The 140,937-nt window shown below is 40.4% G+C and overlaps 1 protein-coding gene, 1 long non-coding RNA gene and 1 other non-coding gene across 6 annotated transcripts; all 3 read right to left on the bottom strand.

Moving 5' to 3' along the window:
- Positions 1–22,329: 22,329 nt before the first annotated feature.
- Positions 22,330–59,898, bottom strand: LOC111166992 (interferon-activable protein 203). 4 transcript variants are annotated; one of them, XR_016393547.1, is made up of 11 exons: positions 59,654–59,897; positions 48,424–48,708; positions 47,368–47,501; positions 46,607–46,768; positions 46,417–46,461; positions 44,957–45,115; positions 40,552–40,749; positions 37,637–38,056; positions 35,974–36,165; positions 23,802–24,109; positions 22,330–22,639 (listed from the first exon to the last, which is right to left on the bottom strand). XR_016393547.1 is itself a non-coding variant. In XM_022559332.3 (10 exons), the coding sequence occupies exons 2-10, from the start codon at positions 48,686–48,688 to the stop codon at positions 22,577–22,579; spliced, it is 1,638 nt and encodes a 545-aa protein (XP_022415040.1). In that variant the 5' UTR covers positions 48,689–48,708; positions 59,654–59,895; the 3' UTR covers positions 22,330–22,576. The 4 variants fall into 4 exon arrangements, 3 of the variants coding, with proteins under 3 accessions (XP_022415040.1, XP_022415042.1, XP_022415041.1); XM_022559332.3 differs by lacking the exon at positions 23,802–24,109 and having other exon boundaries at positions 59,654–59,895; XM_022559334.3 differs by lacking the exons at positions 23,802–24,109; positions 35,974–36,165 and having other exon boundaries at positions 59,654–59,898.
- Positions 59,899–80,246: 20,348 nt separating this feature from the next.
- LOC111167056 (uncharacterized) lies at positions 80,247–92,040 on the bottom strand. The gene is made up of 3 exons (XR_016393551.1): positions 91,023–92,040; positions 82,716–82,873; positions 80,247–82,442 (listed from the first exon to the last, which is right to left on the bottom strand). It is a non-coding gene; the product is annotated as an uncharacterized LOC111167056 (long non-coding RNA).
- Positions 92,041–122,982: 30,942 nt separating this feature from the next.
- Positions 122,983–123,056, bottom strand: TRNAR-UCU (transfer RNA arginine (anticodon UCU)). Its single transcript has one exon. It is a non-coding gene; the product is annotated as a tRNA-Arg (tRNA).
- Positions 123,057–140,937: the final 17,881 nt, after the last annotated feature.

Here is a 140,937-nt window from a genome sequence, read left to right as displayed (position 1 = left end):
TACCAATCCAGTTTAGTAAACCTGTTATTAATCCAAACATGTCACTTTCATTTTCTGGTCTCTGAATATTCCTGAAAGAAATCTTTCCCGCCTGAAATATCCTCTTGTTCTTTCCAAGCTCTGCCTCCTTTATATTTTTTTTTTTGAATTTTTGAATTTTATTTATTTTTTTATACAGCAGGTTCTTATTAGTTATCCATTTTATACATATTAGTGTATATATGTCAATCCCAGTCTCCCAATCTGCCTCCTTTTTAAACTAACCAAATTCTACATGTGTCTTTTCTAGTTTTAAAAAGCTAATCCCGGGCTTCCCTGGTGGTGCAGTGGTTGGGAGTCCGCCTGCCGATGCAGGGAACACGGGTTCGTGCCCCGGTCCGGGAAGATCCCACATGCCGCGGAGTGGCTGGGCCTGTGAGCCCTGGCCGCTGAGCCTGTGCGTCCGGAGCCTGTGCTCCGCAACGGGAGAGGTCACAACAGTGAGAGGCCCGCGTACCGCAAAAAAAAAAAAAAAAAAGCTAATCCCACGTCTCTAATCACTCTATTTCCTGTAATATTTATATATCTATATATCTTTTCCTCTTAAGATAATTTTCCCTTTTAAGTGTTCTTGAGTTTTCATATGCATATCTGATCTTTCCCATAAGTCTTGATGTCCTCAGTAATAGTCATCACATCTTGTGACTATGTTCCTATGAACTAAACTGGTCTACTAGTTCAATAAAGTGCCCCTGAGCAGACCCAGATCTAATTCCCTATTCTATTGAAGAGATGTGGCCTAGCCAAAGAAAAGGTAAGGAAAATCGAAACCAAAAAGAAAAACTATTAGACTTTCCCCAGTGAACACTCTATCTTTATCCAAAGCACAGTAAAGTCTAGTACAATTGTCAATGACGTTAATGCCTAACAGTGAACTGGAAATCTCACTTGATTCCTGAAACACTGATTCCTGAAACATTTCAGAAATCAATCACAATGCTCATTTGTTGTTTTAAAGCCATCCCATGAGTTGGACCCCTTTGTATCCCACCCATTTCTTGGGAAATTTAGTAACTGAAATCATTTTTCTTTGTACTAACTTGACTTATAACAATCTTTCCTGATTTCGCCTTGCCCAGACGTCCCAACAGTTACTCACAGTATCTATATTCATACTAGGGCTGTCTATTGTCATGTGTGAGTATTTTTCTTTCTCTGGATATCTACCATTCCCCAAAATTAGTTAATTTTCTGACCTTGTTGCTGTTGGGTTCCAAAGTTGGAAGAAATATGGGTGAAGACTCTATCTTTCTCTACCCTGATGTGGTCAACCAAGTAAAGCTACTGAGACAAGAGACAAGCATCTTTTTCTCTTCTGCTATGTTTCTACCCTGAGCTCTCCATCTAAAGAATATTTCCTTCATCAGTCAGTGATTAAAAAGATCTGACTTTCCCGTAGAGCTCTCTCCATCTCCCACACAACTTTGTGTGGACAAGTGTATATATATATATATATATATATATATATATATATATATATATATATGTATATATTACATCTTTATTGGAGTATAATTGCTTTACAATGGTGTGTTAGTTTCTGCTTTATAACAAAGTGAATCAGTTATACATATACATATGTTCCCATATCACTTCCCTCTTGCATCTCCCTCCCTCCCACCTTCCCTATCCCACCCCTCCAGGCAGTCACAAAGCACCAAGCTGATCTCCCTGTGCTATGCAGCTGCTTCCCACTAGCTATCTACCTTAGGTTTGGTAGTGTATATATGTCCATGCCTCTCTCTCGCTTTGTCACAGCTTACCCTACCCGCCTCCCCATATCCTCAAGTCCATTCTCTAGTAGGTCTGTGTCTTTATTCCTGTCTTACCCCTAGGTTCTTCATGACATTATTTTTTTCTTAAATTCCATATATATGTGTTAGAATACGGTATTTGTCTTTCTCTTTCTGACTTACTTAACTCTGTATGACAGACTCTAGGTCTATCCACCTCATTACAAAGAGCTCAATTTCGTTTCTTTTTATGGCTGAGTAATATTCCATTGTATATATGTGCCACATCGTCTTTATCCATTCATCCGATGATGGACACTTAGGTTGTTTCCATCTCCAGGCTATTGTAAATAGAGCTGCAATGAACATTTTGGTACATGACTATTTTTGAATTATGGTTTTCTCAGGGTATATGCCCAGTAGTGGGATTGCTGGGTCATACGGTAGTTCTATTTGTAGTTTTTTAAGGAGCCTCCATACTTTTCTCCACAGTGGCTGTATCAATTTACATTCCCAACAACAGTGCAAGAGGGTTCCCTTTTCTCCACACCCTCTCCAGCATTTATTGTTTCTAGATTTTTTGATGAATGGCTATTCTGACTGGTGTGAGATGATACCTCATTGTAGTTTTGATTTGCATTTCTCTAATGGTTAATGATGTTGAACATTCTTTCATGTGTTTGTTGGCAGTCTGTATATCTTCTTTGGAGAAATGTCTATTTAGGTCTTCTGCCCATTTTTGGATTGGATTGTTTGTTTTTTTGTTATTGAGCTGCATGAGCTACTTGTAAATTTTGGAGATTAACCCTTTGTCAGTTGCTTCATTTGCAAATATTTTCTCCCATTCTGAGGGTTGTCTTTTGGTCTTGTTTATGGTTTCCTTTGCTGTGCAAAAGCTTTGAAGTTTCATTAGGTCCCATTTGTTTATTTTTGTTTTTATTTTCATTTCTCTAGGAGGTGGCTCAAAAAGGATCTTGCTGTGCTTTATGTCATAGAGTGTTCTGCCTATGTTTTCCTCTAAAAGTTTGAAAGTTTCTGGCCTTACATTTAGGTCTTTAATCCATTTTGAGCTTATTTTTGTGTATGGTGTTAGGGAGTGGTCTAATCTCATACTTTTACATGTAGCTGTCCAGTTTTTCCAGCACCACTTATTGAAGAGGCTGTCTTTTCTCCACTGTACATTCCTGACTCCTTTATCAAAGATAAGGTGACCATATGTGTGTGGGTTTATCTCTGGGCTTTCTATCCTGTTCCATTGATGTATCTGTCTGTTTTTGTGCCAGTACCATACTGTCTTGATTAATGTAGCTTTGTAGTATAGTCTGAAGTTAGGGAGCCTGATTCCTCCAGCTTCATTTTTCGTTCTCAAGATTGCTTTGGCTATTTGGGGTCTTTTGTGTTTCCATACAAATTGTGAAATTTTTGTTCTAGTTCTGTGAAAAATGCCACTGGTAGTTTGATAGGGATTGCATTGAATCTGTAGATTGCTTTGGATAGTAGAGTCATTTTCACAATGTTGATTCTTCCAATCCAAGAACATGGTATATCTCTCCATCTATTTGTATCATCTTTAATTTCTTTCATCAGTGTCTTATAATTTTCTGCATACAGGTCTTTTGTCTCCTTAGGTAGGTTTATTCCTAGATATTTTATTCTTTTTGTTGCAATGGTAAATGAGAGTGTTTTCTTGATTTCATTTTCAGATTTTTCATCATTAGTGTATAGGAATGCCAGAGATTTCTGTGCATTAATTTTGTATGCTACTACTTTACTAAATTCATTGATTAGCTCTAGTAGTTTTCTGGTAGCATCTTTAGGATTCTCTATGTATAGTATCATGTCATCTGCAACAGTGAGAGCTTTACTTCTTTTCCGATTTGGATTCCTCTTATTTCCTTTTATTCTCTGATTGCTGTGGCTAAAACTTCCAAAACTATGTTGAATAAGAGTGGTGAGAGTGGGCAACCTTGTCTTGTTCCTGATCTTAGTGGAAATGCTTTCAGTTTATCACCATTGAGGACGATGTTGGCTGTGGGTTTGTCATATATGGCCTTTATTATGTTGAGGAAAGTTCCCTCTATGCCTACTTTCTGCAGGGTTTTTATCATAAATGCGTGTTGAATTTTGTCGAAAGCTTTCTCTGCATCTATTGAGATGATCATATGGTTTTTCTCCTTTAATTTGTTAATATGGTTTATCACATTGTTTTATTTGCATATATTGAAGAATCCTTGCATTTCTGGAATAAACTCCACTTGATCATGGTGCATGATCCTTTTAATGTGCTGTTGGATTCTGCTTGCTAGTATTTTGTTGAGGATTTTTGCATCTATGTTCATCAGTGATATTGGCCTGTAGTTTTCTTTCTTTGTGACATCCTTGTCTGGTTTTGGTATCAAGGTGATGGTGGCCTCATAGAATGAGTTTGGGAGTGTTCCTCCCTCTGCTATATTTTGGAAGAGTTTCAGAAGGATAGGTGTTAGCTCTTCTCTAAATGTTTGATAGAATTCGCCTGTGAAGCCCTCTGGTCCTGGGTTTTTGTTTGTGGAAGATTTTTAATCACAGTTTCAATTTCAGTGCTTGTGATTGATCTGTTCATATTTTCTATTTCTTCCTGAATCAGTCTTGGCAGGTTGTGCTTTTCTAAGAATTTGTCCATTTCTTCCCAGTTGTCCATATTATTGGCATAGAATTGTTTTTAGTAATCTCTAATGATCTTTTGTATTTCTGCATGTCAGTTGTTACTTCTCCTTTTTCATTTCTCATTCTATTGATTTGAGTATTCTCCCTTTAGTTCTTGATGACTCTGGCTAATGGTTTATCAATTTTGTTTATCTTCTCAAATAACAGGCTTTTAGTTTTATTGATCTTTGCTATCATTTCATTTCTTTTTCATTTATTTCTGATCTGATTTTTATGATTTCTTTCCTTCTGCTAACTTTGGGGTTTTTTGTTCTTCTTTCTCTAATTGCTGTAAGTTCAAGGTTAGGTTGTTTATTCGAGATGTTTCCTGTTTCTTAAGGTAGGATTGTATTGCTATAAACTTCCCTCTTAGAACTGCTTTTTCTGCATCCCATAGGATTTGTGTCATCATGTCTCCATTTTCAATTGTTTGTAGGTATTTTTTAATTTCCTCTTTGATTTTTCTTCAGTGATCACTTCGTTATTAAGTAGTGTATTGCTTAGCCTCCATGTGTTTGTATTTTTTATAGATCTTTTCCTGTAATTGATATCTAGTCTCATAGCATTGTTGTCGGAAAAGATACTTGATACAGTTTCAATTTTCTTAAATTTACCAAGGCTTGATTTGTGACCCAAGATATGATCTATCCTTGAGAATGTTCCATGAGCACTTGAGAAAAATGTGTATTCTGTTGTTTTTGGATGGAATGTCCTCTAAATATCAATTAAGTCCACCTTATTTAATGTATCATTTAAAGTGTGTGTTTCCTTATTTATTTTCATTTTGGATGATCTGTCCATGGGTGAAAGTGGGGTGTTAAAGTCCCTATTATGAATGTGTTACTGTTGATTTCCCCTTTTATGGCTGTTAGTATTGGCCTTATGTATTGAGGTGCTCCTATGTTGGGTGCATAAATATTTACAATTGTTATACCTTCTTCTTGGATTGATCCCTTGATCATTATGTAGTGTCCTTCTTTGTCTCTTCTAATAGTCTTTATTTTAAAGTCTATTTTGTCTGATATGAGAATTGCTACTCCAGCTTTCTTTTGGTTTCCATTTGCATGGAATATCTTTTTCCATCCCCTTACTTTCAGTCTGTATGTGTCTCTAGGTCTGAAGTGGGTCTCTTGTAGACAGCATATGTATGGGTCTTGTTTTTGTATCCATTCAGCCAATCTGTGCCTTTTGGTGGGAGCGTTTAGTCCATTTACATTGAAAGTAATTATCGATATGTATGTTTCTATTCCCATTTTCTTAATTGATTTGGGTTCGTTATTGTAGGTCTTTTCCTTCTCTTGTGTTTCTTGCCTAGAGAAGTTCCTTTAGCATTTGTTGTAAAGCTGGTTTGGTGGTGCTGAACTCTCAGCTTTTGCTTGTCTGTAAAGGTTTTAATTTCTCCATCAAATCTGAATGAGATCCTTGCTGGGTAGAGTAATCTTTGTTGTAGGTTTTTCTCCTTCATCACTGTAAATATGTCCTGCCAGTCCCTTCTGGCTTGCAGAGTTTCTGCTGAAAGATCAGCTGTTAACCTTATGGGGATTCTCTTGTGTGTTGTTTTTCTCTTGCTGCTTTTAATATGTTTTCTTTGTATTTAATTTTTGACAGTTTGATTAATATGTTTCTTGGAGTATTTCTCCTTGGATTTATCCTGTATGGGACTCTCTGTGCTTCCTGGACTTGATTAACTATTTCCTTTCCCATATTAGGGAAGTTTTCAACTATAATCTCTTCAAATATTTTTTCAGTCCCTTTCTTTTTCTCTTCTTCTTCTGGAACCCCTATAATTCGAATGTTGGTGCATTTAATGTTGTCCCAGAGGTCTCTGAGACTGTCTTCAATTCTTTTCATTCTTTTTTCTTTATTCTGCTCTGCAGTAGTTATTTCCACTATTTTATCTTCCAGGTCACTTATCCGTTCTTCTGCCTCAGTTATTCTGCTATTGATCCCATCTAGAGTACTTTTAATTTCATTTATTGTGTTGTTCATCGTTGTTTGTTTCATCTTTAGTTCCTTTAGGTCCTTGTTAAATATTTCTTGCATTTTGTCTATTCTATTTCCAAGATTTTGGATCATCTTTACTATCGTTATTCTGAATTGTTTTTCAGGGAGACTGCCTATTTCCTCTTCATTTGTTAGGTCTGGTGGGATTTTACCTTGCTCCTTCATCTGCTGTGTTTTTTGCTGTCTTCTCATTTTGCTTATCTTGCTGTGTTTGGGGTCTCCTTTTTGCAGGCTGCAGGTTCGTAGTTCCCGTTGCTTTTGGTGTCTGTCCCCAGTGGCTAAGGTTGGTTCAGTGGGTTGTGTAGGCTTCCTGGTGGAGGGGACTAGTGCCTGTGCTCTGGTGGATGAGGCTGGATCTTGTCTTTCTGGTGGGCAGGTCCACGTCTGGTGGTTTGTTTTGCGATGTCTGTGGACGTATTATGATTTTAGGCAGCCTCTCTGCTAATGAGTGGGTTTGCGTTCCTGTCTTGCTAGTTGTTTGTCATAGGGTGTCCAGCACTGTAACTTGCTGGTCGTTGAGTGAAGCTGGGTGCTGGTGTTGAGATGGAGATCTCTGGGAGATTTTCACCGTTTGATATTATGTGTAGCTGGGAGGTCTCTTGTGGACCAGTGTCCTGAAGTTGGCTCTCCCACCTCAGAGGCACAGCACTGACTCCTGTCTGCAGCACCAAGAGCCTTTCATCCACACGGCTCAGAATAAAAGGGAGAAAAAGTAGAAAGAAAGAGTTAGTAGAAGTAGAAAGAAGGAAAGAAAGAAAGAAAGAAAGAAAGAAAGAAAGATAGGAGGGAGGGAGGGAGGGAGGAAGGAAGGAAGGAGGGAAGGAAGGAAAAAAGAAAGAAAGAAAGAAGATAAAGTAAAATATAATAAAGTAAGATAAAATATAATAAGGTTATTAAAATAAAAAAATAATTATTAAGAAAAAAAATTTTTTTAAAAAAAGGACGGATAGAACCCTAGGACAAATGGTGAAAGCAAAGCTATACAGATAAAATCTCACACAGGAGCATACACATACACACTCACAAAAAGAGGAAAAGGGGAAAAAATCATAAATCTTGCTCTCAAATTCCACCTCTTCAATTTGGGATGACTCGTTGTCTATTCATGTATTCCACAGATGTAGGGCACATCAGGTTGATTGTGGATATTTAATCCGCTGCTTCTGAGGCTGCTGGGAGAGATTTTCCTTTCTCTTCTTTGTTCCCACAAGTCCCAGGGGCTCAGCTTTGGATTTGGCCCCGCCTCTGCGTGTAGGTCACCGGAGGGCGTCTGTTCTTCGCTCAGACAAGACGGGGTTAAAGGAGCAGCTGCTTTGGGGGCTCTGGCTCACTCAGGCCAGGGGGAGGGAGGGGCATGGAGTGCGGGGCAAGCCCGCGGCGGCAGAGGCCGGCGTGACATTGCAGCAGCCTGAGGTGCGCCGTGCGTTCTCCCGGGGAAGTTGTCCCTGGAATCCGGGACCCTGGCAGTGGCGGGCTGCACAGCCTCCCCAGAAAGGAGGTGTGGAGAGTGACCTGTGCTCGCACACAGGCTTCTTGTTGGCGGCAGCAGCAGCGTTAGCGTCTCATGCCCGTCTCTGGGTTCCGCGCTTTTAGCCAAGGCTCGGGCCAGTCTCTGGAGCTCCTTTAAGTGGCACTCTTAATCCCCTCTCCTCGCGCACTAGGAAACAAAAAGGGGAGAAAAAGTCTCTTGCCTCTTTGGCAGGTCCAGACTTTTCCCTGGACTCCCTCCTGGCTATCCGTGGTGCACTAACCTCCTGCAGGCTGTGTTCACGCCACCAACCCCAGTCCTCTCCCTGTGCTCTGATCGAAGCCCGAGCCTCAGCTCGCAGCCCCGCCCGCCCCGGCAGGTGAGCAGACAAGCCTCTCGGGCTGGTGAGTGCCAGTTGGCACCGATCCTCTGTGTGGGAATCTCTCCGCTTTTCCCTCCGCACCCTGTGGCTGCGCTCTCCTCTGCGGCTCCGAAACTCCCCTCCTCTGCCACCTGCAGTCTCCGCCTGCGAAGGGGCTTCTACTGTGTGGAAACCTTTCCTCCTTCACAGCTCCCTCCCACTGGCGCAGGTCCCGTCCCTATCCTTTTGTCTCTGTTTATTCTTTTTTCTTTTGCCCTACCCAGGTACGTGGGGAGTTTCTTGCCTTTTGGGAGGTCTAAGGTCTTCTGCCAGCGTTCAGTAGGTGTTCTGTAGTAGTTTTTCCACGTGTAGATGTATTTCTGGTGTATCTGTGGGGAGGAAGGTGATCTCCGCTTCTTATTCTTCTGCCATCTTCCCCTCCTGACACGTCTTCTTAGGAGGCTTCTGGTATCTGCTAGACATACGGCATTGACCTGGTGGGGACTCTACACTGAGGAATTTGAGTGATCTTCTGTAATAATACTTGAGACGATGGGAGGTCACACAGGTTTTTCCAGGCATTTTTTCCCATATTAAGAGTTCTCTCGCTTCCCACTTACCTCATTTCCCGTTTAGCTCATCTCATTATAACAATGAAGCATTGCACATTCTAGAAAAACACTGATCCTCTGGAAGTGTTGAGAGCCTGACAAATCACTTTGTATCTCTATGATGGCCCTAACCATCAAACACTTGGCCACTAAGAATCACAAAAAGGTCACAATTATTTTTTCCATTTCTTTCGTCCATCTTTTAAAATTTCAACTGCACAGTATGGATTTAAGAGCCTTGTTCTGACTTCCTCTTATTTGGGCCAATAATGTGTGTGCTTTCTGTTGCTGAAACTCAGCCCCTGTTCACTGGTGCCAAATAGAAACACAGAGACAGAGTTTCGGTTGAAGTAGAAAAGAGTAGCTTTTATTGCTTTGTCAGGCAAAGGGGACCACAGTGGGCTAATGCTCTCAAGACTGTGTGACCCACTAATTTATCTTCCTACTTAAACAAAAGAATTTTTGAGTAGTAAGGAGTTTTATAGTGTTTAAGGAGCAGGGTATGATCAGCTCTTGGAAAATTTTCAGACTGGTTGGCATCAAGGTGAAGTTCCAAGCATCATCAACCTTCTGGTTTCAACCTGTCTAGGGTCTATGTTCTTATGGTCAGCAGTTTTCATCTGGAGAGCGTCTGCTCCCTGTAAAAACAACTTAGGAATGTGTGTCAGGCCTTTATCTATATCTTTCAGGGAACTGGGAGTTTGGTGATTCTGCTGTGTGGTGGATTTATAGTCTAAGTAGCTACCAGTTGTTCAGCCCAATAGCTATTCTTTATTTCTACATCTTCACATTTCCTGATCATTAACTCTTTTTTTCTTTTATGGTAGAGAGATTTTTTATTTATTTTGTTTTTACATCTTTATTGGAGTATAATTGCTTTACAATGTTGTGTTAGTTTCTGTTGTTCAACAAAGTGAATCAGCTATATGTATACATATATCCCCATATCCTCTCTCTCTTGCACCTCCCTCCCACCCTCCCTATCCCACCCCCCTAGGTCGTCACAAGGCACCGAGCTGATCTCCCTGTGCTATGCAGCAGTTTCCCACTAGCCATCCACTTTACATTTGGTAGTATATATATATGCCAATGTTTCTCTCTCTGTTCGTCCCAGCCTCCCCTTCCCCACTGCGTCCTCAAGTCTGTTCTGTATGTCTGTGTCTTTATTCCTGCCCTGCCACTAGGTCCATCAGTACCATTTTTATAGATTCCATATATATGCATTAACATACAGTATTTGTTTTTCTCTTTCTTACTTCACTCTGTATGACAGACTCTAGGTCCATCCACCTCACTACAACCCAATTTTGTTCCTTTTTATGGCTGAGTAATATTCCATTGTATATATGTACCACATCTTCTTTATCCATTCCTCTGTTGATGAACATTTAGGTTGCTTCTATGTCCTGGTTATTGTAAATAGTGCTGCAATGAACATTGTGGTACATGACTCTTTTTGAATTATGGTTTTCTCAGGGTATATGCCCAGTAGTGGGATTGCTGGGCCATATAGTAGTTCTATTTTTCATATTTTAAGGAACCTCCATACTGTTCTCCATAGTGGCTGTATCAATTTACATTCCCACCAACAGTGTAGGAGGGTTACCTTTTCTCCAAACCCTCACCAGCATTTATGTTTCTAGTTTTTTCAATGATGGCCATTCTGACTGGTGTGAGGTGATACCTCATTGTGGTTTTGATTTGCATTTCTCTAATTATTAGAGATGTTGAGCATCTTTTCATGTGTTTGTTGACAATCTGTATGTCTTCTTTGGAGAAATGTCTATTTAGGTCTTCAGCCCATTTTTGGATTGGGTTGTTTGTTGTTTTGATATTGAGCTGCATGAGCTGCTTGTATATTTTGGAGATTGATCCTTTGTCAGTTGCTTTGTTTGCAAATATTTTCTCCCATTCTGAGTGTTGTTTTTCATCCTGTTTATGTTTCCTTTGTTGTGCAAAAGCTTTTAAGTTTTATTAGGTCCCATTTGTTTTTTTTATTTTTGTTTTTAGTTCCATTACTCTAGGAGGTGAATGATCATTAACTCTTGAGTCAGCCTTTTACTTCAAAAAGCGAGGACATTGGGGCTTGCATATGGTTTAATTTCTGCTGCAGAAACAACTGAAGAGTTTCTAGTAACAGGAGAAGAAAATGTCCTGATTCATGGTCGTTCCTGTCATGTGTCCTCTATCTCCTGGTCTGTGGATTGGGACCCTCTGAAGTGCCTAAAGTCCCTCTCTCCCCTTTACATTTAGATCATACAACATGTCCACATAAGCAGCACTAAAGTCTATAATGGAAATGCATGAAAACCTACTGGTTATTGCGGTGCTCTTTCCAAATCCTCCTTGATTTTCCCTGACTTACTCCTACATATTCAGATTTTTTTATTTTTATTTTTATTCTAATCTTCAACTCTCTACTCCCCAAACCTAGTTTGAATTAACTCAATCAGTTTTATTATCCCTTCAGGAGACCTCAAATCATCTACTAAATGTACCAGGTCTTTGGGATCATTTTTCATTTCATGGTCTCATCCTTCTTACAGATCAGATAGTGGGCTACCACAATATTATCTCCTGATTAACTCATTTATTTGACATCTCAGGATTATTTTTCAAATTATTTCCATTGTACTATATGGGAAAAAATGTAGAAAAAGTATTTGTTAAGTCCTCAACCCTTCTAGAAGCTCATTGCTCTTCCAGAATTTTTATTAGGGGCGCTAATAAAATTTACTGACCAAGATGGTATATCATCTTGCATTTACTTTTTGATAATTTATTGAGCTGTATTCTTAAGATCTGTGTATCTTCTATATTTGTGATATAATACAGTAAAAAGTAGTATATATATACACATATATACCGAAATGTATATATATATATAAATGTGTAAGGTGTATAGATATTTATATATAAATGTATATTTCACCTAATAACTTAAATTATTTGAATAAAACTAAAGTATCCTCCCTGACAATGCCTATTCACTAACCTTTCATTTCCAACCTATCACCAAATCTTAATACTTCTCAAATCTCTCTAAATTCAGTATATTTTCCTCCATTTCCATTTTATAAGCAAATCAAAGTTACTAATATCTCTTCCAGACCTATGGTAATAGTATTTCTCCCCAAAGTCAAACTGGCTACTCATTTTTTTCCAAATAGTATCCAGAAGTTTCACTATAAAATGAAATCTAGTAGCACTCTATGGCCCCAAACCTATTGATCAATCACATCTGATAAAAAAAAAAGAATTCTAATCACGTTCCACAGGACTTACACTGTCTTCTCTCAAAGGGCATCATACCACCCTTCAGAGATTCTCTGTACTTCAGCCACACCGGTTTTCTTCTAAGCCCTCAAGCAAGTCAAACTCCTGCCACAGGCCTTTTTCACACTGTGTTTCCTCTGACTGAAGATACTTTTCATTCCTGTTCATTTTCAGAGTTTAGCACAAAAGTCACTTCTCAAGAGAAGCCTCAGCTGACCAACTCCCACTCTAACTCCCGGCTGTTGTTAGGTTTCTTTGACACATGCTCTGCAACGACCAATGTCCTTTCAGTTGGAACTCTTACCTCAGCTTATTAATTCATTAATTTGTGCTCAAGAAAAAGATCTACCTCTCTCATTAGAATGTAAGCTCTGTAAAACTCGGATTTGTTTTTAACTCCCTGTTTTATCACCAGAACCTAAAAGACTTCCTGTCACCTATTAGATGACTCAAGGGATATTTACTGAATGGGTAAGTGGATAGATGGGTGGTTGACATGCTGGCCGCTCACCAGTGGCACCACAGTGCAGCTGTATCATCTGCCTTGGGTACCCTAGGTCTATGGCCTAGAAGTTGGCTTTTCTTTAATGAAAAGCCAACTTCTAGCCTGGATTTTTAAAATACCATGTCTCAAGATGTCCTTTTCCAATTATTTGGTGGGGGATGGTGGAGGGGTTGAGGTAGAGGGAACAGCATTCTCTGTTTTTTTTTTTTTTTATATTTAAGTATAATTTACAATGTTGTGTTAGTTTCAAGCATACAGCAAAGTGATTCAGTTTTATTTTTTTTCAGATTCTTTTTCCATTATAGGTTATTACAAGATATTGAGTATAGTTCCCTCTGCTCTGCTCTGCTCTATGGCACATGAGGAGAAGTTGTGAGAAGAACCTTATACAGCAGACTGTGTGCAGACATGCCTGGTTATGCAGAAAGAACCTTCAACAAAGGATGGAAGACGAACCCTACAGGAAACAAAACAAAAACTGGTTTCCTACCAGCATAGCTAGGGGTGGCATGGAGCACAAATAAATTTGCTACATACAAAGTAGACCTAAGAATACTCCAGGATGGAATTTTTAAACAAAATAGGAACCTAACTGACTTCTTATATGGAGTACTGAGCTACCAGTCATTCATAACTTTCCAACCAGATTCTCTTACTGAAATCTTGTCCCATACTGGATCATTTTTACCTAGTCCGGATAATAAAATTCTAGGATCATTACAACAGCAAAAGGAGGAAAGATTGCAGTAGGGGAAATTTGGTGCTATCCTGGACAGAGAGGAATGAATTCTTCAGTTTAGAGAAAAAACAAAAGACATTCCTAAATATCTTCAACCTATGTTCACCAACACTTGCTAGATTCCTGGTTCACCCTCAGAAAATCACAGAGCTTTGGGTTACTTGGGGCAATTACGTGTAGTTACTGCCACCTTGAGGTCATCTCGAAAACCTACTTCTTCTAACTTCGCTGAGCAGAGGAAAATACAATGCAAGACACAATCAGTCCCTTTTGTAAAGTGCCTTAGAAACTAGATAACAATTTATATCAGTGTAGCATCATGTGCTTATATCATCATTTACATTCATCATTTACATCATGTACATTTATCTCCTCAGTGTATATTCTCTACCTGGGCTTTCTAAGCCAATAGTGTAGATGAAAGCCAGAATAAATCACAGTTGTCAACTCACATGTCTCGTTGTAGAATGATTTCAAAAGGAAGAATGGTTGAGAAGGCTTGTTAAAATCTAAGTCTTACATCAAAATATATTCAAGGTAAGTGACTTGGAAACTTCTATCCCAAAGAAAATAATCCAACTTTCTATTGTACCATTATACCAGCTAACCTAGATTCTAAGAAAGAAGTAAACCATGGTATAGTACAGGGAAATTTAAAGTAATTCAGTTTGTGTAAACTTGTAAGCTGATACCAAATCAATCATGGAGTTTATCTGAATGCATTTCTGCTATTAGTTATTTTAAACCATATTTTCACTGGTGAATACAGTAATAATTGACACCACGGTCGTGTTTTTATTCTGGATATATCAATACATTTTGAAACTACAAAATTACACAAGCCCTAAATTACTGTCATAACACTAAGAAGCAATAACTTGCCATATTTCAAACCCCTGGAGGAGTTATATCCCTGTTCCCAAAGTCATCCTGTTCTTTACTTTGTTAATTGGTGATCCCAAGACTAGAGTCCCAGAGTGAAGTGCTTACATCAGTATTTGGCTTTATAAGCCTGAGAAGCGGTCTGTCATTTGTCATGGCCAGGGAACAAGACCAGCCAAGTCAGTAAGCATTTCCTCCAATAACTTTCTACCACTTGCATGTCAATAATTCCTTTTTATTTTTTTTCTTCTGACACTCATGAGGTGATGGCTTAACCAATTTAAGAATACAGGAACATTTATTTGGGTGCACAAGAGCTTCTTTCCTTGGGCCAAAATTCTTAAGCCCCAATATGAAACTAAAAGGAAAGAAAATTCTGAATCCAAACACCACTACTCCAGTACCTTTAAATTATTTCCCTCATCTCAGTAAGTCAATATATGTCAAGTAAAAAAAAATACTATGAGGGCTTCCTTGGTGGCGCAGTGGTTGAGAGTCCCCCTGCCGATGCAGGGGACACGGGTTCATGCTCCCATCCGGGAAGATCCCACATGCCGCGGAGCGGCTGGGTCCATGAGCCCTGGCCGCTGAGCCTGTGCGTCCGGAGCCTGTGCTCCGCAACGGGAGAGGCCACAACAGTGAGAGGCCCGCATACCGAAAAAAAAAAATACCATGAAATTTAAGTTCTAATTCATTTTGCCCCCTTTGCTGAGTAAATCTTAGTAAATCATGTATTTTAGTAATGGGACAGTCTCAAAATTAGACATTAAGGTGGAGAGCTCAGTGTTTTCAACAGTAAAGCATCTCATCACCAATTTTAGTGTAAAGTAATATCTGAGAAAACCTTGAGAGTAAAAAGAGGAAATCCTGAAATAAAGCAGAGTAAAGGAATTCTTGTTCTAGCAAGGATCATCAGAGAAGCCCTCCTGGAGGATGGTCTGTCTCAGACAAAATGATCAAATAGGGGATGAAAATAGCAGAAAAGGCAGAGAGGTGGGAAAGTATGCCTTGTCCACTGTTGTAAGGGTCAGAGAACAATAGCTATGATGAACCAGGAACTGCATCCATTCATATACTTTCCCTGTGCCATGCAATGCAGATGAGATTAATGATGCCAGTTCTAGGTGTGTACAGTAGGACAGAACTGAGCTATATAACCCCTGATGTTTTCATAGAGGTTCAGTCTCCTTTCCTGCTCCAGCACTGAGTCTCATCTTTATTCTACTTAAAATGGGGAGATCATCACAGAGCCACTGATGCCTTTTCTGCCACCAGAATTATCCAAGGTTTACGGTATTAGTTTGGGAAAAAGAAAAAATAAAAGAAAATAAATTTGAGATGCAGATTGCAGAATGGGAGAGAAGAAAGACTATATGGGAGAAGCATTCGAGTTGTAAAGAAAAGAATTCCACCTTATAATTTAACTAAATCCCCACTTGGTGCAAGTGTTCCAACTTCCCTCTCATGCCTAACCTTTCTAACCCTAAATTTTGCACATAACTGCTTGTCACTGAATTTTGGGTTTTGTTTTCTGAATTCTTTCTTATTTCCTAACCACCATAATGTTCTACTCCTGATTTTCAATTAAAATTTATTTTCCAGAAATATCCACTTACTCTCTCCTGGCAGTTCATTCACTTCACCATGTTCTGGACCCGGGCTAGACAGTTTCCACACTATCTCCTAACCAACCTATAAGCACAGGCGATACTAAGAAATATTTAACAAACTGCATGGTGCAAGGATTGACCAACTAGAACAAGTGTCCACTGTAAATGGCCAGTATAGTCATACAAGACAATTATCACTTCACTGACCTTATCTTCCACAATTTTCTCCCTCATTCCATTCCAGACACACTGGCCTCCTCAGAGTTCCTCAAGCTTCCAGGAACACTCATATTTCAAAGACATTTGTAACTGTTGGGTTTTTGTCTGCCTAAAAGATCTTTTTCTGAGTGTATTTGGTTTGTACTTATCACTTTCTATTCTATATGTTTTATTCATTTTACTCATTTTATTCATGTCTCTACCCATTAGAATGTACACTCCATAATGGTAAAGATCTTTTTCTATTTTGTTTCCTGTTTTACTTCCAGCATATGGAAGGGTGACTGGCACAGAGCCTGGGCTCAGTGATTATTTTTGTATAAATTAATTTACTAATTTAATCTACAGAACAGTGCCCTGATATAGATAATTTTATTATCTCCATCTTATAAAAAGGGAAATTGCAAATCAGAGAGACTGTATAATTTGTCCAAGAATACACAGACAGTCAGTGGCAGAGCCTGGATTAATCTCCATCTATTTGATTACAAAAGTCATGCTCTTTCTACCGTGCCATGCTGCCTTTAAGGAGAAAATGGTTCATGGTTGGTATCCGGTCCAACACAGATGTAGATGTGTGGATTTTGTGCCCTCTTAAATTCCCTTCTGGCCAAAGAATTGTATTCCCCATGATGGATCTAAATCGCTCTCAACATGGCTTATATGTTTATGTTTAGATCTTGAGTTTCCAGGATATATACTAGGGCCTTAAGGAAGTGCAAAACAGAAACAACAGTGTAGAAGAGGAGGGATTGGAGCTTAGGGAGGTTGATCCACAGGCACTCACCAACAATTAAAGGTAAAAGAGAGAGAGAAAAAGGCAATTATCTCAAGTTTCTAGTTTGGAAAATTGGGTGGTAAACAAAAATAAGAAAGGAGGAATTCATTTACCATAGACGGAAAGGTATGCATGGGAGAAGTTTTGATACGTCTTTAGGACTTTAGAATTTTAGGGCCGAGATATCTGAGTATCCAACTGGTTCACGGCCCAACTCATTATGTCCTTTCCCATGTAATGTGCTTCTCATTTTGATTACCTGTCCTATATCCCTAGTTATGAATTTTCCTGTTTCCTTCATCATGTCATTATTTCTGATTTAGCTTCATAACAATTTGGCTGAAATAAAGTGGCTTAAAATTTTGAGCAATGCAGACTGAAGTAGAGGGGAGAGCAAGGTGAGAAGAGTGGAGATGAAGCTGGGGTGCTGACTCAGTAGGAGGGCTTATTCTGCTGGAGGCATCAGCATTCCATGGAACTGCATCCAAAGAGACAAGGCAAAACAGAGATTGGCTCAGGATATATCAGTAACTGGAACAATCCAATGTGGCAGGAAGTGTCTGTAATTTAAACCAGCGGTTCCCAGCCTTTTCAGCACCAGGGACCGGTTTTATGGAAGACAATTTTTCTACGGGCGTGGGTGGGAGATAGTTTCAGGATGATTCAAGCACGTTACACTTATTCCGTGGCTGATCTGACAGGAGGCGGAACTCAGGCAGTAATGAGAGCGATGGGAAGCGGCTGTAAATACAGATGAAGCTTCACTTGTTCACCCGCCGCTCACTTCCTGTTGTGCAGCCAGGTTCCTAACAGGCCAGGGACCTAACAGGCCAGGGACCGCCACTGGTCCCTAGCCCAGGGCTTGGGGACCCCTGATTTAAACCTTATGGGAGCCCCATAAAAAAATATGAGACTCAAAGAAGGCCAGGCAACTGAGGCTTATATTACCATCCTGAGCTAATCAGAAGTGGGTAGAGGTCTGGGGCTTCAAAGGGGAGGAAGAAAATTCACAGGAAGATAAGAACAACAGATGTTTGGTAAATAGATGTTTGCCCTATCATGAAGATAAGTCTTTCTGATGTAAAAAGTTACCTTTGGTAATACCTCTCTTTCTGGTAGAGGCCCCCTATCTAAATTCTTTTAGGTAGGTTTAGGGAGATGTAAAAAGGTTTTCCTGAGCCTGCTGGTTCTTAATTGCCTTTAGCTCAAAATCCACATGTCAAAATGCGATATTTGGGGGTGACATTGTACTCCTCCTCATTCCTAACTCTTATTTAGACTCTTCAGTAGGTTTTGCATCATTTGCTCATGTGTCTCTTGGATTTGTCGCTTTAAGCAATTGTCCTCCAACTCTGGGATTTCTTTCCCCTGCCTATTCTGACTACTGGCCCTACCAATTATTGGCTCACATGGCCATCCTAGCCTCCTAAGGGAAGGGAGCTTGGAACTGGAAAGATGGATGTAAGGGGCAATAGGATCTAAGAAAAACATAACTATCTTCTCTACTTGAAGTTGCTAACGTCTACTAGCTGTATACGTGCCAGATTCAACCTGTAGTTTTTCCCTTATATCTCTTTCTGGAGGCTGTTGCTGGCACTTCTGATGTGTGATTGATGTGGCATTCCTTAATCAGATTACCAAAAGTTGGGTGTTGATTTTATTTTTGCAGAAAGCAGAACAAAGGAATCATATATATATATATATATATATATATGACCTAAATGACAACACAGGAAGGATGAAAGTATTTGGTGTTTGGAAAAGAGAACAAAATCCAGTGTAAAGAAGGGGATAAACTTTAACTTACATTCTTCAAGCTGTCAAAAGCTGGAGAAAAACTACAGCTGAAATCTGGAGTTCATAGTTTCATTAAGGTGAGAACTTCACGGAGGAAAGGCAACTCTCCAAAAGGATAACGTTTTGTGTTCGCTTTCAGCAAACTGGACAGGTGCTATTGAAGAGGATATGGTGTGGAAGACCCTGATATGTAGTACACTTACAGCTCACAGAACTTAGGAGCTTCCTTTTAGGAAATACACATCCTAGACACACAGTTAAGAGGACATGGACTTCATAAGGCAGAGACATATGCTGTGGCACCCACACAACCCTACAGACTGTTGAATACTTAGTGTTCAACACTAAGTCTAATGCAGGCGGTTTGCCCAAAGTTGGACAAATTATTCTGAAAGAGGTATATAAAAGTAGACACAGACCAGGTATACCTTGAGGACACATTTCTCAAAGTCAATTCCTTGCACCTACCATAGTCCAGGGAAATTGAGTCAGGATAAACCCGTACTGCTGACTTTTCATCTCTCCCTCATACCAGTACATCTTGCTGCCACTACTTGGTCCTCTTCCCCATTTCTTAGCTTTGTTTGCACTGGCTGCTGTCTCCCTTTTTAAGAGTGGGGTGGAGACTTGAGACACTGGCATATGTGACCTTGTTAAGTAGGAGTGTATATCTCGAGCCAGATTTAACTTCAGAAGAGTGATTCAAGAGTGAACAATGTACTAGGAGGAAGGAAAGAAGATGATTTTATGAGAAGAAAAGAAAGATGCACTTTAGGAGGACAGTGGAAGCATTGAAGGGGTAATGGATCAACTTCATCTCAGACTATGTATATGTTTTCTCCATCCAGGTTATTAAGGTGAAAAATTGAAATGAAATGGATCAATTCAGATCAACTGGTCTAAACAGCATTTAATTGAAGAATACCTAATACAGACAGCCTCTTCAATCAGACTGTGAGTTACTGGAGAGCAGCAGTACACAGGTTCCTTCCCAAACCCAGGCTAGTCAGAATGGGATAATTCCTGGATAAACAGTTCCATACAGATGAGTAAAAATAACCAAATTCACAGGAAATCACATATGAAAGATTTATAGCATGAAAAGATTGTCAGCCTCACAGATAATCTGAAAAATGAAGTTAATATAAAATTTACTTTTTTCTTATGTTTAAGTGCACTAGAAGACCACTAAGGTTCCAAAAGAGGGCTTGGCAAAATTTTTCTGTAAAGCACCAAATAGTATATATTTTAAGCTATGTGGGTCCTAGAGTCTCTGTTACGGATGCTTAACCTTGCACTGGCTACAGAAGGAGCCATAGACAATCCATAGATGAATGAGCATGTCTGTGTTCCAATAAAACTGTATGGTGGACATTGAAATTTGAATTTGATATAATTTTCATGTGCCACATTCTTCTTTTGATTTTTTCCCCAAGCATTAAAAAAATATACATAAGAAAATTTTTTGATAATTTAAACTTCACCGAAATGAACATGTCTTTTCAAAAGTTACCTTTAAATCATGAAAAGGCAAGCCAAAGATTGAGACATAGTATTTGCTAGTCACATAGCCACTAAAGACCCTGTACCCAGAATTTATAAAGGATTCTCAAAACTCAGTATTATGCAAACAAACAGCTGAATTTTTAAGATGGGCAAAAAAAAATACATAGGTGGCAAATAAGGACATAAAAAGATGCTCAACCTTATTTATCTTTAGGGAAATGCAAAATAAAACTACAGTGAGATACCACTATGCACCAATTAGAATGACTAAAATTTAAAAAGATTGACCATACCAGGGGCTGATGAAGATGAGGAGGAAGTAGAACTGTCATGCAATGGTGGCAAGAATGTTAAGTGGTACAGAACTTGGCAAAAAAGTTGGACAGTTTCTTTGTTTGTTTTTTAAAATTAACATGCACTTACAATGCTAAACTCTGAGGTGGATGCAGAGCAACTGATATTCTCACACATTGCTCAGGGGAATGAAAAATGCTACAGCCACCTTAGAAAACAGTTTGGCAATTTCTTTCTTTTTTTTTTTTTTTGCGGTACGCGGGCCTCTTACTGTTGTGGCCTCTCCCGTTGTGGAGCACAGGCTCCGGACGCACAGGCTCAGCGGCCGTGGCTAACGGGCCCAGCTGCTCCGCGGCATGTGGGATCTTCCCGGACCCGGGCACGAACCCGTGTCCCCTGCCTCGGCAGGTGGACTCTCAACCACTGCGCCACCAGGGAAGCCCGGCAATTTCTTATATATTTGAAATACATTTATCATATGAACCAACAGTCTCACCCCAAGATTTTTATTCATTGAAAATGATAACACAGGTTCACACAAAAATCTGCGTGGGAATATTTGCAGCAGTTTTATTTGTGAATATGTCAAAGTGTCAACAATCCAATTGCTCCTCACTTGGGGAATGGATAAAAAAACTTTGGTGGGTCCACACATTGAATTCTACGCAGCAATAAACAGGAATAAACTGATACACACAACTACATGGATGAATCTTAAATGTACTATACTAAGTGAAAGAAGTCAGACTCAAAATGCTATATACATTTTAACTTCTATTTTAGGAAACTCTGGAAAAGGGAAAAGTTTAAGTTAAGAAGCTATATCAGTGGTTACCAGGAGCTTGGATTGGAGGAAGCCTTGACAATAAAGTGTCATGAGGGAAATTCTTGTTATGATGGAACAGTTCTAATCATTAGGAACATGATCTTACCTTCTGTCCCTTATTTTTCTTACTAGGGGAGTGAAAAGAAGAACACTATCAACCCTCTAGAGCTAATATAAGATTAAGTGACACAAAATAATTGCAAAACACCAGGTACCAAGTATGGGATCAAGAAATACACTGTAAGGAAACTATATTCAAGATCCTGTAATAAACCATAATGGAAAAGATTACAAAAAAGAATACATTCATATGTATAGCTGAATCAGTTTGCTGTACAGCAGAAATTAACACACACTATAAATCAACTCTACTTCAATAAAATACATGTAAAAAACTACATTGTAAATTTCAGTGTTAGCTATCTACTTTCCGCCATTGTACTCTAAACTAAATTAATTATTCGTCAGTGTTTGCCTAATGCAAGTCTTTGCCTGGAGCAACTTCCTCATAGGATCCACACATGTGAGAACCAGGAAGTATAGCTGCAGAGCTACTTACCTGTTAGTACCTGAATAAGTAAGTGGAACCAGTTATTTCACATCAGACAGGGCTAGAATTACTTCCAACATATACTAGTGACTTCATGCAAATCATCAGAAGCTGCCTTATTTGGTACACAAATTACCCAATTATGGCCCCTCCAGGAGATGAATTCTGAAAAGATATCATTGTTTTGGACTAAAGCAACTCCACCCTAGGATAGGGGTTGGCAATTGAAGCATAGACTGGATTTCAGCTGGTCTGGCTTCCTCTTGGGTTTCTTTGAGCAGGGCACAGCTTGTTCAACCTGTTCATTCTTTACCAGAGTTATATTCTGTAAAGATCACAACCAAAGTATAAATCCAAATATTGCTTGGGTCTTAAGTATCCCTATCTGATTTGCAGCCCACAGACTATTTGCTTTTAAGCAATGAACTAGACTCCTAGGGAGGCATGTCTTTAGGAAAAATCATGTTTATTATTATTTCCAAATTATAAAAGTTATAGATGCAAAATTAGGAATTGAGATGGTACAGAAAAGTATAAAAAAATGCAAAGCACCCCATTCCTAAGAATTAATGGCTAGGATACATATTGTGGTATTTCAACCATATGTATACATATATACTTTTTTTCTGTACTTCGATCTTAGCTCCATAAACATCAATATTAATGACATCCAGGTTTTTAGAAGAACAGCTATAATCAGGCTTCCATATATGATTCAGGATTGAATGGTTGTTCCTTGCTTTTCCTGGGCTTGGTGACCTTGAAGAAGAAAGAGATAAGATAAACAATGAGATGACCCTGATTATACATTTCCCCCTTCACTCACACTGTGTCACCTTGCTATGGGCTGCCTCCCTTTTTCTCTTCCCGTCTGAGGGGCTCTTCTCCCACTCTCACCTATCTTCTTTAGTGAATTCCTGTCTTTTGAGTCACCACCCCCAATTCTTGGCTAGAACCCTGAAATGAGATATGCACTTGCACCCAGCGTGAGTGCATGTGGACAGGCAGGAGTTATTGGAGAACAAGAGAGAGGAAGGAGCAGGTGTACTCAATGCCAAGAGTTGAAGGGAAAGTTCTCACTGGAAAGAAAGGTGGAAGAAAGGGGCAAAAGTTATTCCTGGCACCATGCTGTGAAGGAAGGATTGGGATATATCATTGAGAGTCTGAGTAATGGCAAGATCAAAGAGCATGTGCATGTTGGTGGGAATGTAAATTGATGCACTATGGAGAACAGTATGGAGGTTCCTTAAAAAACTAAAACTAGAACTACCATATGACCCAGCAATCCCACTACTGGGCATATACCCTGAGAAAACCATAATTCAAAAAGAGTCATGTACCACAATGCTCATTGCAGCTCTGTTTACAATAAAATAGCCAGGACATGGAAGCAACCTAAGTGTCCATCGACAGATGAATGGATAAAGAAGATGTGACAGATATATACAATGGAATATTCCTCAGCCATAAAAAGAAATGAAACTGAGTCATTTGTAGTGAGGTGGATGGACCTAGAGACTGTCATACAGAGTGAAGTAAGTCAGAAAGAGAAAAACAAATACCGTATGCTAACACATATATATGGAATCTTAAAGAGAAAAAAAATGGTTCTGAAGAACCTAGGGACAGGACAGGAATAAAGACGCAGACATAGAGAATGGACTTGAGGACACGGGGAGGGGGAAGGGTAAACTGGGAAGAAGTGAGAGAATGGCATGGACTTATATATACTACCAAATGTAAAATAGGTAGCTAGTGGGAAGCAGCCGCATAGCACAGGGAGATCAACCCGCTGCTTTGTGACCACCTAGAGGGGTGGGATAGGGAGGGTGGGAGGGGGGAGACGCAAGAGGGAGGGAATATGGGGATATATACATATGTATAGCTGATTCACTTTGTTGTAAAGCAGAAACTAACACACCGTTGTAAAGCAATTATACTCCAATAAAGATGTTAAAAAAAAAAAAAAAAAAAAGGGGGGGTCTTCCCTGGTGGCGCAGTGGTTGAGAGTCCGCCTGCCGATGCAGGGGACGCGGGTTCGTGCCCCGGTCCAGGAGGATCCCACATGCCGCGGAGCGGTTGGGCCCGTGAGTCACGGCTGCTGGGCCTGCCCGTCCGCAGCCTGTGCTCGGCGGCGGGAGAGGCCACGGCAGTGAGAGGCCCGCGTACCGCAAAAAAAAAAAAAAAAAAAAAAAAGGATCATCAGAGTAGCTACTTCATAGGGTTATTCTGAAAATTAAATGAGAAGATCTACGTAAGATATTTAGCACATGTCCAAAATTATCAATATCATCCACTCAAGCAAGCTCTGTTCCACATTGACTCTCTTCAGTAATAAGCAAATTCGACATTAGCTGATTCCACATGTTTTGTGCAATGATTGGGTCCTATGGGATTAACTGCAATTAAGTACTCCAAGTTTGATGTCCTTTATTCCTACATAGGCATCTATACACAGACTAGAAATCCAGAGAGCACTAAAAGCACCATCATGATGAATGGCAGGGAGCAAAATTACAGTATAAGAGTTTTTACAACCTCAGTCACAAAAGAGATTTTGGGGAGAACACTTAATCGTAAAGACATTTTTTATATCTACTATTTCACTTAAATGTCAGATTAGAGAATAGGCTTTAATTAAAGTTTGTAATAAGTAAAAAAAAAAAAAAAAAAAAAAAAGAGCATGTGCATTTCTGAGTGCCTGATATGTCAGCCTTTGTATTTGATCTGTTTGCATTCCAGTGCAGGCATACCTTGAAGATATTATGGGCTCAGTTCCAGACCACTGTGATAAAGCAAATATTGCAATAGAATGACACACAATTTATTTGCTTTCTCAGCGCATAGAAAACTTATGTTTACACCATACTGTAGTCTATTAATGCAGTAGCATTAATTAATGTATTAATCAATGTATTCATGTACATACCTGAATCAAAAATACTTTATTGCTAAAAAGACATTAACCATCACCTGAATCTTCAGTGAGTCCTAATCTTTTTTTTATGGAGGAGGATCTTGCCTGGATGTGGATGGCTGCCGACTGATGAAGGTGATGGTTGCTGAAGGTTGGGGTGGTGGTGGCAATTTCTTAAATAAGACAATGATGAAGTCTGCTGGATTGATTGACTCTTCCTTTTCATGGAAAATCTCTCTATAGCATGCATTGCTGTTTGATAGTATAGGGGAACAAAGTTTGCCACGTTTACCACCCCAAAATATGTCTTTCTGGCATAAGGATTAATTTATGTTGATTATTTTTAAGAAAGAGAAGAGTCTGTAAGTCTTTCTTTTCACCTCCCCTTTAGCTGTGTAAAGAATTTAGATAAAGGGGCTGTTGCCAGAATAAAGGCCTCATCAGAGGTACCTGCAAAGAATATGGGCTAGGTGTAGTGGAGGAAAACTTGGCAGGGCCCAGAGATCAGAGTCCAGTCTGTGTCCCATCCTCTCTGCATGCCCAGAAACCATTTGTTTACCAAAACATTTGTTTTTCCATCTTCATGTGAATTGTCTTTCTCCCCAGTGGAAGTCCCAAACAACTACCCCCAACATACTCTTTTGTCATTAACTGAAGATGGTATTTAAGGTGAGGGTTTCAGTCATCTTGGTGAGTTACTCACTTTTTCTGGGTCTCTCCCATGTATACATGCTAGTAAACTTTTGTTTGCTTTACTTCTGTTTATCTGTCTCACGTCAATTTAATTCTTAGACCAGCCGAAGAATCCAGGAGGGTAGAAGAAATTTTTTTCCTCACCGAGAATAGCATTTTACACACAGTAGAACTTCTTTCAAAATTGGAACCAAACTTCTCAAACCCTGCCAAAGCTATATCAACTAAGTTTGTGTAATATTATAAATCCTTTGTTGTCATTTCAACAGTATTCACAGCAGTATCATCAGGAGTAGATTCCATCTTAAGAAGCCATTTTTTTAATTCACCCATAAGAAGCAACTCATTATACGCTGAAGTTTCATCATGAGATTGCAGCAATTCAGTAACATCTTCAGGCTCCACTTCTAATTCTAGTTCATTTGCTATATCTACCACATCTACAGTTACTTCCTCCACTGAAGTCATGAACCTTTCAAAATCATCCATGAGGGTTGGAATCAAACTTCCTTCAAATTTCCTTCAAACTCTCATTCATGTTGGTATGTTGACCTCTTCCCATGAAATAGGAATGTTCTAAATGACATCTAGAATGGTGAATCCTTTCCAGAAGATTTTTATTTGACTTTGCCCTGATCCATCAGAAGAATCATATCTACTGCAGCTATATAGCCTTGTGAAATGTATTGCTTAAATAATAATCCCTGGGCTGCAGAATGGATGTTGTGTTAGCATGATAACAACATTAATCTCGTTGTACATCTCCATCAGTGCTCTTAGGTGATCAGGTGCATTGTCAATGAGCAGTAATATTTTAAAAGGAACCTTTTTTTTCCTGAGCAGTAGGTCTCAACAGTGGGCTTAAAATATTCAGTAAACCATGTTGTAAACAGATGCACTGTCATCCAGGCTTTATTGTGCCATTTATAAGAGCAGAGGCAGAGTAGACTTAGCAATCTTAAGGGCCCTCAGAATTTCAGAGTGGTCAGTGTGCACTGATTTCAACTTAGTCACCAGCTGCGTTAGTCCATAACAGGAGAGTCAGTCCATCCTTCAAAGCTTTAAAACCATGCACTGACTTCTCCTCTCTAGCTATGGAAGTCCTAGATGGCATCTTCTTCCAATATCAGGCTGTTTCATCTTCATTGAAAATCTGTTGTTGAGTGTAGCAACCTTTATCAGTCATCTCTGCTAGATCTTCTGTATAACTTAGCTGCAGCTTCTACATCAGCAGCACTCGCTGCTTCACCTTGTACTTTTATGTTATAGAGACGGCTTCTTAAGCCCCAAGAACCAACTTCTGCTAACTTCAAACTTTTCTTCTGCAGATTTCTCACATCTCTCAGCCTTCACAGAATTGAAAAGTGTTAGGACCTTACTCTGGGACTATTGTAGCTGGTTTGACCTTCTATCCAGACCACTAAAACTTTTTCCATATAAAAAATAAGGCTGTTTTGCTTTGTTATTCATAGGTTCACTGGCATAACATTTTAAAATTCCTTTAAAATGTTTTTCTGTACATTCACAACTTGTCTATTTAATGCAAGATATCTAGCTTTTGACCTCTTTTTTGCCTTCCTCACTAAGCTTAAATGTCTAGTTTTTTATTTAACCTGAGAGATATGTGACTCTTCCTTTCACTTGAACACTTAGAGGCCTCTGTGGGGTTATTAATTAGCCTAATTTCAATATTGTTTTGTCTCAGGGAATAGGGAGGCCCAAGGAGAGGGAGAGAGATGGGGGAATGGCCCATCAGTGGAGCAGTGAGAACACACATAACATTTATGAAAGAAATTTGCCATTTTATATGGGTGTGCGGTTCATGGCACTCCAAATGATTTCAATAGCAACATCACTGATCACAGATCACCATGACAAATATAAGAATAATGAAAAAGGCTGAAATATTATGAGACTTGCCAAACATGACACAGAGACTCAAAGTGACAAATGTTTTGGAAAAATGGCACCAGGAGACTTGCTCTACACAGGATTGCTACAAACCCTCAATTTCTCAATTTGTCAAAAAAAAAAAAAGAAAAAAAAAAGCAATATCTGGAAAGCACAAGAAAATGAAGTGCAATAAAACAAGGTATGGCTGTGTTAACTTTTGTTAGTGTTCCAGGAATCCATCCCACATGAATGTGTATATGTGAGTTTGACAAAGACCATGGAATATTCCCTGTAGGACCAAACACCTCTGTTGTAGACCAGTATGTGTATCTCACTAAAGGCAGGTAACTTTGTGTTCTGAAATGCTCAGGGGCATCCTTGGTCATTTAGATTGAAATGAGCTGTTAACTATCCTCTGGGATAAAAGGTATTTCTTCTATTCTATACATGATGAATCAGAGGTTCCTAGTATTTAAGTTATTAGTCACCTAGCAAATGACAGAGCCAGTATTTGAAACAAATCTGCCTTAAGGAAGTCCAAATTTACTAAATAATCTACCTGGTCTGAAAATTCAAACAATTCTACAATATTTAGCTTAGATATCATATCCTTTGATAGCCTCTCTGAAGTTTCTCTCTTCAATATGATTAAAAGTACCCTTAAATGAAAACTATAAGATGCTGATGAAAGAAATTGAAGATGGCACAAACAGATGGAAAAGTATATCATGTTCTTGGATTGGAAGAATCAATATTGTTAAAATGACCATACTACCTAAGGCAATCAACAGATTCAATGCAATCCCTATCAAATTACCAATAGCATTTTTCAAAGGACTGGAAAAAATTTTTTTATTTTGTATAGAAACACAAAAGACTCCAAATAGCCAAAACAATCTTGAGAAAGAAGAATGGAGCTGGAGGAATCACGCTCCCTGACTTCAGACTACTACAAAACTACAGTAATCAAAACAGTATGGTACTGCCATAAAAACAAACATATAGATCAATGGAACAGGACAGAAAGCCCAGAAATAAACCCACACACTTATGGTCAATTAATCAATGACAAAGGAGGCAAGAATATACAATGGAGAAAAGACAGTCTGTTCAATAAGTGGTGCTGGGAAAACTGGACAGCTACATCTAAAAGAATCAAATTAGAACATTCCCTAACACCATATACAAAAATAAACTCAGAATGGATTAAGGACCTAAATGTAAGACCGGATACTATAAAACACCTATCACAAACATAGGCAGAACACTCTTTGAAATAAGTTGCAGCAATAGTTTTTTGGATCAGTCTCCTAGAGTAATGGAAATGAAAACAAAAATGACCAAATGGGACCTAATTAAACTTAAAGCTTTTGCATAGCAAAGGAAACCATAAACAAAACGAAAAGACAACCTATGGCCTGGGAGAAAATATTTGCAAATGATGCTACCAACAAGGGATTAACTTCCAAAATATACAAACAGCTCATACAGCTTAATATCAAAATAACAAACCCAATCAAAAAATGGGCAGAGGACCTAAATATACATTTCTCTAAAGAAGACATATAATGGCCAACAAACTCATAAAAAGATGCTCAATATTGCTAATTATTAGAGAAATGCAAATCAAAATTACAATGAAGTGTAACCTCACACCAGTCAGAATGGCAATCATTAAAAAGACTACAAGGGGGCAGAGTCAAGATGGCAGTATGGGCTTCCCTGGTGGTGCAGTGGTTGATAGTCCGCCTACTGATGCAGGGAACGCAGGTTCGTGCCCCGGTCCGGGAGGATCCCACATGCCATGGAGCGGCTGGGCCCGTGAGCCAAGGCCGCTGAGCCTGTGCGTCTGGAGCCTGTGCTCTGCAATGGGAGAGGCCACAACGGTGAGAGGCCCACGTACCGCCAAAAAAAAAAAAAAAAAAAGATAGTGGTATGGGAAGACACCGAGTTACCATCTGCCCACAACTAGGGAGCCTGCCTGCTGCCGGTGGAGGACCCTGATGCCCAAGGAGATGGAGGAACCCCGAAGTGAATGGGTAGGATGTGGGGGGACTGAAGGGGGAGGCCAGACAGGATTGGCACCCCTGAGGACAGGGAGATCAGGAGACGCAGGTAGGAGGGGCCCTCTGGGAGGAGGAGCTGGAGAGGAGTGGAGGGTGACTGCCCCACCCACTCGGGCCCAGGGAGCCTGCTGAGCTCCCAGGCCAACGCTCTGTCTTCCAAAGGCCCCTCCAGGCCAGGTGGGCCCTTGGGAGCATAGGAGGGATGTCGGGGAGATCAGGAGAGGCAGGCAGGAAGGGCCCTCTAGGAGGGAGGAGCAGGAGAGGAGAGGAGGGTGTTTGCCTCACCCACTCAAGCCCAGGAAGCCTGCTGGGCTCCCAGGTGAGGTCTCCTGCCCTCTGGGACCTCTGTTCTGTTGAGCCTAGGCCCCACGCCCCACTGCTCCCAGAGCCTTTTCCAGCACTGTGGGTCCTAAGCACAGGCCCTGCCCACTGCCCAAACCTGCCCTTGCTTAGGCCCTACCCTCCACAATCAAGGCCTTTTCCACCATTTTTTTTTTCTTTTCCCTCCTCCTCGTTTTTACTATTGTGGTACCTTCCAGTTGATAATTCATTTATATTTTTATTTTTATATTCTTTCTAACGTATCTGTTAGTTTCCTAGTCCAATTTTATTTTCTACATTGTTATTGTTCCCTCTCTCTCTCTTTTTTTTTTTGCCACCCCCACGGTTTGCAGGATCTTCATTTATGAGCCAGGGGTTGGGCAGAAGCTCCTGCAGTGGAACCTCCAAGTCCAAACCACTGGACTAACAGAGAATCTCAGACCCCAGGGAATATTCATCAAACTGAGGTCTCACAGAGGTCCTCATCTCAGCACCAAGACCCAGCTCTACCCAACAGCCTACAAACTCCAGTTTTGGAAGCCTCAGGCCAAACAGCAAGTAAGACAGGAACACCATCCCAGTAATTTAAAAAAAAAAAAAATGAGAGGGCAAAAATTATGTCACAGATGAAGAAGCAAGGTAAAAAACCTACAACACCAAATAAATGAAGAGGAAATACACAATTTACCTGAAAAATAATTCAGAGTAATGATGGCAAAGATGATCCAGAGTTGTGGAAATAGAATGGAGGCATGGATTGAGAAAATACAAGAAATGTTTAACAAAGATCTAGAAGAAATAAAGAACAAACAAAGAGATGAACAACACAATAACTGAAATGAAAAATACACTACAAGAAATCAATAACAGAATAACTGAGGCAGAAGAACAAATAAGTGAGCTGGAAGACAAAATGGTGGAAATAACTGCTGAGGAGCATAATAAAGAAAAAAAAAATGAAAAGAATTGAAGACTATCTCAGAGACCTCTGGGACAACACTAAATGGACCAACATTCACATTATAGGGGTCCCAGAAGAAGAAGAGGAAAAGAAAGGGTCTGAGAAAATATTTGAAGAGATTATAGTCAAAAACTTGCCTAACATGGGAAAGGAAATAGTCACCCAAGTCCAGGAAGCACAGAGAGCCCCATACAGGATAAACCCTAGGAAAAACACACCAAGACACATATTAATCAAACTAACAAAAATTCAATTCAAAGAAAATATATTAAAAGCAGCAAGGGAAAAGCAAAGATAATATACAAAGGAATCCCCATACACAGATTTTTCAGCAGAAACTCTGCTGGCCTGAAGGGAGTGGCAGGATATACTTAAAGTGATGAAAGAGAAAAACCTACAACCAATGTTACTCTCCCCAGCAAAGATCTCATTCAGATTTAACAAGAAATCAAAAGCTTTCCAGACAAGCAAAAGCTAAGAGAATTCAGCACCACCAAACCAGCTTTACAACAAATGCTAAAGAAACTTCTCTAGGTGGGAAAAACAAGAGAAGAAAAAGACCCACAAAAACAAAGCCAAAACAATTTAAAAAGTGGTAATAGGAGCATACATATCAATAATAACTTTCAATGTAAATGTATTAAATTCCCCAACCAAAAGGCACAGACTGGCTGAATGGATACAGAAATACGACGCATATATATGCTGTCTTCAAGAGACCCACTTAAGACTAGGGACACATACAGACTGAAAGTGAAGGGATGGAAAAAGATATTCCATGAAAATGGAAATCAAAAGAAAGCTAGAGTAGCAATACTCATATCAGATAAAATAGACTTTAAAATAAAGACTGTTACATGAGATAAGGAAGGACACTACATAATGATCAAAAGATCAATCCAAGAAGAAGATATAACAATTATAAATGTTTATGCACCCAACATAGGAGCACCTCAATATATAAGGCAAATGCTAACAACCATGAAAGAAGAAATCGACAGTAACACAATAATAGTAGGGGACTTTAACACCACACTTACACCAATGGACATATTATCCAAACAGAAAATATATAAGGAAACACAAGCTTTAAATGACACAATAGACCCGATAGATTTAATTGATATTTATAGACCATTCCACCCAAAAGTGGCAGAATACACTTTCTTCTCAAGTGCACACGAAACATTCTCCAGGATACATCACATCTTTGGACACAAATCAAGCCTCAGAAAATTTAAGAAAATTGAAATCATATCAAGCATCTTTTCTGACCACAACACTATGAGATTGGAAATCAATTACAGGAAAAAATACTGAAAAAACACAAATACATGGAGGCTAAACAGTGCACTACTAAATAACCAAGAGACCACTGAAGAAATCAAAGAAGCAATAAAAAAGTACATAGAAACAAATGACAATGAAAACACATCAACCCAAAACCTATAGGAATAAAAACCATATGAACATCTCAATAGATGCAGAAAAAGCTTTTGACAAAAGCTTTTGATGCAGCAAAAGCAGTTCTAAGAGGGAAGTTTATAGCAATTCAATATCACCTCAAGAAACAAGAAAAATCTCAAATACACAATCTAACTGTACACTTAAAACAACTAGAGAAAGAACAAAGAAAACCCAAAGTTGGTAGAAGGAAAGAAATCATAAAGATCAGAGCAGAAATAAATGAAATAGAAATGAAGAAAACAATAGCAAGGATCAATAAAACTAAAACTTGGTTCTTTGAGAAGATAGACAAAATTGATAAACCCTTAGCCAGACTCATCAAGAAAAAAAAGGGAGAGTATGCAAATCAATAAAATTAGAAATGAAAAAGGAGAAATCACAACTGACACTGCAGAAATACAAAGGAATATAAGAGACTACTACCAACACCTTTATGCCAATATAATGGACAGCCATGAAGAAATGGACAAATTCTTAGAAAGGTACAATTTTCCAAGACTGAACCAGGAAGAATTAGAAAACATAAACAGACCTATCACAAGTAATGAAATTGAAACCGTAATTAAAAATCTTCAAAAAAACAAAAGTCCAGGACCAGATGGTTTCACAGGCGAATTCTATCACACATTTAGAGAAGAGCTGACACTGACCCTTCTCAAACTCTTCTAAAAATTGCAGAGGGAGAAACACTCCCAAATTCATTTAGAAAGCCACCATCACCCTGATACCAAAACCAGAAAAAAAATCCCCAAAAAAGAAAATTATAGACCAATATCTCTGATGAACATAGATGCAAAAATCCTGAACAAAATACTAGAAAACAGAATACAACAACACATTAAACAGATCATACACCACAGTAAAGTGGGATTCATCCCAGCGATGTAAGGGTTCTTTAATATATGCAAATCAATCAATGTGATACACCACATTAACAAATTAAGGAATAAAATCCATATGAACATCTCAATAGATGCAGAAAAAGCTTTTGACAAAACTCAACACCTATTTATGATAAAAACCCTCCAGAAAATGGGTATAGATAGAACCTACCTCAACATAATAAAGGCCATATATGACAAACCCACAGCAAGCATCATATTCAATGGCGAAAAACTGAAAGCATTTCCACTAAGATCAGGAACTAGACAAGGATGTCCACTCTTGCCACTCTTATTCAACATATTTTTGGAAGTCCTAGCCATGGCAATCAGAGAAGAAAAAGAAAGAAAAAGAATACAAATTGGAAAAGAAGAAGTAAAACTGTCACTGTTTGCAGATGACATGATACTATACATAGAAAATCCTAAAGATGCCACCAGAAAACTAATAGAACTAATCAATGAATTTGGTAAGGTTGCAGGATACAAAATTAATGCACAGAAATCTCTGGCATTCCTATACACCAACAATGAAAAATCAGAAAGAGAAATTAAGGAAACACTCCCATTTACAATTGCAACAGAAAGAATAAAGTATCTAGGAATAAACCTGCCTAAAGAGGTGAAAGACTTGTACTCAGAAAACTATAAAACACTGATGAAAGAAATCAGAGATGACATAAACAGATGGAGAAATACACCATGTCCTTGGACTGGAAGAATCAAAAGCAATCTACAGATTCAATGCAATCCCTATCAAACTACCAATGGCATTCTTCACAGAATTAGAACAAAACGTTTTACAAGTTGTAAGGAACACAAAAGACCCTGAGTTGCCAAAGCAATCTTGAGAAAGAAAAATGGGGTTGGAGAAATCAGGCTCCCCAAATTCAAACTATATCACAAAGCTACAGTAATCAAGACAGTATGGTACTGGCACAAAAACAGAAATACAGATCAATGGTACAGGATAGAATGCCCAGAGATAAACTCACACACATACGGTCACCTAATTTACAACAAAGGAAACAAGAACATACAATGGAGAAAAGACAACCTCTTCAATAAGTGGTGCTGGGAAAACTGGACAACTACATGTAAAAGAATGAAATTAGAGCAACTACCTAACACCATACACAAAAATAAACTCCAAATGGATTAAAGACATAAATGTAAGACCAGACACTATAAAACTCTTAGAGGAAAATATAGGAAAAACACTCTTTGACATAAACCACAGCAAGATCTTTTTTGTCCCACCTCCTAGCGTAATAGAAAAAAAACAAAAATAAACAAATGGGACTTAATTAAACTTAAAAGCTTTTGCACAGCAAAGGAAACCATAAACAAGTCAAAAAGACAACCCTCAGAATGGGAGAAAATATTTGCAAGTGAAACAACAGACAAAGGATTAATCTCCAAAATATGCAAACAGTTCATGGAGCTCAATATCAAAAAAAACAACAACAATCTAATTAAAAATTGGGTGCAATACCTAAATTGACATTTCACCAAGTAAGACATACAGATGGTCAAGAGGCACATGAAAAGATGCTCAACATCACTAATTATTAGAGAAATGCAAATCAAAACTACAATGAGGTATCACCTCACGCCGGTCAGAATGGCCATTATCAAAAAATCTAGAAACAATAAATGCTGGAAAGGGTGTGGGGAAAAGGAAACCTGCTGCACTGTTGGTGAGAATGTAAATTGATACAACCACTATGGAAAAGAGGATGATGACCTAGAGGGGTGGGATAGGGTGGATGGGAGGGAGGCTCAAGAGGGAAGGACATATATGCATATGACTGATTCACTATGGTATACAATAGAAACTAACACAGTATTGTAAAGCAATTATACTCCAATAAAAATATATTAAGAAAAAGATACTATGTGGATTAAATGAGATAATGTAAAGAAAAAAATAGTTACAAGTAACAAATGCTGGAGAGGGTGTGGAGAAAAAGAAACCTTCCTTACACTGTTGTTGGGAATGTAAATTGGTGCAGCCACTATGGAGAACAGTATGGAGGTTCCTTAAAAAGCTAAAAATAGAGTTACCACATGACCCAGCAATCCCACTACTGGGCATATGCCCTGAGAAAATCATAATTCAAAAAGAGACATGTACCACAATGTTCATTGCAGCACTACTTACAATAACCAGTACACGGAACCAACCTAAATGTCCATCGACAAATGAATGGATAAAGAAGATGTGGTACATATATACAATGGAATACTACTCAGCCATAAAAAGAATGAAATAATGCCATTAGCAGCAACATGGATGGACCTAGAGATTATCATACTAAGTGAAGTAGTCAGAGAAAGACAACTATCATATGTTATTATTTATATGTGGAATCTAAAAAAATGATACAAATGAACTTATTTACAAAGCAGGAATAGATTGACAGACATAGAAAGCAAACTTATGGTTACCAAAGAGGATAGCAGTGGGAGAAGTGGAAGTAAATTAGGAGTTTGGGATTAACATATGCACATTATTATCTATAAAATAGGTAACTGAGGACCTACTGTATAGCACAGAGAACTATACTCAGTATCTTGTAATAACCTATAAGGGAAAAGAATCTGAAAATGAATATATATGTGTGTGTGTGTGTGTGTGTGTGTGTGTGTAACTGATCCCATTTGCTGTACACTTGAAACTAAGAAAACACTGTAAATTAACTATACTTCAATACAAAAAAATTAAATTTAAAAATATCATTAAAAAAAAGAATAATGAAAAGAAACTTTACACCCACTAAATGGCAAAAATTAGTTCTCGTTCCACCTGCTGAACTCTCCGTAGTAACAGCAGTCTAGTTTTCTTAAAGGCTTCTACTTTGGAACAATAATGACCCCCCAGAAAATCTCACCTTGATGAAACTGTGAATTATGGATCTCAGCTGCCTCTTATCCCCACTTAATGCCAATTCAAAGCAGATGAGTTTAAGTCTATCGCCTTTCTCACAGCTGATTCTGGTCAGTCGTTCTCCATAAACCAGGACTTCCATCACTCCTGTATTATCTAGTATTTCGTAATATATGCATTGATTACATACCAATTTCTGCAAAAGAAAATTAGCATCCATCTTCTGAGAGCTGGATAAGGAATTTCCACAACTTTGAAAAACATAGGGTGTTAGTGGAAACTGTTGTCTCAGACCAGTTAATATGAGCTGGAGGTCCAGAATTACAGGTACCAAATAGTGTAAGATGTCTTGTTCAGTTTATCCCCCCATTTAAATTCTCTTTCTGTCTTTCCTTCCTTTAAGTCTTTGTGTGCTGGGTTCTTCTAGAAAACTGGATTACTTTCCTAATTTTTCTTGCTCCCATCTCAGAATAGCTGAGATTTCTTAAGAAACTTGGATATAGTGTGGTCTGATAAACTTCACAGGTTTCTTTGGATCTCCCTGAGAACAAAGGCCATTCATGTCTTACTATGAGTCTCAAAAAGATGGTTGCAAGTCCTCCTTAAGCAGATTATTATTTCAATAAGTAATTCTTTCCTCTATCTTCTCTATTTATTCATTCTTCCTTAATCTGCCCAATCTTGAATCTAGATCATCTACTTCCATTGTTCTAATTTCTATATCACTTACTTATTAATTCTACAAATGCACATGTGTGCACAGTCACTTAAACAGAGTGTATGGAAAACAACAGGGGGATAGGTAAACAGCCACCCTAGAAGACATATATAATGGATTATGAAACAATACTTCATATAACGGTTAGGTCAGCTAACCTTAGTATTTCTATGATGTGTTGGGACTGAAATACCTACCCTAATTCTAAGAATTCAGCAAAATTCTGCATTTTATTGCCCATATTAATATATTGTGGAATGAAACAACTTGATTTTTCTAGCGTTTTCAACATCCATATTTCTCTTATTAGTTAATGCCAAGGTTTTTTGCTCAACAATTTTTTGATGAATGAATGCGAAGAACTGAGAGAACTTTAGAGGTCAGATGATCAGAATCTTAGCTAACTGTGGATAAGAGCTGATTCTAGGGCAAAGTAGTCTATTGATTTCTGACTCTGGTTGTCGTAGTTGAAATCCTAGCTTGGAAGGGCAATTCTTTATTCACAATTAAATTAAGCTGTCACTGAAACAGGAGGCAGAACTCAAAGAAACAAAACCAGAAGGAGAGCTCTCTCTCTTCACCCCCCACCTCTCTCTCTATATCTATATATATAAACATATATAGATGGATATAGATTTGTATGTATCTATATATATATATACAGATATAAACTCTGCCCTTTACTGGCTCAGGGTGGCTATGAATGGATTAGCACAGCTGTTAAAATCCCATGATTTCTGGAGGACTTGCATGCTGTTACCTTGGGAAGAAGAATGTTAAGAGATTGTCTATGTTATATTCTGAAGTGGGAAGACGGCACCCAGCTATCCCTGGTCAGGGGGGCTTTGAGTTCCTGTGTTTATGAAGTTAACCAAATTCATTTGGCAGCTAAGACTTTTACGTTCCGGGGTTGCAGAAGAAATATTGCAAAACAATGGTGTGGGCTTACCTTATGCACCAGAAACACCCCATTCACAAATGTTCCTAGAGCTTGTGAGTAAAGATGACTGATTTTAGGAGTTGCATTTGCCTTTTGAATCAGGCTTTTAGAGATCTCCATCTTTCGGTCAGGGTTAACATCAGACACAGATGAGGCATTGAACACCTCCAGGAACCCATTGCGGCCAAAATAATCTGATATGGCAATGATTTTCTTTGGGATGAACTTCTCCTTCAGGTCAACATGATAAACCTTCACTTGGAAGAACTGGCTCTCAGTAGCCACTGTGGCATGAAACATCTTCCTCTCGCCTTCTCTGACATCATATGTAAATGGTTCCGTTGCTTTCAGCACCATCACTTCTTTGGGCCCCCTCTGGAAGCCCTCCTCTCTGGAAGCTTCTTTAGGTGCAGCCTTCAATCTTGGTTTCTACATAGAAGTATACACCAAAAACAGGCACAATTAAGAACAGGATTCACTCTCTAATGAGAATCATCTACGGCTAAATGTTGACCTCAACAAAGAACATAATTAAGAACATAATTAACATATTAAGAACATAATTAGGTGGAGTTGGGAAAAAAAAAAAAAACCTAGACAAAGATCACTGACATGGTATATATAATCTAATGGAATGTATGGAGATGATTTAAACAGTGAATTTTCTTCTTTTTCATTGTTTTATGAGTGTGGTAGGAAGAATACTTTTCTTTAAAAGGTATTAACTCAAGGGAAGAACTATTTCTCCCAGAAAGAGCTATGTAGAGTACAGAGGCAGTGGGCAATAGCAATGCTGCTGTGTAGTGATTTCTAGTAGAGATGAGGATGAAGAAATCAACTTAAATTATCCCATCAACTCATTTCAGTGTGCAAGATAAGATACAAATTTGGATGAACATAAATTGCCCTTGACAGCACTGAGAGTAGGGAATGGCTCCAGTCAGAATCCATTGATCTCATCCCAGTAGATGTGGCAATTTAAAGACCCAAATTAGAAAGTCTCTTTTCAGGAAAGCAGTGTTATGTTGAAAAAGGGTTAGTAGACAGTCACTGGAAAAAAATCCCATGAACTTTCTGAATTTGGAAATGTCCTGGATAAAGGATGTTTTGAAGAGTCGGAGAATCAGCCACCCCAAAATATGTTTCTTAGGCACAGGATTATCTTAAGCTGATTATTTTGAGAAACAACATACATAGAGGAAGCTCTAAAACCAGAAAGAAAGTTGCCCTTTTGTAAGGGAAATGTGCATTTATAAATTAAATCTCCATTTCTAAGGGTGTCTCCCCCTGTGTACTAGGAAGAGAAGGAGGACTCTAAATCTCAAGAGAATACTATCACCAGAGGAGAAACTGACTTAAATTTGCATAACAAACATCACCCTCGTTTTTCCTGCTTTTCCTGGTAACCTCCACAAAACTGGCCTCCCCACACTTTTCTTTCTTCTGTCTTCACTAAAGATGGTAGTTAAGCTGGGGGCTTAGGCCACCTCAGGGAGTTACTCATTCTTCTTGGGTCTCTTCTATGTATAGATGAGGTATACCTGTTAATAAACTTCTGCTAGTTTTTTCTTGACAATCTTTGCTTTAATACAGGGGTCTCAGCCAAGAACTCAGAACGGTAGAGGGGAAATTGCTTTTCCTCCTCTACACACCCCTGTTAGAATAATGGCAGGACCCTTAGGAGAAGAATGCCAAAGGAGAAGTCAGGTGTCAGGGGACTTTTCTATGCCCCCCTGTCTACCCAGTGCCTGCACCATTTCTGAGTTTCAGGAGAGCAGTTTGAATTGGAGGGGAGGTTACTGATCTGTAAGAAGAAGTGTGAAGGCAAGGGGGGGCCATGGGAGTTCTAGGGACCAGTTCATGGAGACAGGCCAGCTGCCTCCACAGACCAGCAGTGCTCCACGTGGTCTGACTTGTACCGTTATACAGGCCACAGCCTGGGGGTCATGGGGCTTAACTCTGATTTCTCATCACTGTGGCCAATTCTCCCTACATCTGATGCTCATTCCCAGGCCAAGTTAATCAGTAACAACAAATCTCATACTAGTAACAACAGCAGCACCTTGACAAGAAGTGCACAGGACCTAAGGAAGAAATTATGTATCTATACTCAGGGTCATGAAAGAAGACCTGATGGACACATGTTCTTATTATGTTCATTGTGTGTATAGGGAATACTGAAAATAGCCTAAAGTCAAATAGTAAAGGATTATTTTTAAATTTATAAAAATTAAAAAATGCAGTTATTCTCTTACGTTAAAATAATAATTTAAATCTATACTTCTTGAATTAAGTAGCACTTCAAGATATAGCAGGTGAAAGTAAAAACCTGAATTATAGAAAAATATGTGTAATGTGATCAACCTGGGACAAATTGATATTCTTTGTATATACATAACAAAAGGTAAAATCAGAAAGACTGTTTACCAAAATATGGCATTTGATAGAAGGGAGATTTCAGATAGTTAAAATTAATTATTTTTGTCTATGTATCTGCATTTCCTAAATTTCTTAGATGATATTACTTCCATAATTTAAAAAAAGAGAAAGAATTGGTGATAGTGCTTTGTTTGTTTCTGTATTTCTCCAACTTATTGCGCCCTAAGCTCTCTCACTCATGATGTATTGAGAGAAACACAGAAATAAAATTAAACAAACAAATTACTAGTTATACCCATGACTGAAGAGGAATGATTTATGTGCACACTAGGTCATAGAATATCCTAATACAAAGGGCAGCATAATAAGAGTCCGAATTTGAATGTAGGTAGGATCTCAAAATACACACTCAATAACAATATGTGTGATCTAATTAATAAAGAATTGTATGTCGTAGGGGATTAGTGTGAAGTTCCTTTATGGTTCTAGAGAACGCTGTCATTATGTTGTCGGGAGGGAAAATACTGAAAACAGGAATCTGGTACCTTGGTTGAGGAACTGCTGGATGAGGTTGGTGGCAGCATCTGAGGAGTCTGAAGGCAGCCCTCATTTGGGAGTATGCTGCGGTTTGCACATTGTGGAAGCTGACTCTGCTCCAGGCATAGTTCCTTTTTCTTGGAGTCAAGCGTTTTATTGGTTGTGTCTTCTATTTTTTGAATCCAAAAATATGCATTTTCTTCTTCCTGGTTAATGGTTTTCAATATCAGATGAACCATAACATTTCTCTCTTGCCCTCTCTCTCTCTCTCTCTCTGTCTCTATCTCTCTCTGTCTCTCTCTCACACACACACACCACAGGATCTTCACTCTGCCAATTTGCTCTGGAATAATAGTACATCTTCAGATACCCTCAACACCTCCCCAGCTTGGAGTCCAACCAGGATTTCAAACTTCTCTCTGCAAATGTTAAAAACTCAGGTGATCAAAATTTCATCCGTCTGTTTTGGAATTCTGGCTCTACCTCTGAAGCAAACTGGCCTGTATCAACTTCACCAAGACAACACTTGGAGTAATTTATTAGTAGAAAACTCTACCAGGTTATAATGGAAGCACATCTCTGAACAATGTTGGCTGTACTTATGGACATTTTATTAACTAAGTCTTCATTACCTTATATATTTACCAAATAAGCAAATCGGTTCTATCATCTACTCTTCAAATCCAGGAAACCCAGGTCTGCATTCATTTGAATGCTTTGTTTATCAGCATACCAGAGACATTGTTTCAAATTCATAATTCCAGAGGCAGAATTCTGCTACCTACCTAGTCTCTATCAAGCAACCAAATCTTTCGTAGTTCTCAGCAATAAACAGACCCATTCACAATTTCACCCAGGGCATTCTCAGTACACGGATTTTTATAATTGTTTAAGCCAGGGCAGGAAGTGTCTGTAAAATCAATTATTTTGACTATCTTTGGTTTCACTGATGAAAGACCATTTCTAACGTTCTGCGGTATAGAATTGCCACAGTTCTTACCACTTCTAGCATTCATTTAACCAATCCATAAAGTATCGGTTGTTGATAAAATTGTAGATGAGGTAGCTGCTTAAAATGCCTGTCTCTGGCATGCAGCTACTTGATTAGAATACCCTCTGACCTTCCTTGTCACTTCATTCCTCATTAGAAGGCTTAAGAGTCTGGGCAATGGAAACAAATCTGAGATATAACACTATCCGACATAAATTTTTACAAATAAATTTCAGATATTGTAGCATCTATACTACAATATATGCAATTAAATGCTCAAGTCTTAGAATTCAGTTAGGCTACATTTGAATCCTGGCTCTAACATTCATTTTCTGCATGACCTTGGAGAAGATTTCTAACCTCTAAGAACTTCAGTTTTCTCATATGTAAAATGGGATTAACAATAGCCTCCTCGTGTGACGTTATAAAGAACAAATGAGATAGTGTACACAAAGAACACAGGTTTTAGAGTCTAGCATCATTAAATGCTCATTACCTAGAAATAGCACTACATTATTATTTTACAGTAGACACAGGGCTTTCTATTTTTGCTCTGATCCACAGATGTTTCATGCTTAATGTTGGCTTTCTTGATGGAAACCCAATATAGAGGTGGTATGGGAAGCACTTTATTAAAGAAGCTTCTCTATTCACTTCTGCTACATTTAGTAATTCAATCTCATTGACAAGAGCATCTTGATCATTTTTTACATTCAGTTAAACCAAAAACTCCCACCATAACTGTAGGATTTAGGTCCCTAAAACATACTATATGGCTGGATAATACTTAAAAATAGTAATTGAATCTTTTCCCTTGGCTTATTTCCTTCACCACTCTACCCTGTTCTTGAAGCATGTCAATGTGTGCTGTTTGCTACTGGGGAGACATAGCAGCAGGAATAAAAGAAAATATTGGTCTGCTTCTGTCTTTGAATCCCAAACAGAGCCTATATTACAAAGAAAATAGTTGGGAGACCCCATGATGAAGAAGAGCAAGGCTTTCCTGCTCTTTCCACTGATGAATCAAAGACAGAATGGGTCAGATCGTCTTTGTGCCAGGTCTCCTACAGAGGTGGCTGGACCCCAAAGAAGAAATGACTGAATGGTGTGTTTAGGTGTATGAGGCCAAAAGGACAGATGAGCCTCCCTGGGATTCCTGTGCTCCAAGGAGTTTTAGGGGCAGCAGAATGATTCTTATGAAAGTAGAAATGACTATGTCATAAATTTAGGCAGACAGGACCTTAGAAAGTGTCAATTCTAAGCCTGTATGCATAGAAAAATTGGGTTGTCTTGCAAGAGGGAGGGGATATGGGGATATATGTATACGTATAGCTGACTCACTTTGTTACACAGCAGAAACTAACACACATTGTAAAGCAATTATACTCCAATAAAGATGTTTAAAAAAATAAAGAAGAAAAATAGGGTTGTCTAGAGATGTCCACATAAGTCATTGTCGTAGCAGAGAGACAGTGAGCCTGGGGTTTCAATGACTAGACCAAGGCCAGCTGGACCTAGAGGCAAACAGGCACAGATTACTAGCTCCATCCCATAAATAAAACAAAGAGAGACTATGTGAGGAATTATTAATTATTGGAGGTAACAGTAATAAAAACAATAACAAAACTTGAAAAATCTTGTCAGAAGAAATCTGTCTTCAACTGGTATACATGGATTTGCATAGGGGGCTTCAGCCTCAGCAGCTTGGAACTTGGGTGACAAACTATTTTAGAGAATAGTGATTTAAATACTCCTTTTGCCTAGTCCTCAGTCACTTGCTTATTTACTGCAGAAACAGGCATTGTATCTCAGTGTGATGATAAGCACAGGGGTCAAATCAGGGCAGAACAAAGGCAGGCTAGGATAGGAGCTGATACACACGTGTGTGTACTCACTTTTCCATTCTCATCTGGTCTTTGCTGGGAAAGAGCACTGTGAATGAAAACTATGGCTGGATGCTGCAGCCATCAAGCCATCACATTACAGCTGCCCCGACGGTAAGCCCTGAGGGAACTCAAGATAGAAACAGGATGCCCGCCATCTAGCAGTCAACTGCTGCAGCCAACCCTGACGGTGCACCTTGAGGAAACTCAGCATGAGAAAGCACAGGAGACTGGCCCCAGATAGCTGAGGTTCATAGCAAAGGAATGATTTCAGTGAGTTCAGACTCTTGCATCTTCCTATACATAGAAAAGTGCCAAATTCCTTAACTTGAGATATTTGGCTGTCTTTATTAACAGTAATCTTTTGATGTTCCAACTACCTGGTCTTTGTTGCAAAACCTCCTATGCATCCTGGTTCCCCCCTTGCTTCTTCAGAGCAGTATCTCAGAGCTATCTGAGATTCTGTGTCCCCCACTTAAGTCCTCATATTGTCTGCTGAATAAAACATAACTCAACTTTTAGGTTGTACATTTTTCTTCAGTTGACAGGCACCTTATAACTGATGTTATAGTACAGTAACAAAGAAAAATGTACGTTTATTACAGTTGCGATAAGTGCTAAAAAGGAAAAGGAAACGGATCTTTGAAAGCAAACAAAAGGAATACCTAGGACTTCCCTGGTGGCACAGCCGTTAAGAATCTGCCTGCCAATGCAGGGGACACAGGTTCGAGCCCTGGTCCGGGAAGATCTCACATGCCACGGAGCAACTAAGTCCATGCACCACAACTACTGAGCCTGCGCTCTAGAGCCAGCGAACCACAACTACTGAGCCCGCGAGTCACAACTACTGAAGTCTGCATGCCTAGAGCCCATGCTCTGCAACAAGAGAAGCCACCACAATGAGAAGCCCACACACCACAATGAAGAGTAGCCCCCACTCACCACAACAAAGACCCAACGCAGCCAAAAATAAAATGTAGATAAATAAATAAATTTATTAAAAAAAAGAAAAAAAGAGGAATACCTAATGTATTCTGGGAGGGGGGTATCAGTGAGGACTTGTATGAGGAAGAAATTCAGGTTTGCACCTGAAAGGTGAAGACACCTGAACCAGTGGTGAATCAGGACAAGTGATTCCAAACAAAGAAAGCAGTCCATGTCAAAACATCTGACATGGGAAGGAGCACAGAACTTTGAAAATAAACCCTATCATGTGGTGGGTGAACAAAGGGGAGTAGGGCCAAGGAAAGTGGAATGTAAGGGTGAACAGACATTCATCTTGACTTGTCTGGTCACCTTCCCCTCCTCTTTCTATTCAACACAAGAGTGTAACCCTCTCAAAATTAGAGATTATTTCATAAATACATGCTTTGTAAATAGCCAAGGAGTTAGAATAGAGTGGGATCACAAAACATACATGGAAAAATGAATGAGTGATTATATTAAATAAATAAATGGTAAATTGTGGGAAATGAGATTACGATAATTCTTGTACTTATGTTGTAGGAGGTACAAGGAATGGGAACAGGGAGCAGGTACCTTGATTGAGAAACTGCTGGATGGTGTTGGTGGAGGTATAGATTTCACTGGACAACTGCTCCCAGTTGGGCATTTGCTGGTTGCTGAAGTTCCTGGAAGTTGACTCTGTTTCTGAGATACGGTCTTCCTTTTTAAGTCATTAATTTTGTCATTTTTTTTCTCGAGAAAAAAAGATTTTTTCCTTAGTTCTTGATAATGATATTCAAAATCACATAGAACACAACATCATTTCTTTTCTCTTTTTTCTTTTTTAATGTAGAGTCTTAAGTTTTCAATTTTTTTCTGAAATAATAGCACATATACAGATACCTGTATTACCTATCCTTCTCCTATCTCAACTAGGATTACAAATTTCACTCTCCAAATATTAAAAGCTCAGATGAAATTTCATTGGTTTGGGATGGAATCCAGGTCCTACATCTGATGCAAACTGGCCAAAGCAGGAAGGTAAACTTCCCTGGTTATAAGGGAAGCAAATCTCAGTCCAGAATTGGCTGCATTTAAGGATGTTTATTAACTATGACTTTCTGATCAAGAAAATACACAAGTGGGTTTCTGATATCTGCTCTTCAGGCTCCTAGAAACCTACTGATATTTTGGGAAAGATTACTGGACGAAATATGGACTCTTGGAACTAATAAAAATGACAACAAGGAAACTACACCCCAAATAGAGAGTCCCTTTATATGGGAGGTCTGTCTTCAAGGGGCATGTGTGTGTGTGGCAGGGGGTGGGTGGGTGGGTATGCAGCCTGAGTCAGAGGGCAGCTTGGGTCTTAGGTGAGAAACGATGTTAGAGAATAGTGGTTTAAATCCTGCTCTTGCCTACCCTTCATGTTGTCTTGGGGCCATCTTTTAGTGCCCATTCATCTCAAATACAGGCTCCATAGTCCCGGGTTGCATATCACCACAGGGCAAAACAAAAAGCAGGTTGGAATAGGAGTCAATATCTACAGGTGTGAAATCACTTTCCCACCCCTGTCTTGTCTTCCTCTGGGACAGGTTACCTATAATCTGAGCTCCTTGTCTAGAAGGAAAGAAAAATGTAGAGTTATCACAGTTGTGATAAGTACTATAAAGGAATAGTAAAGTGTCCAAATAATGAGAGTATCTGATCCTTTCTTGAAAGGGGTTGTTTCAGTGAGGACTTGCCTGGGGAAGGAATTCAGGTTGGTACCTGAAGGTTGAATGCATTTGAGCCAGAGAAGAGACAGGGATAATGAATTCCCAATCAAGGAAAGAGCCTATGTGCAAACACCTGACGCGGGAAAGAGCATATAATGCTGAGAACTAGTCTAGACCCGTGGTTAAGGGGAAAGGGGTGAAAGGAGACTGAAATGTAGGGGAGAAACGTACCCTTATAGTCATGTCTAACTGTCTGGCCACTACCATTCCTTATTTCAGGACCAAACATAAGACAGCCACATTCTTGAGGTCAGGAATTATTTCATAAATGCATACCTTGCCAAAAGCCACAGGACTTAGAGTACATTGAGGTCTCAGTATCTGCATTTGATAAATTAATGGGTGATTTTATTACATAAGGAAATTTTATATAGTAAAGGGATTACTGAGAAACTCTTTCAAGGTCATGAGGATCCTTATAATATGATGTGGGGTGGTGAACATATTAGGAACGGGAAAATGGTACCTTGGTTGAGGAACTGCTGGATGGGTTTGGTGGAAGCATCTGAGGAGTCTGGGGAAGGCTCTCAGTTGACTGTGTACTGGTTACTAACAATCCTGGAAGCTGACTCTTCTCCTTCTTTAGATTCATCCCCTTAGATTCATTAGTTTTTGTGGTTTTCTTTCCCTGAAAGTAGGGTTTTTTCCCCCTGGTTAATACTTTTCAATAATAAAAGAAACACATCTTTACTACTGAGAAAATCAAATTTTTATTATTAGATTCTAATTATACTAAAATTTATGTCCTTGGGAACTCCAGGCCAGAAGGTAAGCAGTGCACATGTATGTTGGCTTCATACAAATAGTAAGGAAAATTTTATACATGTCATTCCTGTACTCACTTCTGTGTTGATGAGAGGAGCAGTGGACTTGGATTTAGAAAATCTAAGTTTGAATTTAGTCTCTTTGAGTAGGCTTTGGCAAGCTGTTTTCCTAATCTGCTTGCTATTTTAATATACATCTAAAAGAGGGGTAATGATTTCATATTTCCACCATAGGGAATTATATTACACAATTTAAAGTGCACAGTAGTTCAGAAACATAATGGGTGATCAGTACCTATTAATTCACTGGCTCTAAAATTAATTTTCACTCTGGCCCTGGATCCCTTTTTCTCTGATTCGTTTATTTGCATGTTGAGAAATGAATACAGAACTAAGTGTTCATAAGAAGGTAACAAGTAGAAAAGCCACAGTAAAATCTTTTGTGGGACCTTAGCCAGCCTACCTTCACAGGTGTATCCTTGATTGATTCAGGTCCCAAAGCTTTATTAGTGGTGGATGTAGATTGGTCAGGACTGGGTTTATTCAGCTTGCTTTTTTTCACTGGAGTTGCTTCTTTTGCTTTGCTTCTCCTAATAACTGATGTGGTAAAAGAGAACATGATAAATCCAGAGGAGATGGTCTAAGATACCTGAAGCACCTTCAATACTATTTCCTGTCACTTCCTGCTTGTGGATCTGGGTAAGCTTGTATCTGCCTCTACTGCATTAGCCTAGCTTGGCCATAGGTGGCCAGCAGTAGCAGCATAGGTATAGGTACTGGCTCAGACTTCCTCAGTGGTTTCCTTTCCTGTCCCCTGTACCACAAGCATATTCTTCCTGTCCTCTGGACTCCTATCTAGCTCAGTCGAACCCTTTTACAATCCACTTATTCTATATTTTCCTTTCAAGAATCTAAAGTTTTCATGATGCTAGTGGTGGGTCAATTTCTACAGAAGATCTATTTGAATTACTGAAACCAGAGGAAATGAATATAGTCTAATTTGTGATGGGACAAAGTGGTGATACTAGACTTTGACTTTTTAAAATATGTTTTCCTAATCCAGTGGTTTTATAAGAGGCAAGTTCTTCACATCTCTCAGAGGTAGGTTTTTATTTAAGTACTGCCTCAGAGTTTTTCTAGAAAGTATAAAAATGATGGAGTAAATATGATAATAGAGCATGCATATTAACTGATTTAAATATTTCAAGAACCTACATATTCTAATTTTGTTTCATCATTGTCTAACCTTTCTAATGTATGGAAGCCTCAGCCTTTCTCATCAGCTCCTTCTAATATTTTCTTTGCCCACACCCCCAAAATACACCCTCTAAAACATATCAGATCTCTTTGTAGGAAAGGCATCCTCTAAGTTGTCAATTTGTTGGCATCTAAAGTACTACCATTGTCATGGCTACGAGTCCTAAGTTGGGAAAGAGAGGTCTAAACTTTGACCAAATCAGGGTTCTATTTAAGGTTGAGGTCAGTACAGAAAGAGTGTGAAAGAGGTTCTTCCAAGTACCTTTTAACTTCTCCTTTTGAAGAGTTTTAGCAAGGTCTTTAATTTCTTCTATATCTTTGATCAAGTCTATTAATCTGTCAACACAGTCAGACCCACGGAACTTTACTTCCATCAAGTCAGCAATCTTAATTCTGTCATATTCTTCTTGCATTTTCCTAGTCAGTCTTAAATCCTTGGCCAGTAAACACTTAATCATGCTAAACTGATAATCACTGATGTGCTGAAATCCTTTCAGCAGAACAATTCTTTTGAATTCACTCCCCATCTCTCAAGTTAGGGATGTGCCTGCAAGAGAAAAATAACATAAAGTGTTACAGCTTTATACAGGCAATTTAAAAGACTGGTTATGTCTATGTGAGTTAACGGCATATGTCAAAGTATTATCCATGGGTGTGTGTGACAAAAAGAGACTATTACCAGATGTGTTACTGCAGAAAATGGGTTGAAAACTGCTGTATGAGAAACTTCTAAGAAATTCTCCCATTTTAATGATGATCTTGAGTTGGTTTAAGGGTGGGTGTGGTGGAAGGAGGTCCAGAAATAAGCAATGGTTGCAGTGTGTCAAGTATGGACTATGCAGTGTCAAAGTCCCTGATTCCTCCTCCCATCCTTTACTGGAGCTGCAGCCTACTTCTTGAATGTCTGCCTTGTTGGTTCATGACTCTTTCCGCCATGTCTGAAGTGGCCTATGAACAAAATGGGCTGCAACCTCTCACCTTATACAAATATCCTTCTGCCATAGCACTACAGGTCCACGCTGGGTACCAACCCTAGTCCATCCACTTGGCACTTCCCTAGTCAGTTCTTATTAGCATCATCTCTCCCTGGGGCGTGGACCATGTTCTCTGTGTCCTATGTCCCCATATCAGTGTCCCTTTGTTGGACTTCTCCCTTCTCTCTTAGACAGGATCACAGCATTTATTGGCTGGAATTATTTCGATGGCTGCTTGATTTTTCTCCTTCCAGGCTTAATTTCTCTAATCAGTTCTTTTCATAGAGCCAGATATCTCTCTATAAAGCCACAGTTCTATCTCACTTGACATCCTTCAACAGTTTCCCATTTTCTCTTTGAAAAAGTTCTTGCTCCATAGCCTGGCTTAAAATGCCTTGAATAATCTGCCTTTCTTTACCTCTGTAATTTTTATGTCTCTTGCTCTAGAAATATACACCACACCTTACCTTTTCATATTTCATGACTTTGTTAATTCCCTTCCCAAGGCCTAGAAAGCCATTCCCCTCTCTCTTCCTCTGAATACCTCCTTAGAGCATTCAAGACTCAACTGAGGCTTTGTCTTCTGAAAGCTACCAGGGGCCCGATTTGGGAGTGAGTGTCACTCTTCTGGGCCTCTTTGGCACCCTGTGCACCTCCTTGATGGCACTCAATGTATGGTATGCATTCCAGTTTTCTGTTTCAAGTCATAAATTCTTTTAGTTAGGAAACATGTGTTTGTGTACCTTTTCTGTAATTGGAATGTTCAAATCCCCAGGGTTGTGAATTATTCCTTCTTGAGAGACCAGGAGCATCCTCAGTTAGATCAGGCCTATAGAGTGATGAGCTCACACCGGCCCAGGACCACCACAGTGATGCAGCCTGCCTTGTCAGAAACCAGCCAATCCACCAGCAGGCCTGAAACAGCCCAAGAATCTCCTGGGCCATTGACCTGCCTGCCAGTAGGTCAAAACCAATTCTGGGACAACTTGGACCCCTTAGCCAGTGGCCCTAGGCTTTGGCCCCAGTGAACAACAGGCTTATACCAGCTTCAGGACCTCCAGGGTCCTGTAGCCAGTGGCCGACTCACCAGTGAGCCAGCACTAGTCCCAGTAAGCCCTGATCCCTGGTCCTGTCCTTTAGCAGGCTGACTCCAGCCCTGGGGCCACTGGGCCCCAGACCCAACCACCAACAGGCCAACACCAGTTCCGAAACACACTGGACCCCTCAGCCAGCTGCCCCATAACCAAACCCCACTCACTAGTGGCCAGCACCAGTTTTGGGACACTCCAGAACCTGTAGCCTGCTGGCCTGCCCACCAATGGGCCAGCACTGTCCCTGGGACCCCCAAGGTTGCACAGCCGGTCACCTTGTGACCCAGACTCACCAACCATTTTCCTTAGCACAAGGCAGGGCCTGGCAACCAACTGGGGTCAGCCACACCTACCAGACTATACACGATAGTCAGCCGACCACAAAAGAAGACTTGCATAGCTCTCATAGGGTGAACCCCTAGAGCAGGGGCCCCCGAACCCTGGGCTACAGACCGGTACCAGTCCATGGCCTATTAGGAACAGGGCTTCACAGCAGGAGATGAGCAGCGGGCAAGCAAGCAAAGCTTCATCTGTATTTATAACTGCTCCCCATTGCTCGCATTACTGCCTGAGCTCCACCTCCTGTCAGATCAGCGACCGCATTAGAGTCTCATAGGAGCGCGAACCCTGCTGTGACTGCACATGTGAGGGATCTAGGTTGCACGCTCCTTATGAGAATCTAATGCCTGATGATCTGAGGTGGAGCTGAGGCAGTGTTGCTAGCACTGGGGAGTAGCTGCAAATATAGATTATCATTAGCAGAGAGGTTTGACTGCACAGAGACCATAATAAATCAATTGCTTGCAGACTCATCAAAACCCTATCAGTGAGTGGCAAGTGACAAGCTGCATCTGGTGGTAGGCTTTATAGTGGCAAGTGAGTTGATGTACTTCAATTGTACAGCTGCATCTGGTGGCAGAGCTTAAGCCAGAATCTGACACTTATTTTAGTCTGCACATGGCTGGCCCATTATTTTATTTACTACTTCTGTCCATGCCTCTTTCCCGCATTGCGCACTTGTCTCAGTCACAGTTTTGGCAAGCCCACAAGCTAACCCTAGCCAAAATGAGTAAAAAACAAAAGTCACTGGAGAGCTTCTTTGAAAATGGGGAAAGACCCAATGATGAGACAGCAGAAGACTCTTAAGACTGCCAACAAAATGAAAGCTGCATTTAAAAGAAAATACCAAGAGTCCTACTTAAATTACGGGTTCAGTGCAACAGGTGATTCACATTCTCCAAGCCCACTTTGCATAATATGCGGTGACCAGCTATCCAACGAAGCCATGAAACCTTCAAAACTGTTTCACCACATGGAGACAAAGCACCCTGCATGAAAAGACAAGCCTTTGGATGTTTTCAAAACAAAAAAACGTGAACACAAAGAACAGAAGCAATTATCGAAGGCCCACTACTTCATCACATGTGTCTGCACTGAGAGCATCATTCTTAATGGCTAATTGCATTGCTAAAGCTAAGAAGCCCTTTACTATTGGTGAACAGTTGATCCTGCCTGCTGCTAAGGACATTTGTTGTGAAATTTTAGGAGAGGCTGCAGTTCAAAGGTGGCATGTGTTCCTCTTTCGGCTAGCACCATAACTAGATGAATTGATGAAATAGCAGAGGATACTGAGGCACAATTGTTGGAGAGGATTAGTGAGTCACCGTGGTACACATTCCAGGTTGATGAGTCTACCGATGTTGACAACAAAGCAACAATACTTGTTTTTGTGTGATATATTTTTCAGGAGGATGTGCATGAGGATATGTTATGTGCACTTTTGTTGCCAACCAACACCACAGCTGCAGAACTATTCAAGTCTTTGAATGATTACATATCAGGAAAACTAACTGGTCATTTTGTGTCGGTATATGCACAGACAGAGTGGCTGCCATGACTGGACAGCTTTCTGGTTTCACTACTCAGGTCAACTGGGTCGCTTCTGAATGTGAGTCTACGCACTGTGTCATCCATAGAGAAATGCTGGTTAGCCGAAAAATGTCACCTGAACGTAAAAACGTTTTGCAGATGTGATTAAAATTATCAGCCACATTAAAGTACATGCCCTTAACTCACATTTGTTCATGTAGCTCTGTGAGGAGATGGACACAGAGTACACACATCTTCTCTTATACACAGAAGTGAGATGGCTTTCTAAAAGTAGATCACTGGCGAGAGTTTTTGAGTTATGAGAGCCGCTTCAGAGATTTCTTTTAGAAAAACAGTCACCATTGGCAGCACATTTCAGTGACACAAAATGGGTCTCAAACTTGCTTACTTGTGTGATGTATTCAACCTGCTCAACAAACTCGATCTGTCACTTCAGGGGAGAGCTACAACTGCGTTCAAGTCAGCAGATAAAGTGACTTCATTCAAAGCCAAACTGGAATTAGGGGGGTGACGAGTGAACACTGGTATATTTGATATGTTTCAAACATTAGCAGAGATTTTGAGAGACAGATCCAGGGCCTTCTTTCTCCCAGCTGGTGCATGATCACCTATCTCAGCTTTCTAGAGAGTTTGAGCATTACTCCCCAACCACAAAAGACCCCCAAACTCGGAAGGAATGGATCTACAACTCATTTGTGAGTAAGCCAGGTGAATCGATTTTGTTCATGCTAGAAGAGGATCAACTGCTTGAGACTGCAAATGACAGTGGCCTTAAAAGTATGTTTGAGACAACTTCAAATCTCCATGCAGTCTGGATTAAAGTCAAGGTGGAATATCCTTAAATTGCCACAAAAGCGCTGAAAAGCCTGCTTCCATTTCCAACATCCTATCTTTGTGAAGCAGGGTTTTCTGCAGTGTCAGCAACCAAAACAAGATTACAGAGTAGACTGGACATGAGCAACACACTTCAGCTGTCACTGTCTCCCATCATCCCCAGATGGGACCATCTAGTTGCAGGAAAACCGCTCAGGGCTCCCACTGATTCTGCATTACGGTGAGTTGTATAATTATTTCATTATATATCACATTGTAATAATAATAGAAATAAAGAGCATAATAAATGTAATGCACTTGAATCATCCCAAAACCATTCCCCCCACCTCAGTCTGTGGAATAATTGTCTTCCATGAAACTGGTCTCTGGTGCCACAAAGTTGGGGACTGCAGCCCTAGAGCATATAGCTCTGGTGACAAGAAGGGAGTGCACTGCTGGGACAAATAGGACATCTTCTACAAAAGACTACTTCTCCAAGGTCAGGAAACATAACCAACGTACCAAATACACAGAAATAAAAGAAGAAATTAGGTAAAATGAAGCTATAGAGGAATATATTCCAAATGAAGGAACAAGATAAAACCTCAGAAGAACAACTAAGTGAAGTGGACATAGGCAACCTACCCAATAAATAGTTCACAGAGGTGACCATAAAGATGCTCAAAGAACTCGGGAGAAGATTGGATGAACACAGTGGAAAGTTAGACGTTTTTAACAAAAAATTAGAAAATATAAAGAAGAATCAAACAGAGATGAAGAATAAAATAACTGAAATGAAAAATAAACCAGAAAGAATCAACAGTAGAGCTAATGATACAGTAGAAAAGATCAATGAGCCGGAAGACAGAATAATGGAAATCACTGAAGCTGAACAAAAATTAAAAAAAAGAAAGAAAGAAATGAGGACAGTTTAAGAGAACTCTGGGACAACATCAAACATGTTATCATTCATCACATCATAGGAGGGTCCCAGAAGGAGAAGAGAGAGAAAAAGGGGCAGAGAACATATTTGAAGACATTAATAGCTGAAAACTTCCTTAACCTGTGTAAGGAAACAGACAGGAAGCCTAGAGAGTCCCAAACAGGATCAACCCAAAGAGGACCACACCAAGACACACTGTAATTAAGATGGCAAAAATTAAAGATAAGGAGAAAATATTAAAATCAGCAAGGGAAAAGCAACAAGTTTCATACAAGGGAATTCCCATAAGGCTATCAGCTGACTTTTCGGCAGAAACTCTGCAGACCAGAAGGGAGTGGCATGATATGTTTAAAGTGATGAAAAAGAATAATCTACAACCAAGAATACTCTTGCCAGCAAGTCTTTCATTCAGATTTTATGGAGAGATTAAAAGTTTTACAGGCAAGCAAAAGCTAAAAGAGTTCAGCACCAGCAAACTGGCTTTAAAAGAAATGTTAAAGGGACTTTTCCAAGTAAAAAGAAAAGAAACATGAAACATAAAAGGAAAAAAATCTCATTCGTAAATGCAAATATACAGTAAAGGTAATATGTTAGCCATGTATAAAGCTAGTAGGAAGGTTAAAAGACAAAAGTTGTAAAATCATCTACATCTGCAATAAGTTGTTAAGGGAAACAAAAAGATGTGAATATGATGTCAAAATTATAAATGTGGAAAGGGGGGAGGAAATGCAGTGTTGTTAAAATGTGTTTAAACTTAAGAGGTCAGCAAGTTAAAATAATCATATATACATGAACAAGACAAGGATGCCCACTCTCACCACTTTTATTTAACATAGTATTAGAAGCCTAGTCACAGCAATCAAACTAGAAACAAAGAAAAATAAAAGGAATCCAAATTGTAAAGGAAAAATTAAAACTGTTACTGTTTGCAGATGAAATTATATTATACATAGGAAATCCTAAAGACACCACAAAAAACCTACTAAAACTCACCAATGAATTCACTTAAGTTGCAGGATATGAAGTTAATATATAGAAATCTGTTGCATTTCTATACACTAACAATGAACTATCAAAAACAGAAATTAAGAAAACAATCCCATTTATAATCACATCAAAAAGAACAAAATGCTTAAGAATAAATCTACTAAGGAGGTAGAAGAACTGTATTTGGAAAACTATAAGACACTGATGAAAGAAATTGAAGACAACACAAAAAAATGGAAAGATATAATGTTCATGGATTGAATGAATTAATATTATTAAAATGACTAAACTACCCAAAGCACTCTACAGATACAATGCAATCCCTATCAAACTACCAATGGCAGTTTTCACAGAACTAGAACAAAAAAATCTAAAATTTGTATGGAAACACAAAAGACTTCAAACAGCCAAAACAATTTTGAGAAAGAAGAACAAAGCTGGAGGTACCGTGATCCCTGATTTCAGACTATACTACAAAGCTACAGTAATCAAGACACTATGGGGCTTCCCTGGTGGTGCAGTGGTTGAGAGTCCGCCTGCCGATGCAGGGGACACGGGTTCGTGCCCCAGTACGGGAAGATCCCACATGTCGTGGAGCGGCTGGGCCCGTGAGCCATGGCCGCTGAGCCTGCGCGTCCAGAGCCTGTGCTCCACAACGGGAGAGGCCACAACAGTGAGAGGCCCGCGTACCGCAAAAAAAAAAAAAAAAAGACACTATGGTACTGGAATTAAAACAGAAATATAGGAAATGGAACTAGATAGAAAGCCCAGAGATAAACCCATAAACATATGGTCAACTTATTTTTGATAAAGGTGCAAGAATATACAATGGAGAAAAGAGAGTTTCCTCAATAAGTAGTGGTGGGAAAACTGGACAGCTACACGTAAAAGAATGAAATTAGAACACTACCTAACACCATACACAAAAATAAACTCAAAATGGATTAAAGACCTAAATGTAAGGCCAGACACTATAAAACTCTTAGAGGAAAACATAGGCAGAACACTCTATGACATAGATCACAGCAAGATCCTTTTGACCCACCTCCTAGAGAAATGGATATAAAAGCAAAAATAAACAAATGGGACCTAATGAAACTTAAAATTTTGCACAGCAAAGGAAACCATAAACAAGACGAAAAGACAACCCTCAGAATGGGAGAAGATATTTGCAAATGAAGCAACTGACAAAGGATTAATCTCCAAAAGTTACAAGCAGCTCATGCAGCTCAATATCAAAAAAACAAACAACCTAATCCAAAAATGGGCAGAAGACCTAAATAGACTTTTCTCCAAAGTAGATATACAGATTGCCAACAAACACATGAAAGAATGCTCAACATCACTAATCATTAGAGAAATGAATGGCCATCATCAAAAATCTACAAATAATAAAAAAAGAAAGGTCATGAAGAACCTAGGGGTAAGACAGGAATAAAGACACAGACCTACTAGAGAATGGACTTGAGGATATGGGGAGGGGGAAGGGTAAGCTGTGACAAAGTGAGAGAGTGGCATGGACATATATACACTTCCAAACGTAAAATAGATAGCTAGTGGGAAGCAGCCTCATAGCACAGGGAGATCAGCTCACTGGTTTGTGACCACATAGAGGGGTGGGATAGGGAGGGTGGGAGGGAGGGAGACACAAGAGGGAAGAGATATGGGAACATATGTATATGCATAACTGATTCACTTTGTTATAAAGCAGAGACGAACACACCATTGTAAAGCAATTATACTCCAATAAAGATGTTAAAAATATACAAATAATAAATGCTGGAGAGGGTGTGGAGAAAAGGGAACCCTCTTGCACTGTTGGTGGGAATGTAAGTTGATACAGCCACTATGGAGCCCAGTGTGGAGTTCCTTAAAAAACTAAAAATAGAACTACCATATGACCCAGCAATCCCACTACTGGGCATATACCCTGAAAAAAACATAATTCAAAAAGAGTCATGTACCACAATGTTCATTGCAGTTCTATTTACAATAGCCAGGACATGGAAGCAACCTAAATGTCCATCGAGAGTTGAATGGATAAAGAAGATGTGGCACATATATACAATGGAATATTACTCAGCCATAAAAAGAAAGGAAATTGAGTTATTTGTTGTGATGTGGATGGACCTAGAGACTGTCATACAGAGTGAAGTAAGTCAGAAAGAGGAACATAAATACTGTATGCTAACACATATATATGGAATCTAAAAAAAAAAAATGGTTCTGATGAACCTAGGGGCAGGACACGAATAAAGATGCAGACATAGAGAATGGACTTGAGGACACGGGGAGGGGGAAGGGTAAACTGGGACGAATTGAGAGAGTGGCAAGGACATATATACACTACCAAATGTAAAATAGATAGCTAGTGGGAAGCAGCCGCATAGCACAGGGAGATCAGCTCAGTGCTTTGTGACCACCTAGAGGGGTGGGATAGGGAGGGTGGGAGGGAGGGAGACGCAAGAGGGAGGAGATATGGGGATATATGTATATGTATAGCTGATTCAGTTTGTTATACAGCAGAAACTAACACACCATTGTAAAGGAATTATACTCCAATAAAGATGTAAAAAAAAAAAAAAGAAAGAAAGAAATAATCACTATATTGCATAACAGGAACTACCACAATGTTGTAGGTCAGTTATACTGCAAAAACAAACAAACAAACAAACAAACAAACTCATAGAAAAGAAATTAGATTTGTGGTAAACTGTGAGAAGAAAGGGAATTGGATGAAGTCAGGAAAAAGGTGAGAACTTTCTTTTATAACATAAATAGGTACTAGGGATATAATGTACAACATGATAAATATAATTACCACTGCTGTATGTTATATATGAAAGTTATTATGAGAGTATATCCTAAGAGTTCTCTTCATAAGGAAAAGAAAATTTTTTTGTACTTCTTTAATTTTGTATCTATATAAGATGATGTATGTTGCCTAAACTTATTATGCTTATCGTTTCATAATGGATATAAATCAAATCACTATGCTGCACACCTTAAATTCATACAGTGCCATATGTCAATTATGTCTCAATAAAACTGGAAGAAAAAAATATAAAATGCAGACCTTAGCTCCCTTTCCCCAGATAATAATTTAGATTCATTAAATAGCCTCTCTGAAGTTTCTAGATTGTGAATTTCACAACATATCTAGTCCCAGGGGTAAGAGAAGAGGTACTCCCCATCTATCTTGAGGGGAAAATAATTTTTAGAGTAGAATTTTTAATCTAGTCTAAATGATACTTAAATATGAGGGCCTCAAACACTATTGTATTCGAGGCATTGGTAGTTTTGGCAGACAAAGACCCACATGGAAACATCTATTGGAAATAATAGTCACTAAAAATTAATGTATAAAGTCAAGAAAAACTGTAAGCTGAAAGGTAAGTAAGGGTGAAAACTTAACTTGATTAGGTGTGTCTATGCCTTAAAAATAAATAAAGCCCTGACTGAAGAGAAGAGAAGCAGGAAGTATATCAACATGGTGGAGGGAGAGAGGGAGGACAAAGAATATGACAGTTCACTAATGTATTTGTCTTAAATGGTAAGTCAGATAGGGGTATAAGTAAAAAACAAATCAAAAAAGGAGAATATAGAAGTATCATAAATTGAAATGAAGAAAGCAGATACAAGACAATATATGTTAATTATCAGCATAAAGGTTCTAACCGGTTAAGCTTAAGTGACAAATTGGTCAACTTGGATTTAAGAAATCTGGCAATGTATTGTTAACAAAAGATCACTTAAAGGTGGAAAAGTAAAATATTTATCATGCAAAGAGTAAGTAAAAGAAAACCAGTTTATCTATATTACTGTGGTTTTAAATAGATCTGAAGATAAGAAGTATCATCAGAGCACAACACAATGATAAAACGTCCACCTCCTAGGGAAATACAACAGTTTTAATTGTGTATTTGCCTATTAAAAGTAAATATAATAAGTGTAATTAACAGCATTTATCTAACATACATAAGATTCTGAAATGAATATTAAAAATCTTATATTCTAGTCAAGCACATATAAAATATTACTGTATCAGGCCATACAGAAAGTCTTTAAACAATTCTAAAAGTAGACAATAGAAATCTATTTGTAATTGCCTCTCTCTGCCTCTCTCCTATGCCTTGCCACCAGAAAAAAAAAAGTATTAATTTTCAGGAAGGCAGAAAGGAATCCTAAAAGAAACTGAAATAACAACACTGAGCTGGTATAAAATGGAGTCTAAAAGAAAAAGTAAACTGTCTTAAGAGAGGTAAAGAAGCCATGTTTTGTATAACTGTACTTGTGGAATTGAAACTTGTCTGCTCTTCTCTGTGTGTGTGTGTTTTCTAAAATTATCACAATGCCATACAATACACTTTTATATCCAGATGTATTTTTTTACTCAATATTATTTTATGATACTTTTATCATGCCCCTATCTTGACTCTCACCGAGGCCCCCACCACAGCCACCAAGTTTCCTGTGCATCTTCCAGGGAAGGAAACCAAACCTTTGCTCTAAATATAGCTCATGCCGATAGTTGCCTGGGGAATACATTTTAATATCTTCTATAGTCAAAATGCATCTCCCTTTGTTCAGGCTTCAGTTGTAGTGGAATAAAATGTCTATTATTTGCCTAGGCAGTAAAGGATTAGAATCAAGCTACTGCTGTTTTCACTTTTCTGAGTATAGTTGATATAAAACATTTCTTCCCAAATTCTTCATGACTAAAGTTCCCCTTCTCACCTTGAGGCTACCAACCAGGTACCCACAGCTCTCTAAAGAAATCCTTACCAGTCTTACCTCAGTGAAAACGTCCTCCACAGTAGTCTAGATGTTGAGGTTTTCTTTAGATACGCAAGAATCACTGCTTATTTTGCTTAAGTAGGACGATAAATCAGTAAAGCTCTCAGAGACTGAACTTCAGAATTTTATAATCTCCTGAAGGGCAGAGGAAAAAGAAGTATTTTGAAAGACAACAAGGAAAAAGGCACTGGCTATACAAAAACTTGATTTAGTGTTGGCTTCCTCATACGGTGCTTTCCCGGGGAGAGAGAGAAGTTAGGAAACAGTATTGAGACTCCTCCCACCAATGTTCTTAGCTTTCAGTTTCATTAGTCAGAGAAAATAAACGGTTTATTTCCTGTAAATATCTTAATCAAAATGAAAAATTATGGCAAAGTTACACTTAAAATTTTTTTATTATAAATGTCAGTAGATGAAAAGAGTTCCAACATTAGAACTCTGTTATCCAGCAGACTTACATGAGGGTCATTAGAAAACTATATTCCCTTGAATGACTCTCAAATATACAAGAAGTAAGGTAAGCCATCTGGCCACTTATCCCTTACTTCCTGTTCTCAGAGTAGCAGTGGCAAGAGGAGATCTTGGAAGAACCCTCTATCTCTACTCTTTTTGACTGAAACTCCTGGAAGGGGGTGAGTTTTCTATAAAATAGCTGTTGGTTTAAATAGTACCTAAAACATTCACCCAGTTAATGACTGACACACCTGGAGCTTGACAGAAGTAGAAGGTCATTACAAATATGTGAATCCTTCCTCAGATTATGTAGAAAGAAATGTGATATTAGTGGCCCTCTTGACTATGACCAGCTACTTAACCTCACTGATTAACTTCATGCTTACTCATCATGCTTTCTGCATTAGTCAAAGGTAAACACAAGTGGCTAGTGGGCTTATATCATGACAGCTTCGAAACCTTGCAAATTCTGGAAGAACACTGAACCTCTGGAATCAGAGGGGCCTGATAAACCTTTCCGTCTACGGTGTTATTTCTGTGAAGGACAGTGGATGCCTTCCGGAGTACCGTACGCCCTGAGATGTCAAATAAATGGCACCAGCCAGCAGACCTCATAGTGGCTACTCACCAGCTGATCTGCAAGTAGAGTGAGATCATGACTGCAAATGGGTCCTAAAACAGCTAATGTTCGTAGATAATCCGAGGTCTTCTAAAGAGAAGAAAGTCAATTACTTTCATACAAACTAGAGTGATGGAAGGGATAGTTGAAGTCTGGATATGAAACCCTCTGAATAACTTCACCAAAGTAGGAGTAAATCAGGAAAAAGCAAAGAGGATCTGGAGTGAGGTCCAGAAACGCCTGTGTGTGTTCACTGTTTTCTGTCACAGGTTTTAGTTGCTGTTATGTGGATGCATGGAGCTGGTGTTAAGGTAATGCGTAAAGAGGAACTTTAGGGAGGTCGGGAGGTCCCACTCCAGGGATCAGAGGGCAGTGGACACATGGGAGGAATGGCCATAATTCAGAACATTTTCCTGCCCCTTTTCTTATAATCAATTCATGTGGAGTAATGTTCTCAGTTGAGACTCCAGTATACAACACACAGATTACTGTTATCAATAAACACAGTTCAGAGCAATGCTCCATAATTCATATTGTGCAGTTGGTATTTTAATAGACAAAGCAAAGGAATGCTAAAAAACCTTAACTTTGCCAACCTAGTTAAGGTTTACAGAATTTCACTCTCAGGAGGATGAAACGTATGGCATGGAAATAGAGGCAGACACTCAGTTGTGCAAACCAAGACAGTTCAGCTAGAGAGGAGAGATAGGAAGGGAGTAGGAAATGTCAGCACAGTTAGTATGTGTGTTACTGGTTCTATGGCAGCAAGACAAATTCTAGACTCCTCTGAGGAGTGAGCTAGTTACTTCATGCCATGGTCACGGCTGGCTTGGAAATTCAGTGGGATTCAGCATTAGAGGAAATTAGAATAACCAAGGGACTCAAGAGTGCAGATTAACATCAGTCTCTGGTTTTGGCAATTCAGCTGAATAATATTCTTCTCAGACTTTAGGTTTGGCTTTTATTACCCAAACACACACACACACACACACACACACACACACATACACGTATACATACACATACATGCATGCACTCTCATACATGCATGTACACACACATGCACAGACAGCCAATCACTCTCTTGTTTTTGCATGCTTGGAAGAAAATTCTTCTATCTACTTTTTTTAATTCAACAAATATTTAACAATAAGTAAGATTTAAGGATCTAATGTACAGCATGGTGACTATAGCTAATAATACTGTATTGTATACTTGAAATTTGCTAAGAGAGTAAATCTTAAGCATTTTTACAAAAAAAGGTAACTTTTACAGTTTGTGTATGTGTGCTCTTTTTAGTCTTAAATATGAGTAAACAGACATGAATCACGTTCAGAAAAACCCCTAATGTGAAAAAGAACAAAACATGCAGAGAAAGGAACTTAAAATAAACAGAGACAAAGGATGAGGGAGAAGAAAACTACATATTTATATATATATATATATATATAGAGAGAGAGAGAGAGAGAGAGAGAGAGTCATCAGAGATAGAAGGCATTGTATCAATGAAATAAAAAGATCATGCTAACAAATGTGAAAAAATAAAGAAATTAACAGAAGAGTTTTTAGAGATGTGTCTTTTAAATGTGATAGCAGAAAAAATTTAAATTTAATAGAGTGGTGGAGGATAAATTTGAGGAGTTTCTTTTCAGTGTATCCCTAGAAGACAATGAGACGGAGAAAACGGAGAGAAAATAAGTGTAGAGGTTTATGCTTGGGTGAATATTAACCAGCTCAAGGTGGTTATATATAATAGATGCCCAAGCAAGAATGAACCAAGACAATAAAGAAAAGGAAGTTATCAAAGAACTAACATCTAGCTTGCTGAATGGGGGGGGGGACAACATATATAAAAGCACATTATTTTAAAATCACAAAACAACAAGGAGAGAGCAAGTCTTAAAGCTTCCAGAAAAAAAAAAAAAAAAGATCACATCCAAGGATTAGGAATAAGAATGGTATGGCCTTTTTTTTTTTTTTAACATCTTTTTTGGAGTATAATTGCTTTACAATGGTGTGTTAGCTTCCGCTTTATAACAAAGTGAATCAGCTATACATATACATATATCCCCATATCTCCTCCCTTTTGTGTCTCCCTCCCACCCTCCCTATCCCACCCGTCTAGGTGGTCACAGAGCACCGAGCTGATCTCCCTGTGCTATGCGGCTGCTTCCCACTAGCTATCTATTTTACATTTGGTAGTGTCTATATGTCCATGCCACTCTCTCACTTTGTCCCAGCTTACCCTTCCCCCTACCTGTATCCTCAAGTCCATTCTCTAGTAGGTTTGAGTCTTTCTTCCCATCTTGCCCCTAGGTTCTTCATGACCATTTTTTTTTTTAGATTCCATATATATGTGTTAGCATATGTTATTTGTTTTTCTCTTTCTGACTTACTTCACTCTGTATGACAGACTCTAGGTCCATCCACCCCACTAAAAATAACTCAATTTTGTTTCTTTTTATGGCTGAGTAATATTCCATTGTATATAATGGCATGGCCTTCTTGACAGCAGCACCAGAAGCTAGAAGACACGGCGGATGGGAGGGGGGTGCAATCGCTTTACCACTTGAAGGCAAACAATTTTTAGCCTGGTATTCTATACCCAGCTGACAATTAATTACACATAAGTATAAGGAAGGAACAAAATTGTTCAGGGAATCCCCAGGACAACGATGAAGAGAGGTCCCTGAACCTTGACTCGTGCAGAGCTGGAGAGCAGAGCAGCTTGTCCAGATGGAAGGGGTGGACACGGAACTCAAGGAGGACTCCTGACCAAAGAAAGAGTGGCGGGGGGTGCGGGAAGGAGGGGGTCTGCCTGTGCTGCAGGTGGTGAGTGGCCCTTATAAAGTAAGTGAGTTTGCTTTGAGGGGAATTTTACAATTTTGGCAGTTTAGAAAGTCCTAGGGACCAGGGCATAAAAAGTTGAACAAACTATTAAAGAAATGTCATTGACTTCAGAAAAACATTAAAGACACATAAGGAAGGAACACAATACAGTATATAGCTTACCTGTGAGTTTTATTTACATAGTCATAGCAATATAAAATACCAAACATTGATTTGGCCAAAAATTTTTTGAAAAATTTTGAAATGACTGTATTGGGGAAATGGAAGGAAGGAATCACATGTATTTGTGAGATGTGGGGCTCTCACAATGTACGAGAAAAAGGGTTTCATATAAAACAAACTTGTGGTTACCAATTATTCCCGGGGAGGGATAATTTAGGAGCTTGGGATTAACATACACACACTGCTATGTATAAAACAGATAACCAGAAAGGATCTACTGTACAGCACAGGGAATTCTGCTCAATAGTTTGTGATAACCTATAAGGGAAAAGGATCTGAAAAAGAATATATATATATATATGTGTGTGTGTGTGTGTGTGTGTGTGTATATATACATGTACATATATATATATTCTGAATCACTGTGCTGTACACCTGAAACTAACACAACATTGTAAATCAACTATATTTCAATTAATAAATAATAAAAAACGTTAAAAGATTAAATTAAAACATAAGGGGCTCTACTAGATGCTGATTAAAGTATCAGAATCTTTCCACTTGCTTATCCTAAGGATCTATTAATTTTACACAAAATTTCAAACACAACCTACATTAAGATATAATAGTATTTTATAAGTAGAATTAACTACTTCCAGCTAAGAGAATTTGGGAAGTTTCCATTAGGGAAAAAGGGCATTTGGGCTGGTCCTATCAGAAAGAATCAGATTTCAATAAGTGGGAATACAAAAAATAGAATCCCAGGTCAGCAGAATGGAATAGTCCATTTCAAGGACTGTCCATGTAGAGTCCACAAGTCATTTATTCCCTGGGGTCCCTGATTGCCTCTGGCACAGAGAGCTAACCTTTATCACTAGCCTTTAAGTGGTAGGGCCTTCCATAGGTTATCTCATGTAACCGCACAACACACTATGTGTAAATACATTAACCACACCTCATCGATGAGGGAACTGAAACTGAAAGGCGTTAAGGCTCTTGTTCAAGGGTACCCAGCTAGTCAGTGGTGGAGACAGAATTTAAACTCAGTTATTTTCTGTTAAATGCCCATTTCCTTTCTATCACTCTGCCCTGCCTTATGGAATATCTGCACATAATTTATAGACTTGACACACCAATATACAGAAAGCCTTTTTTTTAGGAGTACAGACAGATCAAATAAAGAAACCCTAGAGGGGCAGGCTCTGCACTCACCCACAACCACCGTTTCTAGGTCTTTCTCACCACATCCTTCCCCTCAGCTCTCACACAGCTCAACACACAGATAAATGTTCTACCAGAGAGGAAGCAACAACTTCAGACTGTTCAAGATTCTTACTGCAAATAACACAATCGACTATGGCTAGTTGTACTTTTTTTTCAATTTGTTGTACAATGTGATGATTTAATGAATTGGAGGGGCTTTATTAAAGGATAGTAACCTCTCAGATCATTGGGAAGGCTGAAGGAGCAAAATCAAGTCTAAACTCACGCAAACAAAAAATGCCGCATGCTTTGCATACCTCCTTACCCCACCCATATTCACACACTCCAAGCCAGGCAGCAAAACTGCTCTGAATGAGCAAGCTCAGTGCTTCTGCCACTGCACACAAGACGTCAAGACCTGACTTCACCTTATTCACGAAATCTGCAGTACGAATGCCACTTCCATATCAGGAAGCTGACCTTTAGGTTGCTGCATTCGCCTAAAACCCACACATCTTTGGAAACAGCTGTATCAGCAAGAGGGAAGCCCCATGTGCATCCTGGTTCTCCTGCTGAGGACTTCCAAATCAAGCCTCATTTGGAAGCAGGTGACAGGGCAAACCTATGCCACATGTATCCAGCTGGGCTGCAAGAGAACTTGAGAGTCTGAATTCTGAGTTGGGAGGTGGGAATTGTTACATGTGAATTATTTAAAAGATGTTGGGCAACCGCGAATATGACACGTCTGCTGTAAACCCATTCAAAAGACATAGGAGTCATTCATCATTCACGGATTTCTGGCTCAAGAGCATAGGTGAATGATGGGGTGAATGATGGGGGGGTCGTTACAGAGAATAAGAGCACTGGAGGTGGGGTACATCAGGACAGGTGAAGAGACGTGGCTTGAGTGCTAGAAGTCTTGAGTTTGAGGTTCCTGTGAGATGTAAATGGAGATTTAATTGCATAGATGACCCTGGAGCTTAGATGAAAGGTCAGAACTCCAGATAATAAAATGGACAGCATCAGAATACAGACGGCAATCGATGCTGTAGAACAGGATGAGATCGTCATGCTGAGTGAAGACAGTGTGGGCCTTGGAGCCACAGAGAGCTCAGACAGGAAGTGGCTGGGCAGAAGAGGAAGAGTCAGCAAGGGAGACTTACAAAGAAAGGCCAGAGCAGGATGGAAAAGAAGCAACAGCTGGCGCGGTTCTGGAAGGCAAGACAGAGAGTGTTTCAAGAAGGGTGGGGTTCAGACCCAGCAAACCCTTCTAGAAACCAGTCATTAGGTAATTAGTCATTTCCTCCATTTACCCCTCATTCCATAATTTTAGTCTGGTTTCCCCTGTTTACGTTGAGTCACAATAACCTGAAACAGACAGCAGGTAAAAATGTAACACAAGCGAGGCAATAATAAAAGCCTGAGAGTCGATCCTAAGGCTCTTCCAGCTTCTAAATCATATTCTCAGGGCCTCCTTCTCTTCCTACCTTGTGAACACGGGCCCTTTGTTCGTGGTGTGTGGTCATCTTTCTGTTCTCTCCCTGGTCATCTTATCCATAATGCTCTGTGGCCAGGCCTTTCCCCACATCCCTCTGTCCCGATAGACTAAGCTCAGGCTACCCTGACCATACCTGCCCTCCATTTCACCCTCGTCCTTCATTTGGTTAATTCCTATTCACCTCCAGATCTCTCTTTATATTTCACTTTCTCCAAAATTATTTTCAAGTCCTCCCAGCCTAAATTTGGGTTAAGTACTCCAACTGTCCATCCCCATAAAACCCAGGACTTCCCATATATTGACATTGTGCGAAGAAGTGCCTGGGCTCTGGCTCTGCACAAAGTTAGAATTCCCGCTCCACCACCTGTGTGAGCTTGGGAAAGTCTCTTACCCCACTGGAGACCGACAGTGCCTAATCCATGCAGGTGCTGTGAAAATTTAAAAAGTTCAAGTACTTAAGGCACTAAGCATAGTAATTGAAAGACAGAAAGCACTTGGCAAACACTGTGCATTATTATTAATATCATCACTGATATTAATAATATTATCACTGTCATCATATTGTTTAAGGCCTAATATCTGCCTTCCTCCCTGAGATATAAATGCTGTAGGGGTAGAAACTGAATCTGTCTTGTTTAAAAACAAAAGAAAAAAAAAATCAACACTGGGACTGGAATCGAGTAAGACTCCAATGCACATTCATTAAATATGGGATTCTCAGGCACTTGTGTAAAAAATAATTCCAAACCCAAAGGACCCAGATCCTCCACAAACCTGCCACCCTAAAAGTCATTTCTATCCAAATGTATAATGAAAAACTCACACTCAACATATGCTAAATCAGTGATTATCTTGGGCCCCTAAGTACCATCTCTTTCTGATTCTGCTTTTACTGTTAATGGAACCACAATCCTCTCAGTGACCTAGGCTCCAAACCTCATAGTCATCTCCAATTCTTCCCTCTTCCTTGACCCCTACATCTAGTCAATTTCATAAATACTGACAATATTAGGGACAAGGCTGATTCAGGGGTGATGGTAGTCAGGTGAGGTTGTGATAAAAAAATAAAAATGATCACCATACCTGATAGTAAGTTAACCTTTCAATATCTATGGGAAGCCTGCCTGAAGGAACCGTCCTCGTGCTGAACTGCAGAAGGGCACCTGAAGACAAAAACAGGGGGATCAGGATGGTGATTTTGGTATTTATATTCCAACATTTATATTAATCATTTATTAATGAATTTTTAATGGTAATAACCTGTCAAACCATTTGTGTGTTATGAAAAGCAACTGCAGGCTTTCTCTTCATTCTCAAGAGTCTGTTTTTGAATTTAATAGTGACATGCAGCACAGTTGGGTACATTTCTTCAGTGCTAAGTGGTCCTTTGATCCCTGAGGTTTCCTGCATAATTGGAAATGTTCCAATTTACTCTTGTCCCTTTCCTACTTCTCATTTACCACAGTGGATGATGGAAAATTACAAAATGATAGAAAAAGTTAATGCAACTGGTGATAAGCCAGGAGAGTGACCCTAATTGGGACATCAAGTAGGCAGGAAGAAGGGGAGGAGGGATAGAAAAAGCATAGGGTTACTTTGACATTATCAGGCATAGCTGAGGTTCTGGGGTGATTGAATGGGCTCTGGAAAATGGAATGATGTGTGTATATGTGGGACATAAAAGTTGTGTCTCTGACACCTGGATCCTACATCTTCCTGGCCATGTGGCCACTGTACATGCCTTAGAATCATGGGATGAAGATACACCAGGTACTAGGAGCCTCATGAGTCAGCTGGGCCTGATGTTTATTGTTTCATAATGTCAAGGAAATGACCTAAAGTTTCACACTGGTTTTCCCAATTATATCCCCAAACATATGCTTCCAAAAAGGCAACGATGTCCCTCCACCAAGCCCCAACCTCAATGAAACTATAGTGTCCAAATACCAGCTGCAGCTTCCCCCTACATGTTGTTGGATAAAAGTAGCTATTTTTAAGCTTATCTCCATTCTCACACTTGATCTTAGTCCATCATCCAGCTCACTACATCTTCCTTCCTTTGCCTTTTCTTGAAACATAACACAGTATGCTGGCTAAGGATTGTCATACATATGAGAAGGACAAGGTTTTCATAGAAACTCCTGGCCTGGGTGATGGGCTCTCTCTGAGCCACTCACCGACCTGGGAACATACAAGTATGGTTTAAATTAATAATCCTAACTGTGCAAAGTAAGCATGACTATTACCCCCACTTTATAGATGAGAAAATAGAGGCTTAGAAGTGTTTTGTGACCGGCCCCAAATCATACAACTAATGAGTAGCAGTAATAGGGTTGGAACTTCAGCCTTGTGAAGCCAGAGCCAAAGCTCTAAAGATTATAAAACACTGCCCCCTCGTGGCAATATGAAGAAGTACAGCTCAGTGACCAGCAGGATAAAAACCACGTGGATCAACAGGAGGTAAATATATAGCATATGTCTTGCTTAAAGATGTAGCAATTTGGGGTTGTTTGTACAGCTCCGCTACATGCAGGCATCCTTACTGAGTCTTGCTATCTGTCTCTTCCTTAAGAAGTTCTTTTCCTAGTTCTATTCTTTTACTCTCAGTGTAGCTGAATGCAAAACAAAACACAAGGCCCTCTGCTTAGTTCTTTAAATTATGTGCCAGCCTGGACCAAAAAAGACTACTCAGGGGCATTTTCCTGGGTGCCAGAATCACAATATCACAATAACAGAACTGGAGGCTGGAAAACACCACCCAGATCCCCAAACCCCACAAGGAAAGCATTTATTCCTCCAGGAGTATTGGCTGCTGACAGCTGAGTTTGTCTTCTGGGATTGCTCAAGGCTGAAGGAAGCTGCCTTGCCCAAGGTTACACTCTCGTATGGACAGGTTCAAAGTTCCAGCCCTCCTGCCTCAGTTAGAGACCACTAGAAGCCATCCCAACTCTAAAGTAACAGAGGGATTGGCTGCATCCCCATTACAATTGCACCGCGGTTCAACTTCTTCCTCTGCCCAAGCTGCTTCCCTCTCTCCTTTCAAGTGTTTCCAAGAGCATCCTCTAATAAGCCTCCCACAGGCAAATCTTGGAGTCTGTTTTTCAGACAACCAACCTAAGATAATACTCAACTCTTAACTTGAATCATACTCACAAATACTGTCACTTTAAATAAGGTGCAGGAGTGCAGGGTAAAGATATATATCAGAAAAGCACATGGATATAAAGTTCAGAAACATACCAGAAGGTAAAAGTCATATATGAATTGGGGATCAATCAATCAGTCCTCATATGTTGCTAGAGTATGTGACCACTTCACATTTCATAACTTTGTAATCGCCATCATGCCACTTAAATTCCTTGTCCTTCAGTTTTTTAATCTCTAAATAAAAGGATGTAATTAAATGTTTTCTTTGGTCACTTCAGACCAAGTCCAAAACTTTACCTTAAAACTTCATAGTGAAAACTCTTACAATCTTTCCTACAAGGTTGTGTTTGAAGGTTATTTGTTTGTTTTCATTTTGACCTTGAGCTGTTCATCTACTGTTTTGATATGGTGATTAGGGATACAGGTCTTTTCCATCAGTATCAGCATCAAACATATGCAAGGCATGGTTCAACTCTAGGAAACCTTGGGACAGTAATTGTTGATTCCTCTTTGGGGTAAAGTTCTCTTTTAAGTTGATGCTAAAATTTTTCACTAGGAAGAAACTCACTCTAATTATCCACATTAGCATGAAGTGTCTCATTCTCAAAGACTCAAGCTCAAATCCCTCCTGGAATCCCTCTTATTCAGTAACTTCCTATTGACCTTCTTTCCCTTTTAGTTTCTTCTTTGAATGGAGACACGGGAATAAAGGTACAGACTGTCATCAGGAAAGATGAATGACTGTTACATGAGAAAACTCAATCCCAATGTTAAACTTATAAAACTTAAGTTTGCGTGGTCCTAAGGAAATGTTGAACTTAGGAAGACAGTACAAAATAATTAATACAAGATAAAGTAACTTAAATAGCAGAGCTAGAGAAAAGAATGATGGGATAGAGGTTAAAGTTTCTATATTCAGACATTCTTGATCTCACAGGTGTAGAGGACAGAAAAGTTTTTCTTCAATCAAATTAATATCACGTGTTGTTATGACCCCTGAAAAAACCAGGGCAGAATCCGTCCACAGTGACACTTTTGTCATGGTATGACTTGGCAGGTTCTGTCTTCCCTTTTTTATATTATAGGCTGGGTCCCTTTTCATTATTCCCATCAAGGAAGAAGAGGAAGAACTCCTGTGAGCCTTAAAGATTCACAAGTTACAAGACCGTCCTATATGCCTGAGGGTAGACACCATGAATAAAATTATATACTTATAAAACACAATCGTTACATCACTAATCATTAGAGAAATGCAAATCAAAACTACAGTGAGGTATCACCTCCCACCAGTCAGAATGGCCATCATCAAAAAATCTACGAACAATAAATACTGGAGAGGGTGTGGAGAAAAGGGAACCCTCTTGCACTGTTGGTGGGAATGTAAATTGATACAGCCACTATGGAGAACAGTATGGAGGTTCCTTAAAAAGCTAAAACTAGAACTACCATACGACCCAGCAATCCCACTACTGGGCATATACCCTGAGAAAACCTAATTCAAAAACAGTCATGTACCACAATGTTCATTGCAGCTCTGTTTACAATAGCCAGGTCATGGAAGCAACCTAAGTGTCCATTGACAGATGAATGGATAAAGAAGATGTGCCACGTATATACAATGGAATATTACTCAGCCATAAAAAGAAACAAAATTGAGTTATTTGTAGTGAGGTGGATGGACCTAGAGTCTATCATACATACTGAAGTAAGTCAGAAAGAGAAAAACAAATACCGTATGCTAACACATATATAGGAATCTAAAAAAAAAAAAAAAAAGGGTTCTAAGAACCTAGGGGCAGGACAGGAATAAAGACACAGACGTAGAGAATGGACTTGAGGACACGGGGAGAGGGGAAGGGTAAGCTGGGACGAACTGAGAGAGTGGCATGGACATATATACACTACCAAATGTAAAATAGATAGCTAGTGGGAAGCAGCCGCATAGCACAGGGAGATCAGCTTGGTGCTTTGTGACCACCTAGAGGGGTGGGATAGGGAGGGTGGGAGGGAGGGAGACGCAAGAGGGAGGAGATATGGGGATATATGTTTACGTATAGCTGATTCACTTTATTATACAGCAGAAACTAACACACCACTGTAAAGCAATTAGACTCCAATAAAGATGTTAAAAAAAAAAAGAAAGAACAACAATAAAGACACAATCTTAGATGGAAAAAGAAACAAAACACAATCATTACATATATCCTCATTATCTCTATTTTGGGAGCAATCTGGATGGCACGAACCAAAGCAGCCAGTTTAAGGTTTTCCTCTCCGGATGCCCTTTTATTTGGAAAATAACTTAGGAGGCTGAAGTATAAGAGAGGTACCAATAAATGATATGCAAGTGTGTGTATATCGGTGTGTGTGTATGTGTGTGTGTGTATGTTCATCAAATGCCAGTAATTGCCAAAGCAAAACTGGCTTTGTCCCTCTCCGTTGAAAAGGTCCTCTTTAAGAGGTGACCATTTAAACTGGTGTCACCTCTAGATGTGTTCTGTCATGGAGGGGCTTCAAGGACACATAGAATAAAAAACGAATGGCATCCCTGAAGTTATGCAATGTAACAGGAAGCAACGAGGGTGATTTGTCCACAGACACATACGCTAAAAATAGCTCTATTTCTTTCATTCAAATTAAGGAAGGAAATGATTAAAAAGTGAAATCCTTAGGTCAGTCTGGATCTTATAGTGAATTAAAGATTCTTCACAAAAGAGAGCAAATAATTATCATCTAGCAATCCACCTCCTGGTATTTACCTTAAGAAATTTAAGATTTAAAGAAATGGCTATTCATCCTAACGCAATTTTAACAGTAAAATACGAAAATATTTTCTGAACAAAACTAAGAATGGTATTCAAGAATATGACGCAGGAAATGGTTCACCATGTTGCGTTATCTGAAAACAGTAAGTTACCACATAATATATACGATAAGTCCCAAATTTCATGAATATATGTTCAGCTGGAGTTTGTGATGGCATATAACAGTTTTAGCCCTAATTAGGCAGAGCATAAGTTAAACCCCACCAAACATGCCCCACAATTATACAGATTAGAGACTGGCTCCCATTCTCTGCCCACCTTACATTATCAGACTGAAGCAGTGCGAAGCTCTAATCTTCTGGGGGAGGGGTAAAACATAGTGAAGCTGGAGGAGGGGTGGGAACACTGCCCCATGCAGGCAGCTGAGAGGGGGACAGTGTATCCTCATGTCCCTGTATTCTCCAGGCCCAACCACAACCTAAGGATAGGATCAATCACAGTGTCTGTGCTCAGAGTGAGACACTAGAGTGTGAAGAGGATAGGTTCCTTGCCTGACGTTACAAAGGTATAAGTAGAGGGTAAGAATTTGATCCCAGGTAATTATTCTCTAGAGCCTAAAATTTTAACCAAATACCAATCTGCTTCTGCATAAATAAATTACTGGAAAGACATTAACACACACTCACACACACACACACACACACACACACACATGCACACACACAGCTCCATGACATTCACAAATGGAAGGGAGTATTAGTGATGGCATATATAATTCTACAAGGTCTAGCATATTATTTCGATTTACCTCCCTGGCTATACAATATTAAAAGGCATCTGAATTTCCTGAGGGTCAGTGGAGGGATGTAGCCAGACACATTAGATTCTGCAGTGGTGGTGGTGGGGAGTTGGGGAATGTATTTAATATTTGCTACAGATTACCTAGAAGAAATAAGTTGATGATATTGATTACTGGATTTGTAGCTGCTTTAAAAGGTACATCTCTAGAGTTTTGATGTGTGAATAGAATTCAGCTTGGAAGAACAATCTGGAGAGCCATGCCACAGGATTCTGTTCTGATGGAGCTTTTTCATCATTCACTCAGAAGCAAGCACCAGATTTGCTGAAAACACAAAGATTCAAGGGAAAGCTTATATGTATTGGTAAACACAATAGATATCTCAAATAGCCTAAAAGGACCAGAAAAATATGCACACTAAATTTGCAAAATCAACTTTCATAAATTTAAGTTTTGGAATATAGAAAGAAAACATCAAATGTATAATTGACAGGAAAGGACTATACTAATAGTCATTCTCATAGTTCCATATGAAATGAAAAAACATTACACATAAATCAGCTTCAAGTGGATCGAAAACTTAACTGAGAAAGAAAATACCATAACACTTTTAGAAGAGCACATATAACAATAAATTCATGACAGAGGAGTTGTAAAGGGTACAGAATGAAAATCATGAAGGAAAAGTTGATCAGATAAATTATATTAAAATTGGGACCTTCTGTTGACGAAAACATCAGAGAAAGTGGAAAAATAATCTAAAAATTGGGAGAAGATATGTGAAGGCCCATACAGCTGAGAGGTTTAGTATCCAGAATATACAGAGAAGTCCCATAAATCTATAAGAAAAAGAAAAACAACCCAATAGATACATGAGCAGAAGATTAGAGCAGCATTTTACATGTGCAGAAACACAACTGGCAAACTAATATGTGAAAAGGCGCTTAAACTCATCAATGGTAACCAGGGAAATGAAAATTTAAACCACAGTGAGGAGCCACTTAACCACCACCAGAAAAGCAAGTATTAAAATTTGACAAACCAAACATTGGTGAGGACATGGATAAATGGAAATTAGGTTTTTTTTAATTTTTAATTTTTAAAAATAATTTTTGCCATGCTGCACAGCATGTGGGCTCTTAGCCCCCGACCAGGGATCAAACCCATGCCCCCTGCATTGGAAGCATGAGTCCTAACCACTGGCCTGCCAGGAAAGTCCCCCGGTAAGTAGTCTTATCCACTGCAGAAGTATAAGGAAGTATAAATTGTTTGGATCATAATGTGGCATTATCAAGTAATTTTGAAGATACACATATCCTATGATACAGCAGTCCCCATGCTAGAAAAACTTCTTAGCAGCCCTGTTTGTTAAAGCAAAAAGAAATAAAGAAATAAAAAGTGACCAACCAGGGGCTTCCCTGGTGGCTCAGTGGCTAAGAATCCGCCTGCCAATACAGGGGACACAGGTTCGAGCCCTGGTACAGGAAGATCCCACATGCCGTGGAGCAACTAAGCCCATGTGCCACAGCTACTGAGCCTGTGCTCTAGAGCCCGCGAGCCACAACTACTGAGCCCATGTGCCACAACTACTGAAGCCCATGCGCCTAGAGCCCGTGTTCTGCAACAAGAGAAGCCACTGCAATGAGAAGTCCGTGTACCACAATGAAGAGTAGCCCCTGCTCACTGCAACTAGAGTAAGTCCGCGTGCAGCAACGAAGACCCAATGCAGCCAAAAATAAATAAATAAATTTATTTTAAAAAATAATAAAGTGACCAACAATAAAATGGACAAATAAATTGTGGTATATTCATGTAGTGGAAAATTACACGACTGCAAAAGTGAACTACAGTTAAAACAACAACGTGAATGAATCTTAGCAAGTTGCAGAATATACATAATATGATTTCATGTGTTTAAGGTATAAAATGTACAAATTAAACAATATATTGTTTACTGATACAAAACTTAAAAGAAAAGCAAAGGGATAAAACCTCCAAATTCAGAAAAGTAGTTACTTCAGGGGAGTGGGAAGTGAATGGGACTGGAGAGGCACATGGGGCTTTGGAGCTAATGATCATATTCTATTTCATAAATTAATTGGGTGGTGGGTACACAGGTATTTGTTGTGCTTTTATATGTCTGCATCTTAAACATGTGCTTATAAATATTATTTTGTGTATCTATGCAGTAGTTAACAATTTTAAGACATCAAATATTCTCTTTTTTTAGTATGGGTAACCATGAAGCTCTTTTACAATTATTTATGATGGTTTACGTTTTTAAAATAACTTTTCCAAAATTGAGGATTCTGTTCTACCTTGTCATTTTGTGTGTCTAATGTATTTTCAGTGTTATTCTTGTTCTAGCCTGCTTGTGCTAGCAAAAAAGGTAAAACAGCCTATCAAAAAATATATATATTACTATTTCTTTCATTAAGCTCGGGTTTTTTTTCTTTTTGTTGCTGTGACAGAACAATTTAAATCATTACTGAAAATCAGAAAATATAGCCAAACAAAAGTAGATAAGAAAAACAATACTCATAACCCCATAGAGGCAAGCACTCCTGACACTTCTGGGAAAATCCTTTCAGATCAATTTCCTTGCTGGCTATGAGCTAATAAAAAAATGGAAAGAGTAGTACTTTGTTATACATGTTTTATAATCAACCATCATTTAGTCAATCTATATCAGAGAGCAGAAAACTCTGAATCTGCCCTCTCTCTTTTCCTCTGTATCCTAAGGGATTTATAAAATAATTCAATCCTTCCCTCAAGGCAGGAAAAAACAAAGAGGTTGGATGGAGAATGTCAACTCCAATCAGTTGGTGGCGGTTGCGTGAGCTCTGTTTTGAGACACTTTCTAAGAATGCAGCTGAGCAGTGAACTCTGTCTGTGCCAAGAGCTTGGGAAGAGAGAGGGAAGAAGCACCCATGCCCAGAGTCTGCCATCGCAGCATACAGGGCTTCTTTGTTTACATGACAGCTTCCTTGGTGACCTCTATTTTCCCAGCTAAGTTCTCTAGAATACTCTCTACTATATTCTGCACCTTTCTTTGTCTTCCTCCTTTACAGCCTATGTTGAATGGTACCTAGTTTACTCTGTCTAATATCGAAAGTGTATGTAACTTGAGATCTTTAAGGTACGACACTTGCTTTGAAGTGGAAAGAGCTACACTTAAAATATCATAATGGATGCCTGGAAATCTATAATGGCTAGAAGCATTTAAAATTTAAATAACTTAACTGGCATATCATACATTGTACACTACCAAGAATTCCCTATGAAGGAGATAGGAACACTGAAAAGGAAAACATTACAGCTTCAATTTGTACTTTATAATGATGACCATAGGTGTTCATTTTCAAGTCAAAGCTATTATGATGATAGGAGGGGACTAAATTGAGAAGAATTTGCAGAGCATATGGAATTGGACTAGCATCTCATTTATTAAATCTCAATAAAATTGAGCCATCATATCACACCAGCCCACTTTTATAAAATCTCCCCCGTTACAATAAACCAGATTGTAATGTGTCTTGGTAGAGTAGGTCTGGGCTCTAAGAAGGCTCTTCTACCAAAGGAAAGAGGGCTGGTTCCTGATACAACATAAGCTTTCTTTTGAAACTAATGTACAACTGTGATGATATCCATCCACAGTGTTACTACTCGCTGAAAAGGTCCTCCTTTAACTAGTTTTTAACTTTAGTGCCCACCCACATCTTCTCATTTGAGATTTAAAAGAGGCAACTTGGTGTAGTGGAAAGGGCAGGAACTTTAAAATTTTTTCACATCTTCATTTCTTGGTTTCTCTCATTCACTAGCCAATGACCTTGGGCATGTTACTTAGCCTCTCTGAGTCCTATCTGCCAAAGATACAATGTCCCCCTTGCAGGGATGTTGTGAAGAGAAATAGGATAATATGTCAGTATGACCTATTGCAATGGCTAATTCATGGTATGAGCTTAATCAGTGTCAGTTGTGCCATGTACATCAGGGAAATAATAATCTAGAATCTAATAAATAAACTGCCATTTATTTTTATTTCAAAAAAATTTAATGGCTTTTGATGCTACTTACCCACAGTCTCCTTTTCCAGCTCTAAGAGACATTTTAAAACTATGGCTCCCTAAGGCAACCTCTCTAAACTTTTTCTGACTTCTATGGCCTACTAGTGCCTCCTTGAAGTATGATCACAACCAGAACTGCAAGTGGTACTCTCAGGCAGACAGACCATGGTGACAGAGTGCTACTCACTAAAGCATCGGAGCTGGAACCAGCCAAGAATGCATGTAACTCTTTGTAGGTATTACCAGCCATGAGAGCAGAGGTATATATAAATGGGCTGCTTGAAGATTTTGTCTCCTGGAGGGGCTACAAGGGGACTGCATTGGCCTTTAGTCATACACACACACACACACACACACACACACACACACACACACATCACCACCACCACCACCACCACTTCCCTTCATCCTTTAATCCCTTTCCTGCTTGTGATCTGGGTGATTTCCAAGACATTAGGTTGTTCTGGGATTGAAGCAACTCTAAGACACAGAAAATCCGAAATTGCAAGAAAGCCCTCAGGCCTCTCTTTCACCCTCCAAGAGGATGAACCCTTGAACTGCAGGATATAGAAAAGTGAGAATTCTCCCCAAATCTTAGGCAAACCACTAAGTCCTGTAGCTGTGTTATCTCTGAGATCTGGCATTCCTTAAAGGTCACTGTGCCAATGTTTTATATTCTTAGGTACCCACCCTGATGGAGCCTTTTACACTTTATAAAGCCCTTTCAAATACATAGTACATGTAATTTTCATAACCAAATGAGGTGAGTAACATTTCCCAAAACTCCATAAGTGAGAACACAGTGGCTTCTAATCCCAAGGTGAATTCTTTTCCACTGGCCCATGGTTACATCACCCCAGGCCTTGTGCATTCCGGTCCCCTCACGTCCCAGGCTGCAACACAGAACTACCTTCTTCAGGAAACACTCACCACACATGCACACACAAATTTCACAGCCATAGCAAACCTGTCTAGAGTTATGAGAAGTATAGAGAGACACAAGTGATTATACAAGAGGCAACATAAGTGAAAGTGGATTTTGAACCAGGGTGCCTGGGTTCAAATCCTCCTTTCCCCACTGAACCGAGTAACACTGGGCAAGTCACTAGTCCTCTGCTTTAATTCTCTTATCTCTAAAGTGGAGATAATAGTAGCACTTGAGAATCACATAAATCAGTGCATAGAAAACACTTAGAATAGTGCTTGTTATGTGGCACAAACTAAGTGTTAGCTCACATCACTAGACTGGCAAATCAATTCTCTTAACACAAGAATCGCAGGCGCTACAACCACGCATCCATAGAAGAGAAATAAAAGAAATACTCAATTCATCCTGAGGTAGTCTTTCATTCCCAGGAGGGGTCTCCTTCATTTTCCTGATTTTGTAGATCTTCAGACAATTTATGAAAATACATTTTTAAAAATTCCTATGACATAGTCGAGAGCTGAGACAGGAGAAGCATTTCTATCACAAATTCAGCTACCTGAAGCCTAGCCACTATTGCTAGCTTACATTTGAAGACCTTTCACACACAAAATAATAAGAACTTAATCTCTTAAAATCATCAGCACAAATATTCAACCCATTTTGAAACAGAATTTTCTCACATTCCACCTCCCTCTCACCATAGAAGGCATCAACCTCTAAGCAACACAAAATCTATGGATTATATGCCCTTTTTGTTGGATACCTGTCATATGCCAGGCCCTGTAAAATACAACAGAAAACCAGACAGATACAGTCCCTCACCTCACAGAGCTTAAAATTTAGAGTTGCATGTGCTCTCCAACGTGGTTACCATGAACAACGTGTGGCTATTTAAATTTAAAATTAATTAAAATCAAATAAAAGCAAAAGTGTATTTCCTCAGTCACACTAGCCACATTTTTTTTTTTTTTTGGCCATGCCACACGGTTTGTGGGATCTTAGTTCCCTGACCAGGGATTGAACTCAGGCCCTCAGCAGTTAAGGAAAGCACAGAGTCGTAACCACTGGACTGCCAGGGAAGTCTCTAGCTACTTTTTAAATGTTCGATAGTCACGTACGCCTAGTAGCTACTGCATTGGACAGCACGGATATAGAATATTCCCAGCCTTGTGAAAAGTCCTACTGGAGGGCGCTGATGCAGAGGAAGATAAAGGTACGTAAACAGGCAATGGGAATATGGCACAGAAAATGCTATGACAGAGAAACAGGGTGCTAAGGGAAAAATCCCTAACTCAGACTTGATAGGAGGCAGGGATTCTGGAACAATTCCTAGAGATAGTGACATCCAAGCTGAGGCTTGTTCATTTGTTTAACAAGCATCTGTCATGCACCAGGCACCGGGAGTAGAGGAGCATATAATATAAACAAAGGTTCTTTTTCACAGAGCCTCAGTGGAGGAAGACAATCAAGAAACAAATACACTCCCCAAATAATTTCTGTTTGTGACACATGCTATGGAGGAAAACAATGGCATAATGGGGAGAGGCTACTTCAGTTTGCTGAGAAGTGAAAACCCAGCTGAGTTTGGGAATCTTAAATATATACTATTGACACTACGTGTAAAATAGATAACTAATGAGAACATACTGTATAGCACAGGGAACTCTACTCAATGCTCTGTGGTGACCTGAATGGAAAGGAAGTATAGAAGGGAGGGGATATATGTATATGTATGGCTGATTCATTTTGCTGTACAGTAGAAACTAACACACTGTTAAGCAATTATACTCCAATGAAAATTAATTTAAAAAATAGATATGATGACACAAGCTTCATGTTACGTGATTTTTCTTTTCACCAGTGCTCAGTAACCCCAAAGTAGGTTCAAAAAAGGCAGACGGTTAGGATCTTGCAGCAGCGGACGGTTGAACAATAGAATTAAGGATAAGGGGAAGAGTTATTGAAGTTCTGGGCCATGCCATTCAAGTTTCATAGAAAAATCAGTGAAGACAGGTGGGGCTAACAGGCACTGAGAAAACAGGTCCCAAACTGGAGATCCAGATGAAGCAGAAGGAGACAAAGGGCAGGGACAACTGGGTGATAGAACTGGAAGGATAGAGAGACATGAAGGTGCGGTCAGAAGACAAAGTGCAAATTTTATTATTCAGAGAAAAAAAGTTCCTATAGGAGCGGCGATAGGACTAGATGGATACAATGAAACAGAGGTGAAAGCTGATGTAGGTGAAATACCTAGGATCTGAAACTCTGACTCATCTCTATAATGTACAGCTCACAACCATGTTCCACAAGGTTTTCATAGACCTGTTTTGTTTTGGTTTTTTCTCCCATAGACCTACCATATCACTCTGTGTCTGATTATATTAACGACTTTTCTTTTTTCATATCACCTGCTTGAATCAAGAGCAGGGACACAACCACATCTTCCTGGTGCGCTAGGTCCTCACTGCCATGTCCTACACTACTTTCCTTAGTAAAGGACTTCCTACAGCTCTGGGCTCCTCCCATGCTCCTTAGAAAAGCCAAAGGATCACTTAGTCTTACCCTTGTGTGCCTAAAGTAGGATTCTAACCTGGCAACAGGTAAGCACAACCTTAGAAACAAGGTTAGGCTGAACTAAGGGAGACTGATTTAAGAAATGTCAAAGAGTACACTGGCTTCAAGTGATACCCCCACCAGTGTTTACATTTACACATCGGCCTTAATAATTTCCTTCATTGGGGATATAAAACAAGAGCAGAGTGTAATTCTTACTCCCAGTCTTAGCCATTTATTTTGGCTTCTACCGTGGAAATCGTCTATGCTTCAACCAGGGACCCACACTCTGCCATCAAATTATGAACCCTCAGGACATGTCCACAATACATAAAAAGTGAATTGGTAGATAAAACCTAGTAAAAGTCAGAATGCATCACTATAGGTAAACTCTTTACAGAAACATGGACTGTCCTTTCTCTACCTTATAATGTCTGAGCTACTCCAACTCACCCCTCCAGACCCCACTCATTTGACTCTCCATGTTCATGAAGCCTTTCCAAACCTTCCCACATCTTCCCCCCATAAAACATTCTCACCTCTGGGCCACCACTGTTTGTCTCTACTGCAATTTGTTTTTTAATCTGTTTCCCATTATAAACCACATATTCCTTGAAACAAAGCACAATATTTTATTCATCTTTGTTTTCCTGATTTTTATGTATTAGGTAGTGCCTAATACATAGAATATGCTTAATGAATGTTTGAGGGAGGGAAGAAGAAAAGGGAAATAGGGAGGAAGGTAAGAAGGAATATGTGAATTAGGAAGGAGAGTGACACTCAGGCTACAGATAACTTGATAAAATCCTGCATGCTCCTATTACAAAAGGGGAAAGCAGGGATAAGCAGAAATGTGACTATAAGACCCTTCCTGAAGCTAAGCTTGTGTTTATGCCTAAGCTCTAGATCAGTCCAGAATGTTCCTCTACAACAGTGAATCAGGATACATGCATCCTTCTTCATACCTTCTAGCCATAGAGGAGGCAGCATGCTTAGTGAAGAGGGGGCCGAAGTCAATGACCTGGTTCTTGGCTCTGTGGCCCTGCATGAGCTCCCTAACCCATCTGAATCTGAGTCCTATCTGTAACACCAGGCTATTAACAACTGCTCTATGACCTATGCTCAAGTGAGATAACTGAACTGAAAATCTTCATAAAATCTAAAGGGCACTGCCCATGGATGAGATCACTGTCATTGGATCTAGCTCCACTTGGTTTCCAGACCTACCCTCCCCGCAGGCCAAAGTGTATTCCAGCTGTTGTAGGCTGTCTCATCCACATGTAGCACAGGGAGTATACTCGCGTTCATCATATGTTAGCTGGATGGTATCACATATGCTCACAGTTTTACCATGTCTTATTTTCCCTGTCTACTGTGCTGGGCTTATGATAATCATCACCTTGGTGTTCATCTCAGAGAGACTGTCAGTCACTGCAGCAAAGCTTGCCCGGGTCAATCTGGAGAGAGTCATCTCTCTACCTCACCAAGTTTAGAATTGGAGAAGATAAGACGGAGGTAGGTTCGCTTAGTCCTCGATTCATAACTTCGTGGTTCTGGGACGGGCATAGATGAGTAAGATGGATGGACCAATCATTTCCTAGAGTCCTGAGTTAGTGTCTACCACTGATTGAAACGCGAGAGAAGATGAACTCGCTCCTAAACCATCCTCTTTCGGTTGCCGTACAGATATTTTTCTTCTCTTGGCTGCAAAGAGGCAAGAACGCCTTCCCTGAAAATCAGATCTAAAACATGAAAAGAAATTCTAGGTTTAGCTTTCAATTCCTTACCAATCATCTCCCTCTCCCAAATTCGCCCACAGCAACACCAAGAGGATGCGAAGGAGCTATTCTGGAACCCAACTAAGCAATGGAGGTTTGACATGAAATCTATTCTAGCTAGTATTTCCTCCCACAGTTGGTAACAGATAGCCCTACCTCATCCTGAATTTTCTTACATATTAAGCAGAGCTAACAGAGAAAACCTACATGTTCTTTTTGTTTCATGAAGTTTCTCACCTTTCCCCAAGTAGGATATAGGATCTGCATCATTCAGGGCATTTGAATGTCAATGTTGAATACGAAGATGAAGATTATGGGCTGAATGTCAGAAGATCTGAAAGGCTCACGAGGAGAAGATGGAAAGAAACTACCGCAGTGACAGGAGCGTTTCCCCTCTGGCAAAAAAAGGAGAGTGGTTTGGGGTATGGGTTTTGTTTTTGTTTTCAATTTGAGAGAATAATTTCTTGTTATAATAACAAAAGATTTCACTGAAACTGGAACAGTTGACAGAATATGGTTGAACTTAATTAAACCCTCAAGGGGGAATAAGAAGAGGGTCAAACAAAGTCAATGAATGGAGAAGCCCAAGACTGGTCTGGAATTAAATAAGATAGTAAGATTGAGAGAGCTCTATAAAGTACAGAGTATTGTGCCAATGTCAATTCCTTTTTACTTTTAGAACCATTACTGCAGGATTAGCCTTTCTCTTAGATAAAACAGATAGTTGCTTCTGTGGGATTATTTCTAAGGATCCTGAAGACATACCTGTCTTGCAAATTGCCCCTAAAATGATTTGTAATAAGATGGTCAAATCCTATGCCACACAAAGTTCCAATACTACTTTGGGAAATAAAAATAAAAAATATCTAGTTTAGGAATAAACGAATGAGTTGTAAAACCATCAGCTATTAACACCATGGCTCTTTATAGCTAGCCAATCACCCTGCAAGGTTCTGAGGAAATGGGCCACAGATCATGTAAATTTTCACTTATTGTTTCTCTCATTCAACAAACATATATGGAGTGTCTTTTATGTGTGAGGCATTCTGGGCATTTTTTTTTTTTTTTTGGGCTCTTTTACTACATGGTAGAACAAAAAAGACAAGGTCCCTGCCCTGGAAAAGTTCATATTCTAGCCGGGGAGAGGAGCAATAAACATAATAGATATGTAAGTGAGACAGTATAAATATCAAATATATGTAAGTGAGATAGTATACTTATAAGTACAAGAAATGCCAGGACAGAATAAAGGGGGTCAGGGATGCAGGCGAAGTGAGTGATGGCAATTTTAAATTGGGTGGGCAGTCTATGTCTCCTTGAGAAGGTAAAATTTAAGCAAAGACCTGAAGGAGTTGATTATGCAGATATCTGGGGAAGAGCATTCCAGAAAGAGAAAACTCCTGTGAAGGTTCTAGGGCAGTAGCACACGCATGAGTTCAAGAATCACTGAGGAGCCCAAAGTGATCACAGCAGAGCAAGAAGCAGGGAGATAATACAAGGTGAGATCAGAGAAGTATGTTGAAAGAGGGGTAGACAGATCATGTAGGGCCTTACAGGTAGAAGGGCCATATAATTTATTGTCCAGATTGCAATCCATGTAAGGATAAAAGAGGTGTTACTAATAATTACACTGGGGCAATAATCTTAAAGCAGGCAAACCCGGATGTCTGCTGGCCTTACTGATAAGCCACTATCTGGCATCTGGCTTTTACTTTGAAGCAAATGGGAAGTCACAATATATACACTACCAGATGTAAAATAGATAGCTAGTGGGAAGCAGCCGCAGAGCACAGGGAGATCAGCTCGGTGCTTTGTGACCACCTGGAGGGGTGGGATAGGGAGGGTGAGAGGCAGACGCAAGAGGGAGGGGATATGGGGATATATGTATAGGTGTAGCTGATTCACTTTGTTATAAAGCAGAAACTAACACACCATTGTAAAGCAATTATACTCCAATAAAGATGCTAAACATAAATAAATAAATAAATAATAAAAGGGGCGGGGGGTGGGGGAAGAAAGCAGTGTGCTCTGAGGTTGAAACTGGGAGATAATTTGTAATTTAGATGAAAAAAAGTCATCAAAAACTTAACACTTCAGGCAATTCCAACCCCAAAAGCCTCTACTTTTCCTATCAATACTGACTGTATGCCAGGTTTCCTGCAGATGTGAGTGGGAAGAATATTCTTGACACATTTGGCAAGATGACTCCTTAGAGCAGGAGGGGTGAGCCTGTAGGCCACAGCAGACATCAAAGAAGGCAATGGTACTAGTCAGTCCTTTAAAAGAGGGACAGAAGGGGACCACGGATGGGCCGAGGGAATCTTTGTTTACTCTCTCTCAGAGTATTTCACCCCTACTACCACCGTTAATCCACCCCAGACAAAGAACCACATCTTATTACATTTTAGGTCCTCTACATCCTTCCTACCCAGAGAAGTTTACAACTCTCCCCCAGCCTAACGGCTATCACTCTTGTTGCATATTTTTACTGTGATAAAATATATATGACATATTTATAATTTTAACAATTTGTAAGTCTACAATTCAGTAGCACTAAATACATTCGCAATGATGTGTAAGCAACCCCACTGTTTATAATCAAAACATTTTCATCACCTGAACTCCTATTGCTTTTTAATGTTTATTCTAAACCCAATGATTACCTCTCACTCAAACCTCCACAGTGATGAACACCACATGGCTGACAAATTCACATTTCTTAAGGCAATATGTTCAGGTTCTGAGGCAGCTCAGTGTTACTGAATGTTACTCAGTGTTAAATCTTCACTCTTCCTTTCCAAAATTATCCCATGTGGTCTCAATGTGTCCAGTTTACAAGCAAGCAAAGAGAGAGAAAAACACTACAAAACAGCTCCCACCTTCCCCAGCCTCCCTGATGCATAGGGAGAGCCACATGACACAGTGCTAACTCAGCAAAAGCTGTGGGGAGGATCTCACAGCAAAGCTTGTGAAGGAGTGGAAGGGGAGGCACAGACAAGCCCTTTGCCCATCCACTTGTACTGCTTCGAATAGGGCACTAACATGGAATAGAAAGAGCCATTTTGTGACCATAAGGTAACAAGCACACCCTATGTGTGACTAAGTGGAAAAAAAGAAGTATCCTGAGTCCCAGATGGCTTTGCAAAGCTGCTACACCAGCCCTAGGTGGTTGACTACCAGACATAAAAATAAGGCTTTAGATTAAATGCCTGTTAAATCAATGGTTTTTTTGTTTGTTCGTTTGTTCATTTACGTCTCTGTTTCTTTCAATTGAATACAAATCAAAAAAACTTCTCTGTCATGGGATCATCGCTGCTTTAATATGGTCTGTGCCAACGAACAGCAAAGTTGTCCAAACTCTCCAATTGTGTCCTGACCATTTCTAACAGGCACTATTAAATTTTTACAAAAAAATGTATACTGACAAAGATGTCAATCACACCTCTGGACTTAAAAATGAGTAGACGAGCCACATAAATTATCTTCCTTTTAAAAAAGCCATTTCAAGAGATTTTCTTTAATAGCATAAAATATTTTCATGGATAAGGGAGCTTGCAAACACACGTGTACCTTTGGACAAGATTATTTCCTCACCTCCACCCCTTACTCCCACGTGAAGGTGGATGTGAGATTGGAGAAATGAATACAGGAGATGGAAGAGATGGGGAAAATGTTGGTACAAAGAATGGACTATAACACTGTGTTTGGTTACACTCCGGTGTCCCAGCAGAACTGCCACGGGTTCCCTTCAGCCTAGCTTCCCACCAGCACCCCTGCAGACGCACCAACACGCTCAGCTGCTTTACTTCCAAACCTCTGGTCCTCAGTCAGGTTCTTCTATCTTCTCTAGAAACCTCCCTAGCCCTTTTCTTTTTTGGAAAATGTTAAAGTCTCTAGAACTGGCTAGGGACCTGAAGAGAGGCATGATTTAGGGGTGAAAAGAAAAATCATCAAAATTTCTTCACACGCAGGCTTCAAGAAAAAGATGAGATATGTGAAAGAAAAATGAGAAAATGGCATAAATAAGTACCCACTTGTTTTATTCTTCCCCTTGATACTGAGAAGGGCCCTGGGGGGCTCCTGGGCACAAAAGCCTTTTTGTGTCCCCCATTTCTCTGATTACAGGAAATAGGCTTCATTCAGCCTCCATGACCTTCCCTGAGTTCCAACGGGCAGATTCAAGAAGTTGCTAATTAGGGAAGGGAGGGGAGGCCAGACCAGGGAGAAACAAACAGTCAAGAGAAACCATAGTGCAGCCTTGGGGCAAGGTCCTGGCTCCTCATCAAGGGATACACACAGCAACATCTTTGAGCTGTTTTGTACTGACCGAAAGCCCCACCACGAGGGAGAAATTAATGGGTAACATACGAAGGAATGCTGCCGGCAAGCAAGTAGACCCCAGACCAGTTGGAACCAGAAGGTGGATGATGCTGACTCCCACTTACCTCACCACCAGCCAATCAGAAGAATGTTCACGAAATGATCACGCCCTCTTTGAACAATTGCTATAAAACTCCCCACTACCTCCTCCAGGGTGGGTCACACAGTTTTGAGGACATTAGCCTGCTATGGCCCCCTTTGCCTGGCAAAGCAATAAAGCTATTCTTTTCTACTTCACCCAAAACTCTGTCTCCGAGATTTAATTTGGTGTCAGCATACAGAGGCTGGATTCGGCTTCACCCTTAACCCACAGTTTTTCTTTAATAGGAAGTAATACTTTACCTCCTCCTCTATGATGGATTAAGGGTACATTACAGGAAGTATAGAAACTTTATCAAAGAAATTGAAATTAATTAATTACTACCATTTTATGCCTATTAAATTAGTAAAGTTAAAAACTACAAATATATTGATGGAGACTCTGATTTGCAGGACATCCTAGAAAGCAATTTATTAATACATATCGAGTCAAAAAATAGTTACGACTTTGACTTAACAATTGCACTTGTGATGTATCTTGTGAAATAACTCGAAAGAAGATTCCACATCACTTACACATGATGAAAATTTGAAGATGCTCAGTTCAGAGTTACTTAGGATAGCAAAAGAAGAAAAAGGAAACAATCCTAATGCAATAAATATTAATGACAATGTGCCAGGCTGTGTCCTAAGCAATGGAGATACAATTCAAAAAGACAAACAAACCCCATGCCCAAATGGGGCTTATATTCTAGTGGAAGAAACAAATAAAAACATGTGTCAAGTAGTGATCACATCAACAAAAAATAAATGAAGCAAAGAAAATCATTGAGCTTCTATATGATGGAGCCAGAAATTAAACTCAGGTCATGTGAGTTATGCTCTTCTCAATGCTTTACCAACTTACCTCAAAGCAGACCCAGGAAATTCATTCAGATCTGCTGCTCTAAATTCCCCCATGGAGAGCAAGAAAGGAAACCATATTAGAGAAGCTATGAAGAAGAGAGAATTTCAGGACCCCAAGGTGTTTTTCCTGCCAGGAGGGCAGGTGACTTTGTGAAGCCATGGGAGTGACCAGCTCACAGGACAGAGGCCAAGGCAGTGAGTGGGGTTTCCCTTCAGCTTCTTCCCTGATTTCTGAGTGTGGCTGAGACCAAGACCATGGCCCTACTTCCACAGAAAACTTGCTTCAGGAGTCATCTTACAACATTTTATTCAATGGAAGCTCTGAGAACCAGAATCTGAAGTGTCACCAAATTGGGGGGGCACCATTTATTCACAAAAGACCCCAATTCTATGTTCCTTCAGACCCTCTTGCTCTGCCCTTGGTATACAAGGGCCTATGGACTTCAAAATATCATTTAGAAAAAGAACTATGATGATTTTCCGATGCAGCTATTCCCAACTTTCCAGCAAATTATCTGTGAAGACAAAGATAGATGTGAAGATTTGCAAAGAAAACTCTTACACCACAGTCAACCAATTGCCAGAATGTGAGAAGCTGATGGTAATGACTTGATAAGTGCAACCAGAAGCCTTAATATACTTTACTACCCAAAACCAAAATCAAAAAGTGTGAAGACATTTTGTCCCTCCCCCAATTGCTGCCCCTCCAGATTAGAGAAATTGAGTCTGTGCCAAGTAGAACTGAGATCAAACCCTTCTTGGCATGAATATTGATATTTTAGCAGCCAAAGTGTCACCTGTTCTCATCCTCCTTCTTTCTACATACATTCATGAATTACAATATCTAGAAAACATCAGGGAAAATTTGGGGTGAGGGTGGAGGTGCTGGATCCTGGCAACACACTCCATTAGTGGTCCAGGGAATTACACATCCTCACTATAACATGTTGTAGGTGGGGTAGAGTCAGGTAGAGCTCTAATAACAACTCTTCTGCTTTGTTTTGTTTTTTTTGCGGTACACGGGCCTCTCACTGTCGTGGCCTCTCCCGTTGCGGAGCACAGGCTCCGGACGCGCAGGCTCAGTGGCCATGGCTCACAGGCCCAGCCGCTCCGCGGCATGTGGGATCTTCCCGGACCGGGATACGAACCCGTGTCCCCTGCATCGGCAGGCGGACTCTCAACCACTGCGCCACCAGGGAAGCCCTCTAGTAACAACTCTTACTGGGGATTGTGGTTTTCTTGTAATCCAGTGTTCAGCATCTATAATAAACAGTCAGTACACCTGAAACTACTATAATATGTCAATTATATCTGAATTTTTTCAAAAAGCAAAACATAAATGAATAAAATAAACAGTAGGACAAGACTCATATCAGTGAGAAGAAGCCACACAATACTAGCTCGTAACAACAACCACAGCGAGATCAGGTAGAACCGGGCACATTCACGAGACAGGGAATGAGGCCTAGGGAAGTCCACATCTCCTTTGGGAGATGCTTGGGATGTACAGAACTCAAGAAAATTAAAACAACCTGGCATGAGGCCTAATAAAACACCTTATAGAGCAAAGCAAAAGAGACCTTGTTATATTCTGGAACTAGATAGAGTAGTGCTTGCACAACACTGTGAACATTGTAAAAGCCGCAGAATTGTTCACTTTAAAATGGTTAATTCTATGTTATGTGAATTTCACCTCCATTTTAAAAAAGGAGTGAGAAAACATCTGGTAGCAATTTACTTGGACTCTAAGAAAATGACTTGTCCCCACAGAGTTAATGACATAGGACTTATGAAACAAGAAGCAAGGGAAATATATAAATATCGATCCTAAAAAAAAAAGATGTTTAAAAAGGAGAAAGCAAACATAGAAGAAGTATAATATGAAAATAAAGCTAATCACACCAAATCCAAATATATCAATTACCCCAATACACGTAAATTAAACTTGTCAGTTAAAAGAGAATGACGGATTGGATTACAACACAATCCAACTTCTGTGCTACTTACAAAAGACACACCTACAGCATGAAAATAATGAAAAGTTGAAAAGAATGAGAAGAGATACATTCAGCCAAATACTAACCAAAAGACAGCCAGTACAGATATATTAATATCAGCCAAAGAAGACTTTAAGACAAATAGCATCATTAAGGACAGAGTTCCTATGCAATGAATAAAGACTAAAGTCACTAAAGCAATGTAACAATTCTAAACATGTACACACATTATTAAATAGACTCAGTAGATTTAAACAAAAATTGAAAGGCCTGCAAAAATAAATTGACAAATCACCATGATGGTGGGAGATTACAGCATGCCTTTTTTCAATCAATTATGATTCAAGCAGCCAAAACAATTCAGCAAAAATATAGAAGAGTTGAATAACACAATTAACAACTTCATCTGATGGAACATTTAGAGATATTTATTATGTATTTAATAGATGTAATAAAATACATCTTTTATGTATTTTAAAAGATGTCTCAACCAATTTCAAAGAATAGTTGTCACATGGATTTAATTGGTTCCTCAAACTCTAGGAATTTAGCCATAACTGTGGGAAAAATGGGGTTCAACCTTAAATGAACAGAAATAAATTTTCTGCCATGTAATGCTATAAGAAATAGAAATTAAAATGTGTAATAAAAAAAAGTTTAAAAGCTATACTTCTTGCCCTTCTGAATCTGTGAAGTGTTTTATCTGCTAGGTTGCAAGAATAATGTATAATACAGTTTTGTACTCTGCTGTTTTTAGCCTAATATTACATCATAGGCATTTTGTCACGCCATTGTTCTTGTCTTTTTCTTAGAAACTGATCCCCAGCCCTAAAGTTTTTCCCTCCTTCGGCCAGAAGTCAAAAGCCTCTAAAAATAAACTCACATCAATAAGACACCTGCAGACCAACACATCTAGAAAATCAGAATTCCTTTTAAACTCAGTCTGGATCAAACTTCTGCACAATATATTCTAATTCCTGCCACAGCCAAATGCATTTCCTTTTGTTAAAGTCTCAGTTGTGGTGAAATAAAAGCTAACTTCTATTCCCTCAGTCAACTGAAGATTTAGAATCGGACTACACACAGCTTTTCCTTTTGTGGAATATAGTCAGTGCCACCCGTTTTCCCACCACAGAAACCCACAGCTATTGTTCCTTTCTAATTTTTCAACGAGCAAATGGTTCCCCAGAGCTTTTTCTAGAAAAATTCCCACAGGCCTTACCTCACTGGAATCTCTTTCCACAGCAAACTAGTCCTTGAGTCAATGCTGCAGGAATGACTATTAGTCTTCTTAGGGTAGAAAGATAAATCATGTAAAGCTCTTCGTTAGTTAACAGTGGGACATGATAAGAAGAGGATTTGAAAGGTAACAAGGAAACAGTGCCCCTGGCTAGTTTCACTTGGAAACTGGAGTAGTCCTTGCTGTCACCTGGGTGCTAAACCCTGGAAAAGAAAAGGCACAATTATTACAGGATTTTAAGATTCCTCCCACCAAATTCTTAGTTTCCTGTTTCCTTCTCCAGTCAAGTCTGAACAGTTTTTCTATGCATTTGAGAACTCAGCCAAAGATATTTCAGGTAGAGGGAAATGAAAGCAAGGAGGTCTTCCTTTATTTTGTTTCCCAAATTTCAAAGGGATTCACATCTGGAGTAGTGGGTCTCAAAGTGTGGCCCCTGGACCGGGAACATCTGCAACATCTGGAAACTTGTTAGAAATGCAAATTCTTGGGCCTCACACCAGACAAAATAAATCTGAAACTCTGGGGGTGGCACCAGCAGGCTGTGTCTGAACAAGCTCTTCAGGGTGATTCTGAAAACCACTACTCAGAACATTCCTGTCTAAATGCCAGCTGAGCCCATAAATTCTTATAGCCTTGGGTGAGGTTCAGGTTGCAATTTTAACCAGATTGCCAAGCAGAGGGTTGAGTGAGCAAACAAATCTTGCCAGAAAATCAGGGCAGTGGAAGTGGCTGACAGAGATATTGGTTAGAATAATGATCACATTAGTACCACATGAGGCTCTTAGAGCAGGCATGGGCAGGTCTACTATGGAATCCAAATAATCTCCCAGCTCCAGGGCCGGGAGCAAATAAAGTAATATCTCGGTTCTCCCAGGACCACTCCCAACAACAATCGTTGAGCCTTCGTGCAATGATGTCCAACATGGTATCAGCTCACATATAAGGTACAAGAAGATGTGACAGACCATATGAGGGATAGGAAATTAGCATTAGGGGCTCACCAGACTGACACCCGACAGAAGCATAAGACCTACATATCAGCTCTTATTCATTCATTCATCTATGCATTCATTCAACAGATATTTGTTGAGCACCTATGTGGTCAGACACATTTTTTAAGTAGCTAAACTGCTATGGCATTTGCATACAGCCATTTTTTGTCATACAGCCATTTTTTAAAAATTAAATAGCTGAACTGCTATAGTGACCTCTCCATTCTTCAGAAATTTCCTGGAGGTACTTATGGTTCTTTTAGAGAGTGCTGAACTAGGCACTTTTAACCTTGCTTTGAGTGAGTTCTATCAACTCTGATGAATACAATAGGGTTGAAAGCCTGGGTTATGCCCCTGGACATTGAGGACTAATACTTGGATTGTCATACACTATGGATCTAGACATTTGGACCACCTGGTATGCACATCATCTGGAATTCAAATCTCTATAAGAAAATAACTCATCACATCTGGCAGGAACTGAACTTTTCTTGACCACTACCGTGATCATGCCTCAGGGTTAAGAATGCAGGCCCCTCAAAGTAGAGTCTCTATGCAAACTTAAAAGTAAGCAGTTATTTTTCCCATCCTAGGCAGATGACCCTGGCAAAACCAAATGAACAAGTACGTTTGAGGGTAGAGCTTTCGCAGATGGCATTTTCTTGAAATAGGATGGTACTCATTTTATAGTGTGATATCTGTCTTTAAGAATTAGGGGGACTTCCCTGGTGGCGCAGTGGTTAAGAATCCACCTGCCAACGCAGGGGACATGGGTTTGATCCCTGGTCTGGGAAGATCCCACATGCTGCGAAGCAACTAAGCCCGTGTGCCACAATTACTGAAGCCCGTGGGCCTAGAGCTCGTGCTCCACAGCAAGAGAAGCCACCGCAATGAGAAGCCCGTGCACCGCAATGAAGAATAGCCTCCGCCCGCCACAACTAGAGAAAGCCCGCATGCAGCAACGAAGACCCAACACAGCCCAAAATAAATAAATAAATTTATTTAAAAAAAAAAAAAGCATTAGAGAGGACATGATGTACTGGGTTAGGTTAAGATTTGGGCAAGAGAAGATTTCCTGAAAAAGAAAAAACAAAAATGCTGGTGCTGTAGCCAAGTTTCAGGGAAAGGTGATCTTTCTTAAGGAAACTGGAAAATGGACAATAAGGTGATTAATGGGATACGATCTTCTAGTAGTGCCTTCAAACCCCCAAATGGGCTATATTCCTTTTAGTCTTGGGGGCTTACCATTAAATACAGAGGATATCTTGTCTTATATTACAGAGGTAAACCTGTTTGGAGAACATATCATCATCACCCAGAAGTGAGGCCTCTAAGCTCTCACGCACGTATTGTGGGCGTGCTGCACTAGCTGGCCCAGCTCCAAACACACCAAAGACTGTTGTGAGTGAGGAACAGTAAGTACTGCATATAATGAAAGGCACAGCCACATTCTAATGTGAAGGTAAGTCTGCATCCTGTTGTGAAAAGACCTTTCCCTTGATCGACTATATGGTTTGTTAACACCCAGATACAAGGAAAACAATTAGGGAGGCTGCCTGTGACAGTAGGCAATACTGGTGAGAGTATAGGTGTGCTGGGGATTACCACAGCATAGGATTCCAGCCAGGATGTCCAAGTGCAGAAGGAAGCCACATGATAGATGAAAGGTCATCCGCACAGTGTTACGGGTGTGACGTCATAGGGATGGTTCCTGTAGTGTGTGCATTGGCTCAGCAGGTGGCTGGGGTCACTGAACAGGCCAGATATAGAAAGTATTTCCAATGGCTTGAAACTCAACTTTACGTGGAATCTATAGTTATGAACCAGTATCCAAGGTTGTGGTCTTAAGAAAGTTGAAAAGAGGATTGAGTAGACCTGAATCTGACCATTTATCTCATTACTTCTCAAGAACAGAGCATTTCTTACCTGGGATGTGCTTTATGGAGCCACCAGGCTCTCCAGGGGCACAGACTCTAGGACTGAGGCTACTATTTGATGAGCATCAAAGGGAAGTTCCTTCTCCACTCCTCCACAACTTTCACTGATTCTCTATTCCCTTCCTCTGGAGCCATCCCTGCTAGGAGCCCAGGTGAAGCTGTCTGGAAGGTGTGGCCTTGACCATTATTATAAATCCAGGTTAGTGGGACAAAGATGGTTTTCACCAGCTCACAATATTAGCCCAACTGACCTGCATGGCTCCTGAGACTGTTTATTCAAATTTCCCTAGGGGAGCGTACAATCTCATGCCAAATCTTAGAAGGGCAGACATAAATCACTATCATACAGGATGCCTGATCATTCTCTTCCAGTGGATCCTGAGAATAGTTGTGGCCCATGTGGACCATGTCTGACTGGGAAAGTGGCTTCGTAAAGACCACATGAGGCAGCCAGGGATCCTGCATAGTTTGCCCTTTTAATCCAGCTTCTTGTGCAGTGCTATAACACACTTCTCAGTCTCCTCTTTTAGGCAGGATAACAGAAATGCCATTTTTAAGCCTCTCCTCAAAATGTGAGTGCCTGTATCTCTACAGATATTTAAAGCTGAATTAAGAATCATATCTTTTTCCTAGGATTGTAGGAGTTGGGTCTGTAGGCACAAGGTAAGCAACTCTATCCCTGACCTTTGAATTGGCTACAAAGCCACCAACCAGACACAGAAGCCCAAAGAACTACGTTTATTAGGCAAAACTGCTGTTGTGCATGATTACCTTTTATCAGAAAGGTGGGTGTCCATTACACTCGGCCCCATGTGATATTCTGGGAACCTGAATGCAATGCAAGGGTGAAACCGTGGACTTCAGGATGTTATGAATGAATCTGAGACAGAGAGACCCAAGCGACAGTATAACAGGACAAACTCAAATCAAAGATAAGGAAACATCACAGATAGTCAGTATGAAGGACTACACTGAAAAGGAGCCCAGGCATAAGACAACAGAATGGCAATAGAGGAAAAACACACATGAGCACAAAGGGTTTAAAGTGGAGAGAGGAAAACTGAGCCTGGAAGAAGACAGCAGCCTGAGTTCACAGAACTCCTGTGGCCTTGGGTTTGATAGGAAAGGGTCCAATGAAGTGACCAGTCCAGCTTGGAAAAGGCCTGTGCACCTCAGGCCTTCCATAGTCACTTGGCAGCTTCTGAAACTGTAGTAAGAAATCTGGATGCTGCAGAGAAAAAAACTTAAGATGGAAGAGGTACTGAGAATTTTTTTTTAAAAGAAATTGTAGAGAAAGAAATACAGATGAGTACAGAAAATTGAAAAATTGGTTTCCACTACCAAGTTGCTTTTCTGTGTTACTTCAGCAACAGTTGTTTCAGAAATGAATGAGAATAATGAATAAGTAGCTAGGGATGGCAATAGCTTTTATAGACAGTAGTTAACAGAAATTTTGCAGCCAAGGGAAGAACAGAAATAGGTCAATACATCTTGGGAGGCTTAGTAGATAACAGAAAAATAAACTATGCTTTATATGGAGGTGACAGGTGTGTGTGTGTGTGTGTGTGTGTGTGTGAGTGAGTGTTTGTGTGTTAGGCTGAAGGCCAAGTGTCAAAAGAAATTTCATGAAAGAGTGAGAGTAACAGAAGATCAGATCAGCGTCCCAAAGGCATCAGGAAAGGATGTGCCCTGGAGCAAAGGTGACATTAACTATAAAGAAGAAGAGAAATGCTTCATCCTATGAGGCAGAAGAGCTGGGAATATGGGGAAAATAATAACACATCAAGTTTGTGCATTTTGTATATAAATGCTTATTTCAAACTGAGAAGCCCTAGGTTATCCAGTAAAATATGGTTTCTCCAGGTGGGTCGTTAAGTCAAGTAAAGTGCGGTTATTGATCTCCTTCCCTAAATCAATGGATGCTTCTTTGTACAAGGGAAAAAAATGGAGGATGCAGAAGGTCAGCAGCAATGGTTCAGGCTCAGAACCCCTAAAATAAAATGGCTCAGAAGCAAGTAAAAGAAAACAAATTGAGGTCACATTTATCTTGCTAGATTTCTGGATCAGGATGACATTTTGAGCACAGATTTGAATTCCACCCTCAGGTCTTTGATATGAAAAATTTTATACAAAATATTTCAAATATAAAGTTGAAAGAATAAGATCATGAACACTTGTATACCCATCACTTAGATTCAAGAAATGTTAACAATTTGCCTGAATTGTAAACATTATGTTGGTGTTTATCTGTATAAATTTACTACTGAACCATTTGAAACTGGGTTAGATATCATGATATTTAGCCACTAAATACTTCAGCATACATCTCCTATAGGAAAAAAGTCTTCTATAGAGCCTTGATACCTTTATCACCACCTAGGAATATTATCAAAAATACCCTGTTATCAAGCAACTACTGGGCCATACGGTCAAATCTCCCAAACAGACGAACAATTGCTTTTATAGTGAGTTTTTTCACACTAGAATCCAATCAAAGCTTATGCACTACATTTGTTTTATATCTTTTGTTATTTTTAAACCAGAACAGCCACCCACACACACATACATTTTTTAATACCCGTGACGTGGGAATTTTGAAGAAATTCTAACAATCACCTTATAAAATTGCCATATTCCTGATGCATTGTCTCTTGCAGCATTGTTTAACATGCTCCTGTGTCTCCTGTATTCCCTGTATAGTGGAACTCTGGACTAAAGTCTTGATTAAATACAGATGAAACATTTTAGGCAATGGTATTTCAAAGGCAATGCTGTTGCTTCACATTGCATCACACCAACAGGCACACAATGTCGAGTGGTCCACTATCAATGAGGTAGTTTGATGCCAACAGCCCTCTATATTTTAAAGGTACATTTAACCCTTTTCAAACAGGAAGTAATCTATAGGATGATACTTAGCATCATCTAAACATTCTATTTCCTAAAAAAACTTTCACCTAATGGTTCCAAATTCACTGATAATAACTGCCGGAATTAATTATTTCAGGATGGCAAAATGGTGATTTCTAGTGGCATCATTCCTTCTATATTTATTAGCAGGCAATCTGCAATACTCACATCACTTCCTCCTTTAAAAGGCAATGCAGTGGTCATTAGGGCTACCCACCAATATTCCATTTTTTTCTTCCTTCTGAGTAGAAGGAAGAAACCCTTAGAAGGAAGGATTAATCCACGATGGGTGGATTAGTCAGCTTTTGCTTCAGTAACAAACCATCCAAAATCTTACTAGCTCATAACGACAAACATTTCTTGCTCACAAGTCTGTGATTGGCCTGTGGCTCAGCTGTAGCTCTTCTGGGCTCTGCTCCAGGCTCCAGATCAGTGTAATATGTCTCTCAAACCAGGAGTCTGAAAAAGAAGCAATGGCTCCTGGGGGCCTGCTCTTCTCTCGCTGGATGGCATGAGCTCTAAAGAGAGAGTAAAAGCCTGAGATGCCTTGTAAAGCATCTGCTCCAGGCCAGTGTGCTGTCACTTCCACCCACACGGCGTCAACCAAAGCAAGTCACAAAATCAGTAGAGGAAGGAAGTTTACTCTCTTCCTGGGGAAAAGGGGAGAAGAAAGTTATTTCCTAAAAACATTATACAATCTGCCATCGTGGGATTGAACTTTTCTATCCTCCTAAATTGGGACATGACCATATAACTTGCTTGGGCCATGGAAATATGAACAGACATGTGGTGTATTTTCCAGCACCTTCCTTTCCACTGCCACAGCAGCATTCTAAATTATTGAGTCTCTGTCACTTTGCGTCCCTAAGTGAGGATGACATAGATCAGAACACCTGCTAACCCAAGGTAGACATGGAGTGAAAGTGAAAAATAGACTCTCTTGTTTCAAGCCACTAAGATTTTGAGGTTGTGGCATAACCTACCTATCCAGACTAACACAAAGTAAAGTTTAATTCTTACTTTTTAATCACTAATTTTCAGAATAAGGAGTGGGTATACTAAGAATCCCCACTGTAGCAAATAAGCTTTTTATTTCCCCGTTTCTCTTTTTTTGTTTTTCCTTTCCTTTTCTTATCTTTTTTTTGAACATCATTATGGACTCATTTTGATTGATATGATCAATCATAAGCATTATTCCTTCAAGGCTCATATTGTCCCAGATTTGGCCAGTGAGAGTTCTGTCCTTTTAACAAGACGAGTAATCTTCAGAATTTCCTTCTACTCTGACAGAGTAAGAAATCTTAAGCTCACTTTAAATTTTCCCTGCTTCACACCTAGAACTTGCCATTTCTCTAAGGAGCCTTGGTTCTTTCTAGTGAGAATGGTATTTCAGAAAACAATACCTGAATGTCAGGTGTGCTCATTGCTACTGGAGTGTATTGATTTCTAAGCTCTTTCATTGGACAGAGCATATTCTCACATTTTCTTTCTCTCCCTGTCCCTCTCAACACACACATATATGTATATGTGTATAGATAGATAGATATAGAGATATATAATAGACTTACAGATTATATGCAGATAACTATAAATTACACAGATTATATTGTCTGCATGCTATATTTTATATAGACTACGTGTAGATGATATTATATATAATCTTGTGCTCTTATTGATATTTCCAACTCAGATTTTATATTATAGGGTTCTCCTCATTACCTTCTTTGTTTCTATTGTTTTTTTCTTTTCTCAGACACTGAAAAACTTGAATCCTAACACCATGAACAGTTTTGCTTATTTGCTTTTTTGTTTGTTTGTTTTCTGGCCACACCATGTGTCTTGTGGGATCTTATTTCCCTGACCAGGAATCGAACACAGGCCCTCGGCAGTGAAAGCACAGAGTCCTAACCACTGGACCGCCAGGGAATTCCCTGCTTATTTGCTTTATTCTACAACACGTATACAATAATTTCAAAATCATAACATCAACAATAAAACAACTGAGTGAAGTTTAGCATTCCCTTGAGTTCTTTTTGCCCTTAGAAACCCTGCCACCAAAAGATGGACTCTGCGAGTCAGAGTCCTGTGTGCAAAAGACATTTGAAATATTTCCTTTTACTGTATAGTTATATGTTATCTATTAAATATGCAATTTGGCTAACTGGTTACAGTTTTTAGTTGAGCAGACAAGATATGTGCAACTTGTCTTGCGCAAGGATCCTGGAGCAGCTTGCTCTGCCACCTCTTCCCGTCTTTCTGATCACCTGTGTCATTATCACAGCTATTGGCCTGTCTTTTGTTCCTAAACTAAACTGTCCTCCCCTGCCAGGGAGCTGGCTGTGAAAAATGTTAGGTATTTAGTATCCCTACACCAATTTCAAAGAAAATCCTTCTTTGTTATAACTCTTGGGCCAGATGTGGAAGACTGGGCTGGCATGTGTAGAACTGCCAGGGAGGAGGACATGATTGCAGGGAACACGGAGAGAATCAATGAAGAGAAGATGAAGGGAGAGAGTGACAGCTCAAGAGAGAAGGAGGGAACTAGCTGTGACTTGGAAGGGAAAGGCTGGTCATGGACACTAGTGCTGTGAGGATCCTCCAAATAAGGCTGGAGGAACCTGAGTCAGAACCTTAAGATCTGCAGGCAACTGATTCTTTTTCAGCAGGTACTGTTCTAAAGACTTACCCCTATTGGCTCATTTAATCCCTCTGGCAACTAGATGGTAGGGTGTATGATTATCCCCATTTTACTGATGAGGGAAGTGAGGCAGAGAGAGGTTTTGTAATTCACCCAGAGTCATAGAGATATTGAATGGCAGGGTCAGGATTCAAACAACAGAGCCTGGTCCAAACTCCAGCACATCATAAGAAGCTCTTCCTCCAAGAGCCAGGTAACTGGCTCTTAGAAAGTTAAAGGATTATTCAAAACCAGTGAGATTCCCCACTGCCTGTATAAACTGGTGATAGAAACTGTAAAGGGAGCCCTCCAACCATGTTTTCATCCCAGTGAAGCCCTTAATCCCTAAGTGACTGTGGAATAATTTTCTTGTTTAGAAACCACAATCTTACCCAACACCATGACTCAAATAACAGGCTGTGACAACCATTTTGAGCACAGACTCTGCTTGATTGTATTGTGGGGGGACCTGTGAGCGCAATCTGTATACGTGGGAAAATTATTAGATCTCAGACACTAGTCTGGTGTGATTCCGTAAGCTCCTATTTTTGCTTGTTTTTGTTTTCTAGGTTTTTGTTTACTTGCTTTGCATGTGTAATGTTATCCTCCTTCAACACGTCGGCTCTCAGTTTTTCTTCTATTCAAGTATATTTAAACCTGGGCTCCAGGTTCACAACATGGTTTTAGGTTTTAAACAACTCTCTCATCTCCCTGTGCTGGTTTTATAAACCAGATAATGACCATAGGGTACTTACTCCACTGACAAATCTTATATTTCAAGGGTACTCTGCCACATGGGAAGTAAGACATAATAATGAAGCAAATTCCATGGATGTAAAGTGGTGAGAAAGCACTCTTCCTTTGGAGTCCGAATTTAAAATCATGTCATTGAAACTTATGGTCTTTACTGTTTATACGTTTTTTATATCCAGGACAAGAGTTTAAGCCAAGAGCCTACATACAGCCGTCTTTGGCTCCCATCCAACACCTGGGCTACTACCATGCAGTTGAGTCAAGCAGAGAAAAAACAAAGGATTGATTGCATGCATGAATGAAATAAACATTGTTCTTCTATCCTCCTTGCTCTTTGTTGATGTTATTATTCATCTGAAGACATAATGGCAGAAGGGTAGAAAGGACCTAGGGAGAAAAGGGAAAGGGCTACAGATCAAGAGAAAAAGCTAGCTGATCACAATTTGTAGAGGACAGAATAGTCTGAGAAGGTTTGCTAATATCAGCAGCTGTATTCATCCAAGTGATACCAGAAAACCCAGAAGTCCCAGTGGATTATTTGCTCACATTCCAGTCTGATGTAAGTGTTCCTGGTGGGGCAGCTTTCCTCCAAGCAGTGACTCAGATGCCCAGTTTCCTTCCATTTTTGTGGCAGTTCCATCCTCAAGACTTGGTTTCCAGTATCACCACTGGTATGAATATCCAGTAAGCAGACAAGAAAAAAGAGAGTGGAGAAAGAGCATTTGCTTCTCAACCACTTCGTCCTATAAGACATTCACATTATATCCACACACGTGCCATTGGCACCCAGTCCCTTCTAGATACGAGGCAGTCTGGAAAGGTGGCCCCTGGAAGGGGAGCGTGAGTTCTTGGTGGGATGTTAGCTGTCTATGCGAGAACTCTAGGAGGGTTAGTCAGGATCCTGTCCTGAGAACACTTGTTTAGGAAAAAAAAATGGCACTGGTAAGGAATTCAAAGGGAAAAGGATCACAAGCTGCCATCTCTCAAAAACCCTAGACATGGGCAGAACAAACTAGCCTAAGTCAGTCAAAACTGTGAAGTCAGATGCAGAAGACAATTCCTCTCTTCCTTAATGCCTTGCTCTCCCCTGATGTTCAGACAGGCATTCATTCGGTGCTCTCACGGTGACCCCAAGCTCTTGGGACCCTTCTATTTAATGGTAATTCTGCCCCATTCTCTCAAGACATTGCTAGAAGACCAGCTAATCAAGAGCTAGGATGTACACAACTGAATTGATCCTGTCTTTAATATATTTGCATTTTTACTATTCTTTATTTTCATAACCTAAGGACTGTAGAAACCTTGGACCCCACGAAAATGATTAACTCATGTTATCACAGTCCAATTTAGGAGAAATCTGACAGCTAGTCCTTTGGAAGCCCCTCAATCATAGCACACAGCCTGCTCTATGAGTGCGGTCAACCCACTAATAAAATAGTAATAAATAATGATAAAATACTAAAACTCCTAAAATGTCTGTCATTATCATAGTTCCTAATATTTTACAAAGGCCTTTAATATGCAGGTACAAATCAAAACAGCAGTATGAAATAAGAAAAACATATGATCTCCATTTTACTGATGAAGAAACTAAGACTCAGATAAGCTAAATGACTTTCCTAAAGTCACATAATCAGTACAGAGCAGGCTAAAAACTAAAGCCAAGATGTTTTGATTCCTACTTCAGTGCTCTTTCATAATTCTGAGGAAATGGGCCCTTGCTTGTGATGTTTAGTATTTCTTGGGTATTTAGAAGTCTCTGCCTTTCAAATGATCTTCCAGCAAAAATTAGCCTGTTTACCTGTCTTCCAACCTGGTCTTACATTTGAGATCCTTTTCCTTATTTTCTCTTCAACATGTATTACCTCTACATTCATGTTCTAATTGTCCTCTTTCTCCACCTTCAATATTTTCTTATGGTCAATTATCTGGGGGGAAAAAAAGGTTCGTATTTTGATTAAAGTGCCATGACATATTCCTGCAGTTATTTCCCAATCCACAGAAAACTTTCCACGACTGCCATCCTTCCCAATCACCCTTGCCAATCAACTCTCCATGGCAGTAATGCACTCTTTCCCTCCTTTTTTTTTTTTTCTTTTTAATCATGAAAGCTGATTGAACAAGCACTAAACTAACAGTGTTGGATTGTGGCAGGAAAGCAAGTAAAGACCGTTGACCCGACACATATGGTTAAAAGAAGACTGTAGTGATAAGCCACAAGATGGGAGTAAATTCCTCCTTAAATCCCCATGCAAATCCAGTCTGTTACACAGCAGGGCTTGTGTGTATTTGCCAGTAACTATGCTTAGGAGAAAATCTGCCTTGTTTACTCCATTTTCCCAGACTCTACTTGATTCAAGATACTCTCCGTTCAATTTTCATCCCATATCCTTGCCTTTTTTCCACATTTCTAATTCCTTTAAATAATTGCCTCACAATCTCTGTTCTTCCTTCCCTTTACTTTCTTTTGTTCATTTTGTTTTCCAGATTATTTCTTAGTCACACTTGATCTTAATATTTCTGCTCATTGCTTCCTCCCAAAATATATAATAGTAAAACCCCAGAAGATTTTTCTCTATTATCCAGCTGCTCTAAAATTGAAGATGAGCTTATAGGACTGCAGTTGGCAAACTACAGGCCAAATCCAGCCTGTGGTCCATTTTTGTAAGGCTCCTAAACTAAGAATGGATTTTACATGTTTAAAGGATTATAAATCCAAACAGACAGAAAGGCCCACAAAGCCCCAAATATTTACTATCTGCCCTTCTACAGAAAATGTTTGCCAGCCCCAGACTATGAAAAACTTCTGGTCTCTCATCCATTGCTATCCTCAGTAATCTTGATGATTCTTTGAGATTCTCTGCCCAGTTTTCAAGTAGAGGACACAGGATAACAAGGCAACCAACTGCAAAAAGGAACCAGAACCCAAGGCCCCTAATACTTTTCTTCATGTGGCATGACCATTATTAGAAGGGTTTAGAACTTCTTTTTATCTCAATTTATTGTTTTAGGGGTAGAGTATTTTGGGTCATAGAGAACAACTCCTCAGATGACGGCCTTCACATTCCCACTGTATCAGGGCTACACTGGAGAACCAGCATCCTCCTCTCCAACCAGGAGAGTAAGAGAGAAGCAGGTGAGGTGGACCAGCATGCAAGGCAGCAGGGAGGTTGTCCAGGAGGAGAAAGGTCTCAATCATTTAGCCTCCCTGTGCATCCTAGGTGGTGGCGACTGGGTCTCCCCCAGCCACACCAAGATAGAGACTGATCTGAAACTTTCCCGCATTTGAATGACAACTCCTGGCTCTGCTTCTGATGCCCTGTTAGCAGGTTGAGGTGTCACTAGAGAAGTAAAGAGCCTGGGAGGTTGTGATAGCAGTGTCCCCGGGGTACTGATGGGTATGCTGGTTGTGCTGACAAGCCTGACTGCTTCTCTGAGACAAATGCCAGAGCTAAGGTGTGTGTGAGTTTGTAACAGCAGATCTCAGGAAAGCCTCCACTAAAAACCCTAACCGTTATGAGGGGAAACGCTCTCTGCCGGCAAAATAGCAGACAACCAGCAACACACCGGAGCAAAAGCTTTATAACGAAAACCTACCTAACTGTAGGCACACACCAGCTGTAGAACAAGCTAAACTCACATGTTTAGGTCCAGGCTGTGAGAGCAGATTTAGGAGACACATATAAAAACAATAACAACAATACCAATAATAAGGTAGAAGGAGAAAGACCTTTTGCTGGCCCAGAATGTTACTCTTACTGGAATGTAAGATGTCCATAGGGTGATTTTCATTTTTTAATAAATGTTTATTAAACCTATATGAACTGCTAATTTTTGACCTAGAGCTCAGACAGAAGAAGACACTCATTCAGGACCACCTGGTTATAAAAAACAAGACAGAAAATAGAAGAACAGGGAAAGCACAGGAAGGAAGAGCACAGATGAAATTAAACAGATGTGACTTCAACTCTCAAGTCTTTTTTTTTTTAAATTAATTTATTTTTATTTATTTATTTTGGGCTGTGTTGGGTCTTTGTTGGTGTGCGCAGACTTTCTCTAGTTGTGGCGAGCAGGGGCTACTCTTTGTTGCAGTGTGAGGGCTTCTCATTGCAGTGGCTTCTCTCATTGTGGAGCACGGGCTCTAGGCACGTGGGCTTCAGTAGTTGCGGCACGTGGGCTCAGTAGTTGTGGCTCACGGGCTCTAGAGCGCAGGCTCAGTAGTTGTGGCGCACGGGCTTAGTTGCTCTGTGGCATGTGGGATCTTCCCCGTCCAAGGATTGAACCCATGTCCCCTGCACTGGCAGGCAGATTCTCAACCACTGCGCCACCACTTAGAAGCGATCTAATTTTGGGTGAGTTACCTCTCTGAGCCTTAGTTTTCTCATCTCTAAAGTTGGAACAGTATCTACTTTTCAGGGATCTTGTGAGGATTCGAGGTTGTTTTTCTAATGTAATTGGTTCATGGATGATTCCCTAGAGGGAAAGAGGACAGAGAGAGGAAGCTGTAGGTACTAGGTACTCTTACTCCAGGAAACATGGGGCCAAGGTGGCCTGAGTGTCAGGATAGCAGAATTTCAGGCAGGGTTATATCCATATTTCCATATCCTTTGGGGATGAAAGATTAGAAAACTTGCAGTTCTCACAATCCATACTATAGTGACCATGGAAATTCCTAGCTGCAACATTTCAGCTCTGGGGCCAAGATTTCTGGACAGAACGTTTGCAAATCAAGCCCTTCCTTCATTGCTTTCTGGACATTCCAGACCCTCAAATATGTGTGCAGGGCAATGTCCCCTTCTTTTCCTGCCTCTAACTTTGAATCTCCTGTTTTCTGACATTCTCAGCCTCCTGGGAGACTCCTAACCACATCCATGTGATAAGAAATATTCCTGTCTGAGAATGAGGGTTAGGGAAGGAAGAAGTGAAACAAAGGAAAATGTGCCACCAAAATTTCACTGGCCTGAGAGTGCCCACCCATTTCCTGCACTGTGGTTATCTCTAAAGGGAGAACCAGGTAATATCCCTGCCTCCAGGTTTGCAAAGTCTCTGGTATTATCAGTAATGAAAAGACAACCTAAGATTGGTAAAAAAAGTATCACTTTGGAAAGCAATAAAGTATACCCTGATGAGGCTGACTAGGAATATAACCTATGATTTAGCAATCTTATTCCCAAGTATATAGTCTGAAAACTCTTGCACCATGAGATAAAAGAATACTCTAGCGGCACTGGTTATAACAGAAAAACCTGGAAACAGATCACGTGTCTGTCAAAGGCAAGGTGTATTAATAAATTGTGGTATATCCATATCATGGTGCACTACACATCTGTGGACATAAATAAACTGTTGTACGTCTAAGGACATGGATAAATCTCAAGAAACACAATGATGAGGGAACCAAACAACACAAAAGAAGGTTTCCACTTATATACAGTTTAAAAATAACCAACACTAGGTAACATATTATTTAGCTATAAAGAAAACTAAGGGGGTGATTTGTTACATCTGGGGGCTGGAAGAGGGGTACCATAGAGGAGGTTCACCCAAGCATCTTCAGAGGAGCTGGCAATGTTCTCCTATTAAGCTGGCTGGTTGGAACTTGAGTGTTTATTTTATGATCATAATTATACATTTTAAACTGTTCAGATATTTTATATACATCCTTGGCTATGAATAATTTATTTCACAATAAAAAAAATTAATGTAACCCAAATGTGCATGGGGCCCCTTGCAGAGTAGCCTCTGCTCTTACTCTACACTGAGCCCAGGAAGAGCACCAGTGTCAACCTTGACAAATAGCACAAATTTTATTAAACGTTTTGTAGAAGATGGAAATGAGTGTTATATATTGTGTAGCACATGGCAAAAGTTAAACTTTCCCTTTCTTTAATCATCTCTATTCTTCCTTTTTTCCTGCACAAATGCTTTCTCTTTCTCATACATCTGTCTCCTCCGAAGCCTTGAAGAAGCCCATCTAGAAACTATGACAATCAATTCTTCCCACCTCACAGAGCCAGCTGTCCTGGCCAGCCCTAGCCCCCGCAGCGTGATTGGGGGTCATTGACTGATACAGAATTTTGAATCTCATCAAAAAACTATTGACTACCACAACAAACTAATGTCAGAAAAGCAAAAGCACAGATGAACAGGAATCTGTCCCTGTCAAAAAGGAGTTACAAAGCCAAAGAGTACTGACAAGAGAGATGTTGACTATCTGAGGAATTGGCAAAATTAGTTTCATGCCATAAGAAACAGAATAGGTCCAATCGCTCATTCACTCATTCTTAGTTCATGGTTTCACTTCATTCTTAGTGAGAGAATAAAAGCCACTGGATGTGAAGCCCCACATCTTCTGACCTACAAACCCACCTACTCACCTGCACTCATCACATCCTTCCTCCCTCTCTAAGCTCAACCTTTCCCTTGGGTTCTGGACTCCATCTATTCTTAAATCCTAGAAGATGTCAAGCCTTACATTATCTTTCTTCTCCTGAACGTGCAATTTCTACCCCTCTCCTGGATTATCTTCATTGGCATGAAAACATAATCCACTATCTCTCTTTAAGAATATAACAACAACAATAATCCTCCATTGATCCACACCTCTCCATACCTACTGGTCCATTTCTCAGTTCTCTTCTACAGCCAAACTTCTTGAAAGGGTTACTTACACACACTGCCCCTGTTCCTAAATTCTGAATTTTATACTACGGAAATCTAGCCTCTGACATCACTGCTCGCTGAAACACCCACTGACTTCCATGCTGTGCAAAGTTCAATGGACACTTCTCAGTCATGTTACTGAACTTCTCAGCAATGGCACTCCCTATTCCTTAAAACTTTTCTTTTTTTTTGCTTCCTAAAACCACTTTCTCTCTTAATGGCTGTATCTTCTCCTCAGTTTTCTTGAATGGTTCCTCCTCCTTGACCCAAATTTCAAATCGTGGGAGTCCAAAGAGCTTGTCTGAGCCCTCTTTGCTCTTCTCTCTACATTTTCTTCCCTAAATAACCTCATCAATTTCCACAGGTCTACTACTTATGGTCTTTATATGGAGGCCTTTTAAATTTACACGTGAAGCCTCTGAGCTCTTCTGAGCCTAAAACTCATTTCCAACTACCTGCCTGGAGGCTTCTTTTGGAAAATTTACACACATCTCAAATGTAAACAGAACTCTTATCTTTCTCCTGAGCCTGTTTTTTTTTTTTTTTGAAGTATATAGTTGATTTACAATGTTGCGTTAATTTCTGCTGTACAGCAAAGTGATTCAGTTATCCATACGTATACACTCTTTTTCATATTCTTTTCCATTATGGTTTAATCTTAGGCTATTAAATACAGTCCCCTGTGCTATACAGTAGGACCATGAGCCTGTTTCTTTCTCCTTCTTCCAAATCTTCCCAGATCAGTACATAGCAATCCATTACTTCAGTGAGAAACATCCCTGATTCCTTTCCTTCCTTCATCATTCACATCTAAATCATCAAAATATCTGATCAATTTCTATCTTTAACATATAATCTCAAACCTACATTCTTCTGTCTTTATTGCCCTTGCATGACTCCAAGACAGTACCATCTCCTTCACTGTGATGATGATGCTCCTGCAGCATCTTGTCACTCATCTCCCAAGTCCTCCCTTCTGAACTCCTAACTATGGGGCAACATCTCTGTGTGAACTCACTCCTGTATCTGTCCAGGATGCCCAGCTCATTCTATTCCATCCATATTTAACTCAGGGCCTCATTCTGCCCTTTCCTCTGCCTGGAGTTCGCCCCCCTTTCCCAACTGGGAAAGGCTTCTTGTTCATCTTACCCAAAGTACCTCCACCCATCAGCCTCTGTCTCAGTCTCTCATTTATTCCCTTCATAAGAAACTAATTACAAATGGTGCCTACTTCATTTATTTTGTTTTCTGCTGCTTTCCTTTTTGTCGATATCTCCTACCTGAATACATGTTTCATGAGGGTCAGGACCTCCTATGTCTTGTTTATTCTTCTTCTTCCAGTTCCTAACACAGTGATTGATATAAAATAGTTGCCAGACATAGCGACAGAAGCCAGATAATGACAAATTCATAAAAAGTCCACAATAAAATGACTTCAGTATAAATTAATTGCCTCTTACGTGTCAGCCATTCTGTTGGGGAGACAGAAATAAAAGACAAGTAAATATGGCATGGGGAAGGCCACGACAGAGGCACACACAGGAGGTGACAGGCAGTCAAAGGTAAGGCACCTGATCTAGATGGGGTGGGGAGGTTAGCCAAGAAAGGCTACACAGAGGAGTCTGACATTTCAAAGGACGTTTTAAGTCATCCAGTGAAGAAATGGAGGAAGGGCATTCCAAGTGGAGTGAATAGATAAAGTGTACCAGTCTGAGAAGACTCTCCTCCACCTAACTCCTCCAGCTGGAAATGTGTAAGCCAAGGGCTCTGCTTACACTCTCCTTTCCTTAACCCCAAACTAGACAAATGTGCCACACTTCAAAATGTCATCTCATCCCCACCCTCTGCTTGCAGGAAGTACTGTCTTTATTAATCTCAGGCAGACCTACTTAAAAAGATATATTTAACCCACCTGTAAAATGCACAGATCTCAAGCAAAAGTAACAACTTGGAATACACTGTCTGCTTGCAAGTTTGCTACATTAACCTGAAAGAGAGACTCACCTGAGTTGATGCTGCCATGTCACAATATCACTTACTCCATGCTCAGAAAAGGCAGAGAACAACCCAGAACTAGGATCGTGGTCCAGGAAACTTCTGAAACTGTGTGTTAATGGTGGAGAAGTTTCTGTGGCTGTGCTGTGTAAAGTTGTTTTCTCAAGACTTTTATAGTTTTAAATAAAAGCAGATAGGTAGTGAAGATTAGCCAGACTCTGGGTATAATCATTAGTTTCTAAGACCTGTGGATTCACAGGAGTCATTTTGAGTTATATTTAATTAAGGAGAACTTTAATATGACGTTTCTTTCCACCTTAAGGATTTCAAATTACACTTTAAAACACAAAAGTTAAAATAAGAAGGACTTTTAGGAATAATCGTCTTCACCCCTTCATTTTATACAAGAGACTTAAGGCCAATAGAGTAAAGACCATTCATGTAATCAAGGTGTTTGTGGTGGTTAATTTTATGTGTCAACTTGACTGGGCCCGGGGTGCCCATATACTTGGTCAAATATCATTTCTGGGTGTGTCTGTGAGGGTATCTGTAGCCTGAGTAAAGCAAATTGCCCCTCCCAATGTGGTGGGCCCCGTCCAATCTGTTGAAAACCTGAATAGAATAAAAGCCTAAGAAAGAATTCTTCCTCTCTGCCTGACTGTCTTCAAGCTAGAACATCAGTCTTCTCCTGCCTCCAAATTTGGACTTGGGCTGGAACTATATTACCTGTTCTCCTGGGTATGAGTTTCTCAGCCTCCATAATCACATAAGCCAGTTCCTAATAATAAATCAATCAGTATCTCTCACCCTCCCTTCCTTTCTGTACACACACACACACACACACACATACACACACACATTATTGGTTTTGTTTCTCTCAAGAATCTTCACTAATACAGTGTTCAATGTCATCCCAAGGGAATCACACATCCGACCTCAATAGCCTCCTCCAACCACCAAAGTCCTGGGGTTCCAGGTCAAACGCCACGCCATTAGCAGCATTTGCCACCCATGTGCTGCCATCTTCCTGTGTGACTCTCTGTCCCCATGGGTGGCCTGTCCTGAGTCCTACCTTCTCTTTTATTGAAATAATTGAAGGATAGTTGATTTACAATATTACATTAGTTTCAAGCATACAACATAATGATTCAATATTTTTATAGATTCTACTTCACTTAAGGTTATTACAAAATATTGGCTATATTCCCTATGCTAGACAACATATCCTTGTAGCTTATCTATCTTATATACAGTAGTCTGAACCTCTTAATCCCCTACCCCTATCTCGCCCCTCTGCCTTTCCCTGTCCCCACTGGTAACCACTAGTTTATTCTTTATATCTGTGAGTCTGTTTCTGTTTTGTTATTTTCTTGCCTTCTCTTTTCTTTGACTTTTCCATTCCCATTAACCTTCTCTTTGCTTCTGCTGCAAGCAGATTCTTTTCCTCACGTAAATTGATACAATCAAATACTCTATACTCTGAGAATAACCTTGCAGCATCACAGCTAGTTCACTGAATTGCTCCCAGCCTCTCGCCTGCTTTTTGACCCATCCCTTAGTCCCCTTCTGACTTCATTTCCATGCACACCCAGATTTGCTCCTAGGGGCTGTAGAAAACCTCCACTTGCCAGTATCCTAAACTTCCTCCATCTCTGTCCTTCCTCCACATCCGTTTCCCTCCCCCCAGAATGTAACTCCAGTCACTTCACCTGTCGGCTTTCTCTACGCTTGTACCCAGCTGCGAATCGCTGCTAGAGAAAATCACACAGCTATAAATTAATGATAAACTTTATCTGCCTTCTCCACGCTGCTCCACAAACATACTGTGCTTCCTACTCAGCTGACTCTCCACATGCCAATAATAACTACTTCAAGATTTCTTCACTCTCTTCAGATACTTGACCCCTCTACATCCGAGTTCACTCTCAGAAAATTACTCTTATTCTACTTCATAGAAGATAGAGATCCATCAGACCAAACTCCTTCAACTTTCTAACTGTAGTGGATTGAATAGTGTCCCCACCAAAAAAAAAAAAAAAAAATATGTCCAGATCCTAACCCTCAAAACCTGTGAATGTGACCTTATTTGGAAAAAGAATTTTTGCAGACATAACTAAGTTTAGGGTGAGCCCTAAATCCAATGGCAGGTGTCTTGGTAAGAGAAAGGCAGAAAGAATTCTGAGACACAGAGAAGCCGGCCATGTGAAGAGAGAGGCAGAGGTAGGAGGTATGCAGCCTCAGACAAGGGACCCCTTCAGAGGGGGAGAGACCAGATGACACCTTAATTTCTGGACTTCTGACTTCCAAAACTGTGAGAGAATAAACTTCTGTGTTCTTACACCACCCAGTTTGTAATTAGTTATGGCATCCCTAGGAAATTAATCATGTCAATCAAGCTGGTACTTACCTGCATCCATAACTGCCTCATATCCTTCCTCTTTATTTACAAGAACAAAGGGTGGATACCCCCTATTTATGTCTCCAGATAGGCTGAGGATCCCACAACAAGGCGTTGTGATTAATAGTGCAAGTCTCAAGTCAGATGCATGGGTATGAATCCCAGATCCACCATGTACTGCGTGGCCTTGGTACCTATCTGTGCGTCAGTTTCCTCATCTCAAAGAAATGGGATAATAAAAATAGTACCTCTCAGAGAGGCTGTATAAGACTCAAATGAGATAGTGCTCTTAGAACAGTTCTTGCACAAAGAAGGGCCCAGTAAATTATTATCTTTTAATTAGCTCTGGTTATCTTCTTAGGGACTAAACTATTTAGTGAGTACTTCCTTTTTTGTTCCTTCAGCTTTTCTTTCATGGGATAATTTCCATGAGTATTGAAACATTCTCAACGCTTTCATTTCCAAAAAAACAACAACATCACTCCCCTAACCATACCTCACCCGCCAGCGAGCTCCCACCCCATCCCTAAACTCCATTTCACAACAAATCTGCACTCACTGCCTTCACTTTCTCATCCCTTCCTTGTGCCGCAGTTCGCATGTGAACCAACTGAAATCGACTCTGGCCCTCCACTGCACCTGCACTGGCCAAGGATACACATGACTAACTTCTAAAGAAAACATCAGTTGTTATCAGCAGCCTTTGTCACTGCTGCCCACACACCCTTTTTTTTTTTTTTTTTTTGCGGTACGCGGGCCTCTCACTGTTGTGGCCTCTCCCATCGCGGAGCACAGGTTCCGGACGCGCAGGCTCAGCGGCCATGGCTAACGGGCCCAGCCGCTCCGCGGCATGTGGGATCTTCCCGGACCGGGGCACGAACCTGCGTCCCCTTCATCGGGAGGTGGACTCTCAACCACTGCGCCACCAGGGAAGCCCCATACACCCTTTTTAAAGAGCTTCTTTCCATTGACTCTGGCACCTGCCCTCGTTGTTGTCTCCCAGGCTCTCTGGCCGGTCTCCTGTGTTGGCTTCCCCCTCTTCTAATGATTCCTTAAATGATGGGTTCCTCAGGGCTTCCTTTTAGCCATTCTTTTTTCTGTACCTTCAGTGAGATGTCGACCACTCCCAAAACATCAATTTACTCCCAACAGGCTGATGATTCCTGACTTGTCTCTCCAGCCCAGATTCCTCTTCCTCATTCCAGGCTCACCTATCTCATTGCTCACGAGATATATCTACAAATACGTCTTAGACATTTCAAATTCAACATGTCCAAGGGGGAATACTCACCTTCCCTGACCATTTCGAGAATCTACATCTTGTCTAGTACTCATTGTCTCACTAAGTGGCACCTCCCCTCACCCCTTGGTTCAAGCCAGAAAGCTGCGAGACATCCTGGACTCGTCTCTTCCCTTGACTTCGTAAAACCAATTTCCACCAAGTCTTATCCATTCAACATCTTAAATATCTCTCAGATTCACTCACTTCTCTCCTTCTCCACTGCCCTAATATAAGCCAATACCACATCACAGATACCTTGAAACTAATATCCCATCGGGGGTTTTCCTCCAGAACGTCTCCAAATTTCAGCTAGAATAATCTTTCCAAAATATAAATCTGAGTGTGGCCACCCCTGCCCCCATACACACACAAACAGTTAAAATTTTTCATTACTGGTATTTGCTCTTATAATAAAACCTAAACTCCTTAAAAAGATTTATCAGCCCCTCCACAATCTGGCTCTCAGCATCGGCTCCCATCCCATAGCCTGCCTGGTGTCTTTTTGTTCTCCCTTTCTTCCATGGCTTCATACGACTTCTTCCAGGAAGACCTCCATGACTCTCTGTCCTCCAGATATTCCATGACATTCTCTGTACTGCTTTTAGCAGAGAACTCACCAGAACATGTTGGGATGCTGTAATTAATGTCTGCTTTCCACACTATATAGCAAGCTCTGTAAGGGTCAGAATCATGCCTGTCTTGTTCCCCATATCTCCCCAGTGCTTCTCAAAGCTCCTGACACACAGTAAGCATTTAATGAAGACAGGCTGAGGAAATAGACAAATGTTTTTCTAAGAGGGAGGGGATATTTGTATACATATAGCTGATTCACTTCACTGTACAGCAGAGACTAAAACAACATTGTAAAGCAATTATACTCCAATAAAAAAAGTAAACAAATGCTGCTTTTCTTGTGAATAACTCAGTACTTGATACGGCATTTCTCTAAATTCCCCGTGAATCATGACTGAGTTTGTATACGTAAAATGACCATAATTAAAAGTTATTTACTGAATTAAAGGAGCAATTAGAGTGATTTATCCCTGGACTCTCTCATAGAGTAAGTTAATTCAAAGGAAAGGAATTATTTGAAGAAAACCTAGAAACTGGGAGCCGTTTAGTGGTGTGACCTGGAGACCTTGGAGAAAAGGGTTTAATGGCATCGTACTCAGATTAAGATAGACCATGAAAAGGATCCTTTATAGTAGACTGGTTTCCTGAGGGGTCAAGTTTGGAAATTATAAAGAAATACATATAGAGGAATTTAGGATAGGAAGCCATGGACAACATCCAAATTTGAGGGATTACTAAATAAGACATCTCTTAACCTGGTCAAATTTGGACTCTATCTTTTATACTTTCTACACCTTTGACCAATAATCTACTTCTTATTCGCACCATTTCAGGTAAGTCTGACATCTTATTTCTCTTCTTTCCTATATGGATCATGGATGAGGTTTACAGACAATGTGTGCATTCAAATGGGATAGATGCAATCTTTGACCAAAATCAAGTCAGAAAAGAACACATTTTAATGTTTGTGATTTGACATGCAAATAAAGAAAGTAAAAGAGTATCTAATAAATGAGGCTCACATACCATGAGGGAAATGCTGTATGCAGGAACACTGACTTTCCAGAGAAGAAAGGTTTTAGATTTTGCATTGGAAAAGCCTGGCTGGCATTGTTGAGCAAGATTTCCAGAAGGTGGCGCCCGGAACCAATTAATGTGAAACACAAACGCCAATGTGCTGTTGGACATTTTAAGAATTAAAATGTTTTAAGAATTAAATCACCCCCCTTTTGAGACATATATACTCTGCTCACACACTCAGGAGATTGTGGAGTCCATGCCTTCTGTGCAGACACATATACATGCGCCTAGACACATTCCTCCACTGAGGAATAGAGTAGCATTTTATATACCACTGTTATACTATGAAGGCTAACATTAACAAGCCAGACATACAAACACACATACACATACATATGCATGTGAATTGGATCTGCTTCTCAGGGCCAATCCACCTCCTCCAAACTGGTCCTTTAACACCATCTACTAAATAGTCCACATTTCTCTGCTATATTAGCATTCTCTCTCTCTCTCCACAATAACTAATCCACTTTCTATGCTTTCTTCAAACACGCAACATCCTCTTTTTCCCAGTTATTCTCACAAGATGACATGATCACTTACTTTAAAAGAAGGAGGGGGGCTTCACTGGTGGCGCAGTGGTTGAGAGTCCGCCTGCCGATGCAGGGGACGCGGGTTCGTGCCCTGGTCCGGGAAGATCCCACATGCCGCGGAGCGGCTGGGCCCGTGGGCCATGGCCGCTGAGCCTGCGCGTCTGGAGCCTGTGCTCTGCAACGGGAGAGGCTACAACAGTGAGAGGCCCGCGTACCGCAAAAAAAAAAAAAAAAAAAAGGAAGAGGCGGAGAAGGAGCCACCTCCATCAGCAGGTGAAATTTTCTTATCTTCCAGATGTCAACATGCAAATCTACATCCGCACACATGCTACCATCCTACAGCAAGAGAGAAGCTGACTCTCCAGCTACCAAAGTGAATCCCTTCATGGTACTCTACATCATATTCCCACCTCCTCTCCACTTCCTCAGAAACCTTGGCTATCATTTTTGCCTTTTTCCTCTATTTCTCTCTCTTGACTATTCAAACTCTCCTTCTCAATGACTTCCTCCCCAGTGGTTTTCAAACAGCTCAAGTCTCTCCCACTGAAAAAACAAAATGGGTGGATGTATAGATACAAGTTTGGCCATGAGTTAATCATTGTTGAAACTGAGTGATGGGTACATGAGGGTTCATGATACTACTCTGTTGAATTTATTTACATTTGAAAATTTCCAGAATTAAGTTTTAAAATAGAAAAAACAGAAAGATGTTCTTGTTTGGCTCTTCCTGCCATCCAGCTCACCAGCCTCCCCTCATCCCTTCTCAGCCAAACTTTTAAGAGTTGCCTCTCTGTGTTCCCTCCATGTCCTTCTCTCCCCCTTCCTCTGCACTCCAATCCAGTTTCTTGCCCTGATACTCCATAGAAAGTGAAATAACTCCCACCACTGGCTTCCACGTCACTGAATCTAACAGATAAGTTTAGTTCTGCTTATCCTTGACTTTTCAGTAGCATGTGGTACTCAATCAAGTCCCATCTTGAACGCTCCCTTCCTGTGAGCTCAGAAATGATAATATTCCGGTTTCTCTCTTACTTCTCTTGCCATTGCTTTTCTCTTTTTCTACTGTGCCATTAAATATTAGAGTTCCTCTTAGCTCATTCTTAGGTCCTTTTCACTCTACACTTTCTCCCAGGTGATCTCATTCATACTTTTGGCTTCAAATTCCAACATGCAGATGACTCCCAAAATCAAACCATCAGTTCAGACCCTGACCCGGCTCTCAACTTCATAGCACCTCAAAGTTAGAAGCTCAGAGCTGAACTCACCTACCCCAAACCTGGTCTTCTTTCAATGTTTCCTATCTCACTCAATGGTAGGCAAGCCAGAAATCTTGGAGCCATACATGACAAGTCCTTCCTCTTTGTACCATTTCCAACCCACCACCAAATCCTGCACATTTTAGCTCCTAAATATCTCTAAAACCCACCTACTTCTCTGTTTGCACCACTACCCGCCCCCCCCCCAACCCAATCCAAGCTAACCTCACTTTGCACAACAACTACTGAACTGCTATTCAGCTCCAGCATCTATCCTGGCACCCTTCCACCCTGGCCCCTGAGCAGCAGCTGTAGTAATGCAAAAGCAAAGCTAAAATGCAAAGCTAATCAATGTTATTCTTTGACTTAAAACCCTTCAGTGGTTTCCCCCTGTTTTTCAGATAAGGACAAAACCCCCTGCAGTCACAACAAGGCCCTGTGGGGTCAGCCTCCTGCCTCTCTCTCCAACTTCATTTCACGCCACTTTCTGCCTTCCTCTCTGTAGTCAAACCACACTCGCTTTTCAGTCATTTGTCCTCCCTCCCACCACAAGACCTTTGTGCTCCCTGTTCCTTTGTCTGGAAAGCTCTTTCCTTTATTCTTTGCCTATTTCCTACTGATCTTTCAGATTCAAGTCAAGAGGCATTTCCTGGAAGAAGCTTTCCTTGGCCCCTCAGAGGAGGTCAGCTCCCTCTGCCATAAACGGCCTGGGCTCCATCGACCTCTCCTTCACTCACAGTTGCAATTCTACGTGTATTTGTGTGATAATCTCTGTCTCTTTTTGCTTATCCTTGTATCCCCGTACCTAGTTCGATGCTTAGCACGGAGTAGGCACTAAATAAATATCTGTTGAATGAGTAACTGAATGAATGTTCATTCCCTGCCAGGTTTCTATCTACTTAACCAGTCTCTAGGCTATCTCCCCCATCACCTCTGAGTGAATACTCAGGGGTCACAAACTCATTTTTAATATTAATATATCTGTGTGATTTTATAACTGATATATACCAGACACCCATATGTGGGACATGCCAGTCATTTTTATCATAAGGTTTGGAGCCAGATAATTATTTTTGTACCTAAAAATGCAGATATAATGAAGTAGAACCCCAAATTTGTACTAGAATGTAGCATAAAGTATGAGACTTCAAAGCAACGTTGTACTTGGCAAAAGCCGCTTTAGGCTCTGCTTCCTGACACCTGGGGGTAAGCAATCACGCTCCTCCATTACTTGGGGCACACTTCAGTACAAAACTTTTAAAGTACTGCTGGAAGTTTGTGCATAATTAGAAAAGAAAAAAGTTGCATATTCCTTCAAAATAAGTATAATTGGTTCTAAATTGTCTGCTATTTTGGATGGTACCATTTCCCTGAAAGGAAAGAAGGAAGAAGAATATTAGGGGGTTGTTAATGATTCCCAGATGATGCTTCTCCGAGACTCAGGACTGAGCTGGGTGCATGGCAGGCAACACTCCCAGAAAGTGCCCTGGTCAGGAACACAGCAGCCAATCTCTGGTATACTATCTCCTCCCAGCTCCCCAGGAATTTGTCTTTAGTCTCAGCCCACCTTCCCTGTATAGACATACTTGCCCTCATACCTAGCTTTAAAGCCCTGCATTGCTCCTAGCAGAAAAGGCTTCACGTGACCCTCTCCATGGGGCCTGTGAAACCTTGTCCCCAGGGCTGGACTAAGGATCGCTGCAAGGTTTCGATGCTCAGAGCCCTAGAGAGAAATCCAGGGCTCCCACAGGGACCACAGGGAGAGAGTCCTCTTGAGGGTAACTACTATAGAAGATACATTGTACACTTCTTACTTCCCAAGCATTTTCAAGGTGGAGAAACATGTGGTCCACGGCTAAGTCCCCCAGAGCCTCACACAGGATCTCCAAGAAAATAGCGTGAGGCATGCAGTCTGAAGAAATCTGGTTGGACACACTGTCTGTAAACAAAGGAAGCCAGTGTTTGTTTTTACACCTACTATGTATCTACCTATCTAGACACTTTTCCATTTTACCTTATTTAATTCGAGATATTATTTGGCTCATTTTCTAGATGAGAAAACCAAGGCTCAAGAAACCTAGTGCATGCCCAAAGTTATGCAAGTAAAGAGCAAGCCCTCTGATGCAGACCTAGGTCCGTGTCATCCCCATGCAGTTTCTTCCTCCATTACACTCCTGTTTCCAGCTTCTCCTATCATATGACTCTGTGTCTCACCTGCTGTCCATTCTCTCAATGGAACCACCACAGGAAAACATTACCCTTACAGAAGCAAAAAGATATATCTTCCAAGGAAGACACGGAGAAGTTTAAAGACATTCTGTTCCATTATAATTTATAGAAACTGCAAAAGACATAAACACTGAAATCATGTTTAGGAGAATAAGTTCCATTTCCTACGGCTCTTAAATACAAACAAAATGAACATTTTTTTTGCTAGTAAGTGGAATCATTGTAATGACAATAAGTAAAAGTAACTAGTTCCTAGACAAAATATAAATGATCCATGCCAGGCTAGCTCTCCAGAGATGACAAATCACTTTTGTAGGTGGGCATTGTTATAAAACCCTCCACTTCTGGTGGTACTAGCTCCACCACTTGGGAACCACAGTGTCACGCCCCGCTGCTTCTAAAAGGTGTTGGGTCCAGCAGACCTGCAAACATTCCCCTCCCCTCAATCCAGTCTATTCCTTACCAACAGCCAAAATTATCCTTTTAACATCTAAATCAGATTCCACCACTTCTATGCTCAAACCCACCAATGATTTTCATTAGTATGAAGGAAAGTTTGACCTACAAGCCTTATGTCAGCACTTGCCAGTTGGTCTGCAATTGCCCAGAGGTAGTGGTTTGAAAATTTAGTGGAGTATTTTTTTGTTTTTGTAATGACTGGGGACCACTACTAGCCGCAGAGAGGAAGATTACCTGGGATTTGTGTGTCCTGCAATGTGTAGATGCACCTCACACAAGGAAGACTTTGCCCTATGTTGTGCACTTCTTTTGAATGACCTACTGAAAGGCTAGTTGTTGGTGTCTGGACCTAGGGTCTATCTTACTTTTCCATATAACTACAGTTTCTGCATGGTTTAAAACTTCCTAAAATATTCAGGAATGCAAAATGCTGCATACTTTATAAGAAGATTTAATTTGTTTTGATCATAAATTTATCAAGTGTGCACCAGCTTGGAAAATCCCAACACTGCTTGTGACTGACATTCCTTGTGATATTTAAAACATACCTGCATTTTTTGGGGGCATATATAACATCTATAGCTGTTGCACTGGAGGTGATTCTTCATATAGGTATGACTGCTAGTGTGGCATTTATGTATTAAAATACACAGCATTTATGACAAGTTTATTTCCTTATATTACAAAGAGGATATTTTATTGATTTGTTTTAATTATGTGTGTAGGAAGTTATATAACCTATAAATTTCACTGCAAGAGAGTAAAGGAAAAGTGAGGAGACACTGGACTTATTATACAAGGCAGAGTTGGCCAGAGTTTACTGATAGGGTTGAGTACATTATCCTATATGACATGCTCCATATTTATCTCTGAACTTTACTCTTCATCACTCCCTCCCCTCCAACCACACTGACCTTTGTGCTTTCCCTCAAAGCCATCAAGCTCACGCCCAACTCAGATTCTCTGCTCTTGCTGTTTCTCTGCTTGGAACACCCGTCTTCTGCATCTCATTGAGCTCTCTTGCTTCATTCACTCTTCACTCAAATGCCACCTCCTGGGAAAGTCTTCTGCGACCACCACACTTCACATCACTCTATCTTTAATCATTAGTTCCTCCAGCAGGTATCCCTACCTACAATTCTATCATAATATTATTTACCTATCTATTCTTTATCTGGCCCATGGGAATATGCATTCCATGAGGGAAGTGGGCAATGCTATTTCGGATCCCAGTGCCTGCAACATGGAAAATGGCATAAAGTGGGCACTTGATAAATATTTGTAAAGTGAATGAATTAATGCATGAAGATATCGCCTGTGTTCCTGATCCCTAGGAGCTACGGCTCTTTCTCTTTCCTATCTACATAATTTATAACCAGTCTAAGTCAGCATTCATTCTTTCAAATATATCCATCAAATGCCGACCATATTTCAGGCAGTGCGAATAAATAAGACATAGCCTGCCTGCATACTTTGTAATTAATGATCATTTTCAGCACCTGTGAAGCACTTGAGCCCTACAGTGAAATGAGCCTATTAAAAAAAAAAACACCCATTTCTCTTTTATATTCTGAGCATCTTTAAAATACAACAATTATGATATTCATAAATTAGAAGTTATCTCTCATGTGTTAAGAAAAAAGTTGTTATCACATATAAAGGAATTTTTACCAATGTGGAAAATCTTGCTGCCAGTGCTGGATGTCCTTTTCGAGTCCCCAAAACATCAGCCCTCAGAGGCTGAGGGAGCTAAAGGCTGATGATGTTTGAATAAGTGGAAGCTTTTATTTCCCTTCAGTGGTGTAGCGGCAGGGGCCTCTACCTACCTGGCTGAGATGAAACTACCCATGTAAGGCACAGAGGGACCATCTGCCCTCTGAAGAACTCCACTAGCTAGAAAGTCCATTCCAGCCTCTTTGTTAGGGTGGCACAAGTCAGCATCAGCCCCAGTTGATGGCATACAGCCACAGTGGAGGTTCCAGGCAGGAGACGATCATTCCGTCCCTTTCATTTCCCTACTCTCTGGCCAGGCATCTTTCCCACATGCTGAGGAGAGAGACAAAAGCAACCCCAAAACTAACAGAGCCTATATACTTGTACGGAGCTGTACAATGGATTTTCTCATTCATTTTTACGTTTGGAGGATAGATAGTACCATTTTGTTTTTATAAATTAGCAAATTAAAGTTCAGAGAGGTTTAGAAACTTGGTAAAGCTGCAACTTAAACCAAGGTCTTCTGGTTCTAAGTTAGAAAATGGAAATCATTGGCTAAAATAAGTTTGGGGGATTATCTGTGGGGTTTAATTCTCACTGGTATAGAACTTCACGTAAGGAGCAGGCTACATTCCACCCTGATCAAACTCTTGAACAAATCTCAATTTACTGCCTACTTGGGCACACATTCCCTCCCAGTTCCCACAATTTCATAAAAACTACATTCCTAGAAAGCTTCTAGAATTGAGAAAACCTTAGAGTAGGCCATGATGAACCTGTACTCTTACGCCAAACTTTAACAGTGACAGAGGAACAACCCTCTTACTTTTCAAAACTGTTACTGTTGAGCAGCACAATTTTAATAGAATGATGCAGGGGCGGGGGGGGGGGGCTAGAAAGATGTAGGTAGTATTCGGAATTAAGGCGGAAAACTCTGATATGCCCCTTCTCTAAACCTCCTCCCTACATGCCCTCCCGCCACGCACCCCCATCCAGACACACAGACCAATTTCCTTTCAGGCCTGACCTTTAAGCAAAAATATCTAGATTAAACGGAGCTAAAAATGGGCTCCAGAAGGGCTGCCCAGGGATTTCAGGTCCACACCAGTATCCTCCAAAGGGCATATCCATGGGGCTGGTAGGAAAGAGTTAATATTTGAATTGGTGTTCTACCAAAGTAACTCAGGAAGGTAAAGCTGTGTTGGTTCTTACTGCAAGAATCCTAAGTCCCTTTAAAGTACCAGACTACTTCAAAAGAATTTCAGGAGTTTCAACTTGCTACAAACATGCGTGTGTCCTAAAGGCTTAAAAAGCATCAGTCTCCTTCCAGTGTCCTCCTGTCTGCCCTATCAATTCCCCACCTCTTGGCATGGTTTGGATTCTCCTCTCTCAGCCCGCCCCAGCTTCCTTAGAGCAGGAGTGCACGGCTGGCTGTGTCCTCTGGTCGCCTGTCCAGAGTCCCGTGTGGGAGAGATGCTGACTCCCCAGCAGTCAGGAGGAGAGGTGTGTCTTCTCAGGTTTCCTGAGTTCACCTGAGGTAGAGGTCAGTTCCTGGCTTGGGTGGCTCCCTCTAGCTAATAGACTAGAGGCTGCAATATGAAAGGGAGAGAGCCGGACCAGCCCAAAGTAGAAAACCAATCTGACCGAGCTCCCAATCTTGCTGAATATGGCCCATTAGATGAGATAGGGAAAGAGAGCAGAAGTGGATGCAGGGTGAGAGAGGTGGTGAGAAAAAGGCCTGTTGGAAACCAGGAATTATGAAAATAACATTCAGATACAAACTTCCAACTTTGTCCTGCAATCAGGAAAGGCTGCAAACTTTTCACGGTAAAGAGCATTTAAGACCTTGACTTTCTTGTACAAGTTTGTCTGCTGCTGGTAATTAGCATGCTGTTGTGTAGTTTATTCCACTGAGACAAAGAGCAATGATTACATCTCACCTTGTAGTTGAGGAAGTGAGTGATGCACATTAGCACAAAAAGCCCACCCTTTGGAATACAAAAGTATAGCCAACAAAGACAGCACAAGAAATCCTCCTCTGCGTGACCCCAGCCATCTCCTGACCCACCTTGGTCAAGGTGGTTGTCACCTTGGAGCACAACTGGACCTTTCCTCATCAGCATATGGGACGATCTGCCTTTTTGTTTTCTCGGAGGTAAAGGGACGGAACCATAGTGGTCCCAAAACCTACAGCCAGGCGTCTCCGTCCCTCCGTGCCGATGATTTTTCTATGAAGCAAAGGATTCAAAGGCTGTGTCAGTCAGGCTGAGCAGGGAGATGCAGCAGACATCTGAGCCTTCATTAGACAATGAAAATTAGTAAGGGAGGAACAGAGAAAGAACAAAGAGGGAGGAGACAGAAAAAGAGGGGAGGTCCAGGATTCCCAAGGAAAGGGGTTTCCTTTCTCTTCCCAGAGCCCCCAGGAAGGAATAAATATAATTACCGACCTAGCATGACAGCATACAAAATAAAAGAGGCACCTGCCAGGTGACCATCTCTGCCGGGACTCGAACCCGGAACCTCTGGATTAGAAGTCCAGCGCGCTCGTCCATTGCGCCACAGAGACCTCACCACACACACAGCATCAGCACCAGAACTGAAAAAGCACATACCTTCTGCATCACCGAGCCATCTCAGCATCCTGCTCTCTGAGCGGTGGGGGGACAGGGACAGCTGGAAAATCTGGAGTGGAGATCTACCAGCCGGCTCCATCAAAGCTTTTCTCAATACCGTGGGTCCTGGGGTCCTCAGAGGATTGGAGAAATGTGAAGGTGGTCATTCTCCCAGTCCCAGAATCTCTGATGGAGTAGGACAGAGCTACAGCCTTTGCTCTTCTTTCCTCTCCATCCCTAAGGGAGGATAGGGAGAATGCCTTTCTATTCTCATGCTAATTAAGCAGAGCACACCCAGCCCAGCGGAGAAAACCGAAGCCTTCTCTACCTCCACCCCTCTCCCTCGCTGTGGTTTCATCCCATTCCAGCTATTCTCAGACAGGGGCTGGGCAAAGCTGGGAGATTCAGGAAAACCCTCGATCCCTGAGACAAAGGAGCTGCCTCCGTAAAGAAACAGTGTGAACGGCAGCAGCGGCGAGCAGGGAAGCTGGGCTCCAGGAGGCTGGTCCAGTTCTCAGCTTTGAGAGCTGTATCTGTCGAGTCTGGGGAAGAGGTAACGGGAGTCTGATATGATGTTCCTTTAGCATCTTCACTAGAATTAAGGATGGGAGTGGAGTCGAGCAGCAGTGAATGTGTGTGTATGTGTGTGTGAGAGAAAGTGAGAGGGGGGGGAGGGAGGGCACACACAGGGAAGAGGGTGAGAGTGGCAGCTCTGTAATGAAATACAGATGGTCTTCAAGCAGCCCTCCACGAATACCTGCTTCCCTTCCCCCACCTTCCCCAGCTCCAAGTCTGCCTTTCTTTCCTCCCAGGACTGTCTCATTTAAAGAATGAGGATTTCTCAGCTGTCTGGGCTTGCTAGAGGTGTCCCAGGACAATCAAACCGACCATCTCTCCACAACCATACATAAAGACCTCCATACCCAGCCCAGACCCAATAACACAGTTCCCATTTTTAAAAGCTTCCTAGAGAAGATAATGCCATAATCACTGTTTCCACTATGCCAGTCCTTCTGAAAGTCTAATCTAAGCCCTTCTTACCTCACCTTCAGCTCATTTTATCTTATTTGATTCCCAGATACATCAGGGGACAATGCATTGATCTAAAGACTTTGATTCAGTGTTCAGGACCGTACTCCCACTCAAAAGGTTGCAATAAGAGCAAAGCACTGGCTCAGATTCCCCTCGTGCTCCCTCAGTGTGTTCTTCTTAGGGCCCACGGCTCTGGGCACTGCCAACTGACTCCGATTATAACTCCAGATCTAGGTGATGGCCAAGTGAAGAACAATATGACAATATGAATGGCTTCAATTAGAGGAATCTTTAAGGGCTCTTCTAACTCTCAGACTACATCCTAGTGCAATATCTCACACTTCCCTACCTGTTCCTATAGCCCCAACGATGGGATCTGGGAGAGAATGGACCAAGGTGATTCAGTCAGGCTGGGATGCAAGGGGAAGACTCTTAACACCTGGGGAAAAACAGCCACTCCAATCAAGCCTGCCTTCCGTCTAGGACCTAGAGATAGGAGCTCAGAAAAGTGAAACAGATTATGCATATTACAAACCTAAAGCAAGGAGGCTCATTATAGGCCGTTCTTAATACATTTACCCTAGACAACTCCTAGAACCTGACACATAGAACTCCATGCTGGCCAGAGACTGTATTACTTTGAGTGGCTAGTAGCAAGGTGCTAGTCAAGGAATTCACCAGGAGATCCGTGTGCCTGTAAAGGGAAGCTCAACCCTTAGGCCAGCCATGAACCCCTTGGGCACAAGGAATAGGAAAGCCTAGGTTCTCAGGGTACTTTGCACCAGGCTCTGTCCATGTTCTCTGAGACACGACACACATCCTTTGCTCTTCATAATGATATAGCCCTATACCCAAGAAATCTATCAGTCCCAAGTTCTGCCCAAAGCTTCACTACCCTAAGAGATCATGTGTTCTCCACAACCTGAATGAAGAGCCCCAGCTCTCCAACTCCCTCCAGGACCTTCATTCGCTGTTCGTAATGTTCTCAGTTGGGGCTGGGGATACAATGATGAGAAATAATAATGACATGGTCCCACCCTCAAGGATCCTGTAGGCAAATTCTAACCTAGGAACTACTCTGAAAGACTTACAGGAAAAGATGGAATCAGTCTTATTACCCACCAAATAAGGTGTCAATTTTCCAAGTTCACACCAAGACCGTAACTCTGGAAACAGAAAGATCCAGCTTCAGTAGCAAGCTGTGCAGCTTACTTGCTTCAAAACCCTGGGAAAATGACTTATCTTCTCTATCTTCCATATCCTCCTTATAAACTGAGGGCAATAAAAAAATGCTGTTGAGAAAGATGATCTGAGACTTCATGGTACACGCCGTTGTCCCCTTCCTTCCTCTGTCCCATGAGTTATAATTCTTGACTATCTTGCCTGGATTGCCTCCTTCCTCTCAAATACCCTTCCTTTATTTTTCCTTCACCCCCCACAGCAATTTCTCCATTCTAGCAAAAAACCCACCCCTCCTCAACAAGAGTCTTTCCAGGACCCCTTATACTTACAATCCATATCAATAAAAATACCCTTGCACTTTGTCCAAGGATTTTTATCAAATAAGGAATGTCCCTCTGACATCTGTTATTTCACTTTACATCCATAAATCAGATAAAGCTTCTTGATAAGTGTGAATACTGTCTCTCAACTAGGTTTTTAACTTAAAAATAAGAAGGGAAACAATCAAAGAAAGTGATAGTTTTTAAAGGGTCAGGAAAGATAAGGTTAAGCCATTCAAAACGATTAAAGAGAGTACATCTTTTTTCTTCTTTTAAACTAGGTATGTCATTTGTGTTTATGTAAACCCTTAAGAAGATGAGTACATTCTCCTTCCAAAAGAAATTTGGTACTGATTGAATTCTCCAAAGATCTGTGACTCAAGCATTACTCATGCTTCTAACTGAATACCACCCTTTGACCCCACAGACACACTGGTGATGCTCATACATTATTTCATTCACAAAGTGTTGCTGGGATACATATGATAAATGCCAAAATAAATTCTCCCATTGGCCCGGAAACAAATACAATTAAATCCCATATCCTACTGTGGTCCTGCTGACAGCTTCCCTAAAGGTACTTATACCAACTAGTCCATGTTTTGAATACGAAGAGATATTAGATGGAGTAAGACAGTGTAATAGTCATTTGGATAGCACAGCCTTTAAACACCATACGTTCATCTTTCAGTCCCCACAATGTTCCAAACCTTATTCATTCACATATGTGGACACATCCTCCAGAAGTGGTTTCCATATACCATTTTCTAGTGTCCCTAATGACTAAAAGCTCCCTCTTACTTTTTCACCCCTACAAGTCAGCCCACCTCATTCCTCCTGTCAGCACCTCCCAGAGAGGTTGAGAAACGTGTTTTGCAAGGTCAGGCCTGTGGGGCTAGGCCCATTCTGCAGAAGTAACAGATGCTCAGCTCCTAACTCCCTACCCCTTAAAGAAGGGCAGCAGGGACATATCCATAAGGCTGGCAAAAGGCCTTGAGTTCTTTTCCAGATACTGCATCCTTTTGGGGCCTTGCTCCATGTCATTTGTCTATTCCTCTCATGCATTTTTCTAACCCATGACAATAAAGCATTTATGTTCCTAAAGCCTTCTATTTCCTTCCTTCTTCAGTCAAGGAGCTTGACAAGATTGCTTGTTCCATCCTCATCTTTTTCCTGTTATCAAAGCAGAAAGAAGTGAGTTAATCCAGATAATAATTGAGCCTGAGATCAAGCCAAAGGAGGACAAATACTGAGCAAATTTTGCTTTAATCATCGCATCCAACTTTCAGAAACCATTCCAGGTCTAGCCCAGTCCCATTGGGTTACCCAGCCCTCTCAAGCTTCCCCAAAGGTAGACCTAGAACCAACCTATCTTGACAATGGGCTGGAATTCCAATGACTAGTCAAGGTCACAATGGAGTCCACACAGGGTCAACCTCCTACGGGAGTCTAAATAATGCCAAAGAATCTGGAGATAGAATATCCCTTTCCTGGTTGCCTCTATCTCCCATCTTTCTCAACCTTCTCTAGGAAACTGTCTACAAAGTTCAAGAGGGCATGTCTCCGAGGACATGAATTCTCTGGTCAAAAAAGATGAGGCAGCTAGCAGTGTCTAACAAAAGAAGAGGAAGTGAGTCGATATGTCCCACCAGATCTTTCTGGGAATTTGCTGGAAAATGTTCCCCCCAAAATGAATTAATTTCTGGTATTTCCTCTCTAGTTCAACGCCTTTTCTTCTTTTTAAAATCCAGGGTCTCGTAGACATAGAGAATGGACTTGAGGACACAGGGAGGGGGAAGGGTAAGCTGGGACGAAGTGGGAGAGTAGTATGAACATATATACTCTACCAAATGTAAAATAGATAGCTAGTGGGAAGCAGCCACATAGGACAGGGAGATCAGCTCGGTGTTTTGTGACCACCTAGAGGATAGGGAGGGTGGGAGGGAGACGCAAGAGGGAGGAAATATGGGGATATATGTATATGTATGGCTGATTCACTTTGCTATACAGCAGAAACTAACACACCACTGTAAAGCAGTTATACTCCAATAAAGGTGTTAAAAAAAGTTTTTTTTTAATTTAATAAAGTAAAATCCAGTGTCTCTATGCCTCCGTTGCTAACCCCAAGCCATCCCCTTCTTGTGTGTTCAGTACTAACTCCCCCGTTGTGTTTTCTTACAGTTTCTTCTCATCATCTCCATCAATTTCTCCTTCTTCCTCAGGGTACATCAACCTTAGTCATTTCCTGATTTAAAATGTCCCTTCCCCCTCTGCCCACACCACTCCTCAGTCATGTTCATTTCACTTCTTCCCACATTCTGCAGTTGACATTCCCTAATCCTTTCCCACCCAGTCCCTATGCCCTGCAAGGCTCAATTTCTTGGCCATTTTCCTACCCGTTCTCATCTGCACTTGGATTCATCTATTCTAAGGACTATTGCCCAAACTCACTGTGCCTGGTCTCTCCCAGATTCAGCCCACTGCTCCTCTCTGTCTCTGTCCCCGTAGCCACCATCCTGAAGACTTTCTGAGTTTCGCAGGCCCCCAAGCTCCTCGACCCTCACCCTCAATCATAATACTCTGTCACGTGGCTCCAGAGTCTTGGTATTGTCTTTCCTTCACCCTCAGGCTTTTTCTTTCCTCTAGACTTCATTCCCCAGATCTCTTTATTTCCCTCCCATCTTTTCAGCCCAGATCTCTTCTCCTTCTTAAATCTTCAGTCTATAGTACCCGTTCTGAATCTCCTCCTACCCAGTCCATACGGTGCCAGATTTCTGAGGGTTGTCCAGAATGACTTGCTGGTCCTTCCCTTCTTCACCATGTTCACCTCCAGACATCCTGGAATCTTCCAGTCTCTACAACACACCTGTGTCTCTTTTACTTCTTTGCCTGGGACTCCGTGCACCACTGGCTTTAAAACTGAGAGACCCTGAATAGGGCCCTGCTAATCCCCACAGCACTGAGTTACCAGAGGGATGGGCTGGCAACCAGGGTCCTTAATCTTCACAGTGACCATGGGGCCCTTGGTCCTTAAAGGGGCAGATGCTCTAGGACAGAGGCTGAAGAATTAGAAGATGGATCCTTAAAAGGCCAATTATTCTGTAGTCATTGGCCAAGGGATTCAAGAACCTTGGATTTGCCTAATACTAGGGGTAAACTGAGCTTCCTTTCTCTTTCGCCTACCTCAGCTCCACTTCCCTTTCAGCCTGGAAGGAACCTTGAGGTGAACACAATAAAGCAGGCTCCACAATGGCCAGACAAAAAAGGTATTCATCTTTTACAATGCATCGGTTTAATTAAACAGAAAAGTACAACCATGAAAGTTTCAATCCCAGGAACTAAACTTGTTCTTACATAAGGACCTTCTGTTTGACAAACCATAGCAACATCTATATACAGTTTATCCTTACACAGCAGTTCATCACTGCCTACAGAGGATTGGGCCTTCTAAAGTCTGTCCTAAAGAGTGTTCAGTCCCCACAATGAAAACAAGGTTAAGGGAAAGCATTTTACCTTGAGTAAGGCAGTTAATCTCCTTCAGGATCAGCTTCTCCTCCTTTAAAAGGTGGTAGCTGAATTTTCAAGGTCCTTCCTCATGCTACCTGTCTACGATTCTAAGAAACATTATTAACAGTAGTCATAATGATGATAAAAGGTTTTGGAATTCTTTATCTCATTTTATCATCAGAACAGACCCTAGATTGTGGAAAAAGTGATTATCGTTATCCTCCTTTTACAAAGAAAAACTTTGATCAAAGACATTAAGTGGCTTGGGACTTCCCTGGTGGCGCAGTGGTTAAGAATCCGCCTGCCAACGCAGAGGACAAGGGCTCGAGCCCTGGTTCAGGAAGATCCCACATGCCATGGAGCAACTAAGCCCGTGCACCACAACTACTAAGCCTGCGTGCCACAGCTACTGAAGCCAGTGTGCCTAGAGCCCGTGCTCCGCAAAAGAAGCCACCACAGTGAGAAGCCTGTGCACTGCAACGAAGCATAGCCCCACGCACAGCAACAAAGACCCAATGCAGCCAAAAATAAATAACACAACCTTTTAAAACAAAAAGACATTAAGTGGCTTGCCCAAAGTCACTCAGCTCAGAAGCGGTGGGGCAGAAGAGCCACCGGTGCCGTGTTCTGACTTCTGCCACCGCTCCAGCCAGCTGTCCACAGAAGAGATCTGCTGATAGGCAGGGGCTGCCCGTAAGATTTGTCCCAGGAAGTGAGATTCCGAGACCTTTCCCCACCTTTGCATACACAGGGTGGTGGCCCAGGGAAGGACAGAAGGGCCAGGCAGGTCTGGAAAGAGCCACAGGGCGGAGGAAGAGGCTATGGTGCTTAGAAGACAGACAGCAGCATTGGGTAAGGCAGCTCTCTATGGGCTCCCCTTTAGTGGCTCGCTCCCCTTTCAGTTACTTTAAGTGAAAACACAGGAAACATTTATCTGATATCCAGATAAATAAAATAACCTGCCCAAGATCAGTCAACTAGTCATCCACAAAGCTGGCACTCAATTCCAGGTTTTCTGACTCCTACTTTAGTGCAAAAATGTAGGAGTCAGAAAACATCAAACACCTTTTAATGAAATACATCAAATAACAGGTAAGCGAGAAAAGCATTTTAACAGATTCAATCCTTAGATCAAATACAGCGCTCATTCATCTCATACAGATACAATTTTTTTTTAATATTTTTCCTGGTGCTGAGAACTCTCAGGATTTGCTCTCTTAACAACTTTCTTAGATAACACACAGCAGTGATAAACTTCAGTGCCCTTTTTATTCTATTATAGTGTCACCAATTCACTCTTGAATCTTCAATATCGTCCCTATGCAGTGCGTGTGGGGAAGGGGAGGGAAGACCAACATGCTTAGTATTCCGTCTTAACTGATAAATTAAAACATCAAAAGTATTGAATAAACTCTTCCCAGAATCACTGAAGGCTCAAAATAGAAAAAGGGTTTAAAATAATTGTCTCCATTTTTAACCTAATGCATCAGTTGAATTTTTACCACATGCTCTTATGACACTAATAAATTTTTTAAAAAACTGATTTGAAGATTAAATTGATAATGCTAAGTGGGTGCATGCTTGCTCTCTATTTTCTATATTTCTGTAGTCTGTAATTTTTGTCAACCCTCTCCATCCGTAATTACATAGATTAGTAAACTCATGACCATAGAAATTAAATTACTTACCCAAAATTACAAAAATAGACTAACCATAATGGTCTAATTGGAAAACTACAGACTTTAAAGTCAGGATTGACCAAGGTTTGAATCTCAGTTCTGCAACTTACTATGGGATGATGGGCACCGAAGGGCACCTAAATGTACCTCTCTGAGGTTTGCATTACTCATTTGATTTTTTAAATGCACACAAGTAATAATGCCATGTAAGGTCATTATAAGGAATACATGAGATAAAGGATGAGAAAATCCTTAGTAGACTAGTGCCAGGTAGTCTCCATTTTTACAGAGAAGAGCTTATACCCAGGGATTTTCCCTTATCCCCGACCCATGCCACGATTGACTTCAATGTAGCTAATGCGAAAATGTTCTCACTAGAGTCACTAATGGCTCCCTAATCGCCAAATTCAATAGTCTCACTTCACCTTTCTGCAGCATTTCACGCTAGGGACCACACCTCTGTTCTCGAAAATGTTCACTCCTCTGGTTTCTGTGACACACGCTACTCTCTTCTAATTTGCCTCCTACTTCTTGCCCCCCCACCCCTTTTCAGTCTCCTTCACTAGCCCCTCCTCTTCCTTCTTAAGTATCGGTGTTCCACAGAGCAGCGTTTATCAGAGTGCCAGTCAGAATGTTAGCAGCGCTTTCATATTATTAAATAGAAGAGAAAAGAAATGATGGGACAGGAAGAGACAGGACAAAATAAAAAAGAAAATATCAGAGGGCATCACCTTCTAATAAGACCATGTACTGGTTCATAAAATTTTGTTTTAGTTACATGTACATGGATTTGTGTGGGCTTGTATGTTCTGGGGCACAATAAAAATTAACTTTTTCTGTGAGCTGTGGTCAAAAATACTCTCCCAAAGTGTGCCTTGCTCTCTTCTCATATTTTCACCCTGAATGATCTTAAATAGCACCATACCACATACTACCAACTACGAGCTAAAAATTCCCATACCCATATCTTAAAGCCAGACATCTCACCTGAAAGCCAGATTGGTGTATTTGGCTGCCTTGAAACAGCCATCCCTATGTGACTCACAGGCATCTCAACTGTAAAATGTACAATTCTGAACTTACAGTTCCCCATAAATCTCCTGCTCTTCATAATCCACCAATCTAGCTAATGTTAGTGCCATCCACCTACTCATTTATTCATTTATTGATTTCACAAACCCACAAACGTGTACTATATACCAAGAAAGTGCTAAGCATTTCAGACACAGAGATCATAAAGATACCATACCTGCCCTGGATAGAGCCACAGTCAGAAACAAAATAAACAGAATCATAAAACAAAAAAGTTGCCCAGGGCTTCCCTGGTGGGGCAGTGGTTGAGAGTCCGCCTGCCGATGCAGGGGACACGGGTTCGTGCCCCTGTCCGGGAAGATCCCACATGCTGCGGAGCGGCTGGGCCCGTGAGCCATGGCCGCTGAGCCTGCGCGTCCGGAGCCTGTGCTCCACAACGGGAGAGGCCACAACAGTGAGAGGCCCGCGTACCGCAAAAAAAAAAAAAAAGTTGCCCAACTGTAGAAGTAGGTCCAGCGTCCTACAATATCAAAGAATATGGGCAAACTAATCCAGGCTGCAGAACCTGAGAAAGTTTTCTAGAGCTGCAGACCTAACCTGAGGTTTAAAGTAAGAACAGTTGTGAATCTGAGCCAAAGAGGTTAGAGTGGGAAGAGTGCATGCATATGTGCGTGCGTGCGTGTGCGTGTGTGTGTATGTGTGTGTTGGGGAAACAGAGAAAGAAAGGCATTCTAAGGAGAGGGGACGGCACAAGCAATGATATAGCTCTGTGTAAGATACTACAAGAAATGAGGGGTTGCTTAAATCCAAAGTCTCAGGCAGGGAGTTACAAAGAACGTGGCCAGAAAGACCACATCCTGGAGACATTCATATGTCATGTTAAAGGCCTTCGATTTGCATCCTGCAGCAAACGCAGAGGCAGTGACGGACAAGTTTTAAGTGAGGGAGAATTATGATTTGATTTGCATTTAAGATAGATCATTCGGGATGCGGCATGGTGGATAATTTCAAGAGGTCACAGTGAGGAGGCTTTGGCAGTCATCAAGGTAAGTTATGATGGAGATCTGGACCCCAGTAATAGAAGAGATTACACAACAGTAAATTGACAGGAGAAGACTGATTTGCCATAAAGAGTGCTGAGGAGAAAGAACTGGTCATCCATTCACTTAAGCTGGAAACATGGAGACTGTCAAAGCTCCTTCCCTCACCTTTATCCTCCAAATTTAATCAGCTACTGAGTTCTAGCAATTCTGCCTCTTCTCTAGCTCTCAAATCTATCCCTCACTTTCCATTCTCATCGCTTTTAGTTCATCCTTTGTAACCAGGGCAATTAAAAAATTTTAATAACCCATCTCTTGTCTACCTGCAACCCTCCCTGTGCCCCTTCTACCCATCTGCCATACCACCACCAAGAGCAATTGTGATTTTTCTGGAAGGCGAAACCCCTCAATGTTTCTCCATGGCCTAGAGAAGAGCCTAAAGGCCATTTATGATCTGATCTCTCCTCCCCTTTTCAATGCATTTACTAATATTCCCCACTCCTACCCTCATGTTGTGCCATGCCAAAGTACTTACAGTTCCCTAAAATAGAAACAATATAAACCAGAGTGAAAAACCTGTTCCAATCCCATGCTAACATGCTTTGGGATGCAATGCTTCCTCTTTCTGGAAGGCCCTTCCCTTCTCCCCACCCTCACCTCTGCCTGGAGAACTGCTCCTCCTGCTTGAAGATTCAACTCCATCACCTCATTTTCTATCATATCTTCCCTGACCTCCCCCATAGCCCTAAGCAGACTGGATCACACCCATCTTCACACAACCCTGTGCAGATGGCTACTGGAGCACCAGGCACACTGTACTGCAATCAATTTTGTGCAGGTCTCTCTCCGACCAGATGGTGAGCAACTGAGTTCCTTCTACTTCATCAGTCCAGCAGTGTCTAGCACATGGGAGTTGCTCAACATATGTTTGCTGGGTAAAAAAAAAAAAAAAAGCATAGACAAACAAACTGACTAGAACTGGTCTCTGTCCCACCCACCCCCAGCCGCCCAGAAATTATCCCATAATACTACTATAATTTTTTTTATAATGGAAATATTAGATGGAAACCCTTAAAATGAGTCCTAAGAACTGGAGACTTTTTCTGCTGTTCTACCTCAAAGCGGTAGTTGGAACTTTCTCCAGAGCTCCAGTTTTTATATCCAGTCTACTGAATATTTATTAGATGGGTTTCCAGAAGCTTAAATAACATAGTTTATACAAAACTAACCTCCCTCCATCCCAAAACACTACACCCCACAGAAAGATTCTCCTGCCTCCACTATTTCTTTCCAGGGTTCAGCATTTTCCAAGTCAATCACTCAAACCCGCAAACTGAGAGCGGCCCCTGCCTTCTCCCTCTCAGCCTTTCCATCACCAACACCAAACACAGAGCCTCCTTTCCGTTCCCAGCGCCATCAGCCTAGCTCAGGACTGTGACTTTGCTCTTGGATTTCTATAATCATCTTTGGACAACCTCTTTAAAATAAGCTTTTAAAATTATCTTAAATCTGAAAATCTCACTCCCACCCCAAAAATAATAATTTTCCAAGTTTAATATGTGTCTGAATAATAGGATCACTCATCAAGTATGTCCTATGTGCCAGGCACTATTCAAAGCACTTTAAATAGATTAATTTATTTAAGCCTCGCATCACACAACCCTAGGACACATGTACTCTTATTATCTCTATTTTCCATTCAAGGAGAATAAAATATTGAGAAGTTAAGCATCTTGCCCAAGGTCACACAGCCAGCAAGTAGCTATTCATTTACTTAAACACATTTTCACATATGTTATATGTGAAATATAACATATGCAAAAATATCGTTTTAGTCCTTTCTCTTGTTTTACACAAAAGGGATAACAGTATGTGTGTTTTCTTTGTATTTGCTCTTAACAATACATCCTGGTTATCTTTCCATGCTGGTACGTATAAATTCACCTCATTCTTTGTTATATGTTATTACAAAGTATGGCTATAGCATAATTTATTTGACCAATTCACTGTTGATGGATATTCAGGTTGTTTTCCATTTTTCACTACTGTAAACAATGACGTGATTCCTATGTACATAAATCACGGCACTTATGTGAATAGATTTATAGCACAGATTGGTGGAAATAGCACTGCTGGTATTTCCATTTTTAATTTTGATACATTCTGCCAAAATATCTCCAAAAAAAACTGCACCGATTTACATTCTCACTAACAATATATAAAGGTGCCCGTTCTTCCAAACGCTTGGCAAGTTGGATATTATCCATCATTTTAATTTTTAACAATCTAGGGTCTCTTTGTTGCTTTAACTTGCATTTCTCAAAATTCACATGCAGTAGACCATCTTTTCAGATGTTTATTGGACAGCTATACTTGTTCTGAAAATTCCTACTCATGCCCTTTGTCCAATTTTCTATTGAATTGTTTGTCTTTTACGTGTGTTTATTAAATATTCTACATATTATCAATTTAATACTTTGTTATATATGTTGTAAATAAAATTATCCCAATCTGTAACTTACTTTTAAATTTTGCCTACAGTGTCTACAATTATATCAATTTTCAAAAATCTTGCAGTAACCTACTGTATAGCACAAGGAACTCTCCTCAATATTCTGTAATAACCTAAATGGGAAAAGAATTTGAAAAAGAATAGATATATGTATATATATATATAACTGAATCACTTTGGTTATTCAATCACATAACATTCTGCTACAAAAATTTTTCCCACTGACATTGGGCTAAAGATAAAACTTTTCAGTGTCTGGTTTTTACGTCCTACCTTCTCAAATTTGGTTTAAAGCCACCTCACCAAATTTATTTCCCTTTATTCTTATCCACAAAGTTTTTCAAACAAACTAGTGTACTTGACTGTATCCTAAATAATCCTTCATTACCTTTGCTAGGCATGCTTTGCAATTAGGAGAGAACGAAAGCAGATACATCCTTTGTCTACACATCTTTAGTCTGAAGCACTGGCATTGTGGGCCTATCCAAGGTCCATTACTACCCTTTGGCAAGGCAAGAATGGGTGTATTTTCTCTTATTAACTTAAAAAGCTCTGACGTTGAGGGTAAAAAAGAGGGGATTTCTATGATTAAATAACCTATGGCAACATACCACTCTTTCAGCATTCCTAGGCCAGAGAACTTGGTGTTAAACAAGGCAACAGATAATGGGATCTGAAACTTGAAGAAGCCTTACTGGCATCCAAACTCATAACATTCAGGATACATTTCTTACAGAATCTCTGACTGATGAGGTGAATATTAGAAAGGAATCAGGAGAGGTTAGAAGAACTGAGATAATACTACCTGAAGAGAAAAGACTGAAGTTAACCTGAAAAATGCTGTGTGTATGTGTTCAAAACTCAGAGGAGTTGGGAGCCAGTTCAGCTGAGAAGCTGGGAAGAGGCTGCATTACAGCAAAGCAACCACAGCGAGGGAGCAGAGGACCAGGAATGGTGAGGGGTCAGGGTGGCCACACGAGGGTAGCAGAGAGCAGGCTAAACAGAAACGCTCTGGGTAAGAGTGAACAAGTTATTGGAACCGAACATCTAGACCCAAGAAGTACTTTCTATTCAGACAATGAGCACAGAGAAAAATTGTATGGTACACACAGGCAGAACAGAGAAACATCCCTCACACATCTGCTCTAAGGTGAAAGGGGCACACAGAAAGGTAACTAACGTGGATTGAGTTCTTAGCTAGGAGTTTTGCAGAAATGTCTTCATTTAATCTTCACAACAAGGTGGAAAATAATAATGTGGAATATTCAACAAGTGAAAAGACTGATCTCAAATAAAAGAAGTGGCATGGTTGGTATTTAAGCCCAGGACAGTCCAACTTCAAAAGCCATCCTTTGTCCTGCACTGTTTCTACAAGGAGTCAGGAATAGCTCCTTGCATCTGGACCCTAGAGCCTATTTAACTTCCTTAGAGCCGGACACGCAGCCTTTCCTGGCTTCCTTCGTCCACACCAGCACTAGCCAGGACTCCATGCGACTGTAGAAAGAACACCCTAATGTACCTGCCTCGGCGTCTGGCTTCATTCTCCACAAGAAGAGCAGCAGCAATGGTCAGCCTGACAGGTGGTAAGAGGCAGTGGGGACAGTAGTCCACAAGGAAGCCCTGGGACTGGACTCTGGTGGCGAATCTCATCAAGTGTCACCTGGCAAGGGAATACTACTCGAGTGGTAGCAAGCTCTGGAATTTTAGGGCTTAAAAAGGTCTTAGGACCAACATGGACCACAAGTGATCATGAGTTAGCCAAGAAGACAGATTTAAAATCAAGGATAGCAGAAAAATATACAAGAGAGCCTGGAATAGTATCTTCATGTCCAACTCATAACCATCAGCCATGGCCTTACCTACTGGGACTTGTTCTGAACTCAACTATCTAAGAGAAATCAGAGAAGATGTTCTGAAATGAGAAAGGAAATGGCAGAAGGTTAAGAATTAGGACACTCCACCTGATATATAGGAGGTTGAGGGGCAATTTAATAATAGTCTTGAAGGCTCTAGAGGGACATTACACAGATGCTAGGAAAGAGAAAGAGATGTCTTCTTTCGTGAACCAGAGGGAAAAGCCTTAAATGACAGTGGGAGGTTCTTGATTGTAAAATCAACGTGCAGAATCAAAGAATGTGGACACTCTTCTCCAAATGTGATGGACAGAGTTCTCTCTCATGCGTTCATTCAAACAACACTTAATAAGCACCGATTATGTGCCAAGCATTCTTATGTGCAATATCCCTTCTGTTTCTGACAACACAACTTGACAGAAAAATTGACAGGGTTTCTTTCCTCGTGAAGTTTACATCTACTGGGAGAAGGAGTACAGACAACAAATAAACCAAAGATAAATTATTAAGAAGATAGCAGAAAATGCTAACTGATTACAAGGGAATGAGAAGGCTTCTCTGAGGAGGCGATATTTTAAGCTGAGATGTGCAAGCAAGGCCAGCTTTGCATAGAGCAGAGAGGGAAGATTCCAGATCAGGAAGGCCAGCCAGTGCAAAGGATTAGGGTGGGCATGAGCTTGGTGTGTTAGAGATACAAAAGGAAGAATAGTGTGGGAGGGGTAGTGTGGCCAAAAAGTAACATGAGGTCAGAGGCATAGGCAAGGGCCAGATTGCATAGGGTTTTATGAATAAGGTTAGCAATCGCTGGAGAGGAAGAGTCAAGGAAATTATGTGTTGAAAGACTCAGTTATATTTTTCGGTTTTAAAACTTAACACAAAAGACTATTTACAGACACAGTTCTCTCAGGAGTCAGTCAGCCCCTTATGAGGAGACACAAGCTGTGGTGTGTTGCTTCTCAGGAATGTCAGGACCTAGGCATCATTTGGAAGCACTTATTAACAGTGAGGTCAGGAATCTTCATTATTACCCTATGGAACAAGAATCTCCTGGGTACCTGTATTATTTTTAACCAGTGCCCCCATATAATTCCTATGATCAGGCACAGATGGATATACTGGGTTTCTGGATGACCAAGGACTCCACCAGTTAATGTGTGACTTGTAGGAAGTTACCACATCTCCTGAGCCTCATTTTCTTCATCTGTAAACTGGGAATAATAATACCGACAAGACACAGGGCCACGTGTGAAGGCTGAATGATATAGCATGAGCAAAGTGCCAAGCACATAGTAAGCACTCCATGAATGCTGAAGGAATAAATACATGTGTGAATATGTGTCACCCTCCAGGAACCACAAGGAATTGGTTCCAGGCCCCCACCCCCACCCCCAGGATACCAAATCTGCAGATGCTCGAGTCCCTTACAATTGGCGCTCTGTATCGTCAGGTCCCACATCCTCCAACAAAGAGGGCTGACTACATGCATTGAAAAAAATCCACGTGTAAGTGGACCAGTGCAGTTCAAACTCGTGTTGTTCAAGGGTCAACTGTATATGAACCCCATGCATGAATGAAAAGCTAAATATATACATTCAATTCATTCTTTGCAATCCTTTCTGTTTCGAGTCTGCAGTACTCCTTACCACCAGCAGAGAGCCCAGGATCTCAGAGAGAATGGAGGTGAGATCCTGGACCAGAAACCAACGTCCGCCCTCTGCCTCCTGCCTAGCCTTTCCTCTTCCCTGTCGTTCAACTGGCCTAGCTATTCTGACTCATCGCCACCTCTACCCCTTCCCACTGCTACCCTCCCCTAAAACAGAAAAGAGCACGCTCAGCTTTCCTCCCACTCCAGCCTGCCCTGGAGATGACCCCAGCTCCTTGCCAGGGAGATGGTCTAAGTAACAGGTGCCCCTGAATGCAGGCTGTTTCTGCCAGGAACTGCCTAAGGAGACCAACCTCATCTGAGTTTGTCTGGAACTCTTCCAATTTTAACACTGAAAGTCCTGGCAAGTGCCTCTGGCAAGCAGGGACAGTTGGTTATGGTACCTAGCTCCTTTCTCTATACAACTTTACATTGCTGTGCACCACTGTTTGGGTCTGTATATGCTCCACGGCACTGTCTACACTATATATTGATGTCTGGGTCCTACAACAGTATCCTGGGGTTATCTTCACCCTACCCATAGGATCAGACAAGACCACACTCGGTGGGTCCTATTCAATGTCATGGAACTGGATTTGTGGTCCCCAGAAGGGTCAGGCTTCTGAATCAAATGATGTGCCTCCTCCAGTACATCCATCCACCACTGCCAGAGTTATCGCTCTAAAATGCAAATGTGGCAGTGACATTTCCCTGCTTAAAACCCTTCAATGACTGCTTGTCTGCAGAATAAAGAGCAATCTCGAGCATAAATTCCCTTCACAATCTAGCCACAACAGACTATAGTCTGCTTTGCCTGCTTTCCTGCTTTTGTATATGCTGTTCCCTTTTTCAATACCTTTCATCCTTTTTATACGTGACCAACTCCTAGTCATTTCTTAAGGTTTTCCATAAATTTAATCCCTGCCCCTTCCCTGATTCTATGATGCCTTATATATAATTGTACTGTAGCGTTTATCACATGGTGTAGTAATTATATGTTTGCCTATCTTTCCTACTGGACTATGAGTTCCTTGAAGGTAAATTTCATGACTTATCTTTGTATTCTCTAGAGGCCAACACTAGACATAACATTTTTTAACATTCACTCCTACTTTATGATTCTAAGAAGTAAGCCATTACTGTCAGATTGGTCTTCGTCATCATGAACTTTGCATCCCTGAATGTTATCCTGACCCTTGCATTATTCCTTGCAGATAAAGTGAGGCTCAAAAAACAGGGTGGGAATTGGGGATGGGGTAAGAGCATCCACTGATCATTTTGTTTTGTCATTATAAAAATAAAACCTGGGTTTATAGATTTTTTTAATAGTTTGCAACAAAACACAGCTGTGTCAAAACACCCACTTTCAACTAGCATTGTGCACTGCACATAAAAACTCAATAAACTATAAATGAATGAATGAATGAAAGATCAGGGATCTATTCTGGACAAATGATTTTTTGTGTTCTTATACTCGAGTGTGACTATAAAATGACAAAAATCCTGTTTCACTTTGTTTGTATTAACAAACTGATCAGAATGCCACTGCTCAGAAATTTTCTAGAACTCCTCTTCAAAAACTGCCTTAAGAACCAACATATTAGTCAACCTATAAGCCATTTACTATTACTTTACAGCCAAATCTTGTTTTTGCATTACCCAACATGAACCACCACTTATCTAAAAGGCTTGGATCCCAAAGACTTTGGTTATTTTCAAAATTAAAAGCTAACCTCCAAGGATAAAAATTTTCCACAATTGAAGATATGCAAAAGGAAGTGGAAGGCTCTAAGTCAACTCCAAGAATTACAAAATGTATCTTGAATAAGTGGATGAAAATATGTGTACATGTGTATTAGACTCATTCACCTAATTTGGGACACATTGTATCTATATGAACACATACAAACGTACAGGAAGTATACCAATGAAATCAGTGTGCCCATGCTTCTGGAAAAAAAAAAAATCGGTTGATTAAGCCCATGTGTTTGTAAACATATCATTTCAGTTTAATTCAGCAGAATTAACTGAGAATC

This window comes from Delphinapterus leucas, chromosome 1, assembly GCF_059928025.1.
Source record: "Delphinapterus leucas isolate spDelLeu-1000000601 "Yukka" chromosome 1, BTC_Dleu_Yukka2, whole genome shotgun sequence".
Taxonomy (NCBI): Eukaryota; Metazoa; Chordata; class Mammalia; order Artiodactyla; family Monodontidae; genus Delphinapterus; species Delphinapterus leucas.
The sequence above is the reverse complement of the archived record's forward strand: the minus strand, read 5'-3'. Positions and strand labels throughout refer to the sequence as shown.

What these genes read in the sequence shown, in the direction of transcription:
- LOC111166992 (XM_022559332.3), bottom strand. Translation starts at nt 48,688, where the DNA reads ATGGGGAGTGAATTCAAAAGAATTGTTCTGCTGAAAGGATTTCAGCAC. An exon ending in GGGTGTTTCTGGTGCATAAG is followed by an intron (nt 36,166 to 37,636) that starts GTAAGCCCACAC and finishes TTTCTTTTGCAG; the next exon opens with AAATTGGTATGTAATCAATG. An exon ending in TAATTCACAGTTTCATCAAG is followed by an intron (nt 22,640 to 35,973) that starts GTGAGATTTTCT and finishes TTCTTCTTCAAG; the next exon opens with GTCACCAAGCCCAGGAAAAG.